Source organism: Nicotiana tabacum, chromosome 11 (assembly GCF_000715075.1).
Source record: "Nicotiana tabacum cultivar K326 chromosome 11, ASM71507v2, whole genome shotgun sequence".
Lineage (NCBI taxonomy): Eukaryota > Viridiplantae > Streptophyta > Magnoliopsida > Solanales > Solanaceae > Nicotiana > Nicotiana tabacum.
In genome coordinates this window covers 177,644,866-177,789,044 of record NC_134090.1, presented here as the reverse complement: position 1 = coordinate 177,789,044, position 144,179 = coordinate 177,644,866, and the positions used below count along the sequence as shown (strand labels likewise).

Below are 144,179 nucleotides of genomic sequence, written 5' to 3'. Positions count from 1 at the left end.
GGGTCACGCGCACGTGTACACCATAAATTTAGAAGACTCAGAAAGAAGAAGAGTTTCGTAGCAGTTTTATACACAATTCAGATAATATTAAAGCGGTAAAAGCATCATTTAGCATATTAAGCATAAACATGTAAAAATCAGATAATAAATAAAGCCAACTATAACAGTTATTTTAAGCTCGAATTTCTAACCCTGAACCAGTGGTTCTGGGCCAAGTCCCCAGCAGAGTCGCCAGAGCTGTCGCACCTCCTTTTTCCGCACCCGCGAGGGTGCAAGGGAGTTTTTCCAATTAAAGGACAATCGAGACGGGATTGGTTTATTTATTTCAGAGTCGCCACTTGGGAGATTTAGGGTGTCCCAAGTCACCAATTTTAATCCCGAATCGAGGAAAAGAATGACTCCATATTACAGTCTGCGTACCAGAAATCCGGATAAGGAATTCTGTTAACCCGGGAGAAGGTGTTAGGCATTCCCGAGTTCCGTGGTTCTAGCACGGTCGCTCAACTGTTATATTCGGCTTGATTGTCTGATTTTATACAAATATGAACTTATGTGCAAATTTTATCTTTTAACCGCTTTATTATTATTGTTTTTAAAAGAAATATGAACATCGCTTAAAACACGTCTTTGGACTGCGTTACATGAAATGCACCCACAATCCGGAACACGTTTTATTTGATGTTTTGGGATTTGGATTCGGGTCACATGAAATGTACACCCAGGCTTAAGAAAGTAAAATATTAAACACGCGCCTAAAGAGACTATCGCGTTATTATTTTGGGGAAGACCGTGAAATTCGCTAAACGGTCCTTCCGAATTCTAATTAAACCATACATTTTGTGAGGGCCCCGCAATCTATACGTTTTATTTGGCGAGGCTCGTCTCATTTTTATTTTTACAGGATAAACCTACAATGACTATATTTTCTATTAAGTTCGTCTCTAAACTAAAAGAAAATCTCTTAATTATTTACATGCTGAAAAACGTAACTTATTAGTTATTAGTTTACGGCTAATGCGAATGGAAAATTGCGATCGAGTTTGTACAAAGAAAAACTGCTTTCATTTTATATTCTGTTATTCAATAATACTAGAACATGAGATTGACCATAATATCAAAACAGATTAATTATTCTCCGTAATTTAAACTAACATTATTAGATGAAGAAAGTATACATATGCAACCTCATTATTCATTAATCATTCAACTACATCTTTATACGAAGAAAGAAAAATTATATTCAACCACAAATCTAAACAGGAGGAATTCAACAGGAACAAAGCCCGATTAATATTTCATTTTTTGCTTCAAGCCGAGATTGTACAAATGTGTACCTGGAAACAGCAGTACAAGAACAAAAGAAGGAGAAGTCAGCAGCAGTAATAACACAGCAACAACAGATTCAGCAACATCGCAAACCAGTACAGTAGGAATAGCAGAAAACCCAGGAGACTATAAACGACTCCAAGTATAGTGAAGAAGTAAAAGGCAGGAAGGTTCTGACTATTTCAGATCTTAAGCGAGACAATGAAGCAGTAACTATTTTTTTTCAACTTCAAAACTCTCCAAAATGAATTCTGCCCCTGTATATTCAGTGTATACAGAATGTATATCGGGTGTATACTTCTCACTCCGCCCCCTCTTTTTTTCTTCTCTCTATCTAGTTTTTCCTCTCTTTTTTTCCACCCTTCTTCCTAAATTTTCTCTTCTATTTATAGCAAAATTTTCGAAATTTTCAGATTTGTTTTTTATTATTTTATTATTTTTTTAATTAAAAGAAATCCCACTTACAAATTGCTTTTATTTTTTTAGAAAAAGAAATCCCACCTTTATTTACTTTTATTTTTAAAATTCCAACTTTAATTACTTTATCTTATTTAAAATCCCACTTTTTATTTTTTTTAAAAGAGAATCTCACTTTATTTAACTTTTCTTTAAAAAATAAACCACTATCTTTTCTTTTTCTTTTAAAAATGCTACTTTCAATTACTTTAAATTTTTTAAATTTTCAGATATCTTTATATTTATTTTTTAATTCCAACCTTCTTTTACTTTTAAATTTTTTAAAACTTTTTACTTTTTTTTAAAAAAAAATTTCTACATTCTTTTACTTTTTTTTTATTTTTTTATTTTTTATTTTTTTAAAATCATTTCCGAAATTACTATATATATATATATATATATTTTAAAATAAAAATAATAAATAAAATAAAATATTTTCGGATTTTTTTATATATATAAAAAAAACAAAAAATAAAACTATTAATAGTGATAATTCACTTTTTATTTTTTTATTTTTTTTTGGTTTTGTTTTGTGTTGGACAAAAATGAAGAAGGGGTGTTGGGTTAATGGACTGGGTCGACCCAGTTCGAAATGGACTGGGTCGTAGGGAAGATTGGGCCATTTTTTGGGCCTATAGCTTGAAATTGAAGAAGAGGCCCAATTCCGACTTTCTTTATATTTTCGCTCTCTTTTCTTCTTTTATTTTTCTAAAACTAAATTATAAAAATACTTAAACTATTATTAAGAACTAAATTAAGTTATAAAGGCGCAAATTAACTCCCAATAACAATTAACGCACAATTAAGTATTAATTAAGCATAAAATTGTATATTTGGACATTAAATGCTAAAAATGCAAACGATGCCTATTTTTGTAATTTTTAATTTTTGTAAAACAATTTTAATTACTAACAATTGTAGAATTAAATCCTACATGCAAAATGCGACATATTTTTGTATTTTTTATTAATTTAGCGAATAAACACGCACAGACAAATACAAATAATTCTTCAAAATATCACAAAATTGTACACCAAAGAAAAATCATTTTATTTTTGAATTTTTTGGGAGTAATTCTCATATAGGGCAAAAATCACGTGCTTACAGTCTTGATCTTCTTTCTTTGTAGTAAACTATTTCCTTAGTCTTTTTAAATATTTCTAGTCTTATAAATATCTTTTTTAGCTTTTGTTACTCCATAATGGAGTAATCTCTTTTCGTTGGGATAGTTGATGAAGCTTGATATATTTTAAAATACTATCTCAGTCTTTATATTCTTGGCTTGAAACTTTTTATACATTTCATACTGTACTAAAATAATGGTTTTTAATTACTCTATCATCACATCTACATATTTTATCTCTAAGTTATTCATATATTAATTTTGTAATTCTCGCGGAGCAAAATTAATATATAATAACTGATGAATAAAATAGTAGCGTAAAAGTAATTTTTCAGTAAACTATTATTTCAAGTCAGTAATCTTGCTTGCCTCAGTTTTAATTCTCATGAAGGAATTGTTGTAGGAAAGATTATTGATCCTTGGTAAAAATATTCTCACGAAGTTTTTACTTTCTTTTAGCACAATTCAAGCAAGAAAAATATTTCAGTTTAAACGTCACAAGTCTTAAATTGATTAATTAACATAATTCTCACAGAGTATTATTAATTGATTATTTCTTAGTGAGCAAAATATAATTGTACTAGAAATAAGCAATTATTCTTTAGAGAAATAAATGTAGAAATTGAGATTTTATTATAGTAATATTATCAAGTGAATTCAATGATTCCCAACTCCTTTTTAAATTATAAATCTTCCAAAAATATTTTGTTTTGTTTAATTAATTAACAAGTTTTATATCTCACTCACTTTTCATCAATTTTCAAATAGTAGTTAAAATATTACAAGACTGTAGCATAGATTATCCAGTCTCTGTGGGATAATATCTTAAACTATATTAGAATTTGACAGAGTACGAGCAAGAAATTCCAATACATATTGGCCTCGTCGAATTACTAAAAATTTTCAGGGTGAGTAAAGTCTATTTTTGTTTGTGTTCGTTAATGGGATAAAGGTTTCTTGGTGCTGGTCATTGGTAGTTTTGTCGGAAAAATCGATAGATGAGTGTGATGTATGGAGGGTATTTGGGATATGTGTGAATTGGTTATCTGAGATTAATTTTTGCCTGAAGGTATGGGTAGGAAGAAAGGGAAATGTAGCTTTTGTGTGACGACCCAAAAGGTCATCACTTGTGTTGCAATGAAATTCTACGTTACAAGGCCTTAAGAACCTCCCTTAGCACCACCTCGATTTGTGTGCGCAGTCCGGGCGCGTAGCCAGAAAGCTTAAATGTGAAAATCTGTAAAAAATGATAAGTTTTGACTATAAAATGAATAAATTTGACTTCGGTCAATATTTTGGATAAACGGACCCGGACCCGTAGGAAAATATGGGACTTGGGCGTATGCCCGAAATCGAATTCCGAGGTCCCAAGCCCAAGAAATAAATTTTTAAAGGAAATTGTTTTTGAAACTATTTAAGGAAAATTGAAATGAAATTTGCTTAGAACATGATGGTATCGGGCCTGTATTTTGATTTCGGCGCCCGGTACAGGTCTTATATATGACTTAAGACGTTTCTGTGGAATTTGGTGAAAATGGATGTCATTTAACGTGATTCGGACTTAAATTGCAAAAACAATTGATGTTTAAAGAAGTTTTGAGAAAATTTCATTGATCTTGAGATTTAATTTGATGTTCATGATGTTATTTTGATGATTTGCTTACACGAATAAATTCGTAAAATATTTTTGAAGTTTTGTGTATACTTGGTTTGGAGTTCCGAGGGCTCGAGTGAGTTTCAAGTAGGCTCCGGGATGTCTTAGGCCTAAAAATCAGAGCTGTTGCAGGCCCAGAGGGGTTGAGGACCTCTGAACAGGCCAGTGCGGTCCACACGATATGGACTGCAGCCGCGAAGGGGCCTGCGCGCCCGCACTAGATTCTGTGCGGTCCGCAGTGAAGAACAGATTCACTGGTCCAGTTGGACAAGGACTTATCTTATGAGGAGGAGCCGGTGGCTATTCTAGAACGGTAGGTTCGTCAGTTGAGGTTGAAGAGTTTTCCTTCTATTCGTGTTCAGTGGAGAGGTCAGCCTCCTAAGGCATCGACCTGGGTGTCTGAGTCCGATATGCGGAGTCGTTATCCCCATCTTTTCCCCGACTCAGGTACTTCTTTCTCTTGTCCGTTCGAGGACAAACAGTTGTTTTAGAGGTGGAGAATGTGACGACCCGTCATCACTTACTTTTAATTGAATTTTGTGACTCTGAGGCCTTGAAAACCTCATTTAGAGTCGCCTCGATTTGCATGCATAGTCCGTACGCGTAGCCGAAAAGCTTAAATATGAAATTTTGTGAAAAATGCTAAATTTTGATGTTAAAATGAATAAATTTTACTTCGGTCAACATTTTGGGTAAACAGATCCGTGATTTGACGGTCCCGGAGGGTCCATAGGAAAATATGGGACTCGGGCGTATGTCCGGAATCGAATTCCGAGGTCCCAAGCCCGTGTTATGAATTTTTTAGTGAAATTATTTTCTGAAAATATTTAAAGAAAATTGAAATGAAATCTGATATGATAGTAATGGTATCATGTTCGTATTTTGGTTCCAGCGCCCGGTACAAGTCTTAGATATGTTTTGAATCACTCCTGTAAAGTTTGGTTAAAAACAGATATCGTTTGACGTGATCCGGACCCTAATTGGGAAATTGATGTTTAAAAGGAAATCTGAGAAATTTCATTGATCTTGAGGCTTAATTTGATGTTCATGATGTTATATTGGTGATTTAATCACATGAATATGTTCGTAGGGTGTTTTTGAGGTAGTGTGCATACTTGGGTTAGAGCTTCGAGGGCTCGGGTGAGTTCCAAGTAGGTTCCGGGATGCCGTAGGCTTAACAGATCAGATGTTGTAGGTTCAGGAAAATATTGCAGGCCTCTGAACCCTTTTGCGCGGCCCGCAAAGAATCGCGTGCGGCCGCGGAGGGACCAGCGCGGTCGCGGTCGCCTTAGCACGGTCCGCGGTGGGTGCTGTACGGCCGCGGTCGTCTTAGCGCGATCCGCGCAGGGGGTATGATCTACAAGTCTTCAGGGAGGCCAGCGCGGTCGCGGTCCTTTTGTGCTGTCCGCGGTGGGTGCTTCAGAGGGGTATAAATACACGTGAATTTCAGTTATTTTTACACTTTTCAAAACCCCTAAAGATAAGGGGCGATTTTCTAAACAACATTTCTTCTCCAAAACGATTGGTAAGTGATTTCTAACTCATTTTCTTCACTTCTTAACATCTTTTAATACGATTTTTAACTTTAAATCAATGATTTTCATGGAGGAAATTGGGGATTTGGGTAGGACCTAGGTTTTTCTAAAATTGGGGAATTGGACCTTAATTTGAGGTTCGATTTCAAAACAAATCATATATTTGAATTTGTGGGGGAATGGGAAACCGGGTTTTGGTTCGAACCTCGAGTTTCGACCACGTGGGCCCGGGGGTGATTTTTGACTTTTGGGTAAAACTTTGGAAAACTCATTTTTCATGCATTGGGGTTGATTCATTTAACACCTATTAATGTAATTAAGTAACTTGTGACTAGATTCGAGCGGATTGGTGGTGGAATCGAGGGATAAAACTATAATTGAGACTTGAGTGGTATTCAAGGCATCGAGGTAAGTGGTTGGTCTAACCCTAACTTTAGAGATTAGGGGTTGAGTCGTATTTGCTACTTGCTTCTTGTTGAGTACGACGTATAGGTATGGTCACGAGTATCTATACATTGGTGTCAAGCATGACCGTGGGTCTTAAATTGAAAGTTGTTGTGTTCTTGAACGACACCTTGTATGCTTTAATTAATGATCCTCTATGATTGAGCATTTCCATTAATTGAACGGAGTACTAGATAAGTGAGATTGGTTATAGCTGATTCTCCCTTGCCAGGATGATTTTTTTCGATATTGTTGTTTCCTTGCCGGGAAATTTTTATATTACTGTTGATCCCTTACCGGGATTTCTTGTGATTGTGTGATAAACTGTAAAAATGGGAGCTTGTGATTGTGTGGTGAACCGGAATGGGAGCGGGTGGTACGCCTACCACAAGATATTATGAAATGGGAGCGGGTGGTACGCCTACCACAAGATATTATGAAATGGGAGCGGGTGGTACGCCTACCACAAGATATTATGAAATGGGAGCGGGTGGTACGCCTACCACAAAATATTATGAAATGGGAGTGGGTGGTATGCCTACCACGAGATATCATGAAATGGGAGCGGGTGGTACACCTATTACGAGATATTATGAAATGGGAGCAGGTGGTACGCCTACCACAAGATATGAGAAATGGGATCGGGTTGCACGCCTGCAACAAGATGGAAACTGAAAGTGAAAGTTGTCTTTACTTTTCTTTATTTGTGTTAGAAGTTATATTGTTAGCTTCCTTGCTATTTCTTGTTATTTTGTTTTGTCAGCTACCCCCGAAGCATGTTCCCCTTCCCCAGTTTTAAATTGCTTATTATCTGTTTAGTTTCCCGCAAAATATTATATAAATGCACAGGTTTATCTGGAGTCTAGTCCTAGCCTCATCACTACCTCGCTGGGGTTAGGCCAGACACTTACCAGTACATGGGGTCGGTTGTTCTAATACTACACTCTGTCCTTTTTTGCACAGATCCAAGTCTTGGACAACAGTAGTAGCGCGGAAGCCAGCCTTTAGTCCAGTGAGACACCGATGTAGCCTTGCAGGCGTCCGCAGGCCCGACGTCTCCTCTATCTTTTATTTCAATCTGTTATCTCTTGTATTTGAGACAAACAGTTTATATTTTTCTTTCAAACGGTTGTATTTAGTACTCTTAGAGGTTCGTGAGTAATGTGACACCAGTCCTTGGGTAGAGACATATGTTGATTCGCACATTATTATTCAGTTTCTTTAATTTAAGTCTTCCGCATATTTATTTAATTTCGTTGCTTTCATGTTATCACTGATAATTGTTAAAAGAAGTAATTGCTAATGAAGTAAGCAATTAAGGATTGGCTTGCCTAGCTCTCATTAGTAGGCGCCATCACAACTCCCGAGGGTGGGAAATCCGGGGTCGTGACAAATTGGTATCAGAGCACTAGGTTACATAGGTCTCACAACTTATGAACAAGCTTAGTAGAATCTGAGGGATCGGTATGGAGACGTCTGTATTTATCCCCCAAAGGCTACAGAGTTAGGAAAACTTCACATTTGTTCTTTCCTGTCATGCGGTTTTGTTTCCGAATACTGATTGAATTTCTACTCCGTTCTTTTGAGATGGCGAGAATACGCGCTTCCTCATCTACCGCTCAGCAGCCCGAGCCCCCAGCAGCAGCTTCCACTAGGGGCAGAGTGCGAGGCCGAGGCCGTGCTAGAGGCCGAGGTAGGGGCAGAGTTCAGCCCCGAGCAGTGGCACCAGTGGCGGAGCCTCAGGTTGATTTTGAGGAGGAGGTTCCGGCCCCAGCAGTTCCGGTGGGCCTAACTCAGGTCCCATAGGGGTTTATTGTTACCCCAGTTCTTCAGGACGCTCTGGTCCGATGGTGGGCCTCATGGAGAGTGTCACCCGATCAGGTTTGCTTCCTGTAGCAACAACCACTTCTCAGGCTGGAGGAGGGGCTCAGACTCCTGCTACACGCACTCCAGAGCAGGTAGCTCCCCAGATTCAGACTCTAGCGGTTCATCCAGTTGGAGCAGTTCAGCCGGGTGCCATAGCTCAGACCGGCGATGGAGCGGCTATGTCCGCCGAGGCTTTGTGGAGGCTGGATATGTTCACCAAGCTCTTCACTACTACTTTCAGCGGTGCTTCTTCTAAGGATCCCTAGGATTTTCTATATAGTAGTCACTAGGTTCTCAGGAACATGGGCATTGTTGAGACCAATGGGGTTGATTTTGCTACATTCCGCTTGTCTGGATCCGCCAAGACTTGGTGGAGGGATTACTGCTTAGCTAGGCCAGTCGGGTCGCCATCTTTGACTTGGGAGCAATTTATAGTGTTGTTTTTGGAGAAGTTTCTCCCTGTTACTCAGAGAGAGGCCTATCGGAGGCAGTTTGAGCACCTCCAGTAGGGTTCCATGACGGTCACCCTGTATGAGACCAGGTTCATCGACTTAGCTCTCCATGCTCTTGTCATACTTCCTACCGAGAGAGAGAGGGTGAGGAGGTTTATTGATGATCTTATTCAGCCGATTCGTCTTTAGATGACCAAGGAGGCAGGGAGTGAGATCACTTTTCAGGAGGCGGCCAATGTGGCCCGCAGAGTTGAGATGGTTCTGTCATAGGAGGTGGTCATGGGTCGGATAAGAGGCCCCCTCATTCAGGTAGATTCAGTGGTACCTCATTTGGAGGTAGAGATTCATATGGTAGAGGCCATCCTTCTAGGCCCTTTCAGTCAGCTTCAGGTTTCTCACGGTGCTTCAGGTGGTTGTGGTCCTCCGATTCAGTATTCTGATCAGCAGTCCTTCAGTGCACCATCAGCACCTATCAGTGCACCGCCGCTTTAGAGTTTCTAGGGTCGTCAGCCCCAGCAGCCGAGGGCTTGTTTTACTTGTGGCGACACAAGTCACATTGCTAGGTATTGCCCTCGAGCTTCGAGCAGTTCTCCGCATTAGGGTTCTCGTGCTATAGTTTAGGCACCAGGTGTTCCACAGCCCGCCCAACTAGCTAGAGGTGGGGGTAGAGGTGCTAGAGTGGAGGCCAACCAGTAGCAGGCCATCCCAGAGATGTAGTTCAGGGTGGTGGGGGCCAGACCCGATGTTATGCTCTCCCTGCCATGCCTGAGGCTGAGGCTTCAGATGTAGTTATTATAGGTACGGTTCTGGTTTGTGATAGAGATGCTTAAGTGTTATTTGATCCAGGGTCTACGTACTCGTATGTGTCATCTTATTTTGCATTGTATCTAGTCAAGCCTAGCGATTCATTGAGTGTTATTGTATATGTGTCTACACCGGTGGGTGATTCTATTGTGGTAGATCGAGTCCATCGTTCATGTATTGTGGTGATTGGGGGTCTCGAGACCCGTGTTGATTTGTTGCTTCTAGACATGGTCAATTTCGATGTTATATTGGGGATGAACTGGTTATCACCTTACCACGCTATCTTAGACTGTCATGCCAAGACTGTGACCTTAGCCTTACCGAGCTTACCTCATTTAGAGTGGAGATGGCCTCCTAGTCATGCTACTCGTAGTTTTATCTCTTATGTGAAGGCTCGGCGTATGGTCGAGAAGGGGTGTTTGGCCTATATGGCTTATGTTCGTGATTCTAGTGCGGAGGTCCCTTCTATTGATTCTGTACCTATTGTTCGGGAGTTTCCTAAGGTTTTTCCTTCAGACCTGCCGGGTATGCCACCCAACAGGGATATCGACTTTTGCATTGATTTGGATGCGGGCACCCAGCCCATTTCTATCCCGCCATATCATATGGCCCCGCCGGAGTTGAAGGAGTTAAAGGAATAGTTGCAGGATTTGTTTGAGAAGGGTTTCATTAGACCCAGCATTTCGCCTTGGGGTGAGCCGGTGTTATTTGTAAAGAAAAAGGATGGTTCGATGAGAATGTGCATTGATTACCGGCAATTGAACAAGGTTACAATCAAGAATAAGTATCCACTGCCGAGGATTGATGATTTGTTCGATCAGTTTTAGGGTGCCAAGGTATTTTCAAAGATTGACTTGAGATCTGGCTACCATCAGTTGAGGATTAGGGCATCCGATGTCCCTAAGACAACTTTCCTCACTCGGTACGGGCATTATGAGTTTTTGGTTATGTCATTCGGGTTGACAAATGCCCCAACAACTTTTATGGATTTGATGAACCGAGTGTTCAGGCCTTACTTGGATTTGTTCGTGATAGTCTTCATTGATGATATTTTGATCTATTCCCGTAGCCGGAGGAGCACGAGCAACATCTTAGATTTGTTCTTCAGACCTTGAGGGATAGTCAGTTATATGCTAAGTTCTTGAAGTGTGAGTTCTGGTTGAGTTTAGTGGCTTTCCTGGGTCATGTTGTATCAATAGAGGGTATTCAGGTTGATTCGAAGAAGATTGAGGCAGTCAAGAACTGGCCTAGACCAGCATTAGCTACAGAGATTCGGAGTTTCTTGGGATTGGCAAGCTACTATCGTCGGTTCGTGGAGGGGTTCTCATCTATCGCAACTCCGATGACCAGATTGACCCAGAAGGGTACTCAATTCAGATGGTCGGACGAGCGTGAGGTTAGCTTTTAGAGGCTCAAGACAGCTCTGACTACGGCACCGGTATTGGTTTTGCCCACAGGTTTAGGGCCTTATATAGTCTATTGTGATGCATCTCATATTGGACTTGGTGCAGTGTTGATGCAGGATGGCAAAGTCATTGCCTATGCTTCGCGACAGTTGAAGATTCATGAGAAGAACTATTCGGTTCATAATTTAGAGTTGGCAGCCATTGTTCACGCATTGAAGATTTGGAGGCATTACCTGTACGGCGTGGCATATGAGGTGTTCACGGATCATAAGAGTCTTCAGTATTTGTTCAAACAAAAGGAGTTGAATTTGAGGCAGAGGAGGTGGTTGGAGTTGTTGAAAGATTATGATATCACTATCTTATATCATCTGGGAAAGGCCAATGTGGTGGCCGATGCTTTGAGTAGGAAGTCAGCTAGTATGGCAGTCTTGCCTATATTTCGGTCGGTAAGAGACCACTTGCTTTGAATGTTCAGGCTTTGGCCAATCGGTTGCTCTGAGCCTAGCCGTGTGCTAGCTTGCACAGTTGCTCGTTCTTCGTTATTGGAGCGTATTCATGATCGGCAGTTTGAGGATCCCCATTTGTGTGTCCTTAGAGACACGGTGCAGCGTGGAGGTGCCAAGCAGGTGACCTTAGATGATGATGGAGTTTTGAGATTGCAGGGGCGAGTTTGTGTTCCTAATGCTGATGGGCTTCAAGAATTGATCTTAGTGGAGGCCTATAGTTCCCGGTAGACTATTCATCCGGGCACCGCGAAGATGTATTAGGATTTGCGGCAGCATTATTGGTGGCGTAGAATGAAGAAGGATATTGTTGCATATGTGGCTCGGTGTTTGATTTGTCAGCAGGTTAAGTATGAACATCAGAGACCTGGTGGTTTATTTAAGAGGATTGAGCTTCCCGAGTAGAAGTGGGAGCGGATCACTATAGACTTCATTGTGGGACTCCCGCAGACTCGGAGGAAGTTCGACGCAGTATGGGTCATTGTTGATAGGTTGACCAAGTCAGCGTATTTCATTCCTGTGGCAGTCTTCTATTCATTTGAGAGGTTAGCTGAGATCTATATCCAGGAGATTGTTCACATTCATGGTGTGCTGGTGTCTATCATTTCGGATCGAGGTACGCAGTTTACCTCACATTTCTGGAGAGCAGTTCAGCATAGTTGGGCACGCGGGTTGAGTTGAGCACATCGTTTCATCCTCAGACGGACGAGCAATCCGAGCGGACTATTCAGATTTTGGAGGATATGCTCTGAGCTTGTGTCATTGACTTTGGAGGCTCGTGGGATCAGTTTTTACCTTTAGCAGAGTTTGCCTTCAACAACAGATACCAGTCGAGTATTCAGATGGCTCCTTATGAGGCTTTGTATGGTAGGCGGTGCCGATCTCCGGTTGGATAGTTTGAGCCGGGAGAGGCTCGGTTGTTAGGTACAAATTTGGTTCAGGAGGCCTTAGACAAGGTCAGGATCATTCAGGATAGGCTTCGTACATCTTAGTCCAGGCAAAAGAGTTATACAGACCGTAAGGTTCGGGAAGTGGATTTTATGGTTGGAGAGAGGGTATTGCTCCGAGTGTCGCCTATGAAGGGCGTGGTGAGATTCGGGAAGAAGGGCAAGCTTAACCCTAGGTTCATTAGTCCATTTGAGATTCTAGATAGAGTGGGAGAGGTGGCATATAGACATGCATTGCCGCCGAGTTTATCAGTCGTGCATCCAGTATTTTATGTGTCCATGCTTCGGAAGTATCACGACGATCCATCCCACGTGTTAGATTTTAGCACTGTCCAGTTGAACAAGGACTTATCTTATGAGGAGGAGCTGGTGGCTATTCTAGACCGGCAGGTTCGTTAGTTGAGGTCGAAGAGTTTTCCTTCTATTCGTGTTAAGTGGAGAGGTCAGCCTCGTGAGGCATCGACCAGGGAGTCCGAGTCCGATATGCGAAGTCGTTATCCCCATCTTTTCCCCGACTCAGGTACTTCTTTCTCTTGTCCATTCGAGGACGAATGATTGTTTTAGAGGTGGAGAATGTGATGACCCAAAGGGTCATCGCTTACTTTTAATTGAATTCTGTGACTCCGAGGCCTTGAAACCTAATTAAGAGTTGCCTCGATTTGCGTGCGCAGTCCGGGCGCGTAGCCGGAAAGATTAAATATGAAATCCTATAAAAAATGCTAATTTTTGATAATAAAATGAATAAATTTGACTTCGGTCAACATTTTGGGTAAACGGACCCGTGATTTGACGGTCCCGGAGGGTCCGTAGGAAAATATGGGACTCGGGCGTATGTCCGGAATCGAATTCCGAGGTCCTAAGCCCGAGTTATGAATTTTTTAGTGAAAATGTTTAAAGAAAATTGAAACGAAATCTGATGTGAAAGTAATGGTATCGGGCATGTATTTTGGTTCCGGCGCCCGGTACAAGTCTTAGATATATTTTGAATCACTCTTGTAAAGTTTGGCTAAAAACGGATGTCGTTTGACGTGATCCGGACCCTAATTGGGACATTGATGTTTAAAAGGAAATCTGAGAAATTTCATTGATCTTGAGGCTTAATTCGATGTTCATGATGTTATATTGGTGATTTGATCACATAAATATGTTCATAGGGTGTTTTTGAGGAAGTGTGCATACTTGGGTTAGAGCTTCGAGAGCTCGGGTGAGTTCCGATTAGGTTCCGGGATGCCGTAGGCTTAACAGATCAGATGTTGTAGGTTCAGGAAAATATTGCAGGCCTCTGAACCCTTTTGCGCGGCCCGCGAGGAATCGCATGCGGCCGCGGAGGGGCCAGCTTGGTCCGCGGTGGGTGTTGTGCGGCTGCGCTCTGCGCAGGGGCTATGATCTGCAGGTCTTCAGGGAGGCCAGCGCGGCAGTGATCCTTTTTGCGCGGTCTGCGGTGGGTGCTTCAGAGGGGTATAAATACACGTGATTTCAGTTATTTTTACACTTTTCAAAACCCCAAAAGATAAGGGGCGATTTTCTAAACAACGTTTCTTCTCCAAAACGATTGGTAATTGATTTCTAACTCATTTTCTTCACTCCTTAATATCTTTTAACATGATTTTTAAATTCAAATCAATAATTTTCATGGGGAAAATTGGGGATTTGGGTAGGACCTAGGTTTTTCTAAAATTGGGGAGTTGGACCTTAATTTGAGGTCCAATTTTAAAACAAACAATATATTTGAATTTGTGGGGAAATGGGAAACTGGGTTTTAGTCCGAACCTCGGGTTTCGACCACGTGGGCCCGGGGGTGATTTTTGACTTTTGGGTAAAACTTTGGAAACTCATTTTTCATGCATTGGGGTTGATTCATTTAATACATATTGAAGTAATTAAGTAACTTGTGACTAGATTCGAGCGGATTAGTGGTGGAATCGAGGAGTAAAGCTATAATTGAGACTTGAGTAGTGTTTAAGGCATCGAGGTAAGTGGTTGGTCTAACCCTAGCTTGAGGGATTAGGGGTTGAGTCGTATTTGCTACTTGCTTCTTGTTGAGTACGACATATAGGTATGGTGACGAGTATCTATACGTTGGTGTCAAGCATGACCGTGGGTCTTAAATTGAAAGTTGTTGTGTTCTTGAACGATACCGTGTATGGTTTAATTAGTGATCCTCTATGATTGAGCATTTCCATTAATTGAACTGAGTACTAGATAAGTGAGATTGGTTATACCTGATTCTCCCTTGCCGGGATGATTTTTTTTTCGATATTGTTGTTCCCTTGAAGGGAAATTTTTATATTATTGTTGATCCCTTGCCGGGATTTCTTGTGATTGTGTGATGAACTGTAAAAAGGGACCGGGTGGTATGCCTACCACAAGATATTATGAAATGGGAGCGGGTGGTACGCCTACCACAAGATATTATGAAATGGGAGCGGGTGGTACGCCTACCACAAGATATTATGAAATGGGAGCGGGTGGTACGCCTACCACAAGATATTATGAAATGGGAGCGGGTGGTACGCCTACCACAAAATATTATGAAATGGGAGTGGGTGGTACGCCTACCACAAGATATCATGAAATGGGAGCGGGTTGTACGCCTACCACGAGATATCATGAAATGGGAGCGGGTGGTACGCCTACCACGAGATATGAAAAATGGGATCGGGTTGCACGCCTGCAACAAGATGGAAACTGAAAGTGAAAGTTGTCTTTACTTTTCTTTATTTGTGTTAGAAGTTATATTGTTAGCTTCCTTGCTATTTCTTATTATTTTTTTTGTCAGCTACCCCCGAAGCATGTTCCCCTTCCCCAGTTTTAAATTGCTTATTATCTGTTTACTTTCTCGCAAGATATTATATAAATGTACAGGTTTATCTGGAGTCTGGTCCTAGCCTCGTCACTACCTCACCGGGGTTAGGCCAGACACTTACCAGCACATGGGTTTGGTTGTGCTAATACTACACTCTGTGCTCTTTTGCATAGATCTAGGTCTTGGACAACAGTAGTAGCGCGGGAGCCAGCCTTCAGTCCAGTGAGACACCGAGGTAGCCTTGCAGGCGTCCGCAGGCCCGGCGTCTCCTATATCTTTTATTTCAATCTGTTATCTTATGTATTTGAGACAAACAGTTTATATTTTTCTTTCAAACGGTTGTATTTAGTACTCTTAGAGGTTCGTGAGTAATGTGACACCAGTCCTTGGGTAGAGACATATGTTGATTCGCACATTATTGTTCAGTTTCTTTAATTTAAGTCTTCCACATATTTATTTAATTTCGTTTCTTTCATGCTATCACTTATAATTGTTAAAAGAAGTAATTGCTAATGAAGTAAGCGGTTAAGGATTGGCTTGCCTAGCTCTCATTAGTAGGCGCAATCACGACTCCCGAGGGTGGGAAATCCGGAGTCGTGACAGGTTGATTATGATTATTGTTGACTATATAATTGGAACGGGTTGCGCGCTGCAATAGATATTATATTGGATCAGGTTGCACACCGCAATAGATATTATATCGGATTGGGTTTCACGCCGCAACAGATATTATATTGGATCGGGTTGCACGCCGCAACAAATATTATATTGGATCGGGTTGCACGTTGCAATATCTATATATATGTGGATTGGGTTGCACGCCGCAACAATGTTAAATAATAAGTGATCGGGTTGCGTGCCGCAACAGTATTGTTATTGTATTGTTGTAGATATTGAGCTGACCTTTCATATTTTATTAAGTTTCTGTTTGTCTTAATATGTTTCTCCGAAGCATGTACCCCCTCCTATTTTAAACTGCTTATCCCTGTTTATTTTCCGCCATATATTATATAACTACACAGGTTTATCTGGAGTCAGGTCCTAGCCTCATCACTACCTCGCCGGGGTTAGGTCAGGCACTTACCAACACGAGATCGGTTGTGCTGATACTACACTCTGCACTCTGTGCAGATACCGGAGTAGCACTTGATCAGCAGCAGTAGGGGAGCCAGACTTCAGTCCATCGAGACACCGAGGTAGCCTTGTAGGGGTCCGCAAGCCCGACGTCTCCTCTATTTTTATTATGTTCTGTTATCTCATGTATCCGAGACAAACAATGTTAATTTTCCTTCAAACTATTGTATGTAGTACTCTTAGTAGTCCGTGGATATTGTGACATCAGTTTCTGGGTAGAGGCATGTGTTAACTTTCAAAACATTTTGGTTTTATATTTATTTAAGACTTCTGCTTAAATCTCATATTCCGCTGTCATTTAGATGTTTATAACTTGTTAATATAAGTTGTAAAAAAAATTAAAACAGAAGAGTTAAAGATTTCTAAGTTCGTGGCTTGCCTAGCTTCTACGTGTAGGCGCCATCACGACTCCCGAGGGTGGGAATTCTGGGTTGTGACAAGTTGGTATGAGAGCTCTAGGTTACATAGGTCTCATAATTCACGGACAAGCTCAGTAGAGTCTAAGGGATCGGTATGGAGACCTTTGTATTTATCCCCTAGAGGCTACAGAGTTAGGAAAAACTTCACATTTGTTCTTTCATGTCGTGCGGTTCTGTTTCTCAATGTTAATTGAATTTCTACTCTGTTCTTTCACAGATGGCGAGAATACGCACTTCCTCATCTATCGCTCAGTAGCTCGAGCCCCTTGCAGCAGCTCCCATAAGGGGCAGAGGGCAAGGCCGAGGCTGTGCTAGAGACTGAGGTAGGGGTAGAGCTCAACCCCGAGCAACAACCCCAGTAGCGGAGCCTCAGGTTGACTTTGATGACGAGGTCCTGGCCCCAGCAGCTCTGGTGGCCTCAGCTCAAGTCCTAGAGGGGTTTATTTCTACCCCAGTCCTTCACGATGCTCTTGTACGATTAGTGGGCCTCATGGAGAGTGTCACCCAAGCGGGCTTGCTTCCATACTCGCACTCCGGAGCAGGTAGCTCCTCAGATTCAAACTCCAGCGGTTCAGCTAGTTGGAGAAGTTCAGCCGGGTGTGGTAGCTCAAACCGGTGATAGAGCGACTCTGTCTGCCTATGCTTTGTGGAGGCTAGATAGGTTCACCAAGCTCTTCACTTCCACTTTCAGCGGTGCATCTACTGAGGATCTCCAGGATTATCTAGACAGCTGCCACCAGGTTCTCAGGAACATTGGTATTGTTGAGACCAATGGGGTTGATTTTGCTATATTTCGCTTGTATGGATCTGCCAAGACTTGGTGGAGGGATTATTGCTTAGCTAGGCTAGCCGAATCGCCAGCCTTGACTTGGGAGCAATTCATACAACTATTTTTGGAGAAGTTCCTCCCCATTACTCAGCGAGAGGCTTATTGGAGGCAGTTTGAGCGCCTCCAATAGGGTTCTATGACGGTTACCCAGTATGAGACTAGGTTCATTGACTTATCTCGCCAGGCTCTTGTCATGCTTCCTACCGAGAGAGAAAGGGTGAGGAGGTTTATTGATGGTCTTATTCAGCCGATTCGCCTTCAGATGGCTAGGGAGGCAGGGAGTGAGATCACTTTTCAGGAGGCGGCCAATGTGTCCCCGTAGAGTGGAGATGGTCCTGTTGTAGGGAGGTGGTCATTGGTCGAATAAGAGGCCCCGTCATTCAGGTAGATTCAGTGGTGCCTCGTCTGGAGGTAGAGATTCATATGGTAGAGGTCATCCTCCTAGGCCCTTTCATTCAGCTCTTCAGGTCTCTCACAGCGCTTTAGGTAGCCGTGGCCCGTAGATGTAGTATTCTGATCAGCAGTATTACAATGCACCACCAGCTCCTATCAGTGCACCGCCGCTCTAGAGTTTTTGAGGTGGTCATTTGGGTCACCAGAGTCAGTCTCAGTTTCCTCAGCCACAACACTTAGGTGGATGTTTTGAGTGTGGTGAGTATGGTCATATCAGGAGGACTTGTCCGAGGTTGGTGGGTAGTCAGTCATAGCAGCAGGGTTCCCATGTTATGGTCCAGGCACCAGGTGTTCTACAAACCGCCCAGCCAGCTATAGGTGGGGGTAGAGGTGCTAGAGGTAGAGGTAGAGGATTTAGAGGTGGAGGCCAGCAAGCTGCAGGCCGTACTAGAGATGGAGCCCAGGGTGGTGGGGCTCAGCCCCGATGTTATGCACTTCTAGCCAGGCCCGAGGCTGAGGCTTCAGATGCGGTTATCACAGGTACTATTGTGGTTTGTGATAGAGATGCTTCAGTGTTATTTGATCCAGGGTCCACCTACTCGTATGTGTCATCTTATTTTTCACCGTATCTGGTTATGCCTAGTGATTCATTGAGTGTTCTCATTTATGTGTTTATACCGGTGGGTGATTCCATTGTAGTTTATCGAGTCCATTATTCTCGTATTGTGGTGATTGGGGGTCTTGAGACTCGTGTAGGTTTGTTGTTTTTAGACATGGTCGATTTCGATGTTATATTGGGGATGGACTAGTTATCACCTTACCATGCTATCTTGGACTGTTATGCCAAGACTGTGACCTTAGCTTTACTGGGTATGCCTCGTTTAGAGTGGAGAGGGACTCCTGGTCATTCTACCCGTAGTGTTATCTCTTATGTGAAGGCTCAACGCATGGTCGAGAAGGGGTGTTTGGCCTATTTGGCATATGTTCATGATTCTAGTGCTAAGGTTCCCTCTATTGATTCTGTACCTATTGTTCGTGAGTTTCCTAAGGTATTCCCTTCAGACTTGCCGGGTATGCCACCCGACAGGGATAATGATTTTTGCATCGATTTCGCTCCGGGCACTCAGCCCATTTCTATCCTGCTGAATCATATGGCCTCACCGGAGTTGAAAGAGTTGAAGGAACAGTTGAAAGACTTGCTTGAGCAGGGTTTCATTAGGCCTAGTGTTTCGCCTTGGGGTGCGCCGGTGTTGTTTGTTAATAAGAAGGATGGGTCGATGAGAATGTGTATTGATTACCGGCAGTTGAACAAGGTTACAATCAAGAATAAGTATCCATTGTCGAGGATTGATGATTTTTTTGATCATCTTCAGGGTGCCAAGGTATTTTCAAAGATTGATTTGAGATCTAGCTACCATCAGTTGAGGATTAGGGCATCAGATGTCCCTAAGACAGCATTCCGCACTCGGTACGGACATTATGAGTTCTTGGTTATATCGTTCGGGTTGACAAATGCCCCCGCAGCTTTTATGGAATTGATGAACCGGGTATTCAGACCTTATTTGGACTCGTTCGTGATAGTCTTTATTGATGATATTTTGATATATTCCCGTAGCCAGGAGGAGCACGAGCAACATCTTAGAGTGGTTCTTCGGACTCTGAGGGATAGTCAGTTATATGCTAAGTTCTCAAAGTGTGAGTTCTGATTGAGTTCAGTTGCATTTATAGGTCATGTTGTATCAACAGAGGGTATTCAGGTGGATCCGAAGAAGATTGAGGCAGTCAAGAACTGGCCTAGACCAACATCAGCTATAGAGATTCGGAGTTTCTTGGGATTGGCAGGTTACTATCGTCGGTTCGTGGAGGGGTTTTAATCTATCGTAACCCCGATGACCAGGTTGACCCAGAAGGGTGACCAGTTCAGATGGTCGGACGAGTGTGAGGCAAGCTTTCAGAAGCTCAAGATAGCTCTGACTATGGCACCGGTGTTGGTTTTGTCCACAAGTTCAGGGCCTTATACAGTTTATTATGATGCTTCTCGTATTGGGCTTGGTGCAGTGTTGATGCGGGATGGCAAGGTCATTGCCTATACTTCGCGGTAGTTGAAGATTCATGAGAAGAACTATCCAGTTCTTGATTTAGAGTTGGCAGCCATAGTTCATGCATTGAAGATTTGGAGGCATTATCTGTATGGCGTGGCATGTGAAGTGTTCATGGATCACAAGAATCTTCAGTATTTGTTCAAGTAAAAGGAGTTGAATTTGAGGCAGATGAGGTGGTTGGAGTTGTTGAAGGATTATGATATCACTATCTTATATCACCCGGGAAAGGCCAATGTGGTGGCCAATGCCTTGAGTAGGAAGTCAGCCAGTATGGGTAGTCTTGCTTATATTCCGGTCGGTGAGAGGCTGCTTGCTTTGGATGTTTAGGCCTTGGAGAATCGGTTTATAAGGTTGGATATTTCTGAGCCTAGTCGGGTATTAGCTTGCACGGTTGCTCGTTCTTCTTTATTGGAGCGTATCCGTGATCGACAGTATGATGATCCCCATTTGTGTGTCCTTAGAGACACGGTGCAGCGTGGAGGTGCCAAGTAGGTTACCTTAGATGATGATGGAGTTTTGAGATTGCAGGGTTGAGTTTGTGTGCCTAATGTGGATGGACTCCGAGAGTTGATATTAGAGGAGGCCCATAGTTCCCGGTACTCTATTCATCCGGGCGCCGCAAAGATGTATCAGGATTTGTGGCAGCATTATTGGTGGCGGAGAATGAAGAAGGATTTCGTAGCATATGTGGCTCGTTGTGTGAATTGTCAGTAGGTCAAGTACGAGCATCAGAGGCCTGGTGCGTTATTTCAGAGGATAGAGCTTCCCGAGTGGAAGTGGGAGCGGATCACTATGGACTTCATTACTGGACTCCCGCAGACTCGGAAGAAGTTTGACACAGTATGGGTCATTGTTGATAGGCTGACCAAGTCAGCGCATTTCATTGCTGTGGCAGTCTATTATTCATCCGAGAGGTTAGCTGATATCTATATCCGGGAGATTGTTCGTCTTCATGGTGTGCCTGTGTCTATCATTTCGTACCAAGGTACGCAGTTTACCTCACGTTTCTGGAGAGCAATTCAGCGAGGGTCGGGTACGCAGGTTGAGTTGAGTACAACATTTTATCCTCAGACGGATGGGTAGTCCGAGCGGACTATTAAGATTTTGGAGGATATGCTTCGAGCTTGTGTCATTGACTTTGGAGGTTCGTGGGAACAGTTTTTGCCTTTAGCAGAGTTTGCCTACAACAACAGCTACCAGTCGAGTATCCAGATGGCTCCTTATGAGGTGTCATATGGTAGACGGTGTCGGTCTCCGGTTGGATGGTTTGATCCGGGAGAGGCTCGATTGTTAGGTACGGATCTGGTTCAGGAGGCCTTGGATAAGGTCAGGATTATTCAGGATAGGCTTCGTAAAGCTCAGTCCAGGCAAAAGAGTTATGCAGACCGTAAGGTTCGAGATGTGGCTTTTATGGTCGGTGAGCGGGTATTGCTCCGAGTGTCGCCTATGAAGGGCGTGATGAGAAGAAGGGCAAGCTTAGCCCTAGATTCATTGGCCCGTTTGAGATTCCGAATCGAGTAGGAGAGGTGGCTTATAGACTTGCATTGCCGCCGAGCTTATCAGCCGTGCATCTAGTGTTTCATGTGTCCATGCTTCGGAACTATCACGACAATCCATCCCACGTGTTAGATTTCAGCACTGTCCAGTTGGACAAGGACTTGTCTTATGAGGAAGAGCCGATAACCAATCTAGACCGGCAGGTTCGTCAGTTTAGGTCGAAGAGTTTTCCTTCTATTCGTGCTCAGTGGAGAGGTCAGCCTCCTGAGGCATCGACCTAGGAGTCCGAGTCCGATATGCAGAGCCGTTATCCCCATCTTTTTCCTGACTCAGGTACTTCCTTCTTCTGTCCGTTCGAGGACGAACGGTTGTTTTAGAGGTGGAAATGTGAAGACCCAAAAGGTCATCACTTGTGTTGCAATAAAATTCTATGTTCTGAGGCCTTAAAAACCTCCCTTAACACCACCTCGATTTGTGTGCGCAGTCCGGGCACGTAGCCGAAAAGCTTAAATGTGAAAATATATGAAATATGATAAGTTTTGACTGTAAAATAAATAAATTTGACTTCGGTTAGCGTTTTGGGTAAACGGACCCGGACCCGTGATTTGATGGTCCTGAGGGTCCATAGGAAAATATGGGACTTGGGCGTATGCCCGAAATCAAATTCCGAGGTCCCAAACCCGAGAGATTTTTTAAAGGAAATTGTTTTCTGAAACTGTTTAAGGAAAATTGAAATGAAATTTGCTTAGAACATGATGGTATCGGGCCCGTATTTTGGTTCCGGCGCCCGGTATAGGTCTTATATATGACTTAAGATGTTTCTGTGGAATTTGGTGAAAATGGATGTCATTTGACGTGATTCGGACTTAAATTGCAAAAATAAATTGATGTTTAAAGAAGTTTTGAGAAAATTTCATTGATATTGAGATTTAATTTGATGTTCATGATGTTATTTTGATGATTTGATTACACGAATAAATCCGTAAGATATTTTTGAAGTTTTGTGTACACTTGGTTTGTAGTTCTGAGGGCTCGGGTGAGTTTCGGGTAGGTTCCGAGGTATCTTAGGCCTAAAAATCAAATTTGTTGCAGGCTCAGAGGGGTGGAGGACCTCTGAACAGGCTAGTGCGGTCCGCACGATATGGACCGCGGCCGCGAATAGGCATGCGCGGCCGCACTAGATTCTGTGTGGTCCGCGGTGAAGAACAGATTCACTGGTCCGACTTCGGAAGCCTATATCTTTTGATCTACAAGGAATTTTGAGATGATTCAAAAATGAAAGTTGTATCCATTCATGTCTAGTTTCCAGAAAGATAAAGAAATCATAATGAGGACATCTGTAGAGAAAGTTATGGCCAAAATACTAAGACCTGTCACTGTAGAACACAGGAAGCCTGTGCGGCTGCGGTTGATTTTGTGCGGTCTGCACAGGGCATCTGAGGGCAGTATATTTAGACGGGATTTTCAGTTATTTTTCAATTTTTAATACCCCAAAAACATAAGAGGCGATTTTTCAAACAACCTTTCTTCTCCAAATCAATTGTAAGTTATTTTTTAACTAGTTTTCTTCAATCATTAACATCTTCTAACATGATTTCAACTTCAAATCAATGATTTTCATGGGGAAAATTTGGGTGTTTTGGGTTGAACCTAGGTTTTTCAAAATTGGGGAATTGGACCTCGATTTGAGGTCCGATTTCAAAACAAATTATATATTTGAGTTTGTGGGGGAATGGGTAATCGGGTTTTGGTTCGAATCTCGGGTTTTGACCACATGGGCTCGGGGGCGATTTTGACTTTTTGGGTAAAACTTTGGAAAACTCATTTTCATGCATTCAAATTGCTTCATTTAGCATTTATTAATGTAATTAAGTAACTTGTGGCTAGATACGAGCGAATTGGTGGTGGAATCAAGGGGTAAAGCTATAATTGAAACTTGAGTTGTGTTCGAGGCATCGAGGTAAGTGTCCGGTCTAACCTTAGCTTGAGGGATTAGAAGTTGAGTCCTATTTACTACTTGCTTCTTGTTGAGTATGACGTATAAGCATGATGACGAGTATCTATACGTTGGAGTCAAGCATAACCGTGAGTCTTAAATTGATACTTGTTGTATTCTTGAATGTTACTATGGTTGAAATAGTGAGTAAATCCTTGATATTGAGCAAAGACTTAGTTTGTTTATCGTGGAATCTACTTGTGATTGAGAAATGGTGGTAACTGAGACGAGTAGAAGTTGAGTTAAGATTGGTTATAGCTGATTCTCCCTTTCCGGAACGTATATACTTGTACTGCTGAGTTCCCTTGCCGGGATAGTGTAGTCTATTGTTGATCCCTTACCAGGACAGTTGATTATGATTATTGTTGACTGTATAATTGGAACAGGTTGCGGGCCGTAACAGATATTATATCGGATCGGGTTGCACGCCGCAACAGATATTATATCGGATCGGGTTGCTCGTCGCAACAGATATTATATTGGATCGGGTTACACGCCGCAACAACTATATATATGTGGATCGGTTTGCACGCGGCAACAATGTTAAACAATAAGGGATCGGGTTGCGCGCCGCAACAGTATTGTTATTGTATTGTTGTAGATATTGAGTTGTCCTTTCATATTTTATTAAGTTTCTGTTGGTCTTGATATGTTTCCCCGAAGCATGTACCCCCTCCCATTTTAAAATGCTTATCCCTGTTTATTTTCCGCCATATATTATATAACTGCACAGGTTTATCTGGAGTCTGGTCCTAGCCTCGTCACTACGTCGGGGTTAGGCCAGACACTTACCAGCACATGAGGTCGGTTGTGCTGATACTACACTCTTCACTCTGTGCAGATACCGGAGGGGCACTTGATCAACAGCAGTAGGGGAGCCAACCTTCAGTCCACCGAGACACTGAGGTAGCCTTGCAGGCGTCCGCAGGCCCGGCGTCTCCTCTATCTTTATTATGTTCTGTTATCTCATGTATCTGAGACAAACAATGTTATTTTTCCTTCAAACTGTTGTATGTAGTACTCTTAGTAGTCCGTGGATATTGTGACATCAATTTCTGGGTAGAGGCATGTGTTGACTTTCGAAACATTTTGGTTTTATATTTATTTAAGACTTTCGCTTAAATCTCATATTCCGTCGTCATTTAGATGTTTATCACTTGTTAATATAAGTTGTAAAAAAAAATTAAAATAGAAGAGTTAAAGATTTCTAAGTTCGTGGGGAGTAGGCGTCATCACGACTCTCGAGAGTGGAAATTCCGGATCGTGACATTCTGTGATAGTTGGTGGGTCAATATGCATGGAACTGATGTCTGGCGGTTCCGGTGGGGAGGTAGCGATGGTCTTGTTGTTCATCTTGAGCTTTTATTATTGTGTTGAGAATTTATATCATGGGGGAAAAGGTGTATAGTTCAATCCAAGCCTTTGTTTGTTTTGGTTTTCGTTCTTTTTGCTTTTTCTTTTCCATTTTTAAAAAGTATATTTTAGTTTTTTTTAAAAATATTTTATTTAAATGATTGTATTTTAAAGTTCTTTTTGGAATTTGTCTCGGAGCTTGCCCATGGAGAAAAACGCTTTTAAGGCACATGTGGAAAGTGCTTGCCTCGTAAGACTCTCCTTAAGCACCCAACTATATACCCTAACATGTCCACTACTCGGGGCGATGGATATCAGAGTTCGACCACCCTTGAAGTAAAGGGAATTGATATATTGATTGAGCCAATTAAAAAGATATAAAGAGCATCTTAAGTAAGCAAAAAAATATTTTAATTACTTAATTATATTATATTTCAATAATTTTTACCGCAGTGAAGTGGCTGAGCTTCCGTATGTTGGCTTGGCATTTATGAAAAGATAGACACAAAACGTCTTATTATAAAACAATTTGGGGGGGAGGGGGGAGGGAAGCAAAGACTCATTAACTTTAGAAAATTCAGATAATTATGAATCCACGTAGATATGCATTACACTAAAACCAAATTGAAAAGGGTTTATTCATACACATAATAACTATTAGGTAGCAAAAAGGAAATACAACAATCCCTCTTCGTTAGTAGCATAACTCCTAAGATTGCAAACTTATTGTACGTGCTAGTTTTAGGTCATGTTGATTTATTAATATTCATCTGATCCATTGGAAATAGGGTTTGCACCACTAGGAACATCATGAGCAGCCACCATATATTGTTGTTCGCTCTTGTTACTGGTGGCTGCTAATTTTTTGGAATTAACGATTGTCGTGGATCTTTCATTCGTTTGGGATTGAAGCGTAGTTATTATAGTGAATTTTTCGTTTGATGACAACGAATTTTGAGCCGGAAAATCGAGAGGACGAGCAACTGAGATTATGCATGGAGAGTTCAAGAGTAAAGCAAAGAAGAAAAGGAGAAGAAGAGTTTGTGATTTGGTGCACATGGTTAATTTTTTCATGATAGAAGTAGAGTAATTAACCAAAACAAAAAAAATAAATCACCCCCAAATAACCTTGGTGATCAATATTGGTGAAGAAAGTGAATTGCAAGGTGAAAATGTTGGTGGAGAAAGACCCAAATTTATAGGACACGAAAATTGAGATGTTTATTACTATATCTCCGATTTTATGTGATACAATTACTCCCTCCGGTTCACAATAAGTGTCCAATTTGCTTTTAGCATGCCCATTAAGAAAATACTAAATTCTATATAAAAATACCTACTATGACTAAACTACCCCTAATTAAACATTTAATGTGAGGAGTAAGAAAACTTTTTAGGGATATGTACATAGGGGTTATTTTGTAAAAATAAATTGAATTCTTTCTTATTTACATAACTGAACACTTATTTGAACCAAAATAAAAATGCAAATTGGACACTTATTGTGAACCAGAGGGAGTACTATTTAAAGAGTCACATAATATTTTCTTTGAACGTGTTTTTGGCAAATATTTTTAACAAGTGGAATGTGAAGAGGATATTAAGTACGTAGACCCTACCCCTAATTTGTGAAGGTAGACAAGCAATTGCTAACTATTATGACTTATAATATTGTTTACATGGTTTCTAATGAATATGTAAATTTTTTAAAAAAATGAAAAATTTTATGTTCGAATTCATATCGAAAATTAGTCAACGTGACCTTAGTATAAATTACGTCACATATATAAAATGGAACGAACGAGTATAAGAAGAATTATTGAACTTCTCAAACAATTAAATGTTATGAATATGAGGAGTTGCAAAGCTTTCTATTTAAGGAGAGATACATATGAATATGGGAATTCTTGTGAAAATACGGCTTTCCTTTTAGCTTTCGATTTTTCCTCTCTTTTATTCTAATTTACTAAAAAAGTGACTTTCGTGAATGGATAAAAATACATAAATTAAGGTCATTTTTTTCTTCTTCATTAAGCGGAGGAATCTTTGAGCAATGATAAATTAAAATTATCCTGGTATGACCTATAAATTAGGAGTTCGAGCCATAGAAGCAGTCATTGATATTTGCATCAGGATAGGTTGTCTACATCACATCCTTGAGGTGTGAGGTGTGATACTTCCCTCCCCCAGGATCACGTATGAACGCGAGATGCTTTGTGTACGTGTCTGATTTTTTTTAAGGTCATTTTTTTCATAGACATGACTAAACTTGGGCGTCAACGTAGAGTCATATGAACAGTGCGCAAAAATTATAATATTGAGTTTAATTGTCATGAATCGTATATAATCGAATTGAATTAATCTGTGATCCTAATACTTATATCGGACACCGAACATCGAGAAAAAAAAGTATGAGCTGGATTAGAGTCTGAGATATTGCTATACTAAAAACAAGGTGTACTTCGAGATGATCGCGAGATCATTTATCGTACAAATTGATAATAAAAAACGTCAATACATTTCCATTGAGATTTTTTTTAACTTTTGGTTATATTTATATCAATTATACCAAATTTGAAGAAAGTCAGACATGGGAATTGACTTTTAAGAATACAACGTATCTATTTTGAGTTAACAACCTTGAAATTCTGTGTCATTTAGTCGCGGTTGTTTGTACATAATTTTAGGTTATAGTCTACTTCTGTTAGTATTTGATATTATAATAATCAACTTCATTAAATAAGTATTATCCGCTTACGTATCTTTGTCTTTTAGGGGTTGTCTGGTAGGATGCATTAGATAAATAATGCATGCATTAGCTTTGTGTATTAATAATACATTGTTTGGTACACATTTTGAACCTATGCATTAGTTATGCAAGCATTAGCTATACATCATATTTGGTATTATCCTATGCATAACTAATGCATAGAAAACAATGGTATTAGCAATGCAATGAGTTTTAATGCATGCATTAGCTTAGTTAAAGACAAAATTGTCCTTCAAAATTTATGTTTGATTAAAATATGCTAGTTAGTATATTAATGCAAGTTCAAAATAATCCAAATAGTGAGAAATAAAATTATATCCCTAGTAAATAAATACATACTTAGCATATTTTCTTTTTTATAAATAAATATTAAATTTATTTTACAATATAGGTAGACAAATCAAATAATTTTTTGTAAACTTTTTCATATAAAAATATTTCTCAACATAAATTTCTTTTAAAAAGTTAGAGTGTGAACTAGTTTTGAGGGCATTTTTGTAAATAAACAATTCTTTTAAAAATTGTGCAATGCTTTAATACATCAAACCAAACAATGGATAAGAAATATGTCAGCATAACTAATGCAAACATAATTAATACCAGCATTACTAATACACCCTATTCAGCATTATTCTTATGCACCCTACCAAACGACTCCTTAAAGTATAAACCTATGTAAATTAGGTATATGAAAATGGTATAACATGAGGTGGGAGTGGGACCGTGCCTCTTCCCTCCCATTTTAGTTAAAGGAAAAACATAAAGAAAGAGAGACTGAAACACTGACAACACCCTTAGGGCTCGTTTGGTACGAGGATAAGGGATATTTAATTCTGGAACTAAATTTAAGATGAGCATTTGGTACGAGGGATAAGGGATAATTAATCCCGGAATTCAATTTGAGATGAGTTTATATCATGTTTGGTTGGAATAAAATCATGATGCAGTCAAACCTCTCTAAAACAGCCTCGTTTGTTCCAACTTTTTTTTTGATTGTTATAGCGAAGTGCTGTTATAGAGAATATATATTATAACATAGCATGAAAATTGGTTCCAAAAGAAACTTAGCTTTTATAGTGAATGATTATTATATAGCGATGTTGTTATGGCGATGTTGTTAAAAGAAACTTAGTTATCCCGAAATTGTAATATTTGTTTTATCTCTATAGGAGAGTGAATAACTAATCCCGGAATAATTAATCATGAGATAATTTATTTCCCAACCAAACGACCCCTTAATTTGTCAAAATGTTTTTTAGATACATTAACTGAGGCCATGACCTACCAGTCTATCACCATAATTTTTTTTATAGATGCTCATTAGAGGCGGAGTCAAGATTTAAAACTTATGAGTTCGAAATTCTTGTTTTTTAAATTATTGAGTTCTAATTAAATAATTTGTACATAATTTAATAAATTTCTTAAGACAAATATAGAATTTGAACCAAACTACTGAGTTCAGCCGAACTTGCAACTCACTCATCATAAGTTGGACCAAATCCATATTTGAGAAAATGCATAAGTATCTATTGACCTATAGTCGGATTTCCAACTACACACTTACCTCCTTGAACTATTTTAAAGTGGAATAAATATCCTCTTGAGAGATGACGTGGCACAGAAAGTGTGTTCACTTCCTTGAAAGCGTGTGAGAGCATAAAACTGCCTTAAAAATTTATTAATATCTACATGTGTCATTTTACAATTGGATATGTACTTTACAATTACTTATATTTTATTAATAAAAGGAAGATAATTAAAAGTTATATAATTAATTATCATTATAACTTAAAATGACATTCCTTTTATTCATTTCTTTTTGTTTAAAATCCAGCTCTTTTCTTTAATTGGTCATGTTGCCTGGAGATTATCAAAGGTCTGCGCACCATTGGTTTTCTCGATTGGGATGGTAAAATTACACGAATTTTGAAATTGGGGGTTTCTTGAGAAGTGGAACAACTTGTACGATTAATTAAACCTAATTTTCAGAATTATATTTTGTGTTAAGAGGCTCAATCTTTATCTTTAATTCACCAATTTCACCTCTTCTCAAACCCAATTTTCCAAAATTATCCCATTTTAATTTTTGACGTACATCCCCTTTTGCAACAATAACAAAGACCTAGCAATATCCCTTTTTGACAACTCCGAGCCTTAAGAGTATCAAAACCACTGGTGACGGTTTTGTCTTTGGCACGTGTAACGACCCGATCGGTCGTTTTGACCTCTTGTGCGTCATTCAGCAGCTTGAGGCCATGAGCAGCTTCATCTCAGGTATATTGACTTGAGTGTACGGTCAGAATTAAAATTCAGGAAGTTTGAAGTCAAATCTAAATGGAAATTTTCATTTTGAAAGCTTAAAATTGAAGAAATGAACTAGGATTGAAATTTTGAGTAAAAGACCTCGGAATTGGGATCCGAAGGTTCCAGCAGGTTCGTATGATGATTTCGTACTTGGGCGTATGCCCGGATCAGGTTTTGGATAACCCGGGAGCGTTTTGGCGCTTATTGTGGAAGATAGCATTTTAGAAGAAATTGCATCAGTTTGGCTTAAAATGCATTTCAGTGTTATTGATGTCCGTTTGGAATTCCGAGACTGGGAGTAGCTCCGTATGGTGATTCTGGATTTGGGAGCGCGATCGGAAGTGAATTCGGAGGTCCGTAAGTCATTTTGGAGCCGTTTGGCTAAATATAGAAATTTGAAGGTTTTTGAGAAAATTCGACCGGAAGTGGAAATTTTGATATCAGGGTTGGAATGTGATTCCGAAAGTTGGGGCAAGTCCGTAATGTCGAATGTGACTTGTGTGCAAAATTTGAAGTCATTCCTGAATGATTTTGGTAAGGTTTGAGACACTTAGTCTCTTTTAAGAAAGCTTAAGTTGGAAAAGTCAACCGGATATTGACTTATGTGTTAGAGCGCTCGAAATGTGAATTTTATGGTTCGGATAGCTTTGTTAGGTGATTTGGGACTTAGGAGTGAGTCCGGAATATTTTTGTGATGACCGGTGTAGAATTAAGCTTGAATCGGCAAAGTTAGTATTTTGGCGAATTCCGGTTGATAGGTAAGATTTTGATTCGAGGCTCAGAATGGAATTCCGAGAGTTGCTGTAGCTTCGTTATGTCATTTTGGACTTGTTTGCAAAATTTGAGATCATCCGGACTAGTTTTGACGCGTTTCAACATCGGATGTGAAAATTTGAAATTTCAAAGTTCATAGGCTTGAATCCGTGGTGAATTTAGTATTTTTGCGTTGTTTTTGGTGATTCAAAGGAACAACTAAGTTTGTGTCATATTATGGGACTTGTTAGTATACTTTGTTGGGATCCCATGAGGCTTGGAAAAATTTTGGAAGAGTTTTTGGAAGATTTTTGCCTTTTTGAGCATAAATGTTGTCGCACCTCCTTTTTACCGCGCCCGCGGGGGCGCGTGGGGGAGTTTTCTCCAATTGAAGGACAGTCGAGACGGGATTTACTTGTTTGTTTTAGAGTCGCCACCTGGGAATTTTAAGGCGTCCCAAGTCACCGGTTTTAATCCCTGAATCGAGGAGAATATGACTCTGTTTGTTATTTTGCGAACCAGAAATCCTGAGTAAGGAATTCTATTAATTCGGGAGAAGGTGTTAGGCATTCCCGAATTCCGTGGTTCTAGCATGGTCGCTTAACCATTTTTATATTTGGCTTAATTATCTTGATTTACTAAATACCTTTTTCTTGTTGCTTGATTTTATTACCGCTTTTTGTTTAGATTGTTTACAATTATATAAACGAATCACGCGTACGTATATTCGTATTATATACCTTTTATAAATGTAGAGCATCGTGCCACGCATACGTGTACACAATAGGGTTGGCAATATTTTTTTTATTATAAAAATCATATGTTTGAAATCGTACTTAGAATAAAATTAAGAACATTTGTCGCTCTTGTATTGATTAAATAGTGAACCGCACACCTCGGGTTTTTATGAAATTAATTTGATATTCTCCGAAAAATCCCTTTTTATTAAATGTTCACTCGAAGTTGCGCAAATGCATAATCCGAATTGCTTTTAGAAATATAATCAAGTCACGCGAACGTATCCCTAATCACAAAAATATTCTTGATGGTAGTATAAATTTTTCACAAATTGTTTATTACATCCATATATTTTTATGTGAAAGTCATGGTAAATCACTATTTGAGACGCCTCTAAATTACTCGAAAAGAATTCACAAATTATTGAGTGTTGACCACAAATTATATTTTTTCGCGTATAAATTATATTCCTCCAAGCCATTTAAACTTAAAGAATAAAATAAACAAAGTGTGATTAATACTACCATTTTTCTCGTATATGTATACTCAAAATGTGAATGGTGTATGAAACTAAAAAAAAAAATCGATTCATGAAAGGAGGTGATATTTTCGAAGAATTTTCATTACTCTATTTGTAACGAATGTTATTTTACATTCTTAAAATTGTTACACATTATAAATCTAATCTCCTTCTACATTGCTTGTTCCTAATCTGATAGGCCTAATTATTTTTGATTAATTCTGCTTATGATTGAGTTTGGGATATACATAATCAAACCGATTTTTATTCTCAATCTATGCGAACTATTACTACTAACTTTACGCATTGTGTAAATTCCTAGGCCATTTGTTATTAAGAAAGAGAACTAATCTACCTGTTGACTTAATAAGAGAAAATTGAATACAACATTATTCGCCATATTTCAACATTGTGAACATAACGGATTGTACAATGCATCTTTCTACTATTGATTATAAACATAAACATTATTACGCCATATCTGAATAAATTACAACTAACATCATTCAATCCACAACTAAATCAGATATTAGAATAAGCTAGTAATATGGTTTTTGACATTTTTATACTAATCTTTATTCAACTAACAATGCCACAAAGCTTAGTTAGTGGCCAATCTTTATGCCATATTTTCCTATCTTGGCAATCCAATCATAACTATACTTTTAATGAAATTCCGAAATAGGTAACATTATTACAACTCCCATACGAACTTCAAAAGGAAATGATTAACTAGTATTCTTTATGTCAAGCATACTACTATGTTGGCCAACTGAAAACAAACTGGAATTTAAGCTAATAGACTTAACAGAGTAGATGACATAATTATAATCCCAAACTTCGTTTATTTGGCAAGGTTGAAGCTTTCCATAACATGAGTTTTAAAGTATATACCTGGAAATGAGGGAAGGAGAAGTGAATTTCAGCAGTAATAGCAGCAACAAAAACCAGTAGAAAACCCCAATGTTTCAACAGATTTGAACAACAATACAGAACCCGAGAACCCAGACGCAACGTAGAATGACTCTTTAAGAAATTTCAGATTTTAAACTCAACAATGGGATTTGAACAAATCCAGACAGATAAAAACACAGTATTTCTGATTTTTCAAGACTTAGGAGAAGGCAAACTGAAAATTTCAATCTCAGAAATTCAACCTTAACACTAGCTTCTATTGTAGAAATCTGTTTTTCCTACTTCTGATTTTTCTTTCTTTATTTCTGTTTTCTTTCTTTTTCTTGAATCAGATTTCTTTTTCTGCTTCTATATGTGTTCATCTATTTCTATATCCCTTCTTTCCTTAATGCGTGTCCCTGTATTTATACAGGTCTGCCCCTTTCCTTTCAGTGCTGCCTGGACCCCTTCTCTTTTAAAAAAAAACAGAACATCCCATTCAAAACCTGCTTTTAACTACTTTAAATCCCATTACAAATCTCTTTTCCTGATTTTCAGCACTCCCATTACCCTTTGTTTCCCATTATTACATTAAATAAGAGCCATTAACACTCCACTATCAGCACACTACTACCCTCACTGTTTCATTCCCAATAGTACCCCTGAAAGCCTACTGTTATTACTGCCCTCAAAGAAATCAGAATCTGATACAAAACAGATTTTAAAATCTGTTCAAACTCGATTATCTTTCTGAATTAAACAGCTATAACCAATCCTATCAACTTCCTAACACAGTTGTATCTAACCAACCCTTGTAAACTTGAATTCAAACCCAACATCACAATAACATTATACTGAATTCAGCATAACAATTTAAACTGAATTTCAACATTGAACTAAGATCCAAACAAATACAGGAGCATTGTCAATATACTGACAATGCCCTGAAACTTAATGCTCAGAAATCAACACATACACATCATCCTTTTGATGAACTTATTGAACTATAAACAAGGATGATTTAATTGACGAGTATTAATCAAACTGATTATCTACAACATTTGCCAACAATCAGTTTATAAACAGATAAACAGATCATTTCAAACAACATTTCCAGAAACAGGATTTTATAATATAACTAATCGACGAACTTAATCGAGTCGATTACACACATTGTAAACAAACATAACCAACGGAAACAATTCACTTATTTGATCAAATAGACGGGTATGAGACAGAATCACAGAATTAAATAAAAAACATATGAAAAATTACACATGTTACTGAAACAAACAACAATACATGTAGGAAACAAAAGAAAATAGGAAAAATACCTCTGAATCTTTAAATTTACACGGACTCAGACTCAACTTGGATTCAGACCTTTTTGAGGCTGAACAGACTTTATTCGAAGTATTCTCAATTGAGAATACCTAGATTAAAATCTCTTAGACCTCAATCCCTCACTTGAATTGGAAAAATTCCATGACTGGAAATTTTTAGGGTTTCAGATTTTTTGATTTCAAATCCGAACATTTCTAGGTATATTCGAATCAAACCAATGGTGTTCTAGGCACAAGGGGGGTCAGGTGGAAAACTGGTGTGAGTTTGAGGCAGGTTAGGATAGGGTCCGGTTTCACTCGAATCTTCAAATGAAGATTCGAGAAATTCCAGGAGGATTCGAACCATGCTACTAACAGATCCGTAGTGAGGGTAGTTAGGGGAAGCTGTGGTGTTAATTTGGATACCATTGGAGAAGATAAGGTTTTCAGGCCAACCTTCGATTTAAGATTCGAAGAGTTGGGGCCTGATTCGAAGGAAACTGACACCAGATCCATGAAGAGGGGGTTGTGAGGAGTCGAGGGTGTTCAGGTGGTGACCGGCGGCGTTGTTGCCGCCGGGTTTCAGGCGATGGAGAGTTAAGGCGGCTAGGGTTAGGGGTGTGATATCGGAGAGGACGATGAACAGTAGAGAGGGGGGTGTTTAGTTAGGGGGCCGAGGTAGGGATTTGGATTTATATAGGGATGGGGTGGATTGATAATGACCGTCAGATCAAACAGGATCAATGGTTTGGATCAACTCACTTAACCAAACGATGTCATTTGGTTTAAGTTGGGGGGACGGGTTGAACCGGGCCATGGGCCGGGTAGGGGGTTACGGGTAAGGGTATGGAATATTAGCCGTTGGATTGATTTAATCCAACGGCCTTGATGAAAGATGGCCAAACGACGTCGTTTGATTTGGTCGAATTGGACCGGACAGGGGTATTTGGATTGGGCTGCGGGGAAATTAGTTTTGTTTGGTCCTGCCTTTTCAATTAAATGGTCCAGTCCGTTTTGCCTATTATTCCCCACTCTTTTCATTTTCTAATTAAATTCCTAATTATTAAATTCCTAAAAATAATAAAACAAAAATTATCCTTACAAAGATATTAATTACCCTTTAACAACTATTAACACATAGACAAAACATTAATCACATAGTGAAACATTAAAACTAGAACAAATGCATATTTTTGTGATTTTATTTTTAATCAATTATTAAATGCATAATTAAAACCTAGATATGCATGAAACATGTATTTTTATTTTAGTTTCGTTTAATTATAACAAAGCAAACATTTACGGACAAAACACAAACAATTAATAAACATCACATAAATTCTAAAAATTGCATACTAAGAGAATTTTGTTTTATTTTTTGATTTATTTTAGAGTATTTTTCGTGAGACAAAAATCACGTGCTCACAGCTGCCCCTCTTTGTGCGGAAACTCGAAGAGTTTGCGTGCAAAGATAAAGTGAGCGGATACGAGCGATTTTTGCCTGTTCGAATACTCTATGAGAAGCATTTTTTGAAAGATTTGACCGAACCTCTGCTTCAAAGGTTTCCTACATATCCTTGGCTATAAAGGAATCAGGTCAATGTAGTTCGGGAAGTTTTGGGTAGCTGGGACTACCATGGGACTGTGATGCTACTGCTGTTTCGTGCTGCTTTTACTGCTTGCTGACCTCCTTATTACCCCCTGCTTTAAAGGTAAAACAAAAGCTAAACTAGACTATGGTATATGAATTACAAGATCTTATCTAGATCATGCCCTTGCGTTTCTTGTTGTCTTGATGTCTCGGTGACTCTCGGGCATCTTTTGCTTCTGACTTGTTCCGCATTTCCTTTCATTGTGCCTCGTATTTCTTTTATTTGTTTGGGACTCTTGTTGTTTCTTGCTGGGGATTTGGTTGGACTCCTCTGCTTTATTGATTTTACGTGTGCTCCTTTCTCATATGGGCGGGCTTTTGACTTCAACTCGTAATGTCAAACTACATTGCCATTCTGTTCTTCAGGTGGGCGCCTGACTGCTGATCCTTCAATTGTATTCCCTTATTCTCCAGGTGGGCGCCTGACTGTTGATACTTTAATTGTATTCCCTTATTCTCCAGGTGGATGCCTGATTGCCTTTTCGATTCTTCATCCTCATTCTCCAGGTGGACGCCTGATTTCTTCTTCAATTCTTCATCCTCATTCTCCAGGTGGACGCCTGATTTATTCTTCAATTCTTCATCCTCATTCTACAGGTGGACGCCTGACTTCTTCTTAAATTCTACATCCTCATTCTCCAGGTGGACGCCTGATTTCTTCTTTAATTCTTCATCCTCATTCTCCAGGTGGACGCCTGACTTCTTCTTAAATTCTTCATCCTCATTCTCCAGGTGGACGCCTGACTTCTTCTTAAATTCTTCATCCTCATTCTCCAGGTGGACGCCTGATTTCTTCTTTAATTCTTCATCCTCATTCTCCAGGTGGACGCCTGACTTCTTCTTAAATTCTTCATCCTCATTCTCCAGGTGGACGCCTGATTTCTTCTTTAATTCTTCATCCTCATTCTCCAGGTGGACGCCTGACTTCTTCTTTAATTCTTCATCCTCATTCTCCAGGTGGACGCCTGATTTCTTCTTTAATTCTTTATCCTCATTCTCCAGGTGGACGCCTGATTTCTTCTTTAATTCTTCATCCTCATTCTCCAGGTGGACGCCTGATTTCTTCTTTAATTCTTCATCCTCATTCTCCAGGTGGACGCCTGATTTCTTCTTCAATTCTTCATCCTCATTCTCCAGGTGGACGCCTGATTTCTTCTTCAATTCTTCATCCTCATTCTCCAGGTGGACGCCTGATTTCTTCTTCAATTCTTCATCCTCATTCTCCAGGTGGACGCCTGATTTCTTCTTCAATTCTTCATCCTCATTCTCCAGGTGGACGCCTGATTTCTTCTTCAATTCTTCATCCTCATTCTCCAGGTGGACGCCTGATTTCTTCTTTAATTCTTTATCCTCATTCTCCAGGTGGACGCCTGATTTCTTCTTTAATTCTTCATCCTCATTCTCCAGGTGGACGCCTGATTTCTTCTTCAATTCTTCATCCTCATTCTCCAGGTGGACGCCTGATTTCTTCTTTAATTCTTCACCGGGTGTTTCCTGACACAAATGTTGTTTTTGCCCCTATTTCAAATCAAAGAAAACTTCGTTAGTTTAAAGCAGGGTGGTTAACTGGGGCATTCTTGCCGACGGTGGGGCTTCTCTTAGTCTTGTTTTATTGTCTTGGAATGGTTGAAAAGACTATTTTGTCCTTGTAATTGATCCTTAACTATAGGATCCCCAACTGTTGTTTTCACTTCAAACCCTTTCAACTGTAATCATATGTCTCTCCTGACATTGCTGAACCACTTTTGATTCCACTTTTCTTACACCCATATCTTATTTTTATCCTATTACCTCCTGCCCATCATGGCCGTATTTTTGTCCTATGCAATCTTGAATCTTGGTAGTATACCTTGACATTCCTTCTTATTTGTTTGGAACAAAACTCATCTCAAAAGCTTTAGAAAAGTAAGATTATTAGTGACGAAAACATGACGATTTTGACAATCTAGAATGAAAAGAAAAACATCCCAATTTGGATGACTATTGGAGAAAGAATAAAGGACTTATCTGATTGGAGTCACTGGCACCAATGATCATGGTATGCGTTTTGGATTAATCAACCCAGTATTTTAATCAATCTCCTTTCAATTGTTTCATTTTGTTTTCCCAAAATTTCCATAACCCAACTTCATTTTTTTTCATTTTACAGACCTGTTTGACTTGCAATATCTTAAAGAGTTTTCACCGACAAACCTTCCTCATTTGTTCATTTCTTAATTCCTTTTCGCCTTATGGTGCCTGCGAAGGCTTTCACCAATAAGACTCTCTCATTTTACTTTCTCTCAACTTTCGTCGTCTCATGGTGCCCGTGTGGGTTTTCACCTATAAGACTCTCTCATTTTTACTTTCTTTTCTTGTTTGGACCAGAGTGTTATGAACCATCTTCATTTGCTCGACTCGACATTTTTCTAAGATTGATCAAAAGGTCTTTTTGGTATGTGGTTGGAATCAAAAGATAAACAATTTTGATATGGGTTTAAAATTACAACTCTTGGAATCTTTTCTTATTACCAATACAATTCCTGCCCCAGTTTCTTGATTGGGGTCTCTTGATGTTTCTTTTTGTGCACATTATGCATATCGTGCACCCTATGACCGAGCCGTGAGGCGCCTACGTATCCTTCTTGAGGAATCAGGTCAAACGTAGTTCACTACAATAATAGTGATTTTTTTTTAAAAAAAATTATATTGTTCATATTTGATTTTCATTGATTCCAAGAGAGGGTAGGAAAGAAACAAATGTGTCTTTCATTGATTCCAAGAGAGGGTAATAAAGAAAGAATATGGTTCAAAGGGGAAAACAAAGGGTACAGTGTTTGGATAGAAGAATAAATTGTCTTTGTCATCCCAATCTTCGAAATAATGCCGAATACAAACATTTAATAATTATACCAAAAAAAATCATTCATAATATCTCTTTACCGCATCAGAATTGATAGCCATGTCTATGCATTTGCCTTCAATATCTGTTAAACATAATGCCCCATTGGATAATACTCTGGTCACGATGAATGGTCCTTGCCAATTCGGGGCAAATTTGCCTTTTGCCTCAACCTGATGTGGAAGAATACGTTTCAGCACATGTTGACCCACTTCAAACTTCCGGGGACGCACCTTTTTGTTGTATGCTCTTGCTATTCTTCTTTGATACAATTGGCCATGACATACTGCGGCCAATCGTTTTTCATCAATCAAGTTTAACTGTTCCAGACGGGTTTTGACCCATTCATCATCATCAATCTTAGCTTCGGTGATGATCCGAAGGGAAGGAATTTCAACTTCTGCAGGAATTACTGCCTCAGTGCCATATACCAACAAATAAGGAGTTGCTCCTACTGAAGTGCGAACAGTAGTGCGATATCCCAACAACGCAAATGGTAATTTTTCGTGCCATTGCCTTGAACCGTCTACCATTTTCCGAAGTATTTTCTTTATGTTTTTGTTGGCTGCCTCGACTACTCCATTCTCCTTGGGCCGATATGGGGTAGAGTTGCGATGTGTAATCTTAAACTATTGACATACTTCCTTCATTAAGTTACTGTTAAGATTAGCACCGTTATCTGTGATGATCACCTTTGGGATTTCGAATCGACATATGATATTTGAGTGGACAAAATCGACCACAGCTTTCTTGGTCACTAATTTGAATGTTTTGGCCTCAACCCATTTGGTAAAATAATCAATGGCTACCAGAATGAACCTGTGCCCATTGGATGCTGACGTCTCAATTGGTCCAATCACATCCATGCCCCAGGCGACGAAGGGCCATGGTGCCGACATTGTGTGCAACTCGGATGATGGAGAATGAATCAAATCTCTGTGTATCTGGCATTGATGACACTTGCGCACAAAACTGATACAATCTCGCTCCATAGTAAGCCAATAGTAACCAGCTCAGAGGATTTTCTTTGCCAACACATATCCGCTCATGTGGGGTCCGCAAACTCCCGAATGTACTTCAGACATGACAGCCGTAGCTTGTCGGGCATCTATGCATCTTAATAATCCAAGGTCTGGTGTTATTTTATACAAAACTCCTCCGCTTAAGAAGAATCCATTTGCCAATCGCCTAATGGTTCTCTTTTGATCCCCTATGGCTTGTGCTGGATATATCCCCATTCTGATATACTCCTTGATGTCGTGGAACCACGGTTCACCGTCAAATTCCTCTTCAACCATATTGCAGTAAGCGTGCTAATCGTGGACTTGAATATGTAGTGGATCCACATAAGCTTTGTCCGTATGGTGAAACATTGATGCCAGGGTAGCCAATGCATCGGCAACCTCATTATGGATTCTTGGAATATGCCGGAACTCCACTGATCGAAACCGCTGACAAAGATCATGTAGACATTGTCGGTATGGTATGAGCTTCAAGTCTTGGGTTTCCCATTCTCCTTGAATTTGATGTACCAGAAGATCCGAGTCTCCCATGACTAAGATTTCCTGGATACCCATGTCTGCGGCTAGCCTTAACCCCAAAATACAAGCTTCATATTCAACCATATTATTGGTGCAATAAAATCGTAGTTGAGCCGTAACAGGATAGTGATGCCCTGTTTCAGAAATGATTACAGCTCCTATCCCGACTCCTTTCATGTTAGCGGCCCCATCAAAGAAAAGTTTCCAGCCAGGTTTTTCAATTTGCTCCATCTCAGCGATATGCATTATTTCTTCATCGGGAAAATAGGTTTTCAACGGCTCGTACTCCTCGTCGACCGGGTTTTCAGCTAAATGATCAGCCAGTGCTTGGGCTTTCATTGCAGTTCGAGTCACATAGATGATGTCAAATTCTGTGAGCAATATTTGCCACTTTGCAAGTCTTCCCATTGGCATAGGCTTTTGAAAAATATATTTCAACGGATCCAGACGCGAAATGAGGTAAGTAGTGTAGGATGACAAATAGTGTTTCAATTTTTGAGCTACCCAAGTTAGGGCGCAACATGTCTTCTCCAGATGAGTATACTTAACCTCATTAGCTGTGAATTTCTTGCTAAGGTAGTAGATGGCCTGTTCTTTTCTGCTGGTGAGGTCATGTTGCCCCAATACACAACCAAATGATTTTTTCAAGACCGTCAAGTAAAGAATCAGAGGTCTTTCTGGCTCTGGCGGGACCAACACGGGTGGGTTCGACAAGTATCCTTTTATCTTATCAAACGCTTCTTGACACTCATCGGTCCATTTGACCGCAGCATCCTTTTTCAACAATTTGAAAATAGGCTCACAGGTTGTCGTAAGCTGAGCAATAAACCTGCTGATGTAATTCAACCTTCCCAACAAACTCATTACTTCAGTTTTGTTCCTTGGAGGTGGCAATTCTTGGATGGCTTTGATTTTTGACGGGTCTAGCTCGATGCCTCGCCGACTGACTATGAATCCCAGCAACTTTCCAGATGGAACTCCAAATGCGCATTTGGCAGGGTTAAGCTTGAGGTTGTACCTGCGAAGTCTTAAGAAGAATTTCCTCAAATCCCCAACGTGGTCGGCCTGATGCTTTGATTTTATGATCACATCGTCCACGTATACCTCAATCTCCTTGTGTATCATATCATGAAATATTTCTTGTAAAATTATATTATAGAATTGTATAACTATCGCAATTTATATTAATATAAAGTAAAAATATAAAACAAAAAAACTATCTTATAAAAAGAGTGTTTGAATAAAAGGATGCAAAGGCTTTAAAATCTTTATATTTGAAATTTTGAATATTTCATTAAGAATTTAAGATAATAGAATACAATGAAGATGGAAAAAAATTACACTTATAATTTGCAAGTTCTTTTTTTATTTCAAACTTACAAATTAAAGTTTACATTTAACAACAACTAAATTAACGAAAAAAGAGTAAAACTAAATTTTCATTGCATAATAATACTTCAAATTAATCTAACAAACTAAAGCATTAAGCATAAATACGTCTAATAATTTTAAAATAACACAAATTGTCTCAAATCAACTTAAATACGAATTTCTAGAGGACGCTCAAGACAACTCTTCATATGTCTCCTTAAACAGCATGTGTCCACCCACTTTAGACGAAGATTTAAGACTAGACCACAGTTATTGCACTTTACTTTGTGAACTTCTTCATATTCTTCTACCACCTCAAAGTGTCCCCAAATATATGAGCGCACTCTAGAAATACGGGACATGATTTAACTTGAATTGAGAATTTGAGTTTGAGAAATGAGAGATGAGTGAAGAAATGAAGAAGAGGGGGGTGTATTTATAGTTTTTCAAAGGGCTAAATTAGTAATTACTAAAAGTATTATTTTTTAAAAAATAGTGCCCAAAAAAGGACTATTCTTGCAATCACTCTTGGATTTTCCCTTATTTTTACTAAATTGCAACAATAAAGTAATCAATTATAGAAGAAAATTAGAGAGAGATTGATGATTTGGTGAGAAAAATGAAAGAGTGATGGAATATTTATAGTTGAAAATAGGGAAAAAGTGTAATTATAAAACGTTTATGGTTTAAAACAAAGTTGGGGGGAGGGGGGGTTAAATGGCTATTTTGGCAGCCCAAACGACTACTTTTTAAATGCCCTAAAGGGCAATTTTTTTAAAAATATTTGGGGCCGCTGGGCCCGTTTAGGACCGGTTAGGACCGTTTGAACCAACCCACTTTCCAGCCCCGGTCCCAAATGGTCCAGGTCTCGCGGGCCTAATGCACAAGACCGGCCCACTACCCAGCCCACCTCCCCACGGTCCAGGTCCTATCCGGTTATGACCGTTTAAGCCCACCGCCCATATGGGCTTGCGGTCCTGGGCCAGGCCCGGTCCTAACCGACCCACGTGCCACCCTTAGTTTTGTGGCAGAAAATAGAAGAAATATATAATTAGCACATCTGGGACAAACTTGTTCATGTGTAGATTACATTAATTTTAGTTTTGTTACACAAATTATGAAAGTTTGAAGGTACTTGTAAACTTGACATCATAAAGAAAGTACGTATTACGGTCAAGCATTTCTATCACAGTCATCCTTTATATAAACACTTCATTATAACGGCCAAATTTCTTTAGTTTTCTTTATAATAACACTTCACTATAGAAATCAAAAAATATCGGAAAGGTATTTTTACAGCAAAACAATTACAATCATGAGGTTTGACTGTATAAGTTAAAATAGTAAGCAAGGTATGTGTAATTCTCCTTATTCTTTATTAATAAAATACCATTGAGCTATTAACATTCCTCCTTTACATTAACAAAATATGGAGGCCTACAAAGCTACATCTAATTCATATACTTAAAACTTTCTGTAATAGCAAAACAATTACAATCATGGAATTCATAACCTTCCCATTACATAAAAAAAGGTTACCCCTTTTTGTATATCTTCTTGTTTCTACAGGATTCATATCGCCGATCCAACTTGTTTCAGACTGAGGCGTCGTAGTCGTCGTTGTTGTTCTATATCTTAAAGTTTCCTCCATCGGTATTATTACCTTGAGAAATAGATAACCAAAGTAAAGAAACAGTAATAGCAATAAGCCCTGTCCATATGTATACAATTGTTGGCACTCTTCCTCTTCTTCCCATTAATCCTTTAGCAAATGGATATAAATGAGATAATACCCAAAAACTGAAAAATGCACCACCAAGTAGCCTATTCCATTGTGGTATGACACTGTATACTGTCCTTGCCATTCCAATAACAATTGCAGTTATATTCACCACCAATATTGTCAATGGAAGTATAAATAAACTTGTCCATTTCACTATGTGTAAATCAGCATATATGTCTACATCCTCATCACCAGCAGATTTCGATGTCAATGTAAACGATATCTCAACGCCTGCTACAACTTTTAAAAGTCCCTGAATTACAGCAGCAAAGTGTGCACTCGTGCCACCGATGAGCCAAAACTGCTCGTTTCGCCATAGTTCTTCAAGGGCTATACCAGACCATTTGACTTCAAGAAGTGATATGAGAACAAGAGTGATGGTAATGAGTAACAGGTAGGAAAGAAACGGTACGCTTAAGTTTGATACGATGAATTGTCCGCTGAAGAGGCAAAGTGCTGGAATGAAACAGTAGACAACAAGGAAGATTGAGGTGAAAGGGTAGACACCAACATTGAAGTATGCAATGCGTTGTAAGAACTTAAGACGCGGGCTGGCTAGAGCTGGATTGTTGCGAGAGTAGAAAATCTCGACTGAACCAGTTGCCCAACGAAGCACCTGGTGCAAACGATCTGTCAAGTTGATAGGTGCAGTGCCACGAAAAGCATCTCGTTTTGTAATACAGTAGACAGATCGCCATCCACGATTGTGCATTCTGTATCCAGTGACCACATCCTCTGTCACTGATCCATAAATCCATCCTATTCGATCTCCCCATTCTGTTTTGTCCTCAAACCTATGAATCATATAGACATAAATAAGTGAAAAATAGCTAACAAGTTGATACAACGACAACAACAAATGCAGTATAATCCTAGAAACAACAGGTAGTCATAGAATAGCTAACAAGTTGATAATAATCCGAAATTAAGTAAAATCTTATAAAGATTCTTGCTATTACCAGCAAGAGATGACTGCAATAGCCTCAGCTACAGTTGGTGCATCTAGTGGAGGACGCGGGATGAGCAAGGCGCCAGGTGGCCTGCCATTTTTAACAGTAATGTGATCGGCTAGAGGCCGTCCTTGAAATTCTGCTACTGCTATTGACTCAACAAACATCGTTGAATTTCCAAATTGCTTTGGCAAGTTCAAGTCAGGATGTCCTGTTAAAGGTTGTGAATCATCATCTAAGTCTGATGGCATTGCAACATTTTTTGCTTGTTTCTTGTTTTTCCCAAGGAAGCCAGTGTACTCATTAGCTCGTGGCGGGTGGAAACCATAGAGCGCATAGCGCCTGAACATACATCCAGTCCCGACGTATACAGGACCTTGTAGACCATCTAAAGCTCTCATATTTCCTGTCATCAAATAAGAACAAAGGTCATGAGAAATGAGGATTTTTTACTACTACACATATCGCGAAAACAACGTAATAGTTAGAGAATTGCACATTTCTTACCATCAAAAAACACAGTGTTATGATTAGCATATCGATCAGAGGGATCGATTCCCTCAAATCTTTGAGGGAATTGTAGGTAGCAAATACGATCACCTCCTCGATCCATCATGTAACACATACCCTCTTGAATGGCCATGGAGTTATAGACGTAATGATCACAATCCAAGTTGAGAATGAACGGTCCATTTGAAAGAATTGCAGAAGCTCTCACCAAAGCATTCATCGCTCCTGCCTTCTTATTATGATCATAACCTGGCCGTTTCTCACGAGACACATACGCAAACATGGGAATTCGGATGTCAATACCGGTGAAATCTAATTGCTTTTCATTGGGACCTCCCATTATTGGATCATTTTCCGGCACCTTGCTCATTATCTACAAGGAGAAGATAAGTAATATAGTCAAACTTCTCTATAACAATAATCCTCTATAGCACCACTTCATTATAACGACCAAGTTTTCTTTTTGCAATCAACTTTTCATGTTATATTATAACATTTGTTCTCTATAACAACACTTCGCTATAGCAGCCAGAGGCAGTTATAGAGATGTTTGATTGTACGGTTAAATTTCTCTATAACAACACGTAGCTATAGCAGCCAGAAAATGTTCGGAACGAACGAGGTTGTTATAGAGAGGTTTGACTGTACTGCCAGATTTCTGTAACAACAATCCTCTATAATAACACTTCATTATAAATGCTAACGTTTTTTGGAACTAATTTTTCATGTTATGCTATAACATATGTTCTCTATAAAACAACTTCGCTATAGCAATCAGAAAATGTCCGAAACAAACGAGGTTGTTATAGAGAGATTTGACTGTATATATCAAAAAAATGACTTGAAAAACACAGATTTCAATAAACAAGTTTATGATAATAAAGGCAGAGAATATTTAGTGTTACTTGCAAAATTCCAGCATGATCTCCTTTAGAGTGATCAGCAATAGGATTAAACCAAGTTCCAGGCCAATGTGTGCCATCAGCCATCCAAGTTGCTTTTTGAACCTTAACATCTTCCCCTCCATTATTCTCTTTTGCAAGTTCCTTATCCTTCATTTCTTCTTTTGAGTTATACATTTCGCATCTTTTGCGTATGACTTCTGGTAAACCGTTGATCCTGACCTTGAACTCGTCGTATTCCCTCTTAATCCAACGTCGATCCTTCACAAAATCAGGGCGCTTCTTGTTTTTCGTTGGATCTGTCTTCTGACTGAAGTAACTGTCTGGATTTCTTGGCTCAACGTTATGTTTTCGACAAAATGGCACCCAAACCTTTAGTTAACCAGCAGAAATAAGCATTAGTAGTATTACATTCAATCCAATAAAGCAAAAAATTACTAGAAGTTCTCTATATTTCCTACTGGTATAAGATTCTCTAATATGGCAAAAAAACTCCTAAAAGCATAGGACTTAATGTAAACGTATTAACGGACAAATAAATTCCCAACTAAAGTAAACGTACTACCATGACTAGCTAAGATTTGATCAAAATTCTAGTATGAATAATTACTAAAAAGAACAGCCCGGTGCACAAATTATCCCGCATTCACACAGGGTCCGAGAAAGGGCTGCATCCAAGGGGTGTTATATAGACAGCCTAACCTAATGGAAGCATTAATGGCTGCTTCCATGGCTCGCTATGTTGCTCGGACTCTCCGAAAATGTCGTCGGATGCGTGTCGGATACTCCAAAAGTAGCATATTTTGTAGAATCCGACACGGGTGCGACAACATTTTGGAGAGTCCCTATAACATAGATAGCTCGAATCCGTGACTTATAGTCACATGGAGACAACTATACCGTTGTTCTAAGGCTTCCCTTCAATCGGAATAATCACTAAGTAGATATTATTATAATTTAAGGGAGACAAGATGAACAAAAATATTTAACCTGAGCAAAGTTGACAGCCTCAGCCATAGCTTCAAAAGTAAGGATAGCACCACCGTCATCAGAAATGTAAAGAGATAGTTTCTCAACAGGATATTCAACAGCAAGAACTGAAAGTATAGTATTAGCAGTAACAAGAGGAGGTTCTTTATCAGGATCAGCTGTAGAAATAAACACATCAACTCCTGGTAAATCTGATCTACCATGAGGATTCGAAGGCGACGGGCTTTCGAATTTTTCTTTAAGGGCAGCTAAATCAGCAGATCTGTTAATGGGGTTAAATTTTGGAAGAATATCAAGAAGCCATGAAAATGCAAACCATAGTTCACATACTATTGACATTCCCCATAGCCACATTGCATCATAATTTGGATTTTGGACTCGCCATGTCAAGAAGCAAATTAATGCCACTAGCCGGATAACAATAAGTAACCTGAAATTGGAAAAAAAAAAAAAATCAGAAAACAACCACAAGATGAAACTCTTAAAACCTGAATAAAAAGGGCAGCTCGGTGCACTAAGCTCCCGCTTGTGGTGCATTTCTGCAAGAGGCTATTTACACGGCTTGAACTCGTGACCTCCTGGTCACATGACAACAACTTTATCAGTTACGCCAAGGCTCCCCTCACAAGGGTCCCGCTATGCGCGACGTACGGGAAAGGGCCAGGCCACAAGAGTCTATTGTACACAGCCTCACCCTGCATTTCTGCAAGAGGCTGTTTCCACGATTGAAACTCGTGACCTCCTGATCACATGGTAGCAACTTTATCAGTTACGCCAAGGCTCCCTTTCACACATGTTACGCATGAACCATATATTATACCCGCCGACTATTTTTAGTTTAAGTGGTGGGCTGCTGTTTAGGTTAATTCTTCAAAAATACTCTCATGCATGTATACGTTTTTTGAGCGAAATAATAATAACTTCTTCATTTTATGATTATTACCTATGTTGTTCGAACTTTCCGAAAACGTGGATGGGTGCGAGTCGCATCCTCCAAAAATAGTATATTTTCGAAGGATCCGACACGGATGCACCAACTATTTTAGAGAGTTCACACTACATAGATTATTACCATGAATCACAATTTATATAAATTTCTTTTGTTAACAAATATAAGATTCAAACCTGTAGGGGCTAATAATCTCAGGAGGGACTTTGCTTTTTCTTGTAAGAGGTTTCCATGGTTTGTCCATAAAATCAGACATACTCATTCCAGTATCATGATCATATGATCCTTCATCTTGTTGCCAAAATGCATTTCCAATACCATATTTTCCTTTAGTTTCGAAAAGCCAACGATTATGATCAAAATCTTGAGTTTGGCTCCTAAGTAACATCGATTTATTATTCGATTTTAGTACAGACATCCTACGATCAAAACCCGATGCATTTCCATCACGCGCACCACCACCAAAACCACCATCATCATCTTCGCCTCCACGACTACCCATTCGCCTTTGGGACTCGGTCCTGAATCTCGACGAGCCATATGGTCCAGGACCATCTGGCTTGTCACCATTTGCATCAGCCCCTGGTTGATTATCCGGGGTTGGTGGCATCATGACTGTATAGTTAATAAAATCATTTTGACTATCGCCCGGGACGTCTAGATCATCGTCCCGGGATAAGCTCACGATGCGTCCACTGGACGTGCGCCGTGAGAATTTGACCGCCTGAGGTGGTCGGTTCGAGGAATCTGCTTTTCTTGGATTCGAAGAAGTCGCCATCGCAAATATTTTGCTTTTTTATTTTTTCTTGTATGCTATGATTCTTGGAAAATTAGTGCCAAGAAAGGTCTGTATTGATATCTTCATGGCTTTTCATGCAATGAATTATGAGAAACATAAAAGAATCGTTAGTAGAATGCACTATTTTAGTTTTTACCAATGAGATATGGTAAAGTTGGAAAAGGAAAAACAGTGCATTCTTGATATTCCTAAAATTTTGTTCTTGATTTTCAGTGGTTTCAAAGTTTCTTATCATTTTTTAACAAACATCTCTCCGCATTTTACTCTTAGCCTCTTCTTCTCTTATCTAACCCCCCCCCCCCCACCCCACCCCCCAAAAAATTAAAATAAAATAAAGAAGGTTGTAAATTTAGCAACAAAAAAAAAAAGTTTCGGAAAAAATACATGCTGAAAAGAATTACTACTACTATGTATGAAAGACAATTTAGCTAAGAGATTTTTATATACCTATATACTATTAGAAACTTTATTACCCCCCGTATTCAAGTTTCACTTTAATTACCTCCTATATACAAAATTACCAATTATGTACATTTTTAGGATTTAAGAATAATTAATTAATTACTACAATCACTCCCACTGCCCCCACATTTCTTTCTCTGTATCTCATTCCCCCCATATTTCTCTTTTCACATCCCACCCCCTTCCCCCACGTATCTTGCACAAGAGAGCAGCAATTACACCATTGAGAACCATTAAAAAACTTTGAAGCTTTGAATTCGAATTTGGGTTTTCAAAAAATATTATTTGTTTAATTTGGGTGTTGTTGCAAAGAATTGGAATTCTCTCTATGTCTCTCTCTATCTCTCAATCTCTAATTTCACTAATGTAAAGCAAAGGAAAAGAGAGCAGCAATTCCACCATTGACAACCATTAAAAAACTTTTGAATTCGAATTTGGGTTTTTAAAAAGCATTATTTGTTTGGATTGGGTGTTGTTACAAACAATTGGGAATATGGTTTGGAGTTTATATCTCAATTTTGAGGGTATTTTAGTGAAGATTAGACTTGATAGAAGAAGAAGAAGAAGAAGAAGAAGAAGAAGAAGAAGACATGGCATACATTATACTTATGAAATTGTAGTAAAATTATAGTAAAATTGTAGAAAAATTATATTCTGTTATTTATATATATATTTTTTATTTAAATATAGATATATTTCAGTTGTATGTTATTGCAGTTGTATTTAACTGGATAGAAATAATGTGTGAAAGTTATAGATAAGTTGTAGATAAATTGTATAATATATAATTAGTTGTATGAAATTTATTTTTACTGTGTATAAATCAAATATAAAATATACAAAAGACATATTGTATAAAAATTATATTTAAGTGATATGATATTGTAGTTGTATATAATCATCTTTGCTGAATTATGAACAACTTTCAAAACTCTGTCCTGAGGAAATGAGAGCTTTGTTATACTGTTGTGCTTGCATATTCCCCAGCAAAAAGTATCCATTTCTTCTGAATCTTCGTCAGTAAGTACTAAATATGCTTACTGATAAATCTGATTCTACTTCTGGAGGAAACTTGGACTGGGAATCGATGAATCCTTTTGCAAGCTGGTGAATTTCCAAGCTGGAAATGGAGAGTTATAATTGATGAAATAAATGATGACTGAGGGCGGTTAAATATGAAAGAGGAACTAAAGTACACGTTCTTTCTCATGATTGTTTTGTTTGTGGGTACGTCCACAATTTCTTTTTTCCACAAAAAGAGGAGTTTTCGCCGTAGGGTAATTTGAATAGAGGGTTCATTACACGTATGAACGAAAAGACGAAACAAAAAGATTTGGAGTATGGGTGGAAGATCAGGAGAGAAAAGGGGAAAGAGGAGAGAAAAAAGGAAAATGATGTAACTATATTCCTTGATTTAAGGCACAAATAATGGATTGCGAGCCTTTTAAGGTGAATTGTATATATTTTGTAAACAAAACTTATTTATGCCGGGTAATTAACTAAACATGGACATTAAGGATAATAAAGTTTCAAATATTGTGTAGGAATGAAAAAATCCACTTAAGCTAATGATTTCGCCATTGTTAACTAATCAATTCTATTGTTTCTTTTAAATTCACTTGAATTTATTAGCTATATCAATTTTGGGATCTAATGTAACTAATAGAATCTTCGGATTCCTACTAATCCTTTCTTAATTCACTCTCTCAAGCATTAAAAAAAAAAGCAGTGCATGAAGTACATGTTATGGAACCAAACACTATTATTTATTGTTAAAACTAAAAAATTAATACAAATATATTAACTGAGCACTCAGTCTTAGTAGCAATTTTAAGATGAAAAATAGCTAAGTATATGGCTGTGCATAATTTGATAAATATTGAATTACCATACCAAAACCAAAAACTTTGGTATTTGGTATACGGTATTTTGGTATTTGGTTTAAGTTTTAAAAAAAAATTGATATTAAGTATGGTATTTGGTATTTTAAAATAAAATACCGAAATACCGATACCTTACCGAAATATATATATTAGATTACACAAAACACATATTATCAATTATAACATAAATATAAAAAAATCTAAAATTTTACTTTCCTTTATTCTCTAAGTTCATCAATTAACTCTAAACAAATAACAAGACATTTCTAATGAACAAATATTCTTTTATGTACAATTTTCTCTATTTGGGTCGATATTTGCTAGTTTTGGACAAAATTTTTGTCAACAAACATTTCCAGTTTTGTATTTTTAAGTACTTTAATTAAGAATATTAGAGTCTATGGCTCTGTGCACTAGTTAGTATTCAAACTGAATAAACCGAAACCGAAAGGAGAAAAACTGAACCATACCGAATTTAATTAGGTACGGTATTGGTATAGGATTTTAAGAAACCGAATACCGAAAATACCGAACCGAAATATCTAAATACCGTACCATACCGACCGACGAACACCCCTAGTTAAGCACCCATGATTTAAAAATCCTAGATCCGCCACTGACGAAGTATTTTGTGTTCATGCATGATACAGACGTAGGCACCTTATCTCACATGGTGGTACACTTCGTCAAAAATTTCCGTAAATATGTATGTATAGATCATAAGAAAAATAAAAGCATTTGGCGTAGATATAAAAAATAACATCGTTTGTAGTTATAGTGATTTATTTATTTGTTCACTTCTTCAAATATTGACATCGCTTACAAAAATTTCTATCTACGCCACTAGTCGTATCCCAAGGAGTGTGATGTAGACCGTCTATCCTAATACAAGCATTAGTGACTATTTTTTACGGCTCAAATCTGTTATCTATATAGGTCATACAGAAACAACTTTACAGTTAGTCCAATATGATTGCTGTACAATAACCCAACAATAACCCAATTTATTCCTAAAATAGGTGACATGTCGTTTAACTAACTTATCCCCTTAAATGCCTAAGGGACGAATTAGGTTCATAAAGATCTCTTTTAATTACTAAATCAATGAAATCGATCACAAACAAAACCAAGTCAAGCAAATACTAATGATATAATGGTACATAATCCGGTCAAATTCGTGAAGATTCACAAATAGAGGGATTAAAACTGTACAATTTAATTAATTAAAGATTAAATGTGCTTATCCAAATATCATAAGGACCAAAATTAAAATTTATCAATATTTGAGGGATAAAAGTGAAAATATCCTTAAGTATTTATATTCTGAATATTCTTCCCATAAAAACCACTTGCCAAAGAGAACCTCATTCCGTTAATTTATTCAGTCTATAAATTATAACGCCTCTTTTACCTTAAACAGTAGCATTCTCTATTCTTCGTCTTCTTCATCTGCTGAATTTCAATTATAGCCAAAAAAAACCTCTTTTAAACCCTAGCAGATCTCTCAAAAAAATGGGCGAAAATTGCAAAACAATTCCGAAACTCCCAATCCCAGGCAAACGAAACATCCTAATTACTAGTGCTTTGCCTTATGTAAACAACGTTCCTCACCTTGGCAATATTATTGGATGTACGTACAACTTTATTTATTTAATTATAGCTTTTTATTTTTTTTATTTTTGGATTTGGAAAAATTGATTTTTTTTGGGTGGAATTTGTAGGTGTATTGAGTGCTGACGTGTTTGCGAGATACTGTAGACTTAGAGGGTACAATGCAATATACATGTGTGGTACAGATGAGTATGGGACTGCTACTGAAACTAAAGCTTTGGAGGAAAATTGTACTCCTAAGCAAATTTGTGACAAGTAAGCAAAATTTATTTTGCATTTGCCTTTTTTTGTATGGATTTTAGGTGCCTTTGGTGTAAAGAGAAGAATTTAAAATGCTTTATGATATTTTGACTATTAAATGTTAATAATAAATTAATAAGGTAGATTGGTATAAATTAATAATGTCTTGGTGGATAGAGTTACTCGCTACCTGTTGTTGGTGGGAGCAGGCATTCTGTGGAATTAGTGCGCACAAGCTGGCGGTTATGAAAAGAAAAGATTACTAATGTCTAAATGTTAATATAAGTAAGCTGCAAGAGTAAGAATTTGGGATATTTGGAACGGAAAATGATTTCCGGCTGAAACTCGAATGAAGTGATTTCGGTGGAAAATATTTTCCACAACTAAAATGACTTCATGGACGAAAACATTTTTTGTCGTACTGACAGATGAAATGGCCTTTCCCCCCAAATAATACTTTTGTTGCAATTGAGGAAATTCAGTGGGTGAGATAGGTGTTGGGGAAGGCATAAAGTACTAATAGGTGTGAAATTTTGTTAGGCTTCTCTTGTTTTACCGGTAAAGATTAGATTTTTATTACTAATTTAGTAGTCAATTGTTGCAAGTATCTTTTACTTACAGATTTCAATTTAGTAATAGGCATTAGGTTCTTGGGTTTATCATGTTTTTATGGTAAAAATTAGATTTTTTTTTTGTAGTGATTAGTCGATTGTTGAAAATTAGCTCTAGTATGTGCTTTTACTTTGCGAGGGTGAGCATTGGAGCAATGATAGAGTTGCTCCTTTAGTGAGCTACAACCTGAGTTGCTCGGACACGGGTGCGAGTGTCCGATATGGGTGCGGATCTAAAGGTCGGATCCTTCAAGATGTAAATTCTAGGATTTGAAGATACGGATCCTAGTACCGATACGGGTGCGGGGATCCGGCTAAAAATAATTCAAGAAATAAAATATAAAAATATCTCTAAATTATAAGAAATTTTGTGGAATATTTACATATAGCTTGTAAACTGTGGATTTTCTTTTTATTCTCAAGTTCTAGGTAAGTGAAGGATTGATTTCCCGGATAAATTATGCTATTTTCTTCAAATTTACCCAAGTTTTGGTTTTGATTTCGGAGATCAAATTGTATCTCGTCTCTAATTTTTCCGTCCGTCGTGGTCAAAGTACCCAAAATCGTTTAACTAGATCCGGTATGGATCCTACACCCACACCTATACTAGTGTTGTATCGACACGGATGCGGCACCTAAACTGCCGTGTCGGGGCAACTTAGACTACAAACTCAAGGTATTTGGACCTCACGGTTTTGTCCCTTTGGGCTTTAACCCAAAAGACACCTCAACAGATGAATCCTTATCTCGTTCTTATATGACCCCTAACTTTCTCCCCCAATTCCCATGTATAATTTGCCCAAGGAAAGTTTCACAGCGAACCCCTAGCGGCTCGTGGGCTGTTACATTTACTTTGACAGAGATGAGGTTCTTGTCAAGCATATTACGTTTACCTAGGGACATTAGACGAACAAATGGCTCTTCTATTAAAAATATCGAGTTTTTCTCTCAAGAAATATGTTGAACACGGTGGTCTTTGTGTCTTTGTGAAGTTAAGTACACTGCAGGTAACATATTAAATAATTGGCCAAGTTTCCCAATTCATATATCATGTTTTGGACCAACTGACCAAGGAAATTAATTTTAAGTCTCGTTAGGTTTTTAAGCTTCCAAGTTATCCTTTTTCTTATGTTTATGGAAGTGTTATATTGACAGAGCTAAGATATTTTAATTCAATTGAAGTCCAGACAACAGCAAATGATGTACCAGTATGAAATTTGCAGGTTTATATAACAAAAATAGCAGTTAAATGAATTTCTGTAGACTTTTTCACATGATTATTCCAAGAGCTCCAAAAGAGGTGGCTAAAACATCATTGTTAAGACACCTCCAGGAAAGGAGTTGAAGAATAAAATTTAGCATTCATATACTTGGTTTTCCTTTTGAAAATTAAAGTTTGCTTTCTTCTGAGTCCTTGTAATTCATCCTTTTACTTTATTCGGTTGTGAGAGATGTAATTTTTAACCAGAGGGAGTCAACATGAACACAACCCCATTTCACAATTCCTTTCTCCTCTTATTGGCTTTGCAGATATCATGCTATTCATAAAGAAGTCTATAAATGGTTTGACATAAGCTTTGATGAATTTGGACGCACATCAATGCCACAGCAGACAGAAGTTTGTCAAGCAATTTTCAAGAAGCTCTTTGAGAATAATTGGCTTTCTGAGAATACAATGCAACAGGTACCGGATTGTAGTATGGATTATTTCCCTGGAAATTAGCTTTTGCAACTGTTGTGTGCTTCTATTGCTACGCGTTTAGCATTAGCTTTGTTGGTTTCCTACCGTACACGTGAACATACTAGAATTTAGTCCATTCCAACATAAGAAGCAATAAGAAATGTCGTTGAATCCAACGAAATTCACCAAAAACATATGTATGATTTCAAGTCATCAAGCTTTTAAATACTTCTTTAATTGAAGTTGCACGGACCACAGCTGTAGTGTAGTTGACATTTCCCCAGCTGAAGTTCATTTTCTTATGCAGCTTTACTGCGACACTTGCAAAAAGTTCTTAGCGGATAGACTTGTAGAGGGTAACTGTCCAACACCAGGTTGCAACTATGATTCTGCACGAGGAGATCAATGTGAAAAGTGTGGGAAACTTTTAAATCCCACAGAACTAATGGAGCCAAAATGCAAGGTTCGCACTTCGTCTCATATTCTGTTAGATGCATATTCATTACTAGGTTTAATTTTATATGCTTTCATCTTAGCAGGTGCATATTCTTTACTAGGTTTTATGTTGTATACTCTCATTTTAATTAAACACATATCAGTTTCTTGAAAACGAGCGCAAATTCCTTCAGCAAGATATTTGATCGTTTGTTTGAGCTGAATCACATGATTTGCAGACGATTAATTTTCTTGCAATGGAATTGATGTATGAAGGATTGGAAGCACAAAAGTTCCTCATAATCTTATTCATAAATTGGACTAAGAGTACAAGGATGTTTAGAAAGTTTTATGGACTCATATTTGACTTAAAATATGGATGTGGTAAATTTACCAACTGCTTAAGTCTTTGCTTGGTTACTCAACAGGTTTGTCGCAAAACCCCATGTATCCGAGATACAGACCATTTGTTTCTTGAGCTCCCTTTGCTGAAGGATAGATTAGAAGCATATGTCAACAACATGTCAGTGGCTGGAGGATGGAGTCAGAATGCTATCTACACAACACATGCGTGGCTTAGAGAAGGACTTAAACCAAGGTGTATAACTAGAGATTTGAAATGGGGGGTTCCAGTACCACATGAAAAATACAAGGATAAGGTTGGTTGATTAAAAACGATTGATTGCAACTCATAACTTTGTGATTGTTAGTCCACATCTGGCTATAAATTCTATTCTGTTGATTTTATTTGAAGTTCACAAAAATTGTTATCTAAGATCTTAGCTTCACGACAATATTCATTGATTGGTAATTAGGTTTTCTATGTGTGGTTTGATGCTCCTATTGGTTATGTTTCAATCACCTCATGCTACACAACCGAGTGGGAGAAGTGGTGGAAGAATCCAGATGATGTGGAACTGTATCAGTTTATGGGCAAGGACAATGTGCCTTTTCACACTGTAAGTTTTAAAAATCTTTGAAATTCTTTGCTGGTAGCCTACTAATTTTGTGAAGTTAGGGGGTTTGTAATGTATTTTGTATATCCAGGTAATATTCCCATCTACGCTTCTCGGAACTGGTGAAAACTGGACGCTTATGAAAACTATCAGCGTAACAGAATATTTGAACTATGAAGCAGGTTAATTAGAAATTAGTTGAGCATTGCAATATGTAATTGCTGCTTGAAACTTTAGTTTGGAGATACTAGTTAATATTACATTATTCCATGTTTTCTGACTTGAAAATTTTTCCTTCTCTTTTTTGGTTGTCATAATCAGGCAAATTCTCTAAGAGCAAGGGTATAGGAGTTTTTGGTAATGATGCAAAAGACACAAATATTCCTGTAGAAGTATGGAGATATTACTTGCTGACAAACAGGCCAGAGGTGGGCCCATGGTGCTTTGACAATGTTTTTTGCTGTTCAATATTTCCCAGTTTTGTAATGCCATTCTATCACTAAATATTTTTGGTTATTCTAGGTCTCAGACACTTTATTTACATGGGCAGACCTACAAGCAAAGTTAAACAGTGAGTTGCTAAGCAACTTAGGCAATTTTGTCAATAGAGTCTTGAGCTTCATCGCAAAAGATTCAGGTATTTCAGCGACCTGTTCTTTTAGATATTTACATAGTTGTTCCCTGTTGATGGATTTTCTAGTTGTCAAAGTTGCTTCTCTGTTGGTATTTTGTGTTTTGCAAAACTTTTGGCAGCTTATTTTGTTGTCTATTTTTTTGCTACAATCCCTCCGGTTTATGTTTTAAGAAATGATGTGGTTTACTACATTGTTCATGTTTTTTCTGCTGTTAGTATCCCGTGCTTGTCTGATTGATTGCTACAAGTCTCTATTTATGTTTCTTACAATTGAAAAAAAAAAGTCTCTTACTTGGCCTCATTGAATTGTGATACTAGTAGTTTAGAAGCAGAAAACGTTAATAGAAAAGGGTATAAGATTAAAAAGCAGAAAAAAAGATGAAGGAAGAAAATTTTTCTAGAGGAAAAGATGTTGGGTAACTTGCTTGGGTGAAAGTAGTAATTTTGCTAATTGTCTAGATTCCTTCATATTTACCCGGGGAAAAGTCTTATCCCCTTTTCCCTCATATCTATCAGATCTTTATTGACAATGCCCTCATACAGCTTCAGGTTATGGTTCCATTATTCCCGATGTTGAAGGAGCGGAATCACATCCCTTGACAAAGGCATTGGGTGAAAAAGTTGGAAATTACGTGGAGCAGTATATAGAAGCCATGGAGAAGGTGACTCATCCGCCACGGGTTCTCTCAGTTGTAGTGAACTAGAAGTCATGTGATCTTATTTTATAAGTAAAGAAAAATGAAGCCACGATAATAAAGTGACTCATCCGCCACGGGTGACACATTTTCTTGCATCTTATTCTATTTTGATTGGTGCTCTTATTTCCAATGTTTGATAACCCGTATCTGTTGCAATTCGTCTAGGTTAAATTAAAGCAAGGCTTGAAGGTTGCGATGTCTGTTTCTGGTGAAGGAAACGGTTATCTGCAGGTAATCCTGTCAAATACTTAGCTATCTGGGTTTTTGATCTATAACTGCTATGCGATGTGACTCTCATTTTAGATTAACTAGCTGAATTATCGAGCAAAAAAAAAAAAAAAATTAACTAGCTGAAATTTTGAACTTTTCATGTGACAAAGGTAATGACCTATGGGTATTCTTATGGTTTCTGATCTCAAATTGTTGAGGCTCATCACATTGTATTTCTTTCTGTAGGAGAGTCAGTTTTGGAAACTTTACAAGGAAGATAGGCGTTCGTGTTCCATAGTGATGAGAACTGCTTGTGGTCTAGTCTATCTTCTGGCATGTCTTTTAGAGCCATTTATGCCATCTTTTTCACGTGAGGTAGTGTTTCTGTTGCCATCATTGCAAACTTGAACTTTGTGTTGATACCATCTGTCTGTGCTTAGGTGTTTGATGCTTTTCCCTCTTGATTCACAGGTGCTTAAGCAGCTCAACTTGCCTCCTGAAATGCAACTTTCACTGGCTGATGAAAAAGGTGACGTTGCCAATAGCAAAAGACCATGGAACATTATACCTGCAGGTCACAAAATTGGAACACCAGCACCATTGTTCAAGGAGCTGGTAATGCATTTCGGTCTTTTTTTACTGCATGTTTATTCATTCTTTCATTTGTTGGCTGGTTTATAATTGTTGTTGATGATAATATACAGAAAGATGAAGAAGTTGAATTCTACAGAGAGAAGTTTGCAGGAAGTCAGGCAGATAGGGCAGATAGGGCTCTGAAGGCAGAAACTGATACCAAAAAAATGGCTGAACAACTGAACAAAACAAAAATATCAGGTTGAAATTTTTTCGTTTTCCATTTGTTTTTACTTGCTGTGATGAGTTTATTTATTTCTATGACAGGGGTATGAAGAGTTTAAGGAGCCTTGTAGTTTCTTTAGGCATAAATTTGTTAGCACTTGCTTTGATCCTCCTCGAGGCACTTCTCGACTGTGCCTATTGACCACCTCTCTTTTGATCCTCTTGTTTTCTTAATACCAGACCTCTAACTCCTCATTGTCTCTGAAGATTTCTGGTTGGTTCCAAAGACTTAAGCTTTCAAGAATACATACAGATACCTTTTGCTCTCTAAAGAGACAAGTAAATCATCTATGCTTATGCATCTGCCTTGGGATCCTGTCAGATTCCCATCCAAGTTCTACCTCAAGTCCACCATGGTTGATGGCTGCTGTTTAGTTCTATTCTTGCATGAGAATCATATTGATTATGGCTTACTTTGATTTTTCTATTTTGTGTATCAGATGGTAATAAGAAGGAACGTGCAAAAAAATCTTCTGAAACCAAATCTAAGGCCCCAGCCACTGACGAAGGAGAAATTTCCATTAGTAGACTTGACATTCGCGTTGGTCTCATAACGAAGGCACAAAAACATCCTAATGCTGATTCATTGTATGTGGAAGAGATTGATGTTGGTGAAGCTCTGCCCAGAACTGTTGTTAGTGGCCTTGTAAACTATATTCCACTTGAGGAGATGCAGGTTTGGCTTCTCCACCTTTTGCAAGTATCAAATATAAAATGAGCTGGTGAATTTATTCTCAGTGACGTTTCCTTTTCAGAATCGGAAGGTCTGCATTCTATGCAACCTAAAACCAGTTAGCATGAGGGGGATAAAGTCCCAGGCAATGGTTCTTGCTGCTTCTAATAGCGATCACACTAAGGTAAACAGTGATCTGTGCTTATCTCCCTGTCCATGTTATCTGGGGACAATTGCTATGTACCTTTAATATGTTTGTGCTTCTGTTTAAATACATTTTACTTGCTTAATACTGAAATAGAAATATGACAAGTTACTAAGTTTATGGAGATCAATGAATTACTCCATAAAAGAAATTAATTTATGGAGGCATGCATTCTTTAAAATGGAGCATCTCTACTGGCTAACACACAAGATTGTTCAAATGGAAAAGTCGAGTTAAGCAAGCAAGAGCAAAACTTGGAAAGGAATTCTTCCGAATGTTGGAAGGGAGAAAGGAAAAAGAAGCTAAGGACGTCTACTTTCTTTCTTTGTTTTATTTCACTAGGTAGAAACATCGAAAAGTGTTCCACAACTGGTATATAAGTAGCAAATATATTTGTGATAGTATTCCTCAATAGTATTGAGGAACAGGTTTTATACGACTGACATCTACTGTGTACTTGTCCACTCGCCCATATTATATGTTTCATCGGGTTTTATTAGGATGGAAAAATTGATCATTTATACTGATTTTGATGCAACGTCAGGTTGAATTAGTTGAGCCGCCTAAAGATGCTGCAATTGGGGAACGAATCACATTCCCCGGATTTGATGGCGAGCCTGATGATGTATTGAACAATAAGAAAAAGATTTGGGAAACTGTTCAGTTGGATCTGCATACAAATAAGGAGTTGGTTGCCTGCTATAAGGATTTGCCATTCACTACATCATCTGGTATTTGCAAAGTTGCATCCATTTCTGAAGGATCAATTAGGTAGGCTGATTCTTTGGTTCATTTATTAGGAAAAAGGAATGTAATACCTTGCTTTTAAAGTGTTTTCTTGTTTAGTGCTCTGATAGTAAACAAACTAACTGTTGTCAATTGTTGGTAATATGACCATAGTTGCTAAAGTTTTTAATCAATTAATAATGGCACGTCGCGACTTCCTTTCCCTCAAACAGCACTAGCTAGAAGTACAATTTTCATTTCTGAAATTTTAATTATTTGATTCACTTTTGGAACAAGGATCTTTCTGTCATATACAACAACAAAAACAACCCAGTAGAATTCCACTAGTGGGGTCTGGGGAGGGCAGAGTATACGCAGACCTTACTCCTACTCCGGAGGGGTAGATGTTGTTTTCAGGAGATCCTCAGCTCAAAGACAATAGATCTGTAACAACAGAAACCAGAAGAATAATATCGGCATCGTAAGAGACAACAAATAAATGGAAGGGCATTAATAATGACAATAAAAATAAAAAATAGCTAATAGACCTGGACAAAATACGATCAGACTAGCCGGTACAACGAAAAACGCTCGACTATCCCCTAACCTACAACCTTAATATTTGACCTCCGAACCTTTCTATTAATGGTGGATATTTCTGTTATATATTAAAGAAATTTGAAAATATTCCTTTTTTTTTTCCTTTTAGTCCTGGACTATTTTAAGGAACTTTTTTTTGGGATAAAAAGGCTAATTAAGGAACTACAACTCTTGAGTAAGAATCTTTCTGGGTAGTGGGAAATGGGGATCGTTAACTCTAAGATAACACTCTGATAAGTAACCTACATAATATCATTCTTAATGACGACGACAACAACCAACCCCAAACAAGTTTGGGTTGGATATTCATTATGAATTGGGATGTTTTACGTTGGTTGCCAATCTAACAGAAAATGACACTGTATAGCTGCTGTAAAATAATAACCGAAAAATACATAAAATTTGTATATATATATTGTACGTTATATACAAATTTTACGCATTTTTTCGGTTACCAAATGTAAATAGTTTCTGGCGCGGGTTAAACGTAATAATACCCCTTCTCCTCCTTTATTCGGGCCTGGGATCGGCGTTGTGAGCAAGCTCACCAGAATATCATTCTTAATGACAACCTTTTTTTTTTTTTGTGATAGGAACTTAGGGTGTGTTTGGTACGAAGGAAAATATTTTCGCGCGTTCGGAGGTCTAAGTGTTTGGAAGTTTACGGGTTTAGAAATTATAAAGTTTACGGGTTCGAAAGTTCGCGGTTTCGAAAGTTTAGCGGTTCAGAAGTTTGTGAAATTTGTGGGTTCGGAAGGTTGTTGGTTCGAAAGTGTATGACTTCATGTTTATTGTATCTAAATTATTTATGAATACTCTTGAGAAGTTATTTTCCTTAATTTGTATACCAAATACCGGAAAATGAATAAAATTACTACTTATTTTTCAAAAAAACATTTTCCACGGAAAACATTTTTCGTTATACCAAACACACCCTTAATGACAAAATTCACAATCTAATTATGAACAACATCTACTAGTATTTGAAACTTGGCAATTTATAAGGCACTCTTTAAATGTCTAAAGTTATGCCTTTAAGAACACAGGGAGGACAACCTCCAAGCTACTCCAATCATGTTTAGGTACACTAACTAACTTTACATATAACCTACAGAAAAAACCAGAAATTCTGACGAGCTGATTCAGAAAAATACAAGAATGTCACACCTGAAATTCAAATCAGACGACTTATGACAATGTTTGAACTACCTTTACCATTGCAGTGGAAGCTTCCCTTATGTCAAATGATTCAACAATTTGTATATATAAAAAAATTACTCGTCTTAATACTATTTGAACAGTATAAGTTTTCAACGAAAGTAATTGAGTTAAACCTCCTTTTGTTGGGAATATTGCTCCTAGTCCAGATTAGTTAGATTAGTTATACTAGTTTTTATTTTGTATTGGGCCAGGCCCACATAAGTTGTAATTATTTTTACTTCATTTTCCTTTAGTTGTGTATAGTGGGCCGGGTCCCATATAGGCAGACCAAAGAGGTCTGATACACTGATTTGTGAATATCTTTTCCATTTTGGACAGATGAAAGAGGTTCCCTTTTCTCTCTCTTAATCATAGTAAACCCTAGCACAATCTTACATCGATTTCATCCTATTTACGCTGTTAATATGGTATCAGAGCCCGGAATCTCGTAGATCCGGCCGTCCTCTATTGTCCGATGTTACCCTAGAAGAGTATCACAGGAATTTTCGCTTAATCGGAGATTTTTCTTCATCTCGTCAGTTTTCTTGTTTTTTATGAGATTCTTCGAGCTTTGTTGTTCAATTTGGTTTATTTCTCTCCGGATGGTATTTGAGGTCCTAATTTTCGGTTGCAACGACATATCTCAGCATTCAACAGTGCCTAATGTCGAAGTCGTGTTTTTTTTCTGGATTTTCGGAACATAGCTGGGTAAAATTCTTCTCATTTCAAGGCTGTATTCCTCCGGTTGCGAAGAATTGTGGTATATTCTTTCCTTTGCTTAATATTTTTCATCTCAGTCTGCATGCCTTAGGGTTTATCGAAATTGTCTAGAAATCTATATTTTAGTCTGCTCATTGCTAAGAGATTCTGTCTGATGGCTATCTCGTCGGGTACTTCTTCCTCTACTTCTGTGGATAATTCTGAACATGCCCCTACTAGTCGTCTTCCTTTTCATCCTGATGATTATACGCACCCATGCCACCCTCTATATGTCCATCCTTCTGACCTCCTAGGGTCTTCTTTGGTCACTGAGCCTTTTAATGGAAGTGGGCGAAGATCCATTTTAGTGGCTTTATCCATTATGAACAAGCTGGAATTTATTCATGGGACCTCTGAGAGACCTCCAGAAGGGTCTCCTCTTCTTCGCCAATGGTGAGATGCAATAATTTGGTTGTTGCGTGGTTGGCCAACTCTGTGACCAAGGAAATTCATCGTACTTTTGTGTATTCTGAGTTTACAAAGGGTATTTGGAAGGAACTTGAGACCAGATATGGCAAAGCTGATGAAGCCAGGGTCTTTGAGTTAAAAAAAGAGGTGGCTCATATTACTCAAGGTGACCTTGATATTCCTTCCTACTTCAACAAACTCAAACAACTTTGGGATGAGTTAGCCTCTCTCTCTGCCAGTTCTGATGATAAGTGCACCTGTGGAGGCAGTCTTAGGTCTGAAGAAAAACAAAAGGTCTATCAGTTTCTCATGGGGCTCAATGATACTTATGTTCAAGTCAGAAGTAACATCTTAATGATCAAGCCCCTGCCTTCCATTGACACGGTCTACAGTATTCTTCTAAGTGATGAGAAATAGAGGCAGATGTCTATTGGTTCTCATTTCTCTTCAGAATCAGCTTCTTTCAATGATAGGTCTTCTAAACAGCCTTACACTCCTAGGGTGAATTTTGAGAATCAAAGGACTGCAATCACTTGCAAATACTATAAGAAACCTGGGCATAACATTGATAAGTACTACAAACTCTATGGCTATCTGCAAAATTTCAAATTCTCTAAGACTGCTGGTCCCAGGAAAGCTTCAGCACACAGTGCAGTTGATTCTTCTGCATCTCAGGCATGTGTGTCTCATTCCAATGGTGGTGTTGTCCCAGCTGGTTTTTCTGATTCTTCTTCTGCCTTTCCTGGCTTGACAAAGGATCAATATTCTCAGCTGATCCAGCTCTTGCAACAAACTCATGTCACTCCTGACTCTTCTCAATCACTCATGGCTTCTGCACATTTTGCTGGTAGGATAGCTACCCATAGTGTTCTTCTTAAGCCTGTTTTATTTTCACAAGTTAGTATTTCTGATTGGATCATTGATTCTGGGGCATCTGACCATATGACATCTCTGAAGTCTCTCATTTTCAATATTCAACCTCTTACTATTCATTGCCTTGTTTCTCTCCCAAATGGTTACAAAGTTAAAGTTACCAATTCTGCCTCCTTAACTTTATTTCCTAAATTCACTCTTCACAATGTCCTTTATGTTCCTAGTTTTCACTACAATCTAATTTCAGTTCATAATTTAGTTGATCAGTTTGATGGCATTGCACAATTTACTAAGGTTTTATGTGTATTACAGGGCCCTTCTCTAAAGAAGCCTCTGGCTCTTGGTAAACTGGATAATGGGCTCTACAGGCTGCAAGTACCCATGTTTAGGCCTAATAACCGTGTTTCCAATTCTGTTCTTTCTTCTGCATGTACTATTTCTGGTAGTTCTATTGTTTCCTCTTGTAATTCTGCACATGCTGTTTTTAATAAAATGGATATTGTTTGGCATTTCAGACTTGGTCACATTCCATTTTCTAGAATGAATGGCATTCCTGTTATTAATCCTTGTCTATCCCCTAAACAATCATTTCCTTGTCCTATTTGTCCTTTGGCTAGTCAAACTAGACTTCCTTTCTGTGATAGCACCATTCACTCTACTGCTCTTTTTCATCTGATTCACATTGACACCTGGGGTCCTTATCACTCTCTTACTTCCCATAGTGCCAAATATTTACTTACTATTGTAGATGATTATTCTAGAGCTACTTGGACCCATTTGATGAGTTCTAAGAGCAATGCTTTTGATCTTCTCAAAGCTTTAATTGCTATGGTTGAAACTCAATTCTGTACTTAGGTTCAGAAAGTTAGAAATGACAATGCTTTTAAACTGGGATCTAGTACTATTGGCTCTAAGTTCTTTTCTGTCAAGGGTATCATCCATCAGACCACTTGCCCTCATACTCCACAACAAAATGGTATTGTGGAGAGAAAGCATAGGCATTTACTTGAAACTGCTAGGGCTTTGCTATTCCAATCCAAACTTCCTATTTTATTCTGGGGTGATTGCATCCTAACTGCCACCTATATCATTAACAGATTCCCTTCTCCCTTGTTACAACACAAAAGTCCATTTGAATTGCTTTATGGTTCACCTCCTTCTTATGACCATCTTAGGGCTTTTGGCTGTTTGTGCTATGCTACTGTTCCTAGAGTTTGATCCTAGGTGTGTTCCCTATATCTTTCTGGGGTATCCATTTGCTAAAAAGGGTTACAAATTTTATAATCTTGTCTACAAGTCTTGCTTTGTTTCAAGAGATGTTCAGTTTCATGAACATATATTCCCTTTTCCTCTAGTTCTTCATCCATTCCTTCTATGTTACTTCTACTCCCTTTTTTCCTTCTGATTTCCCTCTTGTTCCTTGTCCTGCTCCCTCTCCTTCTTCTTCATCTCCTTTCTCTTCCTCTGTCCATTCTACCTCCTCTCCTCTACCTTCTTCTGACTCTCAGGCCTCCTTTTCTCCTGTTGTTTCTCCTGTCAGGAAGTCCTCCAGGACTCATAATCCCCCCTCTTATCTGAAGGATTATGTTTGTTCTCTTCCCTCATCTTCTCTTTCTTTCTCCCTCTCAGCGTCCTATTCCTCTCAACCTTTGGCTGAACCTGCCACTTATTCTCAAGATGTTGGTATACCTGAGTGGCAGGAAGCTATGACCAAGGAGTTTGAAGCTTTGGAGGCTAATGGCACTTGGTCCATTGTTGAGCTTCCTCCAGGAAAGAAACCCATTGGTTGTAAGTGGGTGTATAAGCTTAAACAAAAGGCTGATGGGAGCATTGAAAGGTATAAGGCTAGACTGGTTGTTAGGGGGGATACTCAGGTTGAGGGTATTGATTTTTATGAAACCTTTTCACCTGTTGTGAAAATGTCCACCATCAAAACCCTGATTGTTGTTGTTGTTAAGAAATAGTGGCCCATGTTTCAGTTGGATGTTAACAATGCCTTCTTGCATGGTGACCTTGATGAGGAAGTCTTTATGAAGCTACCTCCTAATTACATTGTTCCTTCTGCATCTCCTTCTGGGCAACTGGTGTGCAAGTTGCAGAAATCTCTTTATGGTCTTAGGCAAGCCTCAAGACAGTGGTATGCCAAACTCTCCCAAGCTTTGTCTTCTAGAGGTTATCAACATTCTCTTAATGACTACTCCCTATTTACCAAGGTTTCTGGGGATTCTATTGTGGTCTTAGCTGTTTATATAGATGTATTATTTTAACTGGGACTGATAGTGCTGGGATCCTTGCCCTTAAATCCTTTCTTCATCAACAGTTCAGAATCAAGGATTTGGGTTCCCTCAGTTATTTTTTGGGCATGGAGGTCTTCTATTCAGCATCTGGGGTTGTTCTGCATCAGAAGAAGTTCCTTCATGACCTCCTTCTTGAGTTCCATTGTTCTGATGTCACCCTTGTGGTTTGTTCTCTCCCACATTCACTCAAGCTCAAGGCCAAGGAGGGGGTTCCTCTTCCTAAACCTGAAGTGTACAGTTCCTTGGTTGGGAAGCTGAATTTTCTCACCCACACTAGGCCTGATATTTGTTTTGCTGTGTAGCATCTTTCTTAGTTCATGCAGTCCCCTTGTGTGCCTCATTTGGAAGCTAGTTTGCATTTGTTGAAGTACTTGAAGGGTACTGCTGAGTTCGGTATATTTCTCAACAATGTTCCTGATCTTTCTGTTGTTGCTTTTTGTGATAGTGACTGGGCTGCTTGCCCAGACACTAGGAGATATGTATCAGGTTTTTGTGTGCTCTTGAGGGGTAGTCTTGTGGGTTGGAAGTCTAAGAAACAGCTTGTGGTGTCCATGTCCTCTACTGAAGCTGAATATAGAGCCATGAGCAAGGCTGTCAGTGAAGTTACTTGGCGGCAAAGGTTGCTCCTGAATTTGGGTGTTTCATGTTCTTCTATTATTCCCCTGTTCTGTGATAGTCAAGCTGCTATCCACATTGTCAAGAACCCTGTTTTCCACGAAAGAACTAAGCACATTGAGTTGGACTGTCACTTGGTCAGAACAAAGCTTGCTAAAGGTCTCATACAACTGCTTCACACATCTTCCTCTACTCAACTGGCTGATATCTTCACCAAGTCTTTGGCTGGTGTTGCTCATCATGGTTTCCTCTCCAAGTTGGGGGTTTTGCCACCCTCCAACTTGAAGGGGGGTGTTGGGAATATTGCTCCTAGTCCAGATTAGTTAGATTAGTTATACTAGTTTTCATTTTGTATTGGGCCAGGACCACATAAGTTGTAATTATTTTTACTTCCTTTTCCTTTAGTTGTGTATAGTGGGTTGCGTCCCATATAGGCAGACCAAAGAGGTCTGATATACCGACTTGTGAATACTTTTCCATTTTGGACAGATGAAAGAGGTTCCCTTTTCTCTCTCTCAATCACAATAAACCCTAACACAATCTTACATGGATTTCATCCTTTTTCCGTTGTTAACACCTTTTGACCATATAATTTCATCTGGTGCATAAAAAGAAGAGCTTTGATCTCCACATTTTAATCGAAACACAATACCCTGAACAATGAGGCCACACTTCCAATGAAGCCATTCAATCTTCAAGAATCTTGCCTCGACTCTCTTGAACTCTCCTTCTTCAGTACCAAAACCAGTTCTATTTCCATCCATCCGTCCTCTCTTCTTTTCGAAATATTTCCCTTCAACACGCGATTTCTTGAACTAGCAGTCCCATTTTTCCAAGTACAGAATGCTAGCTCTAATTTCAGCATCTTTCTCCAGCTCCCTGGAAACAAGTAATAATTCCCTTGCCAAATTCGAGCCCCGAATAGTTCAGTGCTAATTTGTACACTAAATATGCACCATAGTATTTTCTTTTTTTACTGTCAGCGTATATGATTTAAATCCAAGTAAAATTAACATCTTTCTGTCCGCCCAACCCCTAATTATATAAGTTATTGGTAACTGCACCTTCTGAATTATTTGTGAACTTTTATAGCTAATAAAAAAGATGAACAAAATGAGGTAGAGAAAAAGGGAAAAGTACCAGATTGCCATCATCAAGGAGGACAGAAGAGTAGCAAAGTCTGTAGTCTTTGATGCTCAGAGGACATATATAGAGCTTGAATCTTCGGGGTTTTTCAATGACAAATCTCGAATCTTTTAGTAACTCGTAACTGATCACAATCATCCTCTCTACCTTTATGTGTCGACATAGGCTGACGTAGTGCAAAGTCATGGGTTCATCTGAACCTCTAACTTTCGACATGGAGTATAGAGATATATATGTAAAAACATATTAAAATGTTAACAAATGTTAGATCTGAACCCTTAGTTTTAACAGTAATTGTAAGCACGTGATTTTTTCCATATATGAGAATTACTCCCAAAAAATTCAAAAATAAAATGATGTTTCTTTGGTGTGCAATTTTGTGATATTTTGAATAATTATTTGTATTTGTCTGTGCGTGTTTATTTTGCTAAATTAATAAAAAATACAAAAATATGTCGCATTTTGCATGTAGGATTTAATTCTACAATTGTTAGTAATTAAATTTGTTTTACAAAAATTAAAAATTACAAAAATAGGCATCGTTTGCATTTTTAGCATTTAATGTCCAAATATACAATTTCATGCTTAATTATTATTTAATTGTGTGTTAATTGATATTGGGAGTTAATTTGCGCTTTTATAACTTAATTTAGTTCTTAATAATAGTTTAAGTATTTTTATAATTTAGTTTTAGAGAAATAAAAGAAGAAAAGAGAGCGAAAATATAAAGAAAGTCGGAATTGGGCCTCTTCTTCAATTTCAAGCCACAGGCCCAAAAAATGGCCCAATCTTCCCTACGACCCAGTCCATTTCGAACTGGGTCGACCCAGTCCATAACCCAAAAGACCCAAACCCCTTTGTTTTACATTTTACAAAACAAAACAAAAATTAAAAGAAGAAAACCCTAAAAACACTAAACCAATCCGCCACCCCTCCTATCTTCTTCTTCTTCCTCAAGATAACCATGGCTGCCTCCCATGGCGTCGTCCAGACCTTTGACCAAACAGTCCCCTCCCTCGTCGTCGTTGTCCGTCGTCAAAACCACCCTAAACAAACGACCATGGACGCCTGAACCGTCGGACCCCCCCCCCCCCCGTCGCTGCCCTCGTCGTCCAGCTCATTCCGCCATGGATGAGCGTCGACCAGCTACTTCCGTCGAGCAGCTTGAGGCCAAAACAAGCCTCAGTTGCTGCTGTTCTTCTTCGTCTTCTTCAGCTAGAGCGTCGCCATGGAAGCCGTCTCCGAGCTGCTGCTTCTGCTTCACGTCCATGGCGTCCAAACGTGCTGCTGCTGCTTCCCGTTCCACCTTCTTCTTCACTTCTAGCTGCTTCCGTTCATCACTTCTCCTTCGTTCCAACTGTTGTATCTTCAGACGAGCTGCTCGGTTGAGTTTTAGTCGAGGTCGTCGAGCGTCGTTTTGAGTTCGTCAAAGTTTACAAGGAAGGTGAGTTCGTCGTTGAATTCGTCGTCGAATCCGGACAGATTCATTCCCATTCGAGGTTCGTCGAAACAGTCCGTACATATTTCATTTCGATCCGGTTAGTAGTTTTTGAGTTTTATTTTGTCCGTATTTTGCTTTGATATTTTCGAATCTAAAATCGGCAAATGTTTGTTTTGTTTATCGTTTGAATTAATTTTTAGTTCATGCTCATGTGTTGTTTGTTAAATTAATTTTTCAGATTTCAAATGAAAGATTAATTAGTTATGTTTCATGTTTATTTCATGTTTGTATTGTTGTTTAAGTGAATATTTGTTAGTTTAATGTTTGTTAGATACAAATTGAAGTTTAATTAATTGTTTCTTCAATTTGTTTCATGTGTTTATGTATTATTAGAAATTATTAATATTGTTAAGTTCAAGCTTAAGTTCATAATTGTTTATTCGTCGATCTTGTTATTTGTCTAAAAAGAATTTAGTTGTGTTAAAGGAAATATATTGATTTAATCGTTTAATCCGTCATGTTTGTTGTGTTAAAATAGATTCATTCATGTTCATACTTTGTTTGGATGATATTGAATCCGAATTTTGTATAGTTTGATTTCTTGTTTATCATTTATGATTATTTCGTGAATTTGTCTCATAATCTTGTTTAAGTTTGATATAGGAATTGTTGGTTGTAATGTTGTTATGGTTGATTTTAAGTTCAATATTATTGAATTTGGAAATCTAAATGTACTTGTTTGATTGTTGTTGTTGTTTAAATCCGAAAATAGGTTTGTTGTTTCTAAAAATATTTTTCAATCAAATTTTAGTTGTTCTTGGTTGTTCAATTTGTGCTCATATGATTTGTGGTTGAAATCATGTTCATGTGATTTGTTATTGAAATGTTGAAGAAATCATGTTCATGAAATTTGTTGTTTGAACATTGTTAGAAATTAATCATATTGCATATATTTTGGTTAAAGTTTGATTAATTAATGTGTTATAGCTGATGGGTAGTATGGTAATTTGTAGTACGTTCAGGAGTAGTTTGGTAATTTTCAGTAAGGCCGGAGGGGTAGTTTAGGAATTGTACATTTTGTAATTGTTTATTTGAAGCATGAGGGACAAAATAAAATGGGGTGGGTTGTGATATGGTTATTTAATATAAAGGGGGACAAGACAAAATTTAGTGGGGGAATCTTGCATTATTTTATGTTAGGCATGGGGGACAAAATATAATGGGGTGGTGTGATATGTTTATTTAATGTAATGGGGATGAGTGGGAAGATAATGGGTTGGGTAGAGAAAAAGTATGGATTTTAATTAATTGAAAGGTTTATGGGATGAGTTATATATATGAAGTCTTGAAATCAGATTTAGGAGAGAACAGACAAGAAAAAATACACAGACAGATAGAGAGAAAAAAAAACAGACAAAGAATAGAAGAGAGAAAAAAAGGGCTGAACATTTAAGAGAAAGAAAAATTCCGAAAAATATTTAAGCTTTCAAAAAAAAAAAAAAAAAAAAACTAAAAAATCTTCTGCTTTCTTTCTTTGTTTGAAATTAGTATCAATGGTTGTTGTTTCATTCAAAGCTTAAAGCTTTTTGAGATTACTACTCCACCGGTCTGTTACTGGGTTGTTACTGTTGCTGGGCAGTTGTTGCTGTTGTACTGTTATTACTGCTGCTGATTCTCATCTTCATTTTCTTTTGCTTCCAATATCAGGTACATATCTGTAAATTCATGTCATGAAAAGTTTCAACATGACAAATTAATGAAGTTCGGGAATTATAATTCTGTTTTTCATTCGTGCAAGTTCATTAGTTTAAAATTTGGTTTTGTTTCAGTTGATTAATATAGTAGTACGTTTGACGTAATGAATATAAGATAATTGTTATATTTTAAAGTTCGTATAAGTGTTGTAATAATATCACCTATTTCGGAATTTTCATTAAGTGAAGTCATGATTGAATTATCAAGGTAGGGAACATAGCATAAAATGGGCCATTAATTACATCACGTAATATTGTTAGCTAAATGTAAAGTAGGATAGAAATATCAAGAAAACTACATTACTAACCTCTGTTGTCGAATAAGGTTAAAATGATGTTGATTGTATTTTTTCATATATGGTAAGATAACGGGTATATGTATAACCATAATAAAGGTGAATTGATTAGCTTGTTACGACGTTAGAATATTATGAATGGTTCAGACGAACAATTACGTTGTATATAAAGCAATTTTATTGAATTAGTTTGTAATATTTCTTTTTCTTATCAACTTGACTCTTATCTTCCATTGCAAACATTAACCAAACCATTGTAACTTTGGACTAAAACAAATACATGAGAAGGACACGGGATTTATAAACGAATCGTGGCATTTTATGTAAAAGATATATAGAAGAAGAGTTCGCCTTAAATGAAACAATGAAGATTCTGCGGAAATTATTAATTTGTTTATCATTTTAAGTTCTTTCCCAATTTTATACACGATTCGATTTATGGATATCCAAATGTTGTATCCACGAAAAAATGTTAGTTTTAGATACATATTGTCTGTTTTCTTTTTCACGTCATTAATTCTTTAAAATTTGAGGTATATGATTCATATGTGTAAAACAAGGCTCGCGGTCAACACGTAATAACAATTTGTAGAGAACCTTATCAAGAATATTTTTTTGATTAGGGATACGTTCGCGTAACCTGATTATATTTCTAAAAGCAATTCGGATTATGCGTTCGCGCAACTTCGATCGAATATTTAATAAAAGGGATTTCTCGGAGAATATCATTATTAATTTCATAAAAACCCGAGATGTGAGGTTCACTACTTAATTATACCAAAAGGGCGAATGTTCTTGATTTTATTTAAAGCATAATTTCGAAAATAATTATTTTAATAAAAATATTATCTATATTATTGTGTACACGTGCGCGTGACACAACTCCGCATGTTTTAAAAAATATAATTTACAACACGAATATACGTACGCGTGATTCGATTCAAAGAAGGGACTTTAAATCTAAATAGAAGCGGTAACAATAAAATCATGCAATAAAAGATGTATTTAACAAATCAAAATAATCAAGCCGAATATAACAGTTGAGCGACCGTGCTAGAACCACGGAACTCGGGAATGCCTAACACCTTCTCCCGGGTTAACAGAATTCCTTATCCGGATTTCTGGTGCGCAGACTGTTAAATAGACAGAGTCATATTCTCCTCGATTCAGGGATTAAAACCGGTGACTTGGGATGCCTTAAAATTCCCAGGTGGCGACTCTGAAACAAACAAACAAATCCCGTTTCGACTGTCCTTTAATTGGAGAAAACTCCCTACGCACCCTCGCGGGCGCGGAAAAAGGAGGTGTGACAGCTCTGGCGACTCTGCTGGGGACTGCGACCAAGAACCTCTGGTTCAGGGTTCAAGAATTCGAGCTTAAAATAACTGCTATAGTTGGCTTTATTTATTATATGATTTTTACATGATATATGCTTAATGTGCTAAATGATGCTTTTACAGCTTTAATATTATTTGAATTGTGTATATAAAACTGTTACGAAACCCTTCTTCTTTCTAAGTCTTCTGAATTTATGGTGTACACGTGCGCGTGGCCCACCTTTCTGTTAGAAGTCATACCAAATAAAACGAAGTTGGGACAAGTAACTAGGCCGGGTAGACTTTCGTGCTCCCGGTACGTTGCCCCCACTTCGGCTCAAGCTGTCCACTTGGGTAAGCCAGGGCTAGAACAATATGCCTCAGGTTTTTCACTTAGAATAACTCAGCTTCATGCCGGATCCCTAGTAGGAACGTTTGTTTGCATCACGTGCATTTGACTTTGGAGGCTCAACACAGGGGTTGGGTCTGTCTAGGACAGTGTCTAGGACAGGTGTACCAAAAAAAAATGAAAATGACCATCCTGATGCATCTTACTTGCTGCTACTTGCGCATTTAATTGATCCGGATTTGTGTGTTGACTGACTTTTGAATATCAGGAATAATATTTTGAAATTGAAAAAAAAGGAAATAGCGGTTAGGGAATTGATTGTTTATTTTTGTAAAAACCCAATGCCCAAATACTATCAAAACTCTGCCGAAATTTTGAAAAACAAATGTGTCTTATTAGTTTGTTTTATTAAAAGCAAAGAAAAAATAGAAAAAAAGAGAGTTGTTGTTCTGTTTTGTTTTTTAAAAAAAACAAATTAGAAAAAAAATAGTTTGTCTTGCCATAAAAATGAAAATGAAAAAGAGTCTTGTTTTTAAAATGGGTTTTTATTTATTTATTTGTTTAGATGCCAAAATAAAAATAAAAATAATAAAATAAAAAGAGTCGGGCGTTGAAAGTGGTTTTATTATTTGTTGCAAATATATATATATATAAATCCATATATATAAATCCAAAAAGTTTTTCTTTATTTCCAAAAAATGTATATATATCTTTATTTGTTGCAAAAATATTTGTCCTGCCAAAAAGTCTAGAAAAGTTTTTTTTAGACTCCCAATTTTCAAAACAAAAAATCCAAAAATATTTTCCATTATTGACTTCTTTAGAAAGTCTTTTTAATATTCAAAATTCAAAAAAAAAAATTAGAAAGCATTTCTTTTATTAGAGGTAAAATTCCAAAAAATATTTTCTTTCTTCTTTAGAATAAGAGAAAACAAATAAAAATTCAAACAAAAAAATATCTTCCTTTTACTTTTGAAATTCTCAAAGTTCAAATCAAAAGAAAAGGAATTCTTAGAAGTCTTTCTTTCAAAAATAAAATCAATCAAAAATCCAAAAAACAAAATACTTCCTTTCTTCTTTTAAAGCAGTTCTTTTACAAATTCAAAAAAAATAATTTAAAATTAGTTTATTTACTTTATTCATGACTTGCCCGAACTACGCGGGTTTGATTCTCACCGGATGTGAGATACGTAGGCAACCCTCATCGGGTCCAACCCCCCCTTTTTGCTAAAATAGCCAAAAATATAAATAAATAAAAACGTGTCAAAATTTTAATTTTGTCATAAATAAGTCAGGCAGTGTCCAGCTTCCCCTTTTGCTAAAATAGCCAAAAACCAATAAATAAATAAAAACGTGTCAAAATTTTAATTTTGTCATAAATAAGTCGGGTGGTGTCCAACCCCCCCTTTTGCTAAAAAAATAGCAACAAAAAAAAATGTCAAATTTTAATTTTGTCATAAAGAAGTCGGGTGACGCTGTTTTATCAAGACATAGCCGAATGTTCCCGAAAGGGACGCCGGAAGGCTGACTTTTCATAAACAGCCACCTTTGGGTCATTTTTTTAAGATTTGGTCCAGTTGACCCACACAGTCTTAAAAATCTTCGTCCCCGAGGCGTTGAAAGGTCGTGTTTGCAATGTTGAGTTTTCTATTTTTGAAAAATGATAAAAAAGAGTCATAAATAAGTCAGGGTGATGCTGTTTTTGTCAAAAATAGCCGAATGTTCCCGAAAGGGACGACGGAAGGCTGACTTTGCATAAACAGCCACCTTTGGGTCATTTTTAAGATTTGGTCCAGTTGACCCACACAGCCTTGAAAAATCTTCGTCCTCGAGGCGCTGAAGGGCCGTGTTTGCAACACCAGGTTTTTATTATAATTAAAAAAAACAAAGAGTCAGCGGTCAGGTGAACACCATTTGGGCTTTTGGTCAAAATAAGTCGAGCCAGCTTCGGCCGCATCTTAAACCGTTCTTGCCAAAATAGCCTTAGAGTATCTTTCAGTTGTCGAAAGGCTATTTTCGTAAAAGAACAGACAAATTTGTAAAGTGTCATAAAAATAATCCTTCCCGACCTCAAAATTCATGTGAAATTTGGAAGGGGCCACATTTGCAAAAATAATCGTTTGGTTGCATTTGTCAAACGGAGAAAGGAAGCTGGCCGTTTGTTTTTGAGTTTGTAAATCTTTTGACTAGAATATGTAGGTTGTTTGATTTTTGAGTTTGTTGGTCATCTTTCAACCTTTGAAACCCAGTTTGTTTTATTATGAAAATTGAGAAAGAAAAAAAATGTCTCATTGTTGTTACCTTTCATTTGGTCCGAACTACGCAAGGTCTGATTCATGCGGGGTCATGATACGTAGGCAATCTCCATATGATTCGACCACCACTGAAAAAGTAAAAAAAAAAAGGGAAGAAAGAAAAATAAAGGAAAGCGCAAGTGCATCGCATCTCTGATAGAACGGTTTAACTGCTTAGGTGGATTGCATCTCTAATATATGATTATCTGTCAAATGCCCTGACACTAACGTGATGGTTTCCCTTTGCTGTGTTTATATATAGAAAAGTGGTTGGTTGTGGTAACTCCTCCCTGCAAAGCAAATGACACAGAACCTCAGAACAGGGTGGGTCGGTACTGATGACCGACAACAATTGGTTGAACAGAACAACGGGTTGGTAGAAGAAGTGAAAATGCTGAGACAACATGTGGCAGACATGTATCAGGCATGGATAACTGGGAAAGCACCACCCCCACCACCGTCAAGCTTTTCAAACTCTGGCATTACCCATCCCCCATACTCTCCATCCCAACCCACTTATGACAGCTTTCCTAGCTACCCGAGTAGCTCCATCACTCGTCCACGCTACTCCCCTCCCCAATGCTACTTCTCTCCAAGAGATTCCCAAAGACGGGCTTCACTTTCCAAATACCCAGCTCCACAGAAGGCCTATCCACCCTCACAAGCCTACTGGAAGCCCCTGGATCAGGTTTCCGGCCCAATCAAGCATTTAGGAACGAAAGGTTGCTGAAACGAGGAAATGCTCTCACCCCTATCGGAGTATCTTATGCAAGTCTATTTGAAAGGCTAAAGCATGCTGGCTTGACGCTCCCCGCATATACTCCAGATCCACATGCAAGAAACTTTGATCCGGCAGCGCGATGCGCGTACCACTCTAATGTCATAGGGCACAGCATTGAGAGTTGTCGTAATTTGAAAAAGGAAGTAGAGAAAATAATCCAAGAAGGGCGGATTGTGATCGATAACAGTGACATGGAGCACTCGAACCCTATCGAGAACTTGGTGACGGAGGTTGATGACGTGGAAGCTGATAATGCTCTTGGCAATACTAATGCAAAGCTTAGTGGCTAAGATGCCAATTTTGATAAAATGGGAGGACGCTCCGTTCCTTGGTTAGCAAGAGAGAAGCTGGTGGTGTTTTATTTTGTTGTCATTTCTGTTGTCCGGATTATTCTTAGGGTTGTAATCCGAATATTGTCTTGTGTCAAACCTTCTTATCTTTCCAGTTTGTCATATCAATTTGTTTAAGTTTTTTCAAGGTTGTGTTAGGATTTTATTCTGGTTGTTTTGTTTGTTTTATTATTCAAACCATTTCGCCGGTAGTCTAATACAAAAGTCGGTCTTTTGTTGTTTCCAGTCATCTTTTGTTTAGTCCTTTTATCATTTTTTGTTCAGCGCCGATTCTCGTGACATGACATGCGCACATATTGGGCCTAATCTTAAAAGTTAATCATAAAACCCTCGGAAGGTGATTAAAGCATTTAAAGGAAATAAGAACAGTTTGAGATTATTTGAAGCCCGAGTCATGTGGAACTGGGGCAAGTTAAACATAAAGAAAACCGTTAAATACAGGGTTCGCCAAATTGGCATGACGGTCGTTCATGTTCATGAGAATGAGAGTGAGAGTGTCGCCCAGCAGTGCTTTAGAAATGACAAATGAAAAAGCAAGTGTTTAACATAATTGTCAAGTCCAGCACCATCGGAAGAGACTATAAATCTATGTTCAATTGTGTTGTTTGCACTTGGCATGTTTTAAAGACTGGAATGACGAAGGCATTTTGTTCTGCTACCTAAACACTTTATCCTTCGTTACCCCTTTTGAGCCTTATTTATTTTCTTTCATACCCCTCGTTCGGAATCAATAGTAACGACTAGGAAATACGAGCCTGGAAGGTAAAGAAAAAGTCAAGAAAAAAAAACGAAAAAACAAAATTAAAGAAAAAAAACGAAAAAAAAGGAAAAGAAAAGAAAAATGATAAAAAAAAAACAAAAGAAGGTCAGAAGAAAACAGAGGAAGTGGGAACTACGTTTGACCTGATTCCTCAAAGAGGATACGTAGGCGCTTCACGGCTCGGTCATAGGGTGTATAGTCTGCATAGTGTGCATGGTGTGCATAGTGTAACAAAAAATTTAAAAAATATATATAATAATAAATAATCCCCAAGCAAGAAACGGGGGCAAATGTTGCGCTGGTTGTAAACAAATATGATTTCGAAGGTTGTAATTTTGAACCCCAAATTTGATTTGTTTTTGAGCCTTTAATACCCTTTCTTTCTAAGCCTATCCAAAAAAACCACATTACGGTCCAAAGAAAGACCTTCTGACCAGTCTGCAAAAGATGCCAAGTCAGACAAATGAGAGTCTTACCGGTGAACATAACACTCTGTTCCACAACAGAAAGGACTCTAATCTCCAGCAGAGAGAGTCATACCAATAACACTCCAAATCCCCAGCTGGAAAGTGATATAAATGAGAGAGTCTTATCGGTGAAAACCTTCACAGGCACTATAAGGCGATGAAAGCTGAGAGAAAAACCAAAATGAGAGAGACTTGATAGTGAAAACCTTTTGGGCACTACAAGTCGAATAAGATTGAGAATCAGATGGGGAATTGCCAATTGAAGGTCTTGAAAAATGATTGATGGCAGAGGATAGGTCACATGTGCATGTCATGACCATTAGAGTCAGTATTTGCGTTTGATAGGTTTTTATTTATAGTTTCTTTTATTAAAGAGTCATCTTTTTCCGTTGTCTTTTATTCTGTTTCCTTTTATCTTTTCCTTTCATAGAAATTTCCCCAGTAGAGTCTGTTTGGTCAGAACCAGTGGGAAATGACTTCAAAATAGGCCATCAGCTTTCCAAGATAAGATCTGGCTAGTACATCCAAGTGGTATAGTCAGCAAGGAACAAGCACAAGGCCAGTGTCAAGAAAGATATCCCCAGCAAAAGGGAATTGACAAAAGGATTGACAAGTGTCAAGAGGGATATCCTTGCCGAAATCAAAGGTTATTAAACCTCAAGGCCAAAGCCCGTGGACAAATCAAGGAGAGCAATGAACATGATTTGGGAAATTCATATGAGACTAAAAGGTCAGGGAAATACCAGTTACCGAGCTGTGCCACAAAACAAGAGGGATATCCCCAGCAAAAGGAATTATCCCTGGCAAATAAAATCATCCCCAACAAGTTTTGGAACGCAGAGCAAGGAAGGAGAAAGGGAAAGACATCCCCGGTAGGAGTATCACAACCAACCACTGCATTTCAAACTAACAAATTTTGTTTAATTTGAAACAGGTAAAGGAAATGGCATTGATGACAGAAATGCATGCCATAAGGGAGACTGTCAAACTGGGGCAGAGAATTTTCCTTTCATTTAGAAAATTTTCTGGGAAGTCAGGTACCCATTCGAGGAAGAATAAAAATAACACCAGTCTCAAGGGAAGTGGTCTTTGAACCAGTGATGCCCCCGACATAATAAGTTTCCAATGAAGGAAGTTGATCCCCAGCAGACAGAACAAAGGGATGACATTTGTGCTCAGAAAAGCAAAGAGCCATTATCATCCCCAGCAGCTTCCAGAAGAATGAAGCATCGATTTGAAGGGATAAAATTCCCCAGCAGCATTATCCTCAATAACGTTATCCCAAAAAGATAACACTTATATCCCCAACAGTGTTGAAAAAAAAAAGAAAAAAAAATTGAATTTGAAGGAGGGGAAGAAAGAAGACTCCCGCAGTGGTATTATCCCCAGCAAGCAAGAACAAAGCAGAGCGAAGGAAAAAGAAAAAAGAAAAGAAGAAGTCAGACGTCCATCTGGAGAATGAGGATGAAAAAAATTAAAAGTCAGGCATCCACCTGGAGAATGAGGATGAAAAATTTTAAGAGAAAGTCAGGCGTCCACCTGGAGAATGAGGATGAAAAATTGAAGAAGAAGTCAGACGTCCACCTGGAGAATGAGGATGAAAAATTGAAGAAGAAGTCAGGCATCCACCTGGAGAATGAGGATGAAAAATTAAAAATCAGGCGTCCACCTGGAGAATGAGGATGAAGAATTTAAGAAGAAGTCAGGAGCCACCCTGAAGAATAGAATGGCGATTTGATGTTGAAATCAGGAGTCCCCCTAAAGAATAGAATGGCGATCTATTGGTTGAAGTCAGGAGCCCCCTGAAGAATAGAATAGCGATGTAGTGGTTGAAGTCAGGAGCCCGCCTGAAGAGAGGAATGACGATTATTTTCAAAGTTGTGGTTGAAGTCAGGAGCCCGCCTGAAGAGAGGAATGGCGATTATTTTCAAAGTTGTTGTTGAAGTCAGGAGCCCGCCTGAAGAGAGGAAAGGCGTTTTTAAAAGTTGTTGAAATCTTGCCAACCTAAAGAAAGGAATGGCGATGTATTGGTTGAAGTCAGGAGCCCGCCTGAAGAGAGGAATGGCGATTATTTTCAAAGTTGTTGTTGAAGTCAGGAGCCCGCCTGAAGAGAGGAAAGGCGTTTTTTAAAAGTTGTTGAAATCTTGCCAACCTAAAGAAAGGAATGGCGATGTATTGGTTGAAGTCAGGAGCCCGCCTGAAGAGAGGAATGGCGATTATTTTCAAAGTTGTTGAAGTCAGGAGCCCGCCTGAAGAGAGGAAAGGCGTTTTTAAAAGTTGTTGAAATCTCGCCAACCTAAAGAAAGGAATGGCGATGTATTGGTTGAAGTCAGGAGCCCGCCTGAAGAGAGGAAAGGCGTTTTTAAAAGTTGTTGAAATCTCGCCAACCTAAAGAAAGGAATGGCGATGTATTGGTTGAAGTCAGGAGCCCGCCTGAAGAGAGGAAAGGCGTTTTTAAAATTTGTTGAAATCTCGCCAACCTAAAGAAAGGAATGGTGATGTATTGGTTGAAGTCAGGAGCCGCCTGAAGAGAGGAAAGACGTTTATTTTCAAAGTTGTGTATTTGAAGTCAGGAGCCCGCCTGAAGAGAGGAATGACGCTTATTTTTAAAAGTTGTTGTTGATATTGGGAGCCCACCCAGATAACAGAGGCATACATTTCAGTCTTTACATTTCAGTTGTTGAAGTTGGGAGCCCGCCCATAGAACAGAGGCATACATTCAGTCTTTACATTTCAAGCATTGAAGTTGGGAGCCCGCCCAGATAACAGAGGCATACATTTCAAGTCTTTAATTTTCAAGTATTGAAGTTGGGAGCCCGCCCAGATAACAGAGGCATACATTTAAAGATCAAGTCAGAGGACAATAAAACAGAGGGTTACAATAGGAATCCCCAGCAGGAAACAATAAAATTCCCCGGCACCGGGAAACAGAAGGTTGCAACAAGAGGTCACAGTACAAACTCAAGTACATGTGTCAAAAAGAGAAATGCAAGCAGACAAGGAAGCAAGGCAACAAAAACAAATTATACTCTAGCCTAGCTTCTTGTTTTCTTTTAAGCATGGTGTAACAAGGAGATCGATAAGCAGTGGTAATAACATGCAACAACAGTAACAATGCAGTCCCACGGTAGTCCCAGCTACCAAAATTTCCCGAACTACATTGAACTGATTCCTGTTTAGCCCAGGATATGTAGGAAACCTTTGAAGCAAAGGTTCGGTCAAATCTTTTTCAAAAAAATGCTTCACACGGAGTACTCGGATGGGCAAAAATCGCTCGTTTTATCTTTGCACGAAAACCCTTCGTGTCTCCGGGCAAAGAGGGGCAGCTGTAAGCACGTGATTTTTGCCCTATATGAGAATTACTCCCAAAAATTCAAAAATAAAATGATTTTTCTTTGGTGTGCAATTTTGTGATATTTTGAATAATTATTTGTATTTGTCTGTGCGTGTTTATTTTGCTAAATTAATAAAAAATACAAAAATATGTCACATTTTGCATGTAGGATTTAATTCTACAATTGTTAGTAATTAAATTTGTTTTACAAAAATTAAAAATTACAAAAATAGGCATCGTTTGCATTTTTAGCATTTAATGTCCAAATATACAATTTCATGCTTAATTATTATTTAATTGCGTGTTAATTGATATTGGGAGTTAATTTGCGCTTTTATAACTTAATTTAGTTCTTAATAATAGTTTAAGTATTTTTATAATTTAGTTTTAGAGAAATAAAAGAAGAAAAGAGATCGAAAATATAAAGAAAGTCGGAATTGGGCCTCTTCTTCAATTTCAAGCCACAGGCCCAAAAAATGGCCCAATCTTCCCTACGACCCAGTCCATTTCGAACTGGGTCGACCCAGTCCATAACCCAAAAGACCCAAACCCCTTTGTCTTACATTTTACAAAACAAAACAAAAATTAAAAGAAGAAAACCCTAAAAACACTAAACCAATCCGCCACCCCTCCTATCTTCTTCTTCTTCCTCAAGATAACCATGGCTGCCTCCCATGGCGTCGTCCAGACCTTCGACCAAACAGTCCCCTCCCTCGTCGTCGTTGTCCGTCGTCAACACCACCCTAAACAAACGACCATGGACGCCTGAACCGACGGACCCCCCCCGGTCGCTGCCCTCGTCGTCCAGCTCATTCCGCCATGGATGAGCGACGACCAGCTGCTTCCGTCGAGCAGCTTGAGGCCAAAACAAGCCTCAGCTGCTGCTGTTCTTCTTCGTCTTCTTCAGCTTGAGCGTCGCCATGGAAGCCGTCTCCGAGCTGCTGCTTCTGCTTCACGTCCATGGCGTCCAAACGTGCTGCTGCTGCTTCCCGTTCCACCTTCTTCTTCACTTCCAGCTGCTTCTGTTCATCACTTCTCCTTCGTTCCAGCTGTTGTATCTTTAGACGAGCTGCTCGGTTGAGTTTTAGTCGAGGTCGTCGAGCGTCGTTTTGAGTTCGTCAAAGTTTACAAGGAAGGTGAGTTCGTCGTTGAGTTCGTCGTCGAATCCGGACAGATTCATTCCCATTCGAGGTTCGTCGAAACAGTCCGTACATATTTCATTTCGATCCGGTTAGTAGTTTTTGAGTTTTTTGTCCGTATTTTGCTTTGATATTTTCGAATCTAAAATCGGCAAATGTTTGTTTTGTTTATCGTTTGAATTAATTTTTAGTTCATGCTCATGTGTTGTTTGTTAAATTAATTTTTCAGATTTCAAATGAAAGATTAATTAGTTATGTTTCATGTTTATTTCATGTTTGTATTGTTGTTTAAGTGAATATTTGTTAGTTTAATGTTTGTTAGATACAAATTGAAGTTTAATTAATTGTTTCTTCAATTTGTTTCATGTGTTTATGTATTGTTAGAAATTATTAATATTGTTAAGTTCAAGCTTAAGTTCATAATTGTTTATTCGTCGATCTTGTTATTTGTCTAAAAAGAATTTAGTTGTGTTAAAGGAAATATATTGATTTAATCGTTTAATCCGTCATGTTTGTTGTGTTAAAATAGATTCATTCATGTTCATACTTTGTTTGGATGATCTTGAATCCGAATTTTGTATAGTTTGATTTCTTGTTTATCATTTATGATTATTTCGTGAATTTGTCTCATAATCTTGTTTAAGTTTGATATAGGAATTGTTTGTTGTAATGTTGTTATGGTTGATTTTAAGTTCAATATTATTGAATTTAGAAATCTAAATGTACTTGTTTGATTGTTGTTGTTGTTTAAATCCGAAAATAGGTTTGTTGTTTCTAAAAATATTGTTCAATCAAATTTTAGTTGTTCTTGGTTGTTCAATTTGTGTTCATATGATTTGTGGTTGAAATCATGTTCATGTGATTTGTTATTGAAATGTTGAAGAAATCATGTTCATGAAATTTGTTGTTTGAACATTGTTAGAAATTAATCATATTACCTATATTTTTGTTAAAGTTTGATTAATTGATGTGTTATAGTTGATGGGTAGTTTGGTAATTTGTAGTACGTTCAGGGGTAGTTTAGTAATTTTTAGTAAGGTCGGAGAGGTAGTTTAGGAATTGTACATTTTGTAATTGTTTATTTGAAGCATGGGGACAAAATAAAATGGGGTGAGTTGTGATATGGTTATTTAATATAAATGGGGGACAAAACAAAATTTAGTGGGGGGAATCTTGCATTATTTTATGTTAGGCATGAGGGACAAAATATAATGGGGTGGTGTGATATGTTTATTTAATGTAATGGGGATGAGTGAGAAGATAATGGGTTGGGTAGAGAAAAAGTATGGATATTAATTAATTGAAAAGTTTATGGGATGAGTTATATATATGAAGTCTTGAAATCAGATTTAGGAGAGAACAGACAAGAAAAAATACACAGACAGATAGAGAGGAAAAAAAACGGACAAAGAATAGAAGAGAGAAAAAAAAGGGCTGAACATTTAAGAGAAAGAAAAATTCCGAAAAATATTTAAGCTGCAAAATAAAAAATAAAAAAAAAAAACTAAAAAATCTTCTGCTTTCTTTCTTTGTTTGAAATTAGTATCAATGGTTGTTGTTTCATTCAAAGCTTAAAGCTTTTTGAGATTACTACTCCACCGGTCTGTTACTAGGTTGTTACTATTGCTGGGCAGTTGTTGCTGTTGTACTGTTATTACTGCTGCTGATTCTCATCTTCATTTTCTTTTGCTTCCAATATCAGGTACATATCTGTAAATTCATGTCATGAAAAGTTTCAACATGACAAATTAATGAAGTTCGGGAATTATAATTCTGTTTTTCATTCGTGCAAGTTCATTAGTTTAAAATTTGGTTTTGTTTCAGTTGATTAATATAGTAGTACGTTTGACGTAATGAATATAAGATAATTGTTACATTTTAAAGTTCGTATAAGTGTTGTAATAATATCACCTATTTCGGAATTTTCATTAAGTGAAGTCATGATTGAATTATCAAGGTAGGGAACATAGCATAAAATGGGCCATTAATTACATCCCGTAATATTGTTAGCTAAATGTAAAGTAGGATAGAAATATCAAGAAAACTACATTACTAACCTCTGTTGTTGAATAAGGTTAAAATGATGTTGATTGTATTTTTTCATATATGGTAAGATAACGGGTATATGTATAACCATAAGAAAGGTGAATTGATTAGCTTGTTACGACGTTAGAATATTATGAATGGTTCAGACGAACAATTACGTTGTATATAAAGCAATTTTATTGAATTAGTTTGTAATATTTCTTTTTCTTATCAACTTGACTCTTATCTTCCATTGCAAACATTAACCAAACCATTGTAACTTTGGACTAAAACAAATACATGAAAAGGACATGGGATTTATAAACGAATCGTGGCATTTTATGTAAAAGATATATAGAAGAAGAGTTCGCCTTAAATGAAACAATGAAGATTCTGCGGAAATTATTAATTTGTTTATCATTTTAAGTTCTTTCCCAATTTTATACACGATTCGATTTATGGACATCCAAATGTTGTATCCACGAAAAAATGTTAGTTTTAGATACATATTGTCTGTTTTCTTTTTCACGTCATTAATTCTTTAAAATTTGAGGTATATGATTCATATGTGTAAAACAAGGCTCGCGGTCAACACGTAATAACAATTTGTAGAGAACCTTATCAAGAATATTTTTGTGATTAGGGATACGTTCGCGTAACCTGATTATATTTCTAAAAGCAATTCGGATTATGCGTTCGCGCAACTTCGATCGAATATTTAATAAAAGGGATTTCTCGGAGAATATCATTATTAATTTCATAAAAACCCGAGATGTGAGGTTCACTACTTAATTATACCAAAAGGGCGAATGTTCTTGATTTTATTTAAAGCATAATTTCGAAAATAATTATTTTAATAAAAATATTATCTATATTATTGTGTACACGTGCGCGTGACACAACTCCGCATGTTTTAAAAAATATAATTTACAACACGAATATACGTACGCGTGATTCGATTCAAAGAAGGGACTTTAAATCTAAATAGAAGCGGTAACAATAAAATCATGCAATAAAAGATGTATTTAACAAATCAAAATAATCAAGCCGAATATAACAGTTGAGCGACCGTGCTAGAACCACGGAACTCGGGAATGCCTAACACCTTCTCCCGGGTTAACAGAATTCTTTATCCGGATTTCTGGTGCGCAGACTGTTAAATAGACAGAGTCATATTCTCCTCGATTCAGGGATTAAAACCGGTGACTTGGGACGCCTTAAAATTCCCAGGTGGCGACTCTGAAACAAACAAACAAATCCCGTTTCGACTGTCCTTTAATTGGAGAAAACTCCCTACGCACCCTCACGGGCGCGGAAAAAGGAGGTGTGACAGTAATGAGTACAGTGCAAGTTTGAACCCATTAAATATAACTTCGGGATCCACCTCTGCACATGGGGCACTTATCAAACTAAATTCGCCAAAAGAAACATAGTCACCAAAATAAGAAGCAGGCGCACCAGCTAGAAGTACTCGCTTTACGCAATTGAATTGCTTTCAAGATTGAATTGGAAAAGCCAACAAAAATAAAGATTCAATTCTGACTTCGTAGAGTCGGTGTTGTTGCCTGCGCATAGGGCTGTTCCCATTCCCGTCACGGGGTGCTACAGGGCTTCTGTTTTTGAAAAAAACAGCAGTGTTTTGCCGACGCCTAGAATATTTTGGATAAGAACAAGTTAAGGTGAACAGATCAAGTATAGCTAGACTATCTACTCAAGCAATGCATGTTATAGTTTCTGATACGCCTTAATGAATCTTATTATTTGCAGGCAAGAAAATCAAATCTCAGGGCTTTACTTCTTTTTAGAGTTAATCATGCATATGCCTTTGTAATAAAAGAGGGAATTATTAAGAGATCATTTTTTTTCAATGTGAATTCAACTATGAATCTTGAATCAACTACTCTCCTATCTGACACAGAACTATGAGCTCAATTGCCACCTAAAGGCAGTAGCAGAGAGCCAGGATTTTCGCTAAGGAGATTCAAAATATAAAAAAGTAAACACACAAATAGCTCTTAGGTTGTGTCAAAGGGATTCAAGATCTACTGTATATACATAGTAACTTTTCGGCAGAGAGGATTCATATGAAACCCGCGCCCCTCAGCTCTGCCACTGCCTAAAGGGGCAAACCAAGGATTCATGTGGACCATTCTGCATTGTACAAACTAGTAGTAGTAGTTTTCGACTATTTTACATAACTTTTTGTTGGATATTAACATTGGAGTTTTCCACTTTAGCAAAGGTTCCATTGGCTCTTTTCTTTTATTTTTCGATCTCCTTAATCTTTCCAATGGTTCTTGATTTTTTATTTTGAGAAGGAAAAAGAAGGAACGGGAGCCTTGACGTAAGTGGTAAAGTTGTTGTCATGTGACTAAGAGGTCACGGGTTCGAGCCGTGGAAACACCCCACTTGCAGAAATGTAGTATAAGATTGCGTACAATAGACCCTTGTGGTCCGACCCTTCTCGGATCCCGCGCATAGTGCAAGCTTAGTGCAACGGGCTGCCCTTTTTAAGAATGAAAAAGAAAAAAAAAAAGAAGAGAACTAGCATATAGTTAAAGGGGAGGATAAAAAAGAAGCCAACAACGGAGTAAATTGTGCATATATTTTCATTTATCATTGAAAAATTATTTGTTTGTACAAACAAAACTTGGGATTAAGGAAAAACAAAAGTACATACACAGAAATACAAAATGTTACAAGAAACAATTTTCAAGTAGTGATATATATATATATATATAGTAGTTTTGACTTTTGCATTTTCTTTTTTCTCATAAGTTGTAGTAGGTGAACTCTCTTATCTTCTCTGGAAGTTGAGTGCCTTAATGGCCAATGCAAATATGACGGCGAACATAACGGGCAATGCAACGATCACAGCTGCGACTACTCCAAGAAAATCATGCTCAAATCCAAAGTAACGACTCAAGAATTGTTCCACATTTTCATTATTGCCAAGATCGTTTTGTAGGTCACCGAATTGTGATGCAACGAGACCATATAAGGTCCATGCAACAGGGCATGCCCAGTAGTACCATCTCCACCATATTGGAATACGCTGTTTTAACAAAAAAGGGAACATTAACTTGTCATTTTTCGAGATTGAGGTTAATTTACAAGGACAAAAATCGATGGAATTGAGGATTTTCGTGAACTTACAGGTCGTGGAACGATGAATCCTGAGAAGAGATTCCATACTGCATAGAAGAAGGCCGCGACAATGGAAGCAACGTTTTGATTCGGGGTAATGGCTACGGTCATCATACCATAGAAGGTGAAGTACAAGAGCGTGAAGTACATGAAGAAGAAGTACCAAAAGAACTTGGCAGCAGTCCATTCAAATCCGATCATCGCATACACAATGATACCATAGAAAGCAGCTTGTACAAATACATAAGGTAATTCAACAATAACCTGCAAGATAAATAAAGTTTTCATGGATTAATATGATGTCTTTTTAAGGCTGAAATGTCTACAAAATGTGACAAAATTGAACTATCTGTTCACCTGTCCAATGGCATAAGGTATGGCTGAATACATTCCAGCAGCTCTTTCTCTATAAAATACAGTTCGCTCAACGGCTACAACAGGCTGGACTGACGATGAATTTTGTACACCGAGGAAAAGACATGCAGCATACATGGATCCCATGGCGTTGAAAAGATCCTGGCTCCGACTCCTGTGATCAATAAAGCTCGAATAGTTTAGCTTAAGTACTATACAAAGTTCTATTTACTTCAAATTATGACTTGTACTTACACTTTGGTGCCAAGATCCCAGAACATTGTGCCAAAGACAAGCGCTATGAATAATGTGAAAATGAATCTAACTGCAGTATAGGATGGATTACGCCAGTACGACCAATATTGCTTCCAGAGACAAGCCATACATTGGGTCCAGAAAGGCTGTGAAAATTGAGTTTCAAAATGCAGATCCTTTGTACCAGGACGAGGCGTACTTAGTTCAGCAATCAAGGCTTTGTTCCTCTTGTAGAGGTCTGATTTCTTGTACAGATCAGCAAAGTCGACACCTAACATCATTTCTTGAGACGAGGCTGTAACTTCTAACATCCAAGTTGCTGGATTGTAAGCCTCCTTTATCTTACTAACTCCAGGCATTGACTGAATTCAAGACGAAACTAAGATTAGTTTTTGATTATATATATAAAAAAAGGTCAGCCCGGTGCACTACGCTCTTCTATTGTATGCAATCTTACCCTGCATTTCTGCGAGAGACTGTTTCCACAGCTCGAACCCGTGACCTCCTGGTCACATGGCAGCAACTTTACAAGTTACGCCAAGGCTCCCCTTCTGTATTTTGATTATATAAACTAGGAAAAAGAATTCATTTTCTTGCTTTGGTAACATACCTCAAAGTATTTGATCAAATGGCAAGAATGGCGACCTAGAGGACCAACATATATCTCTTGTCCCCCACGTTTCATTAGAAATAGCTGCAAAGTCGTGTTTCTTTTTAGTATTCAATGGCAAAAGAAAGGGGAAACAAATATTAGCTTTATTGTCCTGGAAGGTTAAAAAACCTCACCTCATCAAAGGCTTCGAAAATGTCGATACTAGGCTGATGAATGGTACAGACAACGGTTCTTCCTGTATCGACGGTGTTCCTAACAGCTCTCATGACAATGGCTGCAGCTCTTGCATCCAGCCCTGAAGTTGGTTCGTCCATGAAAATGATAGAGGGGTTTGATACTAGTTCAACTGCAATGGTCAACCTTTTCCGTTGCTCGGTTGATAGACCATTTACTCCTGGCAATCCAACTAAAGCTGATCTTAATGGTGTTAGCTCCACAAGTTCCATAACTTCCTCAACAAACATCTGTAGAAAGGCGATCAATCGATAGTGTTATTGTCTGCTTCGTTGTATAATAGGTTCGACCAATATGCAGGATAGACTAGAGATAGAATTTATAGGAACCAACCTTTCTCTTGTTTTCATCGACATCTTGTGGTAAACGCAGCCAAGCTGAGTAAACCAAGGACTCGTAAACTGTAACATAAGGTGAATGGATATCATTCTGCTCACAGTAACCGGAAACACGTGCAAAGGTTTCTTGTTTCTTTGGATATCCAGAAATCTTGATGCTTCCATCAATATATCCTCCTGTTTTTCTTCCAGCCAAGACGTCCATCAATGTCGTTTTACCAGCACCGCTAACGCCCATTAAAGCCGTGAGAACACCTGGCCTGAAAGATCCACTTACACCCTTTAGAAGTACCAATCTATCTTCTGTTGAACCTTGTCCTTTCATTTCCTGCAAGTCAATAGAATATTCAAGTTTTTTGTTCACAGAAAAGAGCCAAAAACCACATGAATAATATTATCGACAGCTTTCTGGGAAGGCACCTGAGGCATGTCAACAGAGTATACGACGTCATCAAAAGTGATGGAATGGGGCTCAAATGGAAGAACCATACCCCTCTTTTTGTTCTGACCCTCACTAACAGAATCACCTCAATGCTGCAGATATATAAGAAATAAGGTATTAACCACCTTTGTAGGAGTCCAGAGGTAAATTCTTTTTCCTGGTCATAGTACACGACATCATTAATTTTTATGTTAGTACATGGCATTTTTCTTTTTCAAGGGGAAAGTAGAGACATCAGAGATACTCACGGTTTAGGTAAGCAAGTCCTAAACTGTAGAAGACGTTGAGGATCATTACGAATCCAATAAGTGCCCCAATACCTATCCAGTACCAGTATGCATCCGGAAAGAATCCTCGAGCTCTTACTACTGCATCACCAAGTGGCTCATTTCCATTTGGCGCGATCTATATTAATTAAGAGTGGAAATGAGCATCCATATACGAGAAACTTAATTATTTGCGTGCTGCGTTAGGAATAAGACACTTACATGTTTCCAGTTCTTCCCATCAAATTCATTCACAAGAATTGAATTCATGGAATACATCAATGGTGAGATCCAGTAACCCCAGATCCACCATTTCTTCACATCATCTGCAGCATCAAGAAAAATATAAAATAAATATGGTGTCTGATTGATCAAGGGCAGCCCGGTGCACAAAACATCCGGTTCACGCAGGGTATGGGGAAGGGCCCCATCCCAAGGTATGTAATGTAGGCACCCTACCCTGATGCAAGCATCAGTGGCTGATTCCAGGGCACCCTACCCTGATGCAAGCATCATACGGAGACAACTTGACCATTGCTCCACGGCTCCCCCTCGGTGTCTGATTGAACAAGAAAAAGAATTTATGCAAACAACATAAAGTATACCTCTTGAGAGGATGAATCCACTCAATGCAAACTGTAAGATCAGAGCAAATGCTCCAAATGTACTAGCGACTCCCATTGTTCTCCCTGCTGCTCCAATGAATCGATACAATGCTGATGCCATCTGGTGTACTAGTACGAGAAGAAAGAATTGTTTGAACAATCTGCAAAGCAATAGTCGATTCAATTAATAATCATGGGATGAAAGAAATTACAAAGGCCACCTAATTATTATTAGTAGGCACTGTCTTTTTTCTTCCCTTACCTTGAAACATTCGGATCAAATCCCATGACATAATATGTAAGGAACGTCCAAATTGCAACTTCAACAATTGTTATAGGGATTTTGAGGATCCACGTGGGAAGGGCGTAAGCCCATGAAGGGAAAAAGAGAAGGTCCCTTTGCTTGAAGTAAACTGGAAGCTTGAGAATTGTTAGGTTGATCTCAGCCATTCCATTAAACATAATCTGAACGACCACGAAAAAGAGAGCACCAGCATATATCCCTCCATCATCCATATCATCTCGGGGCATCTTAGTTCGGAAAAAGACAGTCATCGTTATAAGTGCCATTACCACGAGCTGATAAGAAAAAGAACAGAAACAAAGAGATCATTACAACTGAAAAACATGGTTATGAAACGGCAAACACCTTTACATCTCTAATAGACCAAGTAGTCAGTACCTGAAAGAGCTTGAAGATGTAAACAAATGAGTTCCTCTTCATTAGCAGGAATTCTCGTTCAGCGCAGACTTTCAACAGTTGTTTTGTCCCTATACCATACTTCTGAGTAGACAAAGCAGCAGGGTGGCTTTTGCTCTTGTCATATGGAGTTGCAAGCTCATAGCTAAGTTTCTTTCCGACATGGAAAGACTGATATGCCTCGGCAAATTCTTTTGATGTGATAAACCTATAAGGCTCATCCTTCTTAACCCAATATTGCTGTTGATCCTTCTTTGATGTTACCTGCAAGAAGTAATTTAAAAACTTCCACCTTTTAGAACCTAAACTTAATTCTTATATGTCTAAGACATAGTTAACATATTAAACTTTTAAGGTCACACACATATGTTAAGTATTATCGCCACCCATGAAAAAGAATCAGTCTGGCACGTGAGGGGACACGTTGAAGACATAATTAACTATATAAAAGTGTGCTCTTTCTAACAGTTTAAACTTATACATGAGATGGTAGCACACTTCAAAATTATAAAAATTTCTTGGTTATACTTTATTGTACGACATACCTCTTGCAAGAAATCCGCCACGCCTTTTCTTTCAGGGCATTTGAATCCCATGGATTCAAAGAAGTCAAGAACGGACTCTCGAGGGCCCTGATACACAATGTAGCCATCTGATAACAGGATAATGTCATCAAACAGGTTGTAAGTTTCGGGAGCTGGCTGCAACAGAGATATCACAGTAGTTCCTTTCATTAGCTGCACGGATTGTCTTAGAGAATTGACAATGGAGAAAGTCGTTGAACTGTCTAATCCAGTTGAGATTTCATCCATGAAAAGTGCCTTTGCCGGTCCAACTAGCATTTCACCTGTTGTTACACGTTTCTTTTGTCCGCCTGAGATACCCCTTAGCATTTCATCTCCCACCATAGTATCAGCACAAACATCCAGTCCCAAAATCTGCAAATGCAAGTAGAAAGCAAGTTACTATTATTAATTGAGTTTAGCTTTTCGCTATCAGGACACTTAAAAGATAAAACGTTCATAAAAGTTGAGATTAGTAACGTGGAAAGTAAGGCAAATTACATGTTACAACAGGTTAAGATACACTACTAGTGTAAAGATTCTTTACAATATCAGTGTAGGACAGCCCGGTGCATTAAGATCTCGCTATGCGCGAGGTGCAGGGAAGAGCCGGACCACAAAGGTCTATTGTACGCAACCTTACTCTGCATTCCTGCAAGAGGCTGTTTCCACGGCTCGAACCCGTGACCTCCTGGTCACATGGTAGCAACTTTATCAGTTACATCAAGGCTCTCCTTCAATATCAATATCAGTGTATATAAGTAAAATCCTTATTGAACTCTTTTCAACCCTTTTGCCAAAATATATGATTGAATACTTGATGTTACCTTAAGAACATAATCTGTGTAAACATTTGCTTCCTGTCCTTCTGTTGCTGCAGCCTATATTTCCCAAAAACAACAAATAAAAAGTATAAATGTAGATATACTAAAAAATTTAGTACTCCCTTTCATTATTAGTATAGTTTGTTTGTATTCTTACCTTCATGTAGATATCAAGATCAGGATCTGGCTTGATATTAGCTTCTTTCTCTCTTCTTGATAATTCAGCCAACATCTCTACACAAATTTTCAAGAAAATAATTAATAAATGAATATCTATATGTTTTTGCTGCAAAAAAAAAAAATTATAAATAAAACTCACTTACAAAAATTGAATTTAATTATTAAAAAAAAATCAATAAGAAAATACTAACGATATCTAGAGCCAACTCCTTGACATCTTGCAGAAAATTCCAAAGTTTCTCTTACAGTCATTTCTCCAATATGTAAATCATTTTGGCTAATATAAACAGCTGTTCTTTGTGGCACAAACTCATGTAATTCATGTCCATTATATGTCACCTTTCCATCAACCTGATTTCCAAAAACAATTTTAAAAAAATAGATAGATAGATAGATAGAAAATTTAGTTTTTTTTTTCTTCTTATTTATAAAAGCGTTTAACTTCTATACATTGACAATATAAAAAAAAATTATAGTATCAAGTCATAATTAGTGGAATTAGTGAACTGAAAAATAAGACAAGAAATCTTCTATAGTAGGTTAAGATATAATGATTGTGTAAAAAAAAAACAATTTTATTGTCATTGAATAAAGAATAAATCTTTTATACAATACTTTTTTGTAAACTAAGGAACCCGCAACCACTACCTTTCAGGTGCGCTCTAGGTAAACCTTGCTCCAGTGTAGTAGCTCGGAAACCACACTCGAGAGGTATACCGCACTAGACAAGCCCCGTGAAACGAGCTCGACCGAGAAAGCATGCAGGGGGTTTCGAACCTGCGACCTTCCATTTGGGAGATCTTCTGCTCAACATGACAGGGGGTTTCGAATTTGTGACCTCCCATTTGGGGGATTTCCTGCTTAACCAACTCGGCCACCCTTGCGAGTTTTATACAATATCTTTATTTTAAAAAAATTCTAAGATATTTGGAATTAAAAATCTTACCCTTAGAGTAGGATCAAGCTTTCCAGCCAAAGCTAATAAAAATGTAGTTTTTCCAGAGCTTGGAGGTCCCAAAAGCAGAGTTAATCTGCATGGCTTAATCATACCACTTACATCTTTGAGTATTGTAATTTGCCTCTTTTTACTTGGAAGAATGTGAACAGAATTCAACATTGTCTTTGGAGCAAAAAAATTGGAAAACAAAATACACAAAAGTTAGTTTGAAAAAAAAAACACAAAAGTTAGTATGATAAAATAACAACTCCTTTGCAAATTAAAAAAAATAGATATATAAAAAAAATATTTTGTTTTTTGTTTTTTTTGGTTTAGATTTTTACCTCAAAGAAGTTGGTAATGAAGTTGATAAAAGTAGGCAAAGCTCTGCTTCCTACATATGCATCTGCCTCAATAGTTAGATTCTCATATCTTACTTCTATTGATGGCATATCAATCCCAACTCTGTAAATTTTTCATTTTTTCAACAAAAAGGAACAAAAAATTAAATATCAACTAATAAAAATAAAAAAGGTAAACTCAAGTCATAGTTAGGAAAAGCAAAAAGGCAAAACTTCGACACACTAAGTTCCCGCTATGCCTAGGTCCGAAGAAAGGTATCGCCTCAAGTTCATTATACATACTCATATGTAGAGGCGGAGCCAAGATTTGAAGGTTATGGGTTCTGATCTTATCACTGAACCCTAGTTCATTGTAGTTACTGGGTTCGCAATTAAATATTTTTACATATTTAATGAATTTTCTAATACAGATACAAGGTTTAAGCAAAAGCTACTGGGTTTGTCCGAACACGTAACTACTACACAACCTCTGCCCCTGCTCATATGTTGCATTTCTTTAAGAGATTGTTTTCACAGCTTAAAACTCGTGACCCCTGGGCACACAATCTTACTTTCCATTTTTACAAGTGGTTGTTTTCACGTCTTAAACCCCATGAACTTTTTGTCATTATGACGACAACTCTTACCATTGCATCGAGATTTCCCGAAAATTGTAAACAAACAAGTATAAGAGCAGCCTGATGCACTAAGCTTTGGGGCTGCTTAGCCCGGGAACCGAACAGGATGGACCACAAGGATCTATTATATTGTACGCAATATTACCCTGCATTTCTACAAGATGTTGTTTTTACGGCTCGAACCCGTAATCTCTTGGTCACATGGCATCACATGGCCACAGCTTTACCGGTTACACCAAGACTCCCCTTTCGTAAACGAACTATAGTATATATCATTATCATTATACGATATTATGAGTGTGAAGACTTTTAGTGGAAGTTCTTTACTAAAATTTCCTTCAAACATTGATCGACCATTTTACCCTTGCATCATTATCATCATACTATACTAAAAGTGGCAAGACCCTAAGTTGTAAAGTTGATTTACCAAAATATTCATAAAAATTAAAAGACATTTTTATCCCTCGTAGAAACACTATTCCTTTAATATTGTTGTACCAAATAGTAAATTTTCCTTCTAATAAATGATAATGAATCAATTAAATGGGAAGTCATTGACATTAAGCTCCCTCTAACTGCCAAGCAATTAGTGTAGTCAATTTACTTTCTTGGAATTAGTCTACCACTTTTTTTTTATACTCCTTCGTCTCATATAAGGTGTAGTGTTTCTCTTTTACGCGTCCCTTAAGAAATATTAATTAGAAAAGGGATTGGACTATTCTACTTTTATTTATGTCTTAAGATATAATCTCTCTTCATTGAATATTTATTCTATTTATGCGTTATCTCCATATGCAAGAACAATTGTTACTAAGAATAAAAAAGGAAAAAATAATCAGTTTTGTCTTGAACTTCTAAATGACAAATAATTTAAGACAACTATTTTTAGTAATCACGACTATTAATATGAGACAAAGGGAGTATAGTTTTATTAGTACTCCCTCCATCTCATATTATCTGTCATTATTATCCTGTATACGCCCCTTAAGAAAAACTAATTAGGATGAAATTTTGACTACTTTACCCTTATTCATATTTTAAATATTTTAATATTTAATCTTTTTTCATCTGTATATGAACAAAGTTAGGTGTTTGTAGTTTTCAAAGATAATTATTACAAAGGGTAAAAAAGGAAAAAGATAATTAATTTTGTATTGAACTTCTAAAGTGACAAATAATTTAAGATGATTATTTTTAGTAACCACGACTGTTAATATGAGACAGAGGAAGTATATATTTATGAGCTCAAATGTTTCGGTTTAGATTAATTAAGGAAACACGTCTGCTTTTTTTAAATGAGGAAGTTTAAAAGACTTATGCTAGGGGTTAAATCACAAAATAACATATGTGATATTTCACCTAATTTTATTGTTAAGTATTGTTCATTGACAATTGTATTAATTGCTACCTACTATCATAATTATATACTCCCTCCGGTTCACAATAAGTGGTCAATTTGCTTTTAGCACGCCCATTAAGAAAATACTAAATTCTATACAAAAATACCTACTATGACTAAACTACCCTTAACTAAACATTTAATGTGAGGAGTAAGAAAACTTTTTAGGGATATGTACATAGGAGTTATTTTGTAAAAACAAATTGAATTCTTTCTTAATTACATAACTGGACACTTATTTTGAACCAAAATAAAAAAGCAAATTGATCACTTGCTGTGAGCAGGAGGGAGTACGTCAGGTTCAAATATCTTAACAATTGCACATCAAAGTGATCACGCAATCTAATTTTAAAAGAGATTAATAAATGGACTATTATTTCAACCTTATCATTTAAGAAAGAAAACAATCTAATAAGCTTGGTAATTGAAGGCAAATTTCAAAAATCACAATAGGACACTCTCCTTTAAATTTTATTTTATAACTCAACATATTATTTTAATAACAAACATATATAGTTTCTTATAATTATATATATACTCATACATATAATAACATAAGGTACACGCGTTCCCTATATATATTGACACTTTCCCTTACGTGTCAACTCTATATGAGTTTCAACAACTTCTCATCTACAACTTTGACCAGCATCTCAAGCAAACTCTTTCTTTCTTGATGTCCCATGCTCCCTCCGTTCTGGTTTTTGTGTGAACATATTTTTTTTTTGTCTGTTTCAAAAAAATGATTCTTTTTTTAAATTTGAAAATAATTTAGTTTAAACTTTCAATTTTACCCTTAATAAGAAGTTTTTATAATCACACAAATACTCTAGACCCCTTTTTAACTTATTTAGAACTACAAATTTCAAAAGTCTACATTTTTTCTTAAATTCTGTGTCTAGTCAAATAGGTTCACATAAATTAGAACAGAGGGAGTATCATTTATGTAAACAAACTAGTATAAGAGTAGTCTGGTGCACTAAGCTCCCGCTATGCGCGGGGTTCGAGGAAGGGCTAGACTCACGTTATACGCGGGGTCCGAAGAAGGGCCAGACCATAAGGATCTATTGTACACAGTCTTACCCTACATTTCTTCAAGAGCCTACTTTCACAGTTCAAACACGTGACCTCTTGATCACATGACAGCAACTTTACCAGTTACGCCAAGGTTCTCGTATACATATATGGGTAAAAAAATTCTTTCACTTACGTGTCAATTCTATTCTTGAGTTTCAACAACAACTTCTCATTATCTTCATCTGCAACTTTAACAAGCCTTTCAAGTAAAGATTTCCTTTCTTGATGTCCAATATCATTTATATCAACTTCAGCAGCAGAATCACCTTCTGATCCAAACAATAAACCTTTTCTCAGACGATCAAAAGTTGGCAATTTTTCTAAAGCAGCCCATTTAAGAGCTTCTTCATCATCTTCATCTCGAGCTGAACGTGAAAATATTGAACTACTATTTGCCCTAAAACTTCCCCTTAAACTATTACTCCCTCTTAAAATATTAAGATTTGCTGGCTCCATCTTCAACCAATCGTAACGTTAACGTTGACTCTGATCGATCAAAAGACTAATCTCTTAAACCATGCAAAACCATGCAATAATATTTAACGCCCTGAGGCGGACGATTGTACCCTAAAATGAAAAATCTATCTCCAATACTTCAAACGTGTTCGAAGCAAAATTATTTTCTTGAATTTGTTTTAGTTGTATGATATTGGTTATATAGAAGAAAAGAATGAGAGGGAAAGTGAGAGTTGATGCCAAAGATAAAGGCAGAGCGGTTATATAGCAGCAAGTTTAGGATAGACTGACTATTGGATACATTATTTAAAATATTAACGCAAATGTAGTCTTTTTTTCCCACTATTTTGTTGTTGAATATTTTGACTTGACTAGATTTTGACTGATTATTGATTTTTCCAAGACAGGTGGAGAATTATGAGGAAAATCTAGAAGCTGATTCTTGATTAGAATTTGGAACCTTAGAATATTTGCAAACCTCAGTTTCTCAGCAATAAAATATGAAGAATTTTTAAAAAAATTCCAAAATAATTCCTTTGATAACCTTCTAAATAATTATACTATGAAATACTACGGTCCTATATACATACACTCCATATAACATATCGTTGTTTTTATGAGACCATATTATATACTCCTATATGACTACCTGTCGTTTAATTGTTATCTTGGTTTCGGTCTTCTTAATATCTTGTTCATATTACTATTTGTTGTCACTGCTTCTTTTTATCTTTTTTTTTGCCGAAGGTCTATCGGAAACAACATCTCTGCCCTCCCGGGTAAGGCTGCATACATCTTATCCTCCCCAGACCCCACTTGTGGGGCCGGAATCCGAAGGGCCGGGTTTGTTATTGTTATGAGACCATATTAAAAAAAATTGAAAAATGAAAAGATCACTTTTAGAAATGAGGAGAAGTTAAAGAGAAGATAAAGCCAAAAATAGAGCAAAATTGCTGGTATAGTTTCATTCTCATTAATAAATTAATTTTCCCTACACAAAAACTTGGAACTCAATAAAGAAAAAATAGAAGAACATACATAGTAATAATTGAAAATTTAAAAAATGTTACAAGAAATGGTCTTCAAGTTGTGACCTATACATATATAAGAGTTATATAACCTATTCTTTCTTATGTAAGTCTTTTGGATTGGTAGGCTAAGTCTCTATCTTTTCTGGAAGTTGAATGCCTTAATTGCCAATGCAAATGTGAGGGCAAACATAACAGGCAATGCAACGATCACAGCTGTGACTACGCCAAGAAAATCATGCTTAAACCCGAAGTAACGATCCAAGAATTGTTCCACAGTTTCTTTATTGCCAAGATCGTTTTGTAGGTCGTTTTGTAGGTCACCGAATTGTGATGCAACGAGACCATATAAGGTCCATGCAACAGGGCATGCCCAGTAGTACCATCTCCACCATATTGGAATACGCTGTTTTTAGCCAAAAAAGGGAACGATAACATGTCATTTTTTGAGATTCGGATTAGTTTACATGGATGAAATATATGGAAAATTGGAAATGATGGAGTTTGAAGAACTTACAGGTCGTAGAACGATGAATCCTGAGAAGAGATTCCATGCTGCATAGAAGAAGGCCGCGACAATAGAAGCAACGTTTTGATTCGGGGAAATAGCCACGGTCATCATACCTTGCATAGAAGGTGAAGTACAAGAGGGTGAAGTACATGAAGAAGAAGTACCAAAAGAACTTGGCAGCAGTCCATTCAAATCCAATCATTGAATATACAATGAGACCATAGAAAGCAGCTTGTACAAATATATAAGGTATTTCAATGACAATCTGCATGAAAAATAAAGTTTTCATGGATTACTATCAACCTTTTTCTGAGGCTGGAATATGTATAAAAAAGGACAGTCTAGTGCACTAAGCTCTCGCTATGCGCGGAATCCGGGGAAGAGCCGGATCACAAGGGTCTATTGTGCACAACCTTATCCTGCATTTTTGCAAGAGGCTATTTCCACGGCTTGAACCCATGACCTCCTGGTCACATGGCAGTAACTTTACTAGTTACGCTAAGGTTGAAATATGTATAGATTTTGTGAAATTGAACTGTCTGTCCACCTGTCCAAAGGCATATGGTATCGCAGAATACATTCCAGCCGCTCTTTCTCTGTAAAATACAGTACGCTCAACGGCTACAACGGGCTGGACTGATGATGAATTTTGAACACCAAGGAAGAGACATGCAGCATACATGGATCCCATAGCGTTGAAAAGATCCTGGCTCCGACTCCTGTTATCAATAAAGCTCGAATATTTTAGCATATGTACTATAGGAGGTTTTTGTTAGGTTTCTATTTACGTCTCATTGTGAATAGTACTTACACTTTGGTGCCAAGATCCCAGAACATTGTGCCAAAGACAAGTCCGATGAATGATGTGAACAGGAATCTGACTGCAGTATAAGCTGGATTACGCCAGTAGGACCAGTGTTGCTTCCAGAGACAAGCCATACATTGTGTCCAGAAAGGCTGTGAAAACTGAGTGTCAAAATGCAGATCCTTTGTACCAGGACGAGGCGTACTTAATTCAGCAATCAAGGCTTTGTTCCTCTTGTAGAGGTCTGATTTCTTGTACAAATCAGCAAAGTTGACACCTAACATCATTTCCTGAGATGAGGCTATAACTTCTAACATCCAAGTTGCTGGATTGTAAGCCTCCTTTATCTTACTAACTCCAGGCATTGACTGAATTCAACACGAAACTAAAATTAGTATTTGATTGTATAAACTAGGAAAAGAAAGACTCAACTTTTCCTTTAGTAACATACCTCAAAGTATTAGATCAAATGGCAAGAATGGCGACCCAGAGGGCCAACATATATCTCTTGTCCTCGTTTCATCAGAAATAGCTGCAAAGCCATGTTTAACTTTAGTATTCGATGGAGGGGGGCAACGCGGTGCACAAAGCATCCCGCGGCATCCCGCGTTCATGCAGGATTCGGGGAAGGGCCACACCCTAAGGGGGTGTGATGTAGGGAGCCTACCCTGATGCAAGCATCAGGGACAAATTCCACGGCTCGAACCCGTGACGTATAGGTCACACAGAGACAAGTTGACCGTTGCTCCAAAGAAAGGAGAAAAAAATTAGCTTTATTGTCCTGGAAACATAATAAACTCACCTCATCAAAGGCTTCGAAAATGTCGATGCTAGGCTGATGAATGGTACAGACAACGGTTCTTCCTGTATCGACGGTGTTCCTAACAGCTCTCATGACAATGGCTGCAGCTCTTGCATCTAGCCCTGAAGTTGGTTCGTCCATGAAAATGATCGAGGGGTTTGCTACCAGTTCAACTGCAATGGTTAACCTTTTACGTTGCTCAGTCAATAGACCATTGACCCCTGGCAATCCGACTAAGGCTGATCTTAACGGCGTTAGCTCCACAAGTTCCTGTTGCGGAAGCCAAATGTATATAGTGTGAATAAGTCACAACTACTATACCAAAAATTATGACAGCCACCAAATAATAAATAAGACAATAAAACAACAATAAAGGAAACACCAGAATTTACGAGGTTCGGCTAATTTTGCCTACTCCTCGGACACAACCAATATTTTATTCCACTCCAAAAATACAAGTGAAATAATACTAAAGAGAGAAGATACAAATGCCTTAAACAGATGAGAAGGCAAATGAGAGGTGTGTTTCAATCCTAAACATTAGGCCTTCTTTTATAGGGGAAAAATCCCCCCAAACTTAACTCCCAACCAATGTGGGACTTTGGCATTTTGCCAAACTTCAACAAATCTCCACCTTGGCAAAATTCCACATTTTCAATTCTCTCTCAATAACAAATTTTGGTTGTGTCTTCATCTTCAATCTTCAGTGTTCAACAATGTTGATCAAATCCAAACAATGTTGAAACTTGACCGCAGTCACCACCTTTGTCAGCATATCAGCAGGATTCTCTGTAGTATGAATTTTCTTCACCGTGACTCCACCTTCTTCTATGATTTCTCGTACGAAATGATACCGAACATCAATGTGCTTCGTCCTTGCATGATAAACTTGGTTCTTCGCTAATTGAATAGCACTTTGACTATCACAAAAAATTGTGATACCTTTTTGTTCAACACCAAGCTCCTTTAGCAATCCTTGAAGCCAAATTGCCTCTTTCACAGCATCTGTAATAGCCATGTACTCTGCCTCTGTTGTAGACAAAGCAACTGTTGACTGCAAAGTAGACTTCCAACTAACTGGTGCCTTTGCAAAAGTAAACACATAACCAGTAGTTGATCTTCGTTTGTCCATATCACCCGCAAAATCTGAGTCACAATATCCAACTACAAACTGATTGTCTTCCTGCTCAAAAACTAACCCGACATCTACAGTATTATGAATATACCGTAGAATCCACTTCACAGCTTGCCAATGCTCCTTCCCTGGATTGTGCATATATCTGCTAATAACTCCAACAGCTTGTGAAATGTCAGGCCTTGTGCAAACCATTGCATACATCAAGCTACCAACAGCATTTGCGTATGGTACCTTTGACATATACTCTCGTTCAGCTTCATCCATTGGCGACATAGTAGTACTTAGCTTAAAATGGGAAGCAAGTGGAGTACTAACTGGCTTAGTCTTGTCATCTATGCCAAAACGTTGAAGTACTCTCTTCAAATATTCCTTTTGAGATAAACAGAGTTTCTTTGAACGTCTATCTCTAATTATCTCCATGCCAAGAATTTTCTTTGCCTCACCCAAATCCTTCATCTCGAACTCCTTCTTCAGTTGAATCTTCAACTTATCAATTTCTTCCGAATTCTTGGAAGCTATCAACATATCATCAACATATAGGAGAAGATATACAAAGGAACCATCTTTAAGCTTGTGCAAATACACACAATGATCGTATTTGCTTCTCTTGTACCCTTGCCGCAACATAAACTCGTCAAATCGCTTGTACCATTGTCTAGAAGATTGTTTCAATCCGTACAACGATTTTTCAAGTTTGCACACCATATTTTCTTTTCCAGCAACTTTGAATCCTTCTGGCTGAGTCATGTAGATTTCCTCCTCCAAGTTTCCATGTAAAAACGCAGTTTTTACATCCATCTGAACTAGTTCCAAATCCAATTGTGCTACCAAAGCCAACATAATTCTAATGGAGGAATGTTTTACAACTGGAGAAAACACTTCATTGTAATCAATTCCCTCCTTTTGAGCATATCCTTTGGCCACCAATCTTGCTTTGTAGCGAACATCTACTTGGTTAGGAAATCCTTCCTTCTTTGCAAATACCCATTTGCACCCAATTGCTTTCTTTCCCTTCGGGAGATTGGCCAATCTCCATGTATGATTCTGATGAAGGGACTGTATCTCATCATTCATGGCAATCCTCCACTTATCTTCTTCTGAACTTTGAACAGCGTCTTTATAAGTAGTAGGAACATCATCAGCTACAATTGAGGTTGCACAAGCAACCGTCTCTATGAGACGAACAGGTTTCGTTATTGTTCTTTTTGGCCTGCTGGTTGCTATTGATTCAAGTTGTTGTTGAGATTCCTGAGTTGGAATCTCCTCTACTGGCTCTCCTTCCAGAGGGTAATCTTCATTTGTTTCCTCCTCTGCTTCTTGTGTAGGAAAAATAAATTTTCCCTCAAACTCCACCTGCTTAGAAGCACCTTCATTTTGTTTGGTATCTTCTGTTACCTTATTTACCATAGCAAATTCATCAAAGGTAACATCTCTGCTGAATATTACTTTCTTTGTCATAGGACACCATAAGCGATATCCTTTGACTCCAGAAGTAATTCCCATAAAAATAGCCTTCTTTGCCCTTGGATCCAATTTTGACTCCGTCACATGATAATATGCAGTTGAGCCAAACACGTGCAAAGAGTTATAATCTACAGCAGGTTTTCCGTACCATTTTTCAAATGGTGTTTTGCCATCAATAGCAGCAGATGGTAGACGATTAATGAGGTGGCATGCATATGTAATTGCCTCAGCCCAAAATTCTTTGCCCAAGCCAGCATTGGACAACATACACCGTACCTTCTCCAGCAAGGTCCGGTTCATACGTTCTGCCACTCCATTCTGTTGTGGTGTATGTCTAACAGTGAAGTGTCGGACGATGCCATCATTTTCACAGACCTTATTGAAATGATCATTTTTGTATTCACCTCCATTGTCTGTGCGAATACACTTGATTCTCCTGCCTGTCTGATTCTCCACCATCGTCTTCCATTTGAGAAAAATTCCCAACACTTCATCTTTGCTCTTCATTGTATACACCCATACTCTTCGGGAAAAATCATCAACAAAGGTTACAAAATAGTGCTTCCCACCCAATGAAGGTGATTTGGAAGGACCCCAAACATCAGAGTGTACATAATCCAAAATGCCTTTAGTATTATGGATCGCTGTACCAAATTTAACCCTTGTCTGTTTCCCTTTAACACAATGCTCACAAAACTCCAAGTTGCAAGCCTTTACTCCTTTTAACAATCCTTGATCTGATAGAGTTTTCAAGGATTTTCCTCCAGCATGTCCCAAGCGCATGTGCCATAGCTTGGTTGCTTCTGCCTCTTTGTCGTCACTGGATGTTACTGTCGCTGTCCCAATAATTGTACTGCCACGATAGCGGTACATATTATTATTCTTCCGATTAGCCTTCATTACCACTAGTGCACCGGAGCATACTCTCATCACTCCATTTTCTGCAATGATTTTGAACCCTTTTGATTCTAGGGCTCCCACAGAGATGAGATTCTTCTTCAAATCCGGTACATATCGAACATCTATCAATGTTCTGACCATTCCATCATGGTTCCTTAATCGTATTGAACCAATGCCATATGAGGTAAGAGGGCTGTTATCCGCTGTGTGGATGACTCCATATTCTCCTTCTTGAAATTCCACGAACCAGTCCCTGTTGGGACACATATGATAGCTACAAGCCGAGTCCATCAACCATATGTCTGATGATGTTGATGACTCTGTTGTAACTAATGAGAAGTCTGAATCATCACAATCAGCTACATTTGAATCCATAATAGCCTTTCCATTGTTATGTTTGGCCTTATTCTTCAACTTCGGACAGTCTTTCTTCCAGTGCCCTTTTTCTCGACAAAAGGCACATTCATCTTTGCTGGGTCTGGATCTTGACTTGGATCTTCCCTTCTTTGTCCTCGTTTGATTTTGAGGACGACCCCTCACAAACAGTGCTTCTCCTTCTCCGCCCTTCTGTTTTTCTCGCTTTCTTTGTTCATAGCTGTACAAAGCTGAACAAACTTTTCTGAGAGAAATTTCGTCATTTCCATGGAGTAGAGTAGTTTCAAGGTGCTCGTACTCATCAGGAAGTGACGCCAACAACATTAAGGCCAAGTCACCATCATCATAAGTTGTATCCATATTTTGCAAATCTGTGACCAACTTATTGAAACTGGTGATATGTTCATTCATCGTGGTACCAGGAACATAGGTGAAGTGAAACAGTCTCTTCTTCATGTACAATTTATTTTGACTGTTTTTCTTCAAAAATTTATCCTCCAGTGCTTTCCATAATTTACTTGCAGAAGTTTCCTTTGTGTATGGATATTTCTGCTCTCTAGCAAGGTAGGATCGAATGGTACCGCAAGCAACACGGTTGATAATTCTCCAATCTTCTTCTCCAATAACATCTGGTTTCTTTTCTTCAATGGCCAGATCTAGCCCTTGTTGAAAAAGGACATCTAGAACCTCGCCTTGCCACATCCCAAAATGTCCGGACCCGTCAAATATTTCGACCGCAAATTTCGCATTTGACACAATTCTTGTCATAAGCGAAGATGCCAATGATGACGTATTGTTGACACTTGATGTAGATTCTTCTTGTTTATTGTCTCCCATCTTTGACACAAATATTATTTAATAGCTGACGACACAAATCAAGATTATTTCCTTTCTGGTGTGGAAGATCAGACTAAGCTGCAACCACAGAGCATACTCAGACAGAACCTTGACTCAGTTACCAAGATAAATCTTTTCTGATGTGGAAGATCAGACTATGCTGCAACCACAGAGCATACTTAGACAGTACCTTGGCTCTGATACCAATTGTTGCGGAAGCCAAATGTATATAGTGTGAATAAGTCACAACTACTATACCAAAAATTATGACAGCCACCAAATAATAAATAAGACAATAAAACAACAATAAAGGAAACACCAGAATTTACGAGGTTCGGCTAATTTTGCCTACTCCTCGGACACAACCAATATTTTATTCCACTCCAAAAATACAAGTGAAATAATACTAAAGAGAGAAGATACAAATGCCTTAAACAGATGAGAAGGCAAATGAGAGGTGTGTTTCAATCCTAAACATTAGGCCTTCTTTTATAGGGGAAAAATCCCCCCAAACTTAACTCCCAACCAATGTGGGACTTTGGCATTTTGCCAAACTTCAACAGTTCCATAACTTCCTCAACAAACATCTGCATAAAGGTGATCAATCGACAATGTTATTGCCTGCCACGTTCTATAACAAGTTCAACCAATTTGTAGGATAGATTATCATTATGGTGAAAGAATTTAGAGTCACTGACCTTTTTCTTGTTTTCGTCAACATCTTGAGGTAAACGCAGCCAAGCTGAGTAAACCAAGGACTCATAAACTGTAACATAAGGGGAATGGATGTCATTTTGCTCACAGTAACCGGAAATACGTGCAAATGTTTCTTGCTTTTTGGGATATCCAGAAATTTTGATGCTGCCATCAATATATCCTCGCGTTTTTCATCCAGCCAACACGTCCATCAATGTCGTTTTACCAGCACCACTAACACCCATTAAAGCTGTGAGAACACCTGGCCTAAAAGCTCCACTCACACCCTTGAGAAGTACCAATCTATCGTCAGTTGAACCTTGCTTTTCATTTCCTGCAAGTCATTAGAATGTTAAGTGAGTTGTTCATAAAAAAGACGAAAAACCTCATGACTATTATTAGTGGCAATTTCTAGATTATTACCGGAGGCATGTCAACAGAGTATACAACGTCGTCAAAAGTGATGGAATGTGGTTCAAATGGAAGAACCATTCCCCTCTTCTTGTTCTCACCCTCGCTAACAGAATCAACTCCCTCTGCGCTATCAGTATTCTCACTGTCCTCTGATATCATAGCTTGCGGCTTACCAAATGCTGCAGATACATAAGAAATAAGCATTAACCCCCTTTAAAAGAGTCCCTTAAGGCCATGACATTTTTCTTCTCAAGGGGAAAGTAAATTAGAGAGACAGATATACTCACGGTTCAGGTAAGCGAGTGCAATACTGTAGAAGAGGTTGAAGACCATTGTGAATCCGACCAGTGCCCCAATACCTATCCAGTACCAGTATGCATCCGGAAAGAATCCCCGAGCTCTTATTACTGCAGCTCCAAGTGGTTCGGTTCCACCTTGCGCAATCTATTTTAATTAGAGTGGTATGAGCATCCATATACGAGAAATATACTATTTGCGAGTTGCATTAGGTATTAACAAACACTTACATGTTTCCAGTTCTTCCCATCAAACTCATTCACAAGAATTGAATTCACGGAATACATCAATGGTGAGGTCCAGTAACCCCAAATCCACCATTTCTTCACATCCTCTGCGGCATAAGGAGAAAACAAAAAATGAATATTCATCGGATTGAACGAGTAAAAAGTTTCTGCAAATACCAGAAAATATACCTCTTGCAAGGATAAAACCACCCAATGCAAATTGTAAAAGAAGAGCAAATGCTCCAAATGTGCTAGCAACTCCCATTGTTCTCCCAACTGCTCCAATGAATCTGAACAATGCTGATGCCATCTGGTGTTCTAGTATGAGAAGCAAGAATTGTTTGAACAATCTGCAAAGCAATAGTCAATTCGATTAATAATCATGGTATGAACGAAATTTCGAAGGCCGAAAAAAAAAAGGTAGCCCGGTGCACTAAGCTCCCGCTATACGCGGGTCCGGAGAAGGTCCGAATCACAAGGGTCTATTGTACGCAGCCTTACCCTGCATTTCTGCAAGAGGCTATTTCCACGGCTCGATCCGTGACCTCCTGGTCCCGTGGCAACGATAAATTACGCCAAGGTTCCCCGTCCTAATTATTATTAGTCTGGACTGTCTTTTTCGTTCTTTACCTTGAAACATTTGGATCAAATCCCATGACATAATATGTAAGGAACGTCCAAAGACCAACTTCTACAAATGTTACAGGGATTTTGAGAATCCATGTGGGAAGGGTATAAGCCCATGAACGGAAAAAGAGAAGATCCCTATGCTTGAAGTAGACCGGAAGCTTGAAAATTGTCAAAGCGATCTCAGCCATTCCATTAAACATAATCATAACGACCACGAAAAAGAGAGCACCAGCATATATCCCTCCATCATCCATATCATCTCGAGGCATCTTGGTTCGGAAAAAGACAGTCATTGTTATAAGTGCCATTATCGCAAGCTGAGAAAACATAACAGAAACAAAAAGATCATTACAATTGGCACATGGTTATGAAAAGGAAAACACTTATATATTTCAAAGAGAATTAAGTAATCACCTGACTGAGCTTGAAGATGTAAACGAATGAGTTCCTCTTCATTAGTAGATATTCTCGTTCAGCGCAGACCTTCAACAGTTGTTTTGTCCCTATACCATATTTCTGAGTAGACAAAGCAGCAGGGTGGATTTTGCTCTTGTCATATGGAATTGCAAGCTCATCGCCAAGTTTCCTTCCAACATGGAAAGACTGATATGCCTCGGCAAATTCTTTTGAAGCGATAAACCTGTAAGGCTCATCCTTCTTGGCCCAATATTGCTGTTGATCCTTCTTTGATGTTACCTGCAAGAAATAATTTAAAATGTCTGCCATTTAGAATCAAAACTTCGTCTACTCCAATGTATTCTATACATAGTTCACTATATAAAAGTGAACTCCATCGAGCAGCTTAAACATTTAGATGATATGGTCACAGACCTCAAAAAAGTATCATGGTATCAGAACAGACTTAAGTCGTGAGTTAAGTCTTATTGCCAGCTATATTGTCAAAAATACTCACTTGCTTGATACATGAAAAAGAATTAGAAACGCACATGAGGCGCATTTTTGAAGACATAATTAACTACATATAAAAGTATGCTCTCCCAAACAGTTTAAGCTTTTAGATGAGATGTTCATACACGTACACTTCAACATAGAATCAGAACGGACAGAGATATTGGATTAAATCTAATCGCCACACACTATATAAAAGGATTTTCATGTGCTTGGTCTCTTCCACAGATCGGTGGATATGAAATAGAATGAATGCAAGGACAAAGTCACCGGTATACTTTGATCCAGATCCAAGAAGGGCCAGACATGAATCGGAAAGAGTCACTTTCCTCATAGGAGAAAGGGTGTGTGCCCATGAGCATCATGGCATAGGTAAAAGGGAACGAGGAGGCAAGCCCCCCCCCCCCAATCTTCCGCATATCTTGCTTGATCCGTGAAAAAAGAATCAGATTGGTACGTGGGGAGGTGAGTTCAAGACATAATTAACTATATAAAAGTGTGCTTTATCTAACAATTTAAGCTTTTAGAAGAGATGATCTCACACTTCAACGTTACAAATTTTGGAGGTTATAATTTATTGTAAGACATACCTCTTGCAAGAAATCCGCCACACCTTTTCTTTCAGGGCATTTGAATCCCATGGATTCAAAGAAATCAAGAACGGCTTCTCGAGGGCCCTGATAAACAATGTAGCCATCCGATAACAAAATTATGTCATCAAACAAGTTGTATGTCTCGGGAGCTGGTTGTAACAGAGATATCACAGCAGTTCCCTTCAAGAGTTGCACCGATTGTCTTAGAAAATTGACAATAGAGAAAGTAGTTGAACTGTCCAATCCAGTTGAAATTTCATCCATGAAAAGTGCCTTTGCTGGTCCAACAAGCATTTCGCCTGTCGTTACACGTTTCTTTTGTCCTCCTGATATACCCCTTATCATTTCATCTCCCACCATAGTATCAGCACAGATATCCAGTCCCAAAATCTGCAATTAAAATTAAGAAGCAAATTACTATTATTAAACAAGTTTAACTTCTATACGCTGACTAGAGAAAGACAACTAAAAGAATTTTCAGGTCACTAAAAAGGTAATTACAGAAAAGGGCGGCCCGGTGCACAAGGCATCCCATATTCACGGAGGGTCCGGGGAAGGGTCGCACCCGGGTGTAATGTAGACAGTGTACCCTAATGCAAGCATTAGTGACTGCATACACGGATCGAACCCGAGACCTATAGGTCACAGAGAGATAACTTTACCGTTGCTCCAAGGCTACCCTCCAAACTACGGAAACAGTCCATAAAAACCATAGGAAATTATATACTTGCATATTGGAAATGTTACCTTAAGAACATAATCTGTAACAACGTTGGCTTCCTGTCCTTCTGTTGCTGAAGCCTACATTTCCAAAAACAATAAAAAGTTTTAAGTGTTTTAGTGAACACTTACCAAATAATTTAAAGTGAAATCCCTAATCTTCAATACAATAATAATTAAAAGAATTTTTACACTCTATAGAAAACCTTAGTACTATTTTAAATGAATATCATTTTAAAATATTACATCCTATAGATACCTTTTATACTTTATAGTCAAATATTTAATTATAGTTACATCTTACATTTAAGGCACCATATATGCTAAATAATATTTTTCTCTCTTTTTTTTAGTCTTCTCTCTCACATAATCACAGAAAAATTGACTAACTACGTTCTCTCTCTTTTTGCATACACTTTACTCTTTCTCCCTCAACCCACGATTCATACCTCTTCTCCCACCTAAATTCTCTAGTTCTCCTCCATTATCACTCCATTACAATCGCTTAGGGTAAGTTTAATTCGTTGATTTTGATAGACGAAGAGCAATTAGTTCAACTGTCGAAGTAGGGTTCACAGCTTTTGCGTAATTCATGGCTTCGTTTGTGGGATTTGAGGGCTGGGGATTGTTTGTAGTTGTTGTAGGAGGTTGGGCAGATGTGTTAGGGGGCTGACCAGCCGGAATTAATGGCTGGCCGCCGGCCGGCGAAGCCATAAGGCTGTTTCTCTCACTAGATCGCCCAAATCGCCTATTTGTATTCAGTTGTATTTGAATGTATATTTCAGCTGTATTCACATGTATTCAGTAGCATTCATTTATATATTTTAGATGTATTAAAAAGTTGTGTGTATTCTCTTGTATTCAGTTTTAATCAGTTGTATTTAACTATTTTATTCATCAGTAGTTAGTTGTATTCAGCTGTATTCACTTGTATTCAGGTTTAACCAGTTGTATTTAACTATTTTATTCAGCAGAAGTTAGTTGTATTTTGTTGCATTCAAGAGTTTATTCAGCTGTATTCAATTGTATTTTTGTTGTATTCAAGTGTTTTATTCAGATGAATTAAGGTGTATTTTGTTGTATTCAACTGTATTATTCATATGTATTTCTCTTTATTCAGCTATAATCTTTATTATGTATCTTTCAAATACAGATTAATGAGGGATCGTTTTAGTTCGTTGAGTTAAATTAGGAGAATATCATGTGATTTGATTTCCTTCCGTTTTTAACCAGTTTACCTTCCAGATTTTGCGCAGATACGTTACTGTATTTAACGTTAATGCCGCTTGAATACAGCTAAATACATGTCAAACTTAGCTGGAATTCCAGTTTTTACGCCTATTTTTTTTTGTTGTATTAATGAATACAACAGTTTAAATACATAAAATACATTGTATAAAAACATAAAAGGTATCTATAACACGTAATATAGCAAAGGGTATCTATAAATTGCTAATTAGACCTAAAAGATGGTGCTTTATGAAAAATTCTCATAATTAAACTAGAATATTTTATTATCCCCTTTTTTACCTTCATGTAAACATCAATATCAGGATCTGGTTTGATATTAGCTGTTTTCTCTCTTCTTGACAATTCAGCCAACATCTCTGTACAAGTTTTCAAGGGAAAAGAAAACTTATTAAATGATTTTCACCACAAAAAGGAAAAAAAGTATTTTAAAAAAAAAAGGCAACCCGATACACTAAGCCCCGCTATACGCGGGATCGGGGGAAGGGCCAGATCACAAGGATCTATTGTATGCAGCCTTACCCTGCATTTCTGCAAGAGGCTATTTCCACAGCTTAAATCCGTGATCTCCTGGTCACATGGCAGCAACTTTACCGGTTACGCCATCATTTACAAAAATTGAATTTAGTTTTAAAAAAAATAATCCCTCCGTTTCAATTTATGTGAACCCATTTGATTAGGCACGTAGTTTAAGAACAGAGAGAAGATTTTTGAACTTGTGGTGTAAAATGAGGCACATATATTTTGTGTGGCTATAAATCATTGCATAAAGGTAAATTGTTTCCAAATAAGGAAAGAGGTCATTCTTTTTGGCACGGATCAAAAAAGAAATAGGTTCACATAAATTGAAACGGAGGGAGTATAAGAAAGTACTAACCATATCTGGAGCCAACTCCTTGACATCTAGCAGAGAATTCCAAAGTTTCTCTCACAGTCATTTCTCCAATATGTAAATCATGTTGGCTAATATAAACAGCTGTTCTTTGTGGCACAAATTCATGTAATTCATGTCCATTATAAGTCACTTTCCCAGTAACCTGATTTCCAAAACCAAAAGGGAAACATTTAGTTCTTTTCTTGTTAATAATATCGTTTAACTTCTATACTCTGACAATGTAAAAAGAATTTACAATATCAAGTTACTTAAATATAATTAAAGGTAACCATCCTTCATTAGTGGAATTAGTAAACTTAATAATTAGTAACTTTCTAGCACAATGTAGAAATCAAGAATTTGGATAAGGATGTTTAATAATTTAATATCATGTATAAAAAGTAATTTTCGATACACGCAGTATAATTTTCCGATAAAAAATATTTAATCGATCACTCTTCATTTTATGTGGATACGCCATTACTTCTAGATTTAGGTTAAATTTAGTGATTGTGTAAAAAAGGCAGTCCGGTGCATAAAGCATTCCGTGTTTAAGTTGGGTCTGGGAAAGGACCGCATCCCAAGGTATGTGATGTAAACAGCTTACCCTACTGCAAGCATTACTGAATGTTTCCACGGCTTGAACATTTGACCTATAGGTACACAGAGACAACTTTATCGTCCAAGGTCGTGCTTCAATTTACTGATTGTGTAAAGTCAATTATGAAAGCAAGTCTTAGTGTAACTAGTAAAGTTGTTGTCATGTGACCAGGAGGCCACTCCGTGGAAATAGCCTCTTGCAGAAATGCAGGGTAAGGCTCTGTATAATAGACCCTTGTGGTCCGACCCTTCCCTGGACCCCACGCTAGGGATAACTTAGTGCACCGGGCTAGTCTTTCTTTTGTAAAGTCAATTATATTATAAGTAAATATTAGATAGATATTTTATTATAAAATGTATAGTATATGATATTTGGGGTTTTTGAAAATCTCACCTTTAGAGCAGAATCAAGTTTTCCAGCCAAAGCTAATAACAAAGTAGTCTTTCCAGAGCTTGGAGGTCCCAAAAGCAGTGTCATTCTACATGGTTTAATCATACCACTTACATCTTTGAGAATTGTAATTTGCCTTTTTTTACTACGTAGGATGTGAAGAGAATTCAAGAATGCCTAAAAATAGGAAAAATAAACAAAGTTAGTTTCAATCAAATGAAACAGAGGTGTTAAAATGTTTAATTTTTTTATTCATATTATTACCTCAACAAAATTGGTCATGAAGTTGATAAAAGTAGGCAAAGCCCTGCTTCCAACATATGCATCTGCCTCAATATTTACATGCTCATATCTCACTTCTATTGATGGCAAATCAATCCCAACTCTGTAAATTTTCCACAAAAAATTAAATATCAGTTAAATAAAAATAGTTAAAAAGCAACTAAAGGGAAGGCTTGGTGTAACCTATGTTGGTCGGACTCTCCGAAAATGTGGCAGGATACGTATTGGATCATCCAAAAGTAGTGCATTTTTTAAGGATCCGACACGGGTGCGGCTACATTTTTGAGAGTCCGCGCAACATAGGGCGTAACTGGTAAAGTTGTTGACTTGTTGTCATGTGACGAGGAGGTCATGGCGTTCGAGTTGTGGAAACAGCCTCTTGTAGTAATGTTGGGTAAGACTGCGTACGATAGACCCTTGCGGTCCGGCCTTCCCCGGACCCCGCGCATAGCGGGAGCATAGTGCACCGACTGCCTTTTTCGTTTAAAAAAAAACAACTCTTTGGTAAAGTTATTGCCTCGTGATCAGGAGGTCACGAGCCGTGGAAACAACATCCTGCAGGATAAAGCTGTATGCAATAGACCTTTGTGGTTTGGCCCTTCCTCGGACCCCGCGCACAGCAGGATCTTAGTACACCGGGCTGCCTTAATTAGAAAAAGTAACCCGGTATACTAAGTTATGCTATCTGCGGGATTTGGGAAGGGCTGGATCACATTGGATCTATCATCACTCTACATTTCTACAAGATATTGTTTTCACGGCTAGACAGTAGCCTCCCAATAATACACGACGATAACTCTTACTATTGCACTAAGACTTTCCAAAATGAAAACAAACTATACACGAAAAGTTATTTGCTTACCTATCAATTCTTTTCTTGAGTTTCAACAAGAACTTCTCATTATCTTCATCAGCAACTTTAACAAGTCTTTCAAGTAAAGTCTTTCTTTCTTGAATTCCGAGATCATTTATATCAACTTCAGCAGCTACACCACCTTTTGATCCAAACAATAAACCTTTTCTCAGACGATCAAAAGTTGGCAATTTTTCTAATGCAGCCCATTTTAGAGCTTCTTCATCATCTTCATCTCGAGCTGAACGTGAAAATACTTCAACTCCATTGTTTCTCCATATTGAGTTGCTTGTACTTGCCCTTAAACTCCCTCTCATACTACTCCCTCTCAAACCATTGAGATTCGCCGGCTCCATGTTGAGCCAACGTTCACGATATATACAGTATAATTTTTCGCTGGCTAATCTCTTTTTTAAGTCTCGTAAACTTTAAAAAGAACTCGTAAACTATGCAAATGCTCTTTTTAACGCCCTGAGGCGGAGGATTGTATCTTTCTAAGATGCCTTGGTGGTGAAATGGCAGACACGCGAGACTCAAAATCTTGTGAAAATTGCACAAATGAACGTAAAAAATATTTAGAGATGTTTTTCCTCTGCACTTTGTTTTCTCTTTCACTTAATATATGGTTACAAAGAATGAAAGAATGAAAGGCAAAGTTAGAGTTTGTTAAAAAAAAGACTAAAGGGAGAGGACTTATATAGCAACAAATTCAGAACAGGTGGCTATTGGATGCATTATTAAGAAATATCAACAATTTTACTATAGTACTATGTTTTTTCATAGTACATTTTTCCTTAATGTTTATAATTTTATTGATTTGGTACTGATATATTATTTCTTTCTTTCTTTTCCTCTTCTTTTCATCTTCTTGAGCTGATAGTATATCGGAAACAACCTTTCTATCCCTCGGGGTAAGGATAAGGTCGGTGTACACACTACCCTCCTCAAATCCCACTAGAAAAATTTTACTGGGTTGTTATCGTTATTGTTGTTTATAATTTTATTTATTGAGCAGCAAATAGTAGAGGATATAATAGTGATTTCTCCTAGACAAGTGGAGAAAAATGAGGAAACGTTTTATTCCAAAAGACAAATGCCCCTTTGTTTGACTCTTGAAAATTACACCTGAAGAGAGATGTTGAGTTGCTTCATGCTTTGAACTTAGTGGGCGTTTGGACATAATAATTGTGAAATTCAAAAAAAAAATCGGAAAAAAAGAGGCGAAAATGGTATTTGAAAATTAGAGTTGTATTTGGACATGAATGTAGTTTGGAACTGTTTTTCAAATTTTTGTAAGTGATTTAAGTAAAAAAATTTGAAATTTAACTTCACGTGGAAATTAATTTTTTTTATTGTCAAACACTGATTTCAGGAAAAAAGATTCTGAAAAAGGTGATTTTTTTTTTTTTTGGTTAAACTTAAACTTTATTAACCAAGTAAAATATTTACAATCCCTAGCTCTTTGGACTCTTGAGCTAGTTTCTATACATCCTTTTTGTAATCTATTGAATAACAAAACATCAACTAACTTTCTGTGATCACTGCCTAATTACAAAATCTAGCTAGGATAACTATTTAGTTTTTCTAACTCTTTCCTCCATTTATCTACTTGTTGTCCTCGTATATGCAGTATTAAGACAATTTCGTTTATCCTTTTTCTATATGTTGTCTCAATTCCTCGGAATCTTCTATTGTTCATTTCCTTCCATATTTGATATACCACTGCTGTAAATAGGAACACTAGAATTTCACCCTTTGTTCTATTCACCACCATCTTTGTTATCCATGCTATTTCTTCATCCTAGCTTCCTATCTGATGCTGCATTTCTATCTATTTCAGCATTGCATTCCACATATTTCTGGAGTATGTGCATTCGAACAGTAGATGTTCAAATGTATACTTAGTGTTGCTGCTGCATAGTACACAGTCTTTGTTAACTGTTATGCCCCATTTCTGTAGTCTTTCAACAGTAGCCCATTTTCTGTGTAGTGCCAACCAAAGGATGAATTGGTGTCTTGGTATTGCTTTTGATGTGGTCACTAATCTCTTCCAATTACACTTCTGGTACTGAGGTCTTGCAGCCTTGTACAATTTCTTGATATAGAACTTTCCTCCCTTACAATAGGAACTCAGAGTGTCATTCGGACAATTCTGCATGAACCATTCTCTTGCATCCAAAATCTTCTTGATTACCCAGCTTGCTTGCTTTGGAGTGGCCATATTTTTAATATTCCTGTCCTTGATATAGTAACTGTGAACCCATTGTATCCACAATGTCTCCTTCCTCTCAGTTATTGCCCATAATAACTTGCATAGGGCAGCCTTATTCTAGTAATATAGGTCTAACATATTTAATCCTCATGCTGACCTTGGCTTGCATATATAGTGTCCCAGGCAACCAATGATCTCCTTGAATGCTCAGTACTTCCAGTCCACAAGAATGTTCTACAAACTGCAACTATCATCTTGATGGTCTTCTTTGGAAGTAGAAATACTTGTGCCCAATATGTTTGCATCTCAAAAACCACACTCTTTAGCAGCTACAGTCTACCACTGTATGACAAAAACTTTGTTGTCTAACATTTTATTCTTGTTGTTATCTTCTCAACTAGAGGCATCCATTGTTGTGTTGATAGTTTTCTTGAGGATAGTGGAACTCCTAGGTACTTAAATGGAATCTCTCCCACTATGAATTGCATCTCCTCTAGTAACTTGTCTGTAAACTCCTTTGAGACTCCAGCTATGTATAAAGCAATTTTCTCCATATTTGCCTTCAATCCTGACACCTCAGAGAAATGATTAAGTCTCCCTAGCATTAGTTGAATTGAAATCTTGTCTGCTCTATAGCAAAGGATCAGATCATCTGCAAAACAGATATGTGTTATATTATTTTTGAAACATTTTGGGTGGTGGTTGAAATCTGGATTTTGATTCAGCTTCTTCAGGGATCTGTTTAAGTATTCCATCACCAGCACAAACAAGTAGGGAGACATAGGGTCTCCTTGTCTTAGTCCCTTTTTTGCTTGAAACTTTTCTGTTAGACCTCCATTTAGAATCAAAGAGTAACTAACTGTCGTCACACACTCCATTATCAGATTTACAAACCCCATAGGCAATCCAAATTCCATCAGAATCATTTTCAGAAAAGGCCATTCCATTGAATCATATGCTTTCCTTATATCAACTTTAATACAACACCTGGGAGACACCCTTTTTTGATTGTACCCTTTCACCAATTCATGTGCTATTATTACATTGTCTAATATGTTCCTTCCCTCTATGAATGCAGACTGAGCAGGTCCCACAATAGAATCTACTACTAGCTTCAATCTAGATGTGATGATTTTTACTATTATCTTGTAGTGTGTCGTACAACATGCTATTGGTCTAAATTCTTTAACAAATTTTGGTCGTGTAACCTTTGGCACTAATGTTACAGTAGTACAGTTTATGCTTTTTAACATTTTACCTTTCATGAAGAATTCTGTAACTGCCTTCCTAGTTTCCTCTCTAACCACACTCCAATAGGTTTTGAAAAATTCAGCAGGGAATCCATCAATTCCGGGTTCCTTCTCATCTGGTAATTCTCTTACTGCTTCATCAATTTCCTCCTTTGTTACTCTGGCACTAAGCATTTGTTGTTGCTCTTTGCTTAGACATGGCCCATCCCTTGCAATTTCTATATCAATACAAGGTAGTTCTCTAGCTGATGTACCCAATAGAGATTGAAAAAATCCACCAAATTCATGTTCTATTTTAATGGTATCTGTCAGCTTATTCCTCTGCTCATCATATATTACTGATATTCTGTTTCTTGATTGCCTGGACTTCAAGTGAGCATGAAAGAATTTTGAGTTTTGATCTTCTGCCTGAATCCACATTGCTCTAGATCTTTGCCTTAGTACTTGTTCATTTATGCCTTCCCACTTTTCAATCTGTATCAACAGTTGCTTTTCTGTATCTATTAAAGAACTATTGAAATGATCTTCATTCATTTCTCCTTGGACTTTTTTCAAATGGTCTCTAGCCTTTCCTATTTTCTTCTCCAGTGAGTTCATTTCTTTATTCATTGTCTTTGTTCTCTCTTTTAGCTTGTGCAATTTCCTCCATACTGAGAACATAATCCACCCCTCAACCTGTTGCCTTCATATCTCTTGGACAGCTTCCTCAAATTCCTTCTGTTTTAGGAGCACAGTATATAATCTGAATGGCCTAGGTAAGTGATTTCTCATTACTTCAGTATTTATAATGATGGGGGAGTGATCCGAGACACCTGGTAATTCCAAAACTGCTTCTAGACTACTATAATGAGTTAGCCAAGAGGCATTTCCAAATGCCCAGTCTATGTTGTTGTAGATTCTAACTTCAGTATCTCTTTTGTTGCACAATGACCATTCACACCCTTTCATGTTCAATTGCCCCAGCCCAGTATCTTTTATACAGTCCTGCAAATCTGTTATTTCACCCTGATGTACTGGTTGCCCATTGAGCCTATCATTAACAGACAATACATTATTGAAATCTCCAATAACCAGCCAAGCCTCTTGCATGCTTCTACTTATTTGCCTTAGCTGCTCCCACAATTACTTTCTTTCATTAAGCTTGTTCATCCCATATACAAATGTAACATAGCTTGAGAAGCTTGATCCCTTATCCTTCACCTTGCAGTGTACTAGCTGAGATGTACTCCCAATTATTTGGACCTGCACCATATTGTCTTTCCAGAATAGCCAAATCATTCCATTGTTTGCCACAGCTTCATCAGAGTATATCTTCCATTCCTTATCAAACTTCTTTTTAATTTTCATTTCACTTCTAGGTTTTATTCTTGTCTCAAGGCAACCTGTAAAGTAATTTTTTTGATTAAGCAAAAAGGCCCTGAGTTCTTTTTGCTTAAAGGGCTTGTTAAGCCCTCTTATATTCCATGTGCTAATTATCATGGTGGATTTACCTCATTGAGGCTCACCCCTTCAGTCCTTCTTTTAGAACTGTTATCATCATGTATCACTAAAGGACTGTACCTATTTTTATTCAGCATATTCATGATCTCTTTCTCCAGTAATGCTCCCTTTTTCTGAGAATTGGTCTTGTCCTTTATCTTCAGTTTCCCTCTAGTTGCCTTAACTGTCTGCATACCCATTTCCTACTCAGGTACCCCTTTGTCCTGGTATTCTGGTGTTGTTATCATCTTCTGTTCATCATGCATTTCTTGTTTCCTATCCCTTTGAATTTCCTCTTGTATGTTACTTTGTCCCTTCTTCTCTATTACTTGTTCAGTAATAGCTTTTGCCCTCCACTATTTTTTGACCTAGTTTCTGCCTACTTGTTGCTTCTGTTTTCCTGCTTGTTGTACCTCATGGGCTTTCTTCTGCACTGCTTTTTCACATTTCTCTTCATGTATACCTATTTGGCAACATTTTTCACAAAATACCGGCTTCCATTCATACCCCAGAATTTGCACTCTATACTTTCCTTCTTCTTCTTCTATAAGCATATCATCTCGAAGGTCTTGTGAGACATCCATCTCCACCAACATTCGTGCATAGGATATCCTTTCCCCTTCACCGGTCAATCTATCTGAGCATATAGGTTTCCCCAGGTAGCTAGCTATTCTCCCCAAATTTTCCTTAGTCCAGTATTCTATAAGCAATCCTGGGAAAATCACCCAAATAGGTATTTTCCTGGTCAATTCCTTACCCATCTGGAAATTCGGCTCCCATTGTTTCAAAATCAAAGGTCGATTATGGAATGTATACGGCCCTTGTTGAATCAGACTATTCTTATCCTCTTCTAAATTAAATCAAAATATGAAACAGCCATCATCATGCATAAACACTCGAGGTGTCTTAATGAAATTTCATACTCCATATACAAACTTTAACATCTCTTTGAAGGAAGGATTTCTACCCAATACATACCCTATAACCGTCTCCTTCCATTTTTGTGTTTGCTCTGCAACTTCCGCTCTGTTCAATTTTACAACCTTCGTCCCTTCCTTCATTACTGGTGCATAGTAGTCCAATTTCATTCCCTGCTGTAACGCTTTGTTCCCTTTGACCACATCAGCTAGGGTCGGTTTCATTTGAGCTGGATCTACTCAATTTTCTGAGAAATTCAGCTTCCTCGCTGCATTGTTGGGATCTACTTCCACTGGCTTCTCAGCATCATTGCATTTCGTTGCTTGCATGACCGTTGGAGCACTTCCCATTCCATTCATCCAGTGAACTAGTTATATTTGACCTATTAATTGTGGCATTCCAGTTTCCGGTGTTACCAGTCGTCCTCCGTCATCCTCTTCCGATTCTTCGTCCTCTTCCGATATCATAGGTGGTGCAATTGGTTGAGATCTCCGTCTAGCCATCGTCTTAAGCGTACGTTAGCTGCCTTGCAGAACGTGCGCCGAGAGAATATAAATATTAATTCACACTTATTAATGTGGCCAACAAGTGATGTCAAAATTATGACAAAGGATTTTTTCTTTCCCTTATCCTTTTGAAACTTGATGGATAAGTGGAAAGAAAAGTAGTACACAAATTGCACCAGATAACTTTCTAAACACAACAATTATTATCTGAGTTAAGCATGAGCTCTTTGACTCCCATAATCGATCACATTAAAAACAATTAAATCCCATTCGAATATTCCACGTGTTCATTTAATGATCGTCTTTGTGGGTCCATTATGTCTAATCACTTCCTTAAACGCAAGATATTTTCCTCCACAATCTAATCTCAAGAATTTTCTATATAATTCATGGGTTCGAGGCATGGTATCAACGAAGGAGAATCTTGGAGCACCGATAAAATTATCTTTGTGTGAACTATATGTTACATGTTCGAACTCTAATATCAACTATTGATGTCCACACAAGCGTAGACTATTGATATCAACTATTCATATACTCTCTTGGGATACGATCTTTCATTGAATCCTGCATGAACATAATATATTTTTTGCACCGACCTGCTCGCATATAATTCATATCTATTAGATCTTCTATACAAAAAAGCTACCTAGTTGGATTGTAAATACAAACAAATTAAATTTGAACTAAGTAGGACAACTTATCAATTTATTTGAATATAAAATTTATATATTAAGGAAAACCATCAAAATTGCTTAAATTACAAAATTATACTAGTAAAAATATTTCCTCACCCTACCAATCTCAATAAAGTTTATGAATTTCTTGAAACTGTCTTCATTCGTCAATAATTTAAATAACTCAATTCTTAGCCGTCACGAAAAATCACTTTCCTTTTCTTCACATAATCACCTTGTTAATTTACTAAGTACTAAATTTCTATACGATTGACCTCTAAAAACTACTGTTTACTTTAAAAATATCAGCCGTTTGATAACCTCAGACTGACTTTGCTGTATCCACGTGCCTCAATCTGACCCGTATCAACAACCTCCGTTGTTGTTCTATTGGACCAATTATTTCGTACCAAGTAAGCCGTGATCGGGATTATGATACTAATTTCGGTATAAATATTACAATAACATATCCAGTATATTCTCATATAGATTCGGGTTTGGTATAAAAGTTAAGATTATTTATATCCAGGATAAATATTTTATATCAAATCTCGATAGGAGTATTATTTATCCATATTGAATGTGGGATGATAATCACTGAATTACACGTATCGCATCATTCCTCGATAAATAATACTCCTGTAAATAATCTACAACAATAATAAGTGTACTTCAACCAGTGACGGATTCAGAATTCTAAAGTCATGGGTATTGATCGATAGAAATTCCAGAACAAAGAAAAAAAAATAAGTTTAATTATGGGTGCTCACTCATTATTTATATACATATTTTTATAATTGCTTATGCAAATTTACTACACATGGCAAAGATAATGGGTGCTTAAGCACCCACCCTTGTCAATGTGGATCCACCAATGACTTCAACCCCAAGTAAGTTAGAGTCTAAGTCCTCATTACTCATATTTCTTCATTTAAAATTCATTAAGAAAATCAATCTTCACCAATGAAAGCATAACACTTGTCCAGATGGGCGTTTGCACCCTTATACTATACGATATCACGGGACACCGCTTGATCGATATTTTCCTATAGATATTGATAAGAAAAATAAAAATATTGGGAATACATATAGAAAATGATATCTCTTGTTATTATAATGATTTATTTATTTGTTTATATCTTTCAAATTATGATACTGCTTATGAAAATTTTTACGTACGCCTGTCAAATCTAATGTACCAGATTTTTCTTTTCACAAATAGCTGGACAATTCATTATTTACTTTTTGTAGTTGCAATACATAAATTATGCATTGATAATACATAATTATACATATATTATAATTTTCTAATATATTCGTCTAACTATTTGTAGGTTAATTATTCTTTTCATAAACCGAAGAGTCGTTCTAAATTTGTCATTTTCTCTTCAAACAAGTAGGCACAAGTTGCCGGCTCAGAAAACGGCGGTCCAACGTGGAAGTCTGATCCACCGTCACATTTAACGACCGCCGTTTTCCTCGAACCAATACTTTTTTGTTGCTTTGTTTTCGTGAAACCGATGTAAGCTCGGCTTTGGCAGACCAAAATTACCAATCATTTTTTGGGTGGAAAAGATAGATATATATAGATCAAGCTCTTGTAGAGCAGTTAAGGTAATGCATCAGATTTATAGAAGTAGAAGCAAAACCCATAGCAGAGGTTCCCGTAAAAGGACCTCTATTAGCAGTGGCGGAGGCAGACCTTCACGAAGGGCGTTCAAAAAAAAAAAATTGTATCTAGTGGGAACTAAACTCATGACCTTATGTAGATTTTGAACCCCCTTGACCACTAAACTACACTTTCGAATTATGTTAAGGGGGTTCAAAACTTAATATATAGAGGTAAAAAACAGATTTTGCCTTATATATACAGTGTATTTTTTCGGCGAAGGGGGTTCGCCCCCTAAATCCGCCCATGCCTGTGACTCCATCAGTCTGACATCCTAATAGGCACAGGCTAAAAGGCTGCTAGGTTTTCTGCCAACGTTTTACGAAAATGATCTCAACAACACTTTGAACAACTATGGCTGAAGGTACTTGATGGTAGTAAGATGTCACAAAAGGTGGTGGTTGTTTATACATTATACAGGGCCCTTGTTCTTGCTGAGCTCCATAGTTGGCTAGACTGTCCGCAACACAGTTCTGCTCTCGATAAACACTTGTTAGGCTTGGCCTATTTAGTTGTAGGAGTAACAACATGCAATCATTTATGATATTAGTGTATTGTGGTGCATGGGAGGTTAGCAAAATCACCAATCATGTTTCAACTCAATTCTATTTCTGGACATCGTCTCACTCAGGGGCGGATCCAGCCTATTGGTGGGTTCCCGTGAACCTAGTAGCTTTTGCATATACCCTGTATATGTATTAAAAAATTTATTAAATATCCATAAATATTTGATTGTGAACCTAGTTACTTATTGTATATTTACTTAAGGTCGTTATAGGAACCCATAAGCTTTAAATCCTGGATCCGCCTCTGGTCTCACTCAACCCCTTCATTATTACTATAAATAGCCAACCCTTCTCTTCCCCAATAACCCATTTTTCCTACTCAATTCAATAAACCCATTATTCCTTTTCGATTCTCTGTTTCGTCAATTCTTGCTCACAAAGTAAGTATATTCTGCCTTTTCGCATTTGCTTTTTCCTGACTTGCACCTTTTGTTTAATCATTATAAATTTGTATTAACGAACTATAGAGTTGTTTTTACATAATTTGTTGAGCACGGGTTCATAATCTGATAACAGAGAAAACCAATCTAGCTGATATTTGCCTTAAAAAATAGGAGTAAATATGATTAATTGATCTGTTTTCTATTCTTACCTTAATTTATGACTCTGAACATAAATTACTCAAATTGGGTACATTATAAGTTATGACTGTTTATTATACGAGATTGTTAAATATTTTTTTATACTTTCATGTCAGTGCATAAAACTTAAATTCCATAGTTAAATAGCTCTCTGCCTACTCGTTGTTATTAATTGAAGAATTAACCCAAATAATTGCGAACCTAATCTCTTAAAGTAAAAATAGCCGACGAATACATAATATATGCATAACTGATGTATATTATATGTATAATTGTGTATAATCTATGTATACCGGCCAGAAAAAGTAAATAGTAAATATGGCCGGCTATTTGTGTAACAATCCCCTTCTTCTTTTAACTGTATTAGTGGGAAAAGATTCTTATTTTAGCATGGTGATAAAAGATTATAATTTGGTTTTGATTTATTTTTTTCCTTTTTAGGGAAGTGAAGTTGAGTTTGAGAAGGAGGAATCTGCTATGACGATTACTCCAGCGATTAGAATTTCCGATAGGAAGCTGGTGATAAAGGACAGAACAATATTAACAAATGTACCAGACAATGTAATTACCACTTCCGGTGCAACATCAGGTCCAATGGAAGGTGTATTTATAGGTGCGGAATTCGATCAAGAAAACAGCCGCCATGTCGTTCCGTTAGGAAAATTACGGGATGTTAAATTCTTATCTTGTTTCAGGTTCAAATTATGGTGGATGGCTCAAAAAATGGGTGACAAAGGAAGTGAGATTCCACTGGAAACCCAATTTTTACTTGTCGAAACCAAAGATGGGTCCGACCTCGGATCCGATAAGCAATAATATTTTTATGCAGTTTTCCTTCCATTAATCGAAGGTTCATTTCAAGGTGTTCTTCAGGGGAATCCTGAAGACTAGCTTGAATTGTGCCTCGAGAGCGGGGATAAGGATACTGTCGGCTCGGCATTTAATCAAGCAGTTCATGTGCATGCTGGTTGTGATCCTTTTATTGTTATTACAGAGGCAATAAGGGCGGTGAAATTACACCTCAAGACTTTCCGGCAACGGCATGAGAAGAAACTTCCCGGAATTGTTGATTACTTTTTGGTGTACGTGGGATGCTTTTTACCAAGAAGTTACTCAAGAAGGCGTTGAAGCCGGCCTTGAAAGTCTCACTGCCGGTGGAGTACCGCCGAAGTTCGTCATCATCGATGACGGTTGGCAATCCGTCGGCACGGATGTGGAAGTTGAAAAGCCGTTAATGAGACTTACAGGATTAAAAGAAAATGAGAAGTTTCAGAAGAACAAAGATCCAACTGTGGGGATTAAAAACATTGTGAATATAGCTAAAGAAAAATACGAATTGAATTACGTGTACGTGTGGCACGCGATAACAGGTTACTGGGGCGGGGTCCGACCCGGAGTGAAGGGGATGGAGGAATACGGATCAGTTATGAAGTATCCGGAAATTACAAAAGGGGTGATGGAGAACGAACCAGGTTGGAAAACGGATGCGATTGCGGTTCAGGGTTTAGGTTTAGTTAACCCGAAAAGTGTTTATAAGTTTTATAATGAAATGCATAGTTATTTGGCATCAGCTGGGGTAGATGGATTGAAGGTGGATGTGCAGTGTATATTGGAGACCCTAGGGGGTGGTTTAGGGGGTCGGGTTGAGCTCACGAAACAGTATCATCAAGCTCTTGATGCTTCTGTTTCTAAGAACTTCCCCGATAATGGTTGCATTGCTTGCATGAGCCACAGTACTGATGCACTTTACTGGTACGTTCACTTCCTATTTTGGTTAAATACTTTTGATCTGTTTATACTATTTCATTGTTAGCTCTAATTTACCATTTTTAGGTGTTTTCTGTTTACATTGTATGTGTCCTGTCGAAGAAAAAAAAAAAGAAGCATTGTTGATGATTTTGATGATGTCGTATTGAAGTTATTCATTTGATGTTAGAATGATCTGTATTTCTCATGTTATCCACAAAGTTTTTGGTCAGTTTCTTGAAAATTTTGAGATATTTATTGATTTTGGAAAGTACAGGCAATTTATAATGAGTAAAGATTTGATTTTTGAGATTATTCTGTGGTGGTGTCTTGATTCTCTTTAATGAAGAAATAAAATATTTTTAAGGTTTAAGTAAATTCAATTACCATCTAAACTGTTTCTTGTTTGTTAAAGTTTTTCTTTTCGTAAGAATGATCATTCAATGTGATACATGACCAACGCGTCTCTTTTTGATTTCTCAATGTCAGTCATATATGCGACTAATATGTAGTTGAGCCAGAACTTATGGAATCTAGTATGAAGCTATTGCAGTTGCAGATTCTATAACTTATTTTAATGTTGAGATTCTGGACTATACTGATATATTGTGTTTGGATCATTGAATGAAACAGCTCAAAGCAGACAGCTGTTGTAAGAGCATCAGATGACTTCTATCCAAGAGATCCAATCTCACACACCATTCACATTGCTTGTGTGGCATACAACAGTGTGTTCCTTGGAGAAATTATGGTGCCTGATTGGGACATGTTCCACTCCCTTCATCCAGCGGCCGAGTACCATGGCTCAGCTAGGGCGTTGAGTGGTGGACCTGTCTATGTTAGGTAATAAATTATATCCGACGAGTATTTATGATTCCTTATTTTGTAACGACGAATCATCATATGATTTGCGACAAGTTGCTAATTTTTTTGTGTTCTGAATGACAGTGATGCACCTGGCAAGCACAACTTTGATGTCTTAAGGAAGCTTGTTCTCCGAGATGGTACAATTCTTCGAGCTCGTTTGCCTGGTCGACCTACAAAGGATTCCCTTTTCTCCGATCCTTCTCGGGATGGTGTTAGGTAAGCATTTCATTTTCAAAATCAATGCTATTTACAGTAAGTTTGCTTTAGGTGGTCCTTAATTTTGAAATTTTCTACCGATAAACTTTATTTGATTAGAGTGAAAAGGAACGGTAAAGTTATTTCCGTGTGACCTATAGGTCAGCCGTGGAAACAGCCATTAATACTTGTATTAGGGTAGGCTGTCTACATCACACTCCTTGTGGTGCGGCCCTTTCCGAACCCTGCGTGAATGCGGAATGTTTTGTGCACCGGGATGTTCTTTCAGTGAAAACGAAACTAGTAGAATCCATTGCTTCAGACTCGAACCAAATATACATATGCAAAAAAAGAAAAAGGGTGTAATGATAGTGTACTTTAACCACAAAGAGGTGCAAATTAGACTCTTCGCTACTTCTCTTTTGAAGCTCTAAGTATGGTGTTTATTTGGCTGGAAATGAGTAGTGAACTGCTTTTTAATTTGATTGCAATGGCGTGAATAGTATCTAACTAATCTAATAATGTGTTTCAGCCTCTTGAAGATATGGAACATGAACAAATACACTGGTGTGCTTGGAGTATACAACTGCCAAGGTGCAGCATGGAACACGGTTGAAAGGAAGAACACATTCCACCAAACTAATTCCGAGGCGATAACAGGCTATGTCAGGGGTCGTGATGTCCATTTCATATCTGAAGCTGCGGTAGACCCCAACTGGAGTGGAGATTGTGCTCTTTACTCCAATGTGAGTGCTGAGCTTGTTGTTCTCCCTCACAATGCAGCGATTCCCATTTCTTTGAAGGTCCTCGAGCACGAGACATACACTGTTACACCTATTAAGGTCTTGGCACCTGGCTTCAGCTTTGCACCATTGGGGCTCATTGACATGTACAATGCTGGTGGGGCGATCGAGGGACTAAAATACGAGGTGAAGTCAGGCGCTGAATTGTCTGAACTAGAGACTGGATACCAAGGTGAAGGCAATCTTGTTGCTGAAGATAGAATCGAGAACTTGAGCACAGAAGCAGTTGCAGTAGTGTCGATGGAAGTAAAGGGGTGTGGTCGATTTGGTGCTTACTCGTCTGTCAAGCCAAGGAAGTGCACTGTTGGTAGAAATATGGTTGATTTTGCTTATGACTCAGATTCTGGTTTGTTAACTTTGAATCTTGATGATATGCCTCCAGCTGATCAGAAAGTGCATCTCATTGAAGTTGAAGTATAGATATTTAAAAGGCATTATTTTGGGGACAGATGTTTCTGGGATTAAAGTAAGGGAAACCTACTACAGTATTTCTTTGGCTCTTCACATCCCTCCTTTGGGTTCGCGAATCGCGAGTTAGAATGCACTGGTTGGGACTGGTTAGATTTGTATTAACTTCCCTTCCAAGATTACGATCCCTATGCTCTGTCTCCCCAACTGATTTGTATCACTATTGAATAGTTAGCTCCATTTGCCTTTCATTGAAAGAAGGCATGTCAAAAAGCTGGTGAGAGTAGGAAGGATAAATCTATGTAGTTCTACTTTTGATGGAATGTTCATGTCCTTGAATAACGCAATGATTGTATTTGATAGTGTGTTTATTCTTTCCATTTGCCAATTTGAAGCAAAAAGAAAGATATCAAACATAGATGGTTGATGGTGATCTCTTCATCAAAAAAGATAATTAATGGTGATCTTGCCACATATCGCATAACTAGTAGGGATAGCTCGAGCTTTGCCTGGGCCCAACGTGAACAATGTTATGCTTTTTTGTTATACACTATGTTACCTTGTCATTCTAAGAGCAAATTTTTCTCTTTTGAGAACAGTTGTTACTGCTAAGCTAAGCTTGCGTATGGTTGTTGTATAAGTATACAGCTATGGTTTCACAATTAGAATAGAGCTACGATCAGAATGGAAACATATATAAATGCATGCATAGAAGGAGCTACCTGTTAGGTGTTTGCCATAATTTTCTTACCATATTTGGTTTTCCTTTTTGTCGAAGGAAAGGGCAATAATTACCTTAATTAGGTTTTCCTTTTTGTAGAAGGAAATTATAATTCTCCTATATTTGGCTAGTCTTTTTTCTTGTAAGAAAAGGTTTGGAGTTCTATAAATTGAAGATCCGTCCTTCTCATTCAGTAGCATCCACAATGTAGTCATAGAGGGCTTTAGAGTCTTGTTTAGGGGGAGAACTTTACGGGACAAGTGTTTAGTGTATCACTTGTGTTTGCCTCTTCGTGAGGTTGTTGTCTCGATATTTTGTACTCTCTTTTTATATAGTGGATTGTTCATCTCCAGTTGTGGGCGTAGGTCAGTTGACCGAACCACGTTATATGTTTGTGTCTCCTTTGGTAGATTTCTCCTTTATTGTCTGATTCATCGTCGTTCAAGGTTTGTTTTGCTAGCTTTCGCATGACACCTGATTTATTTCGGTCCTAACACTACCAGCATATACAAGAATATACAACGACAAAGTTTTCATACTTATTTATACAAAATGTGAAAGATTGTACTACCGCATCAGAATCTGCATAGATATTTACACAAAAATTAAAAGATTCTACTGCAGTAAACAACATCATCAAAATCTGCCTTGAACGCAAGCATTGCAACTGCTATGGGCTATCAAAAAGCATTCAGGCGACCATCGTTGCAGTCAAAATCTGATGAAGTATCTGTATGAACAACAAATTGACAGTTAGAATAAAAGAACAGTTGGAAATATGCAGATTGGACATACATTTTATTTAGAATTGTTCCAAAGTTAACCACACTCTTTTTGCTAAAAAAGGAACAAGTTTTTTCTTCTCAGTTCAATACGTTCAACACAACAACAACAACAACAACAAAAAATCTAGTGTAATCCCATAGGTGGTGTGGGAGGGTAGTGTGTACGCAGACCTTACCCCTACCTTGTGAAGGTAGAAAGGCTAATACTTTCAATACTCTATAATGAAAATTATTGCAATATTCTTACATTGTTCAGAGAAGTTAACTGTATTCAAATGTTTAACATTGTGGTTCATTTTTCACACAACAAAACTTTTATTATTATGAACTTACTGTTTGCATTCGAGGTTGTTTTTAAGTGTATGTTTTGTGATCTTGTTTATATATGCAAAAGGCAATCTTGTTGCCCGACTAATTCATACGAAAGCTATTAAAGGAAAAAGTATAAGCTATCAAGTTTCAACTTCTAACCTTCAGTGTTTCTGCGGAGGACTTGGTGACAGGGGTGGCCCGACAAATTTCGTGGCCTAAAGCTAAATTTTACGAGAGGGCTTAAGTTTCTAATTTTTTTATCATTATTTATTTGAAGTCTGTTTTTTTAGCTTTTCTTTAGATACAAAGTTATTTAATTTTCTTATAATCAATAACTCCTAATAAGTATTTCTCAATTGACAGTATAGCTAATCCACTTCACCTTTCTTGTGACATTGTTGTTCTTAGGTAAGATTTTATTAATTTTAATTTTGAAAACTTCTTTCCGCTGAAGCAACGGTAACTTGAGTTATGAATATTATTTCATAAGCAATTTAGGCATTTGAAAAAGAATTAAATCTTTTTAATTGATTAAATGTATCAATTAAACTGTTATCTTCTAAGTGTAATATTTTTCTTAATATTTTAAATTCAGAAAATAAATCTAAACCATCAATATCAAATTGATTATTATGCTTTAAGGAACATTCAAGATTAAGGCAATATTTTTTCAAATTTCCAACATCTAGTGATCTTAGCTTTTACTGTCAAATAGAAAACCAAAAATATTTTCATATGCTTCGAATTGTTCAAATCTCTTTTGAAGTGAAAAAATAGTCTTGCCTATTATATATAAAAGTAATCAACTCTAAAGGACTCTTCGAAATATTTTGAGATTTCATTATCAACATTCGCATCAAATTGTTACTTCATATATATCTCACGTTTCTTACGAAATTCGGGTTCAATATACATTTCAAGTGCAATTTCCTTGGTAGAAATTATAGTGGTTGCAAATCCTTCTTCTCTATATTGTTAGAAAGAAATCAAACTTTTTTACTTTACAAAACTCTTTTTAAACTTATACATAATCTATTAGGTGTAACAAAAAATGGGGCCCCCACAAATATGGGGCCTAAAGCGGTTGCTTTACTTGCTTTATGGAAGGGCCGCCCCTGCTTGGTGATGGTATGTTTGGTTTCTTGCTTGGCGTTATATCTTTTGTTAATGGACTCCGATCTGCTTCTACAAATGTGATGGTTTCTATCTTTCCTTTACTTCCCTCACCAATGGTCGTTGATGTTGAAGAATGTGGCAAGTCGAAGACGGTCAATTTTTGGGTGTAACATAAGATGACAAATGTACCAGGCACTCTATCTGGTGTCCTGAGTAGTGACTTCTGCAAATGAAATTTGAACAACTTGTGCAGCAGGTGCTCTCTGATGTGCTCAACAAGTAACAATTGCTTATGCGGGAAAAAGTTTAGAGCATACAAAATGAGTAAAAGTGAAGATTTTAAATTAATTTCCAATAAGTTGAAATAGCTGTCAGTATGTACACTTTCACAATGGTAGTTTCATATATTTGGTCTGTTATTAGTGAAAGCATTCTTTCAGCCAATTTCTCTCACACTACTATTGCTACTCTTTTACTCCCATTTGTGATTTCAACTTCGAATTCACATCTACGATGTTGTTCTTGTGCGAGTTAATTTTAGATGAAATATGGTAAATAATAAAGTTTTGGCTATCAGATGTCCATAATGATACTATGTCAATGGTAAAGTTGTTATTACCTTGGAATCAACATTTTCGGTAGCTCGCAGTTGATAAAGAGAATTTTCTTTTTGCGCTTGAGTCGTGCTAGATGTTAACACTCAGAGCATAGAAGCACATAGAAAACTGAAATTACGCAGACTACAATGGAATAATTACTAAAAATGAAAAAATACTTAAATGGAAGAATGTAAATGAACAAAGCAAGCATACAAGAAAACTGTTAGAATAGTCATGTAAATAGGAGTAAATAATCCTAATCCAATATGTATTAGGAGTATGATATGTTATGTGTGTATATATAGGGCTCATTATAGCATTGTCAATTAATCAATAATATATTTTCTCTCGTGCATTCTCACATGGTATCAGAGCAATTGTGAGAGATTTATCGCTGTGCATAAATTCCAGCAATTCCGGGAAGAGAAATCAGTCACCGAAAGCCTTTTTCCGGCGACATTTTCAGATTTGTTTGTGTCTGCTTTGTCTCGGTTAGTGTTGTGCAAAATCCAGCACTACCAAAAGACTCGCCACTGTCCGGCGACCAAACCCCAAAAAAATCTCCGGTAAACAGCACCCCACGCGCCACCAGAATCCCACGCGTGTGAGCCCACGCGCTGGCGCGTGCAGCATCCTCCGGCCACTTTTTGAAAAAGTTTCTTCAGAACAGTTGGGTCGTGTATCAATTTTGACCCCACCCATACTGTCTTCGTTTGATTCCGACCACTTTGAGTTTTTCCGGCGACTACACTGATTTTTTTTCCCGCAAAAACAGTGTTTCCTTCATCTGTTTCAGCGTGTTTCCAGTTGACTCTTTATGTAATTTGGTGATAATTCAACGATGTCTTTGGTAGTCGATACCTTTAGGTCTAAAAACACGGGTTCTGGCAATTCCGGTGTTATGATTACCTCAGAACCTTTAATGGGAAGTTCAAACTACTCAGCTTGGGCTTCATTTGTCGAGTTATGGTGTAAAGGTCAAGGTGTTCAAGATCATCTAATCACGAAGTCTAGTGAAGGAGATGAAAAGGCCAAAGCACTTTGGGAGAAGATCGATGCTCAATTATGCAGTATTCTGTGGCGGTCTATTGATTCCAAGTTGATGCCCTTGTTTCATCCATTCCAGACATGTTATTTGGTTTGGGAAAAGGCTCGCACTTTGTACACTAATGACAAATCTCGTTTCTATGATGTGATATCGCGGATGACAAATTTAAAGAAACATAAATTAGATATGTCTACTTACTTGGGACAAGTACAGGCAGTCATGGAGGAATTTGAGACGCTGATACCAGTTTTTGCTAGTGTTGCAAAGAAGCAAGAGCAGCGACAAAAGATGTTTCTATTTCTTACTCTTGCTGGTCTTCCTAATGATCTTGACTCAGTACGCGATCAGATTTTGGCTAGTCCGACTGTCCCCACAGTTGATGAATTATTCTCTCGATTACTTCGCCTTGCTACAGCACCAAGTCACCCAGTGATCTCATCACAGACACTTGATTCATCTGTTCTCGCATCCCATACAGTGTACAATCGGGCATCTCATACTATAGAGAATAGACGATGAGGAGGTCGCTTTGGAAGATCTAGACCTAAGTGCTCTTATTATCATAAACTAGGACACACTCGTGATGTGTGCCATTCTTTACATGGTCGTCCACCCAGAAATGCTTATGTTGCTCAGACCGAGACTACAGGTAACCAGGGCTTTTCTTTATTTGAAGGGGAGTATAATGAGTTCCTTCAATATCGAGCAAGTAAGCAGACATCTCCACAAGTAGCTTCTGTTGCTCAGACCGATACTTTTATTGCTAGTAATTCTTTTGCTTGTGTTTCCCGGTCTAGTACTCTTGGACAATGGGTTGTGGACTCAGCCGCTTCTGATCATATCTCTGATAATAAATCACTTTTGTCAAATATTGCGTATTCACAGTCTCTTCCCACTGTTACTTTAGCCAATGGGTCTCAAACCAAAGCAAAAGGAGTTGGACAAGCGAATCCCCTACCCTCTGTCACTCTAGATTCTGTTCTTTATGTCCCTGGCTATCCTTTTTAATCTTGCATCTGTTAGTCGTTTGACTCGTGCCCTCCGTTGTGGTATATATTTTATTGATGATTCCTTTATTATGCAGGACCGCAGTACGGGACAAACGATTGGAATAGGACTTGAATCAAAAGGCTTTTACTACCTTAACTCACTAAAATCCTCCAAGGCATGTCTAGTTACAGATCCTCCGAACCTAATTCACAGACATTTAGGACATCCAAGCTTATCCAAGCTTCAGAAGATGGTGCCTATTTTATCTAGTTTATCCACATTAGAGTGTGAGTCATGTCAGCTCGGGAAATATACCCGAGCCTCTTTTCCTCGTAGTATTGAGAGTCATGCAGAGTCTGTTTTTTCTTAAGTTCATTCTGATATATGGGGTCCTAGTAGAGTCAGTTCTACCTTGGGATTTCGTTATTTTGTTAGTTTCATTGATGATCATTCAAGATGTACTTGGATTTTCTTAATAAAAGATCGTTCTGAGTTGTTTTCTATATTCAAGAATTTTTGTGCGGAAATTAAAAATCAATTTGGTGTTTCTATTCGCACTTTTCGCAGTGATAATGCCTTAGAATATTTATCCTCTCAATTTCAGCAGTTTATGACTTCTCAAGGAATTATTCATCAGACCTCTTGTCCTTATACCCCTCAGCAAAATGGGGTTGCATAGAGAAAGAATAGGCACATCATTGAGACTGCTCGCACACTTCTCATTGAATCTCATGTTCCGCTGCGCTTTTGGGGTGATGCAGTTCTCACAACTTGTTATTTAGTTAATCGGATGCCTTCCTCTCCCATCCAGAATCAGATACCGTATGCAGTATTGTTTTCCCAATCACCCTTATACTTTGTTCCCCCTCGTGTTTTTGGGAGCACTTGTTTCGTTCATAACTTAGCCCCTGGGAAAGATAAGTTAGCTCCTCGTGCTCTCAAGTGTGTCTTCATTGGTTATTCTCGTGTTCAGAAGGGATATCGTTGTTACTCACCTGAGCTTCGTAGGTACTTTATGTCCTATGACGTCATATTTTTTGAGTCTAAACCTTTCTTTACCTCTTCTGACCATTCTGACCACCTTGATATATCTGAGGTCTTACCTATACCGACCTTTAACGAGTCTACAATAGCTCCTCCTTCACCTTCCGCCACAGAAGTCTTACCCGAGTCTACTATAGCTCCTCTTTCACCTTCTGCTACAGAAGTCTTACCCATTCCAACCGTTGAGGAGTCTAGTGTGGCTCCTCCTAGAATCCCTGTCATAGGAACACCACTTTTGACATATCATCGTCGTCCGCACCCAGCATCAGGCCCAGCTGATTCACGTCCTACACCTGACCCTGTTCCTACCGCGGACTTGTCTCTTCCTAGTACACCGATTGCACTTCGGAAAAGTATACGGACCACCCTTAATCCTAATCCCCATTATGTCGGTTTGAGTTATCATCGTTTGTCATCACCCTATTATGTTTTTCTATCTTCTTTGTCCTTTATTTTCATCCTTAAGTCTACCGGTGAAGCATTGTCTCATCCAGATGGCGATAGACTATGATTGACGAGATGTCTGCATTACATACGAGTGGTACTTGGGAGCTCGTCCCTCTTCCTTCAAGTAAATCTATTGTTGGTTGTCGTTGGGTGTATGCAGTCAAGGTTGGTCCAGATGGTAAGGTTGATCGTCTTAAGGCTCGTCTTGTTGCCAAGGGATATACTCAGATATTTGGTCTCGATTACATTGATACCTTCTCTCCCGCTGCTAAGATAGCATCAGTCCACCTTTTTCTATCCATGGCTGTTGTTCGTCATTGGCCCCTCTATCAGCTGAACATTAAGAATGTTTTTTTGAAACGGTGACCTTGAGGATAAAGTTTATATGGAGCAACCACCTAGGTTTGTTGCTCAGGGGGAGTCTCGTGGCCTTGTATATCGCTTGCGCCGGTCACTTTATGGTCTAAAGCAGTCTCCTCGAGCCTGGCTTGGTAAGTTCAGCACAGTTATCCAGGAATTTGGCATGATTCGGAGTGAAGCTGATCACTCTGTATTCTATCGGCATTCTGCTTCGAGTCTCTGTATTTATCTGGTGGTCTATGTTGACGACATTGTTATTACCGGCAATGACCTGGATGGTATTACTAAATTGAAGCAACATCTCTTTCAACACTTTCAGACTAAGGATCTGGGCAAACTAAAGTATTTTCTGGGTATTGAGGTCGCTCAGTCTAGCTCAGGTATTGTGATCTCACAACGAAAGTATGCCTTAGATATTCTTGAGGAGACAGGAATGACAGGTTGTAGACCTGTTGACACTCCAATGGATCCGAATTCTAAACTTCTGCTAGGACAGGGAGAGCCTCTTAGCGATTCTGCAAGATATAGACGGTCGGTTGGTAAATTAAATTACCTTACAGTGACAAGACCTGACATTTCCTTTTCTGTAAGTGTTGTGAGTTAGTTTATGGATTCTCCGTGTGATAGTCATTGGGATGCAGTTGTTCGCATTCTTCGGTATATAAAATAAGCTCCAGGCAAAGGTTTATTGTTTGAGGATCGAGGCTATGAGCAGATCGTTGGATACTCAGATGTTGATTGGGCAGGATCACCTTCTGATAGACGTTCTACGTCTGGATACTGTGTCTTAGTAGGAGGAAATTTGGTGTCCTGGAAGAGCAAGAAACAGAATGTGGTTGCTCGGTCTAGTGCAGAAGCAGAATATCGAGCGATGGCTATGGCGACATGTGAGCTAATTTGGATCAAACAGTTGCTCAAGGAGTTGAAATTTGGTGAGATTAGTCAGATGAGACTTGTGTGTGATAATCAAGCTGCTCTTCATATTGCGTCAAATCCAGTATTTCATGAGAGAACTAAACACATTGAGATTGACTATCACTTTGTTAGAGAAAAGATACTTGTCACACCTCCTTTTTCCGCCCCCGCGAGGGCACAAGGAGTTTTTTCCAATTAAAGGACAAACGGGATTTATTTATTTATTTCAGAGTCGCCACTTGGGAGATTTAGGGTGTCCCAAGTCACCAATTTAATCCCGAATCGAGGAAAAGAATGACTCCATATTACAGTCTGCGTACCAGAAATCCGGATAAGGAATTCTGTTAACCCGGGAGAAGGTGTTAGGCATTCCCGAGTTCCGTGGTTCTAGCACAGTCGCTCAACTGTCATATTTGGCTTATTTATCTGATTTTAATACAATTATGAACCGATGTGCCAATTTTAACTCTTTACCACTTTATTATTATTATTATTTTTTTAAAAAAAAAATTATGAACATTTTTTAAAACATGTCTTTGGATTACGTCACATGAAATGCACCCGCAATCCGGAACACATTTTTGTTCAATGTTTTAGGATTTAGATTTGGGTCGCATGAAATGCGCATCCGAGTTTAAGAAGGTAAAATTAATTAAATCGCGCCTAAAGAGTCTAGCGTATCATTATTTTGGGTAGGGCCGTGAAATTTGCTAAAACGGCTCCTCCCTAATTCTAAGCGATTAAATGTACATTTATTGAGGGCCCCGCAATCTATACATTTCATTAAGCGAGGCTCATCTCATTTATTTGGACAAATCTTAAAACGACTACATTTTTCTATAAAAATGAGTCTCTAAAATAAAGAAAGAAAATCCTAATTTATTACTAGCTTTTTATTATTTTAAGAAGACATGACATGCTAATTGCTTGATTAATACAAATATTGATGAAAAAGGAATTTCACTCTTAATTTCGAAATTATAAATAAAATAAAAATTCAACAACTAATATTCAAAATAAACAAATATAGCTAGATTAAAACTCAGCATTGTTATTTTTTTAAAAAAAATTATTGAGATTAATTATTCACAATCATTTGAAACTAGATTTAACCATAATTACTAAAGCTTATTAGAAAGTTTATTAGACTTAAACGTTCTCTTAATCTTGCTTAAGCTCAAGTCATGCCTTAATGCCTAATTTACGATGTTTAATTTAAATTCGTGTCTTAGCTAAATTTAGCTACTTGTTCATGATCAACCTATAATCTTGAAGCCTTCATAACTAGTGAATTAACCTATTTTGCCGAACTGATTTATTACAGACTAACTTATGATATTATTTTCTTATTCCAGTTATTATTTAGTAATTCATGAGATAGCTTAAATACAATCAACAAAAGGAACAAAGAAATAAAAACGAAAATTAAACTTCAAATTTTCATTCTTCATATGTATTCACGCTTCATATTTCGGATTACAATAAACAGCTTTTCAGTTGTGTACCTGATATTGGAAGCAAAAGAAAATGACTATGAGAATCAGCAGCAGCAGTAAAATCAGTACAACACAGCAACAATAGCCCAGCAACAGTAACAACCCAGTAACAGACCAGTGGAGTAGTAATCCAAAAAAAACAAAAGCTTCCAGCTTTTATGAAACAACAATTAATTCTGATTTCAAACAACAAAAGAAAACAGAATATTTTTTTTTTAGTTTTTTTTTTATATTTGAAAGCTTAAATATTTTTCGGAATTTTCTATCTCTTAAATGTTCAGCCCTTTTCTCTCTCTTATTTTTCAGATTTGTTTCTCTCTCCCGTTTTTTTTTCTGCCTGTGTATTTCTCCTCTCCTCCCTTTTTATTCTGATTTCAAGACTTCTTATAACCCCTCTCATAAAATCTTTCCATTAATTAAAATCAACCCATTTTCTCTACCAAACCCATTATCTTCCCACTCATTCTCATTACATTAAATAACATATCACACCACCCCATTTCATTTTGTCCCCCATACTTTATTTAAAATAATGCAAGATTCCCCTTTAAATTAAATCTTGTCCCCCCTTTATATTAAATAATCATATCACAACTCACCCCATTTCATTTTGTCCCCCATGATTCAAATAAACAATTACAAAATGTACAATTCCTAAACTACCCCTTCCGACCTTACTGAAATTACCAAACTACCCCTGAACGTATTACAAATTTACCAAACTACCCATCAGCTATAACACATCAATTAATCAAACTTAACCAAAATATAGACAATATGATCAATTTCTAACAATGTTCAAACAACAATATGAACACGGATGAACATCATAACAACAATATCACATGAACATGATTTTAACAACATTTTAACAACAAATCACATGAACACAAATTGAACAACCAAGAACAACTAAAATTTGATTGAACAATATTTTAGCAACAAACAATCCTATTTTCGGATTCAACAACAACAACAAACAAAGTATGAAGATTTCTAAATTCAATCATATTGAACTTAAAATCAACTCTAACAACATTACAACAAACAATTCTTATATTAAACTTTAAACAAGATTATGAGAACAATTCAAGCAATAATCATAAATGGTAAACAAGAAATCAAACTATACAAAATTCGGATTCAAGATCATCCAAACAAAGTATGAACATGAATGAATCTATTTTAAGACAACAAACATGACGGATTAAACGATTAAAACAATATATTCCTTTAATACAACTAAATTCTTTAAACAAATAACAAGATCGACGAAGAAACAATTATGAACTTAAACTTGAACTTAACAATATTAACAATTTCTAACAATACATAAACACATGAAACAAATTGAAGAAATAGTTGATTAAATTTCAATTTGAATCTAACAAACATCAAACTAACAAATACTTACTTAAACAATAATACAAACATGAAATAAACATGAAAACAACTAATTAAACTTCTATTTTGAAATCTGAAAATTAATTTTAACAAAGCACATGAACATGAACAAACTAGAAAAATAATTTCAACGATGAACAACGAACAAAACAAGAATTGAATTCTTTAACGATTTTGGATCCGGAAAATATCAAACAAAAATATGGACAAAAATAAAACTCAAAAACAACTAACCGGAGATGAATCAACGACGAACTTTGATTGTAAACAAATCTGTCTGAGAACGAATCTCGCACCAAGATAACTTGACGTCGAAGACGACTACGAATGGACGACCAAAGAAGGTGGTCGTTTGGCATCGTTTAAAACGAAGAATGGCAGCCCGCCACAAGCAGAAGGCAGCAGCAGCAACACTACTGGAGCAGCAGCACGAAACAGTGGCAGCAGCGGTGTCGGAGAAGATGCAACGGCAGCCATGGGAGCTCGAGTTCGAGCTCGATGAAGCTCGTCCATGGCTGGACGCGGCGGGCAGCAGTTGTGGTGGTTTGTTTGGACGACACAGCAGCAACATGAAGGATGAAAAACGCAGCAGCAGCAGTGTTGGAGAAGAAGAAAATGCAACAGCAGGAGGAGAAGCAACTACGGGCAACAATGGTGGCGTAGAAGTTGCTCGACGAACTTGAAAAACGCAGCCATGGCAGCGAGGGGATGTCGTGGGGGTGAGAGTGGTTGTGTTGTGTGTGTGTTGACGTGAGGGGGGCAGGGGTGTGAGGGGGGAAGGTCTGCCATGGGAGGAAGGGATGTGAGCTTGAGGAAGAAGAAGAAGATAGGAGAGGGGGGGCGGATGGTTTAGATTTTTAGGGTTTTCTTCTCTTATTTTTTTTTGTTTTGTTTTTGTTTTGTAAAAATGAAAGACAAATGGGGTTTGAGTCTTTTGGGTTATGGACTGGGTCGACCCAGTTCGAAATGGACTGGGTCGTAGGGAAGATTGGGCCAATTTTTGGGCCTGTGGCTTGAAATTGAAGAAGAGGCTTAATTCCGACTTTCTTTATTTTTTTGCTTTCTTTTCTTCTTTTATTTATCTAAAACTAAATTATAAAAATACTTAAACTATTATTAAGAATTAAATTAAGTTATAAAAGCGCAAATTAACTCCCAATAACAATTAACGCACAATTAAGTATTAATTAAGCATAAAATTGTATATTTGGACATTAAATGCTAAAAATGCAAACGATGCTTATTTTTGTAATTTTTTAATTTTTGTAAAACAAATTTAATTACTAAAAACTATAGAATTAAATCCTACATGCAAAATGCGACATATTTTTGTATTTTTTATTAATTTATCAAATAAACACGCACAGACAAATACAAATAATTATTCAAAATATCACAAAATTGCACACCAAAGAAAAATCATTTTATTTTTGGATTTTTTGGGAGTAATTCTCATATAGGGCAAAAATCACGTGCTTACAGCTGCCCCTCTTTGCCCGGATACACGAAGGGTTTTCGTGCAAAGATAAAGCGAGCGATTTTTGCCCATCCGAGTACTCCGTGTGAAGCATTTTTTGAAAAAGATTTGACCGAACCTTTGCTTCAAAGGTTTCCTACATATCCTGGGCTAAACAAGAATCAGGTCAATGTAGTTCGGGAAGTTTTTGGTAGCTGGGACTACCGTGGGACTGCGATGTTACTGTTGTTGCATGTTGTTATCACTGCTTACCGATCTCCTTGTTACACCGTGCTTAAAAGAAAACAAGAATCTAGGCTAGACTAAAATTTGTTCTTGTTGCCTTGCTTTCTTGTCGGCTTGTGTTTCCTCCGGTGCTTTTCTTCCGATGCTTTTCTTCCTTTTGACACATGCACTTGAGTTTGTGCTGGGACCTCTTGTTGCAACCTTCTGCTTCCCGGTGCTAGGGATTTTATTGTTTACTGCTGGGGATTCCTGTTGTAACCTTCCGCCTTCTGGTGGGGTTACTGATTCCAAAATCTGTAATACAAGACTAAAAAGTTGCTTCAATGCAAAATTATGAAATGTATGCCCGCATTATACTGGTGGGCGACCTAGAACTGAAAGTATTCCCGCATTTTACTGGTGGGCGACCTAGAACATGAATGTATTCCCGCATTTTACTGGTGGACGACCTAGAACTGAAATGTATTCCCACATTTTACTGGTGGGCGACCTAGAACTGAAATGTATTCCCGCATTTTACTGGTGGGCAACCTAGAACAGAAAGTATTCCCGCATTTTACTGGTGAGCGACCTAGAACTGAAATGTATTCCCGCATTATACTGGTGGGCGACCTAGAACTGAAATGTATTCCCGCATTTTACTGGTGGGCGAACTAGAACAGAAAGTATTCCCGCATTTTACTGGTGGGCGACCTAGAACAGAAAGTATTCCCGCATTTTACTGGTGGGCGACCTAGAACTGAAATGTATTCCCGCATTATACTGGTGGGCGACCTAGAACTGAAATGTATTCCCGCATTTTACTGGTGGGCGACCTAGAACAGAAAGTATTCCCGCATTTTACTGGTGGGCGACCTAGAACAGAAAGTTATTCCCGCATTTTACTGGTGGGCGACCTAGAACTGAAATGTATTCCCGCATTCTACTGGTGGGCGACCTAGAACTGAAATGTATTCCCGCATTCTACTGGTGGGCGACCTAGAACATAAAGTATTCCCGCATTTTACTGGTGGGCGACCTAGAACAGAAAGTATTCCCGCATTTTACTGGTGGGCGACCTAGGACAGAAAGTAAAAGGACAGAAATGTATGCCTCTGTTATATGGGCGGTCTCCCAACTTCAATGCTAACTTAGGAGGAAATGCGTCTCCTATGGGTAAACTAAACTTAGGAGGAAATGCGTCTCCTATGGGTAAACTAAACTTAGGAGGAAATGCGTCTCCTATGGGTAAACTAAACTTAGGAGGAAATGCGTCTCCTATGGGTAAAACTAAACTTAGGAGGAAATGCGTCTCCTATGGGTGAAACTAACTTAGGAAGTGCGTCTCCTATTGGCAGAACTAGACTTAGGAAGTGCGTCTCCTATTGGCAAAGGCGTGGAATGTATTCCCTTGTTATACAGGTGGGCACCTAAAATATGCAATGGACAGACAAGAAAAGTATTCCTTTCGTTATTCAGGTGGGCGCCTGGCTTCAACAACAACTTTGAAAATAAAATCCTATTCGAGGGCGGATGAACCCAAAATATCCTATTCGAGGGCGGATGAACCCAAAATATCCTATTCGAGGGCGGATGAACCCAAAATATCCTGTTCGAGGGCGGATGAACCCAAAATATCCTATTCGAGGGCGGATGAACCCAAAATATCCTATTCGAGGGCGGATGAACCCAAAATATCCTATTCGAGGGCGGATGAACCCAAAATATCCTATTCGAGGGCGGATGAACCCAAAATATCCTATTCGAAGGCGGATGAACCCAAAATATCCTATTCGAGGGCGGATGAACCCAAAATATCCTATTTGAGGGCGGATGAACCCAAAATATCCTATTTGAGGGCGGATGAACCCAAAATATCCTTAAGACTTGAAAATGTCTTACCTCGAATACTTGCTGGGGATAACACTGTTGGGGAATTATTTACTTACCTGTTGGGGGGGTAAAATGTTATCAGCTGGGGATAACGCTGTCGAGGATAACACTGTTGGGGGATTCTGATTCTTTCAGAACTAGTGCTTCACTGAGCTCAAGTTTCATCCCTTTGCTGGGGAACAACTTCCTCCATAGAACTTATTATGTTGGGGGCAACACTGGTTCTAAGACCACTTCCCTTGAGACTGGCGTTATCTTTATTCTTTCCCGCAAGGGTACCTGACTTCCAGAAAATTTTCTAAGCGGAAGGAAAATTTTCTGCCCCAGTTTGATAATATCCCTTGCGGCATGCATTTCTGGCATCAATGCCATTTCCTTTACCTGTTTCAAATCAAACAAAATTTGTTAGTTTAAAACATGGTGGTTGGTTGTGATACCCCTACTGGGATGGCTTTTCCCTTGCTCTGTGTTCCATAGCTTGTTGGGGATGATATTATGTGCTGGGGATAATCCCTTCCTGTTGGGGATATCCGTCTTCTTTTGTGACATAACTCGGAAGCTGGCATTTCCCCGACCTTTTAGTCCTAGTATGAATTTCCCAAATCATGCTCATTGCTCTCCTTGATTTGCCCACTGGCTTTGGCCTTGAGGTTTATAACTTTGGTTTTGGCAAAGATATCCCTTTTGACACCCGTCAATCCTTTTGTCAATTCCCTTTTGCTGGGGATATTTTCTTGACACTGGCCTCGCGCTTGTTCCTCGCTGACT

General features: G+C 37.8%; 4 protein-coding genes and 3 pseudogenes across 4 annotated transcripts; 3 read left to right on the top strand and 4 right to left on the bottom strand.

Moving 5' to 3' along the window:
• Nucleotides 1-43,153: 43,153 nt before the first annotated feature.
• Nucleotides 43,154-48,869, bottom strand: LOC107800066 (cellulose synthase-like protein D1). Its single transcript, XM_016623209.2, has 6 exons — nt 48,051-48,869; nt 46,926-47,355; nt 45,939-46,307; nt 45,031-45,406; nt 44,533-44,929; nt 43,154-44,367 (listed from the first exon to the last, which is right to left on the bottom strand). The coding sequence occupies exons 1-6, from the start codon at nt 48,650-48,652 to the stop codon at nt 43,419-43,421; spliced, it is 3,123 nt and encodes a 1,040-aa protein (XP_016478695.2). The 5' UTR covers nt 48,653-48,869; the 3' UTR covers nt 43,154-43,418.
• Nucleotides 48,870-52,365: 3,496 nt separating this feature from the next.
• Nucleotides 52,366-60,786, top strand: LOC107800068 (putative methionine--tRNA ligase). Its single transcript, XM_016623212.2, has 17 exons — nt 52,366-52,648; nt 52,740-52,884; nt 55,011-55,164; nt 55,469-55,624; nt 56,025-56,255; nt 56,412-56,555; nt 56,644-56,734; nt 56,874-56,980; nt 57,075-57,189; nt 57,730-57,848; nt 58,050-58,115; nt 58,341-58,469; nt 58,566-58,709; nt 58,799-58,928; nt 59,393-59,628; nt 59,708-59,809; nt 60,375-60,786. Exons 1-17 carry the CDS (start codon nt 52,531-52,533, stop codon nt 60,603-60,605), a joined length of 2,418 nt encoding a protein of 805 aa, XP_016478698.2. The 5' UTR covers nt 52,366-52,530; the 3' UTR covers nt 60,606-60,786.
• A 2,719-nt stretch (nt 60,787-63,505) lies between these two features.
• Nucleotides 63,506-63,940, top strand: LOC107800067 (uncharacterized). The gene has a single exon (XM_016623211.2). The coding sequence runs from the start codon at nt 63,506-63,508 to the stop codon at nt 63,938-63,940; it is 435 nt and encodes a 144-aa protein (XP_016478697.2).
• A 23,423-nt stretch (nt 63,941-87,363) lies between these two features.
• Nucleotides 87,364-98,336, bottom strand: LOC107759619 (pleiotropic drug resistance protein 1-like; annotated as a pseudogene).
• An 815-nt stretch (nt 98,337-99,151) lies between these two features.
• On the bottom strand, nt 99,152-115,252 carry LOC107786641 (pleiotropic drug resistance protein 1-like; annotated as a pseudogene).
• A 1,302-nt stretch (nt 115,253-116,554) lies between these two features.
• Nucleotides 116,555-116,944, bottom strand: LOC142166149 (uncharacterized). Its single transcript, XM_075224577.1, has one exon. It carries the CDS (start codon nt 116,942-116,944, stop codon nt 116,555-116,557), a length of 390 nt encoding a protein of 129 aa, XP_075080678.1.
• Nucleotides 116,945-124,236: 7,292 nt separating this feature from the next.
• On the top strand, nt 124,237-128,960 carry LOC107786643 (putative galactinol--sucrose galactosyltransferase 6; annotated as a pseudogene).
• Nucleotides 128,961-144,179: the final 15,219 nt, after the last annotated feature.

Excerpts from the sequence above, each read along its gene's own strand:
- LOC107800068 (XM_016623212.2), top strand. The coding sequence starts at position 52,531 with ATGGGCGAAAATTGCAAAACAATTCCGAAACTCCCAATCCCAGGCAAA. Across the intron at positions 55,625-56,024 it reads TAATGGAGCCAAAATGCAAG|GTTTGTCGCAAAACCCCATG; the intron begins GTTCGCACTTCG and ends GTTACTCAACAG. Across the intron at positions 58,929-59,392 it reads GAACAAAACAAAAATATCAG|ATGGTAATAAGAAGGAACGT; the intron begins GTTGAAATTTTT and ends TTTGTGTATCAG.
- LOC107800066 (XM_016623209.2), bottom strand. The coding sequence starts at position 48,652 with ATGGCGACTTCTTCGAATCCAAGAAAAGCAGATTCCTCGAACCGACCA. Across the intron at positions 44,930-45,030 it reads TAACACTGTGTTTTTTGATG|GAAATATGAGAGCTTTAGAT; the intron begins GTAAGAAATGTG and ends ATTTGATGACAG. Across the intron at positions 44,368-44,532 it reads ATTGCAGTCATCTCTTGCTG|GTTTGAGGACAAAACAGAAT; the intron begins GTAATAGCAAGA and ends TATGATTCATAG.
- LOC107800067 (XM_016623211.2), top strand. The coding sequence starts at position 63,506 with ATGGTGAGATGCAATAATTTGGTTGTTGCGTGGTTGGCCAACTCTGTG.
- LOC142166149 (XM_075224577.1), bottom strand. The coding sequence starts at position 116,944 with ATGGCCACTCCAAAGCAAGCAAGCTGGGTAATCAAGAAGATTTTGGAT.